General features: G+C 51.5%; 3 protein-coding genes, 1 long non-coding RNA gene and 2 pseudogenes across 5 annotated transcripts; 3 read left to right on the top strand and 3 right to left on the bottom strand.

The window, feature by feature from the left end:
* Window positions 1-36,000: 36,000 nt before the first annotated feature.
* Window positions 36,001-36,442, bottom strand: LOC117071587 (60S ribosomal protein L36a-like). The gene has a single exon (XM_033191692.1). The coding sequence runs from the start codon at window positions 36,369-36,371 to the stop codon at window positions 36,054-36,056; it is 318 nt and encodes a 105-aa protein (XP_033047583.1). The 5' UTR covers window positions 36,372-36,442; the 3' UTR covers window positions 36,001-36,053.
* Window positions 36,443-51,706: 15,264 nt separating this feature from the next.
* Window positions 51,707-61,935, top strand: CUNH15orf39 (chromosome unknown C15orf39 homolog). The gene is made up of 3 exons (XM_033190965.1): window positions 51,707-51,886; window positions 55,811-58,627; window positions 60,525-61,935. Exons 2-3 carry the CDS (start codon window positions 55,861-55,863, stop codon window positions 60,890-60,892), a joined length of 3,135 nt encoding a protein of 1,044 aa, XP_033046856.1. The 5' UTR covers window positions 51,707-51,886; window positions 55,811-55,860; the 3' UTR covers window positions 60,893-61,935.
* An 11,733-nt stretch (window positions 61,936-73,668) lies between these two features.
* LOC117071244 lies at window positions 73,669-113,709 on the top strand. The gene is made up of 2 exons (XR_004432201.1): window positions 73,669-74,142; window positions 113,611-113,709. It is a non-coding gene; the product is annotated as an uncharacterized LOC117071244 (long non-coding RNA).
* Window positions 75,787-78,599, bottom strand: LOC117071235 (taste receptor cell protein 1). The gene is given in 7 exon segments (XM_033190993.1): window positions 75,787-75,843; window positions 75,845-75,906; window positions 75,909-75,989; window positions 77,405-77,544; window positions 77,842-77,906; window positions 78,251-78,381; window positions 78,554-78,599. Coding segments are annotated over 7 exon segments (582 nt in total).
* Window positions 102,155-103,333, bottom strand: LOC117071233 (annotated as a pseudogene).
* A 1,608-nt stretch (window positions 113,710-115,317) lies between the features above and the next one.
* Window positions 115,318-127,204, top strand: LOC117071242 (annotated as a pseudogene). Its single transcript, XR_004432200.1, has 18 exons — window positions 115,318-115,532; window positions 117,187-117,302; window positions 119,213-119,297; window positions 120,155-120,193; window positions 120,459-120,509; window positions 120,610-120,691; window positions 120,788-120,894; window positions 121,940-122,026; window positions 122,134-122,241; window positions 122,434-122,521; window positions 122,845-123,394; window positions 123,654-123,722; window positions 125,042-125,117; window positions 125,549-125,640; window positions 126,203-126,305; window positions 126,389-126,489; window positions 126,581-126,734; window positions 126,821-127,204. The product of XR_004432200.1 is annotated as a golgin subfamily A member 6C-like (transcript).
* Window positions 127,205-140,943: the final 13,739 nt, after the last annotated feature.

Here is a 140,943-nt window from a genome sequence, read left to right as displayed (position 1 = left end):
CATGAGGGGGGACCTGGTGCAGTGGCTCACACCTGTAATCCCAGCACTTTGGGAGGCTGAGGCGGGCGGATCACGAGGTCAGGAGTTCCAGACCAGCCCGGCCAACATAGTGAAACTCTATCTCTACTAAAAATACAAAAATTAGCCAGGAGTGGTGGCAGGCGCCTGTAATCCCAGCCACTCGGATGGCTGAGGCAGGAGAATCGCTTGAACCTGGGAGGCAGAGATTGCAGTGAGCCAAGATCATGCTGCTGCACTCCAGCTTGGGCAACAGAGCAAGACTCCATCTCAAAATAATAATAATAATAATAAAATAATAATAATATGAGGGAGGTCCAAGTCAAAAGTGCCTGTCTGGCTCCCTGTGCTGGACAGACATCACATAAGGATCTTCTGGGCTTTTGCTGTGTTTAATGGCAGCCCCTTCCTTGGCTCTGGGACTCAGGCGCAAGTCCAGAACTGGTTCAAGGCCAGTGGTTGATCTGAGAATGCGAGAGGCAATGCTGTGCTGTGATCTGAGCTGCCATCTCCCCAACAGGGCCCAGGGGCTCCTCAATTCTCTCCTTTCTCAGCTGAGTTCTCACCCAGCAGGCTCTAGACCCCATCTAACCAATTGCTAGTTGAGGCCAGACCCACAGCCATCAGGAGGAGTGTGAGGCCCAATGGGCCATCAACCCCAACAAATACTTCCAGGACACCCTCTGAGTGCCCAGCTCTGGGTCAATTACCCTGAGGAGGGTGTGCCAAGCACCAGAAAGGAAGGGTACAGGTCTGCTTTCTAGAGCTGGGGTGTCCATGAAAGAGTTGCTGAAGGATGGAATGACCAGGTCTGGGCAAACTCTGACTTCTGGACAATTCCGGAGTGTGGGTACCTTGGCTGGTCAGAAAACGGAAAGTCAGGAATGTGGGGGAGGTGAAAATAAAATGTTTCTGTTCTCTAAATTCACAAAAGGGCGGGGAAGGGAGTGGCCAGGCTCAGTGGCTCAAGTCTGTAATCCCAGCTTTTTGGGAGGCCAAAGTGGGAAGATCGCTTGAGGACAGGAGTTCAAGACCAGTCTGGGCAACATAGCAAGACCCTGTCTCTACCAAAAATGCATAAATTAGCAGGGTATGGTGGCACAGCACTGCAGTCCCAGCTACTATACTCAGGAGGCCGAGGTGGGAGGACTACTTGAGCCCAGGAGTTTGAGGCTGCGGTGAGCCATGATCGTGCCACTGCACTCCAGCCTGGGTGACAGAGCCAGACTCTGTCTTTTAAAAACAAGTAAAATGGCTGGGGGGGTGGGGGACTGTTTTGGGAACTAGTCTGAAACCAGGAACAAGTCACACAAACTTATTTTCAACTTGGTCCAATCAGTCATTGATCATGTTGTTTCAGTCCCCTGAGAGTCAACCAATCAGCAACAGCTTCATTCCAAGGACCACGCTTCTGAGAGCCAGCCAATCAGCAAGGGTCTTACTACAGCAATTTGCTTCTGAAAGTCAGCCAATCCCTAACTGCCAAGGCTGAAAGTCAGCCAATCCCTAACTGCCAAGGCTGAAAGTCAGCCAATCTGCACACAGTCCAGCTTTTGAAAATCAGCCAGTTGCTGCATGCCGTGCTTTCCGTACACTATATAATATCAGCTCTAGGGTTGCTCCGGACCTGGGGTTTTTGTGAGTCGAGTTTGCTTTCTTTTTTTTTTTTTTTGTACTACAAGTACTGAATTCAGCCTCATTGTCTCTGAAATATATCCTGGAGAAGGAGGACTCCAACTCTTACATGTCCCAGTGGCCCATACGGGTGTCTGTAGCACTGCCCCCCTGCCCCACACATCCCCCTCCCCCTACAAGCCCCCTCCCAAGGCTAGGCAGGTCCTTGGGCCCCCTGGCCACAGCCACTTCACTAGCAGTTTCAGGGCCCCCTGGCCACTTCTCTTAAACCCCGTCCTGTTCTTTCTCCTGTGGTTTCCTGAGAAGTAGGGAGGGAGGCTGTGGCTAAAGAGACTGGGTGGAGGGGGTTTCTCTACAAAGTCTTCCCTGGGGCCCACAGGCAAGGGGGAGGGGGATCAGTCTAAGGGGGGGTACACTGAGAGGAAGACACAGCCTGCTCTCCAAGTGCCAGTCTGAGAGGGACGCTGAGAGGGGGCACATTCGAGGGCGTCACGTCTGACTGGGTAATGTAGTCTGATGGGAGAGGCAGGATGCCTAAGTGTGCCCAGAAAAACAACTCTGGCGTTCCGAGGCCGCAGAGGGTCAGGTCTATCTTCTGGGGCATGTACTAAGTACTGAGGTGAGTTGGGGACGAGGATGCAGAGAGTAAGTCAGGGAAGGCTTCCTGGTGGAAGTGAAGCTTAGGGCCAGAGTGCCTCCCCCAGCCATGCTGCTGAGTCAGGGCATGGAAGAGAACAACAGCGCTCGCCCCTCTCTCTTCTCCCAATCCCCTCCCGCAATGTCCCACAGGCCAAGCCTCTGATGACGTGAGCCCAAGGCTGGAGATCCTTTCAGAAGAGAGCTCTTGTGGGCTTCTTGGAAGAGGGAACTTGGGTTGGCCTGGAAGAAGGGTGGGATGGGCCACTTAGAGTGGCTGGAGCAATAAGCAGAATGAGCTTGTTCTGAAGGTTCCTGATCCTTTGCCAGCTCTGCCCCACCCCACCCCTTCCCAAACACCTTCTCCATACTTCCCCTCCCCAGCAGAGCCCAGTCTTCCCTGTGCAGCGGGTGTAGTACCCACCCATGCCCCCTCCCTGAAGTCTGGCTGGGGTGCTCTGTCCTTGGCCTCTCTACCCCCACCGTCACCCCCAAGCAAACCTCAAAGAGGCTGATTTGCGTAGCATTTGCCTGCGTTTACCTGTGGCTCTTCTGTTCAGAGCCAGCCAGGAACTCCTGAGTTTGGTTCCAAGGAGCTCTACCCCTCCTGCCTGCAGGAGGACTACGTTCCTCAGTCCTTCTCCTGAGGTCAGGCTGGGACTAGAGTGAGGCAAGCAAGGTGCCTAGGCCAAAAAACTTTTAAGGAGGCTCGCCCTCTCAGGTGCACTTGAATGGGCCCGAGGGCCAGTGCCCCCTTAAATTGTGGGCCCTTAGGTGTCTCCTTGCCTTACCCACCATGCCCCCAGCCAGCCCTGACCCTGCTGGGTGTTCTAGCCTTGAGAGTCTGACATCTTACAAAATATGCCCTAAAAGCTGGTAGTCCTGAGTCCTTGGGCTGGCCTGGGCAGCCGGGTGCCTGTCCTCCTCATCTCCTTCCCTGAGCCCTTTTGGGAGAGGAAGCCAGAAGTGCTGAAGCCTGGGGCGGGTGGGACTGTGAGATCGGTATAAGGATGGGGAACCCTCACCCTCAAGGAACTGAAAACCATGTGGAAGGAACAGAATGGTTTGCCCGCAGGGGAAACCAAGCAAACCAGGCCTTTGATTGGGACCAAAGGCAGATGCGAAATCCAGAACTCTGAGCTGACCTTGACTCCACCGAGGCCTGCCCTGGGGATCACTGGGCCCTTCCAAGAGAGATCTGAATGGTTCTGGGAGATGCCAGGTTGAAACCGGGGCCTTAGGTCCCAGGTCTCTGATGGAAATTAGCTGTGGAAGGGGACAGTTGTGAGCACCAGGAGAGATAAGGCAGTAAGGGACCCTGTCTGTGTGTGTCAGGAGCAGGGATCTGAGAGGGGTCTCCCACATCTCCATGCCCAGGCCTCAGTACTTGGGGGGTCCGTGGGGCAACACTCCCCCTATCTCGGCCACTGGGACTGGGGCCTGTGCCCTGGGTCCTCTCTGCAGGTAGCATGGTCGTGCCTGAGCCCTTGGGCATCCCTCCTTTCAAAACTTGCCTTCAGCCAGGAGCCTCCCTGTTGAGATCTTTGTCTTAACTGGGTCTTGGGATCTCCCTTGGAGAGATGCCATAAGCTGAGATAGCCACTCTCTAAGGGGCGGGGGGAGTTAGGGTTGGGCGTGTGTCAAGTGAGACACATGGAATAATAGGAGCCTTTCATTACTCACAGATCCATGAGCGAAGTGAGCGCCCATGAGGGCTGACAGGAATCTCGGAGACAGCAGGGTGTTCAAGTAGCAGGTAGAGAGTGAGAGAGAGAGGGGACCTGTGGGACCAAGGCCTTTATGGGGTCCAGGGCATTACCCGGGCAGGTTTCCTGAGGGGAGTAATAATTGGTGGGTTTAGGCTGGGCGCCGGTGGCTCATGCCTGTACTTTGGGAGGCCCAGGCGGGCGGATCACGAGGTCAAGAGATAAGAGACCATCCTGGAAAATATTGTGAAACCTCGTCTCTATGCTGGGCGTGGTGGCGGGCGCCTGTAGTCCCAGCTACTAGGGAGGCTGAGGCAGGAGAATGGCGTGAACTTGGGAGGCGGAGCTTGCAGTGAGCCAAGATCACGCCACTGCACTCCAGCCTGGGCAACAGAGCGAGACACCGTCTCAAAATAAATAAATAAATAAAATAAAAAAATAGGCCGGGCGCGGTGGCTCAAGCCTGTAATCCCAGCACTTTGGGAGGCCGAGACGGGTGGATCACGAGGTCAGGAGATCGAGACCATCCTGGCTAACACGGTGAAACCCTGTCTCTACTAAAAATACAAAAAAACTAGCCGGGCGAGGTGGCGGGCGCCTGTAGTCCCAGCTACTCGGGAGGCTGAGGCAGGAGAATGGCGTAAACCCGGGAGGCGGAGCTTGCAGTGAGCTGAGATCCGGCCACTGCATTCCAGCCTGGGTGACAGAGCAAGACTCCGTCTCAAAAAAAAATAAATAAATAAAATAAAATAAAATAAAATAAAATAATAATAATAATTGGTGGGTTTAGAGGAAGCAGGGTCACGCTGTGGCTGAGAGAGGGTCACTGGCCTGTCTGCACAGTCCATGCGGGCTGTGGGGTCAGCAGGACCAGTCAAATGGGCTGTATGTAGCTGTCCCACAGGGAGGCAGTCACCAGGAGATGACTGTCTAAGGTAGATATCTGGATTGAGCACATAGAGGAACTGGGAGGAGGCAGGGAGCTGGAAACGGTGTCAAGGTTGACTGAGCCCTGCTTCTGGTGTAAGAAAGCCCAGATTATGTTCAAAACGGATGCCAGGACAACATCAAAGCATAGGAATTCACTACACTCCCTCTGTGCCTGGGTCACTATTTGTGGTCCTCAGGAGGGGGGCCCTGCTCAATGGTCTCTTCTGGTACCCAGGTGGGGTTGGGGTGGTCTGTAGCCCCGTGAGGGCAGGATGGGGGCAAACCAAGTGTAGGGTGAGCATCCCCCTATGTCTGGGGAGGTGCGGAGCTAGAGCTACAACGTATGGATGGGGGGTGCTCCCCAGTTACTCCAGGCTGTGCCTTCTGCATTCCATTATCTGTATGTCTAGAAGGCCTGAGCTCATGGGACAGACTCCACCCTGGCAACTGGTGGGCGGGGCATTGCTTTCAAGAGGTGTTTCCTCACCTTTGTTTGGGAAAGGAAAAAACAAAGATGACATAGCTGGCTGGCGATTCTGAGTCTCACCTCCCAGGGTGTGGAGTGAGCCCAAACTCCTTGCCCTCCTTATCTCCCCTGCCACCTCTCCCAGGGCTGGGGAACCCCCAGGAAGATCGAGACTCAGCTTCCGCTCAAGCCCTAGAAGACCTCTAATGGTCAGGCCTCCAGCCTTGGCTTGCATCCCTCCAGTGATGGGTAGCTCACTGTCCCCTAGAAAGTATTCGGTGATTAAACAAAAACAAAAACAGATTTTGGAGGTGGAGCTGAGAGGCAGTGGCCTGGGGAAGCTGGAGACACTTGATCATGAGCCAGAACTGGTAGGGCAGATGCCACACCACTGACCCCACACCTGGAACAGTGTCTGGGGCTATGTCAGCTAATGGGGTAAGGTTCCAGGGAGGCAGATTCCAGCTCAAAAAGAAGGGCCAGGCTGGGCATGGTGGCTCACGCCTGTAATCCCAGCACTTTGGGAGGCCGAGGCGGGCGGATCATGAGGTCAGGAGATCAAGACCATCCTGGCTAACATGGTGAAACCCTGTCTCTACCGAAAAAAAAAAAATACAAAAAAATTAGCAGGGCATGGTGGCGGGCGCCTGTAGTCCCAGCTACTCAGGAGGCTGAGGCAGGAGAATGGCGTGAACCCAGGAGGCAGAGCTTGCAGTGAGCCGAGATGGCACTACAGGACTCCAGACTGGGCGACAGAGCAAGACTCCGTCTCAAAAAAAAAAAAAAAAAAAAAGAAGGGCCAGCCATGGTGGCTCCCCCCTGTAATCCCAGCACTTTGGGAGGCCGAGGTGAGTGGATCACTTGAGCCCAGGAATTTGAGACCAGCCTGGACAACATGGCAAAACCCCATCTCTACAAAAAAATACAAAACTTAGCTAGGCATGGTGGCGCACACCTGTAGTCCCAGCTGCTTGGGAGGCTGAGGCACGAGATTGCTTGAACCAGGGAGGCGGAGGTTGCAGTAAGCTGAGGTCATGCCACTGCACCCCAGCCTAGGTGACAGAGCAAGATACTGTCTCAAAAAATAAAGCATGGGCCAGGTGCGGTGGCTCATGCCTTTAATACCAGCACTTTGGGAGGCCGAGACGGGAGGATCATGAGGTCAGGAGATCGAGACCATCCAGGCTAACACAGTGAAACCCCATCTCTACTAAAAATACAAAAAAAAATTAGCCAGGATTGGTGGCAGGCACCGCTAGTCCCAGCTACTTGAGGGGCTGAGGCAGGAGAATGGTGTGAACCCGGGAGGCGGAGCTTGCAGTGAGCCAAGGTTGCGCCACTGCACTCCAGCCTGGGCGACAGAGCTAGACTCCATCTCAAAAAAGAAATAAAAATAAAAAATGAAAAGAAGAAGGACTAAAGATTTCCTCTTAGCAGAGCCAGGGACCAGTGATAAGGCGTTTGGGGGGTGCTAATAAGTTCTCTGTCACTGGAGGAGTGCAAGTAGAGAGTAGCCCATCATCAGGACTGCTAGGGCTTCTGGAAGGTCCCCAGCTAAAGGGATAGGACCCTACCTACTCTGGAAGGATGACCGGGAAATGTGCCCTGTCCCTAAATCCCAGCTGGTCTGTCTGAGAGGGCTGGGGGATGGGGGATGGAGAAGTGGAGCCTGGGGGTCACCTGCACGTCTCACTCTCAGGAATACCGGCCTCTGGGCATCAGTAGCTTGCCCTTAGCTTCTTCCTTCAGCCACATTTCTATCTCGGCTGGTCCCCTGATTCAACCCCTTCTAACAGCCAGGTGAAGGCAGGACTGGGGTCAGATGCCAACTGTGCCTAGCATTGGATTAGGACACCCCTGTCTCCCTCAGACTCTTCAGGGCCGGACCTTGCCTCACTCTAGTGCCGTTTGGACCCAGGTGGGTGAGGCGGCCCTTCTCAGGGCCCTGGCTTGCTGCTGGGGTAAAGTGGCTGATGTCTGACAATAGATCTTCCCCTCTCGCCTGACCCTCCCGAGGACAGTGGCTTCACAGCGAGGCTCAGGCAGGGCCAGGCTGCTTCACAGGCAGTGGGGGTGTGCTCACAGGGAAATGGGGTTTGGCAACACTGCACAGGGGAGGTGTTTGGGGCCAGAAGTGGATCTCTGAGCCCTAGGACCCTACAGGTCTGCCCACTCTGGGTGTGAGGCAGCAAGATGAAAGTCACCCCTGCAGTGCCCTAGCCAGCCCCGGGCCTCCTTTCTCCCTCTTCCTCCTGCCTGATGGCCCAGGGAAGCCAGGTCTGGACAGTCCCCGAGGAGACACCTGCCTTCAGCTCACCCCCAGGAGATGTGCCTTCGTTCTCTCAGCCTCAGTTTCCCCACTCGAACCATCTTTATGAGCCTGACTCATGTGAACTGAGGTCTGGGAGGTTATCCTGCCAGGCCTGGAAGTAGGGTTGGAGGTGGGGAGGTCTTGGAGGCCACAGAAAGAAGGAGGCTGTCTCAGCCCTGGGACCTGACATCACCCATGTGGCTGTCAGCCACTGGCCCAAGGGTGACAGATTCTATCTTAATAGAATAGAATAAAGTCCATCTATCTGCCTTTTATTCTCACCATGTGCTGATAATTCTGAACAATGTCAGTGATACAATACTTCTTTCTGAAAAAGTATTTTATTGGTCAAAGTTCTTTTTTTTTTTTTTTTTTTTTTTGAGGTGGAGTCTCGCTCTGTCGCCCGGACTGGAGTGCAGTGGCCAGATCTCAGCTCACTGCAAGCTCCGCCTCCCGGGTTTACGCCATTCTCCTGCCTCAGCCTCCCGAGTAGCTGGGACTACAGGCGCCCGCCACCTCGCCCAGCTAGTTTTTTTGTATTTTTAGTAGAGACGGGGTTTCACTGTGTTAGCCAGGATGGTCTCGATCTCCTGACCTCGTGATCCGCCCGTCTCGGCCTCCCAAAGTGCTGGGATTACAGGCTTGAGCCACCGCGCCCGGCCTATTGGTCAAAGTTCTAAATGATTGCTTGATTATTGTTGAATTTTAATAATTTATAAAATAAGCTTCAAAGTAACACCTTTATTCTTTATTAGCAGCAGCTTATTTTTAAATAAACATTGGTCAAATCAGAATGAATTCACTGTTGTAGATTGCAGACTTAGCTGCAGTCATGTATTTCATTTGTAATTCCTAACCAGTTCCTCCTTCCTCCCTTCTTTGCTGTAGTTGCTACTCTCCAAGCCTGTGGTATATGTCCCCATGTTTAATCAGTTGATTATAAATAAACAGTGGTAGCACACTGATTGTAAAGACAAAGATGCAGAACATGACTTCCTTCAATTCTGCCACTCTATATGACAGCTTGGAGGTTTTATCTGTGTTTGGAATTGAAAACAAATAGTGGAAACCAGGAGATGTCATGTTTTTGCTTTTGTTTTTGAGACAGAGTCTTGCTCTGTTGCCCAGGCTGGAGTGCAGTAGTTGATCTTGGCTCACTGCAACCTCCACCTCCTGGGTTCAGGTGATTCTCCTGTGTCAGCCACCCGAGTAGCTGGGATTACAGGGTGTGCACCACCACACCTAGCTAATTTTTGTATTTTTAGTAGAGATGGTGTTTCACCATGTTGGCCAGGCTGGTCTCAAACTCCTGACCTCTAGCGATCCACTCGCCTCAGCCTCCCAAAGTACTGGTATTACAAGTGTGAGCGACCACGCCTGGCCATGTTTTTGTTTAATAAATGCAAATTTTAGTTCATTATTGTCTTAGTCTGTTCCTGCTGCTATAAGAAAATCACCTGGCTGGGTGTGGTACCTCACGCCTGTAATCTCAGTACTTTGGGAGGCCAAGGTGTAGAATCCTTTGAACCCAGGAAGTTGAGGCTGCAGTGAGCCCTGATCACACCACTGCACCCCAGCCTGGGCAACAGAGGGAGGTCCTGTCTAAAAAGAGGGGAAAAAAATTACCTTAGGGTAGATTATTTATTTATTTATTTTTGAGACAGAGTTTTGCTCTTATTGCCCAGGCTGGAGTGCCATGGCATAATCTTAGCTCACTACAACCTCCGCCTCCTGGGTTCAAATGATTCTCCTGCCTCAGTGTCCTGAATAGTTTGGATTACAGGCGCCCTTCACCATGCCTTGCTAATTTTTTGTATTTTTAGTAGAGAAGGGTTTCACCATGTTGGCCAGGCTGGTCTCAAACTCCTGACCTCAGATGACCTGCCTCAGCCTCCCAAAGTGCTGGGATTATAGGCATGAGCCACTGCTCCCAGCCTAGAGTAGATAATTTATAAACAACAAAAATGTACTGCTCACAACTCTTGAGGCTGGGAAGTCCAAGATCAAGGCATCAGAAGATTCAGTGTCTGCTGAAGCCTGCTCTCTGCTTCCAAAATGGTGCCTTCTCATTGCATCCTCACCCAGCAGAAGACACAAATGCTGTGTCCTCTCATGGTGGAAAGCCAAAAGGGACAAACAGGCTCCCTCAAGCCCTTTTGTAAGGGTACTAATCCCATTCATGAGGGCAGACCCTCACAGTCTCATCACTTCCCAAAGTCCCCACCTCCTAACGCCATTACCTTGGGGGTTAGGCTTCAACATTTGAATTTTGGGAGGACACCAACGTTCAGATCATAGCAATTATGAAATATATTTGTTTCATTTCATGATGTTTACTGTATAATCATGTGGAGGGAAGGGTTAAAGAATGTTCCACTGTGAGAGTCAAATGTGCTATGTGTATGCTGCTGGCTTGTACAGGACCCAGCCAGTTCCATGCCTGGGGAGACCTTGACTCCATGAGGAGGGCTGAGGAAGTGGTCAGCCTCTCTGGTCAGAGGAATGGCCTGGGCTGGACCTCCAATCCTGGGCTTTCCAGCCCAACCATAGCACCTCTCCACCTCAGCTCAATTCATCTATGAATGAGGTTCTCCAGGGATAGCCTACAGCCACCTCATTGCACTGGGTGGAGGAGCAGAGGGACATAATAACTTTAGGTTAGCCCTGAGCAAACACTGATAAGGAACTGAAGTCCCAAGGGCGCCAACTTCAGCCAGGCAGGGCAGACTGGAGAGTGGCTAGAAAACTGGCAGGTGCCCTCCAGCCTGACCCTGCCATCCTCTATCCTACCCTGCCCTCTCCCCTGTCATGACAGAAGGGATACAAAATATACCTCTGTGGCAAGGATTATTTTCAGTGGGTGACATTTGAGAATCAACAGATGCAGGAAGAAACTTTTTTTTCCTTTTCCTCAACTCCTTTTATCTGCCTGAAAGCTGAGCCTCCCAAAAGAATTCAAATGTCATAAATCCCCTCCCCAGAGTTTGGGAGTTTACCAATCAGGGAAGATGGGCTCCTTTTGTGAGACTAGAAGAGAAATCACACCAAGATAAGAGATCAACTAAACCAACATTGTCACAAAACTATCATATCTCCCATCTTTTCTCCTAAGGGTCCATTTACCTTTTCCTAAAAGGCGCTTGTTTTCCCAAAAGTGTCTTTTCTCTTTTTTCCTTCCCCTGTTAAGATGTTACATCAGCCTCAAATTCTAAATCACTTTTTGAGTCACATTTTCAGTGAGTTCCATCCTTTCTATGTGAATAAATTTTGTCTTTCAGATTAGAAATTATTAGAATGAAAAATTAGAATAAAAATTATTCTAACAATTATTCTAATTTGTATTCTAATAATTTTGTCTTTCTGCCTATTACTAGTTTATCAGTTTAATTTTCTGGCTCTGAAGCACTGAACCTATGTGGGTAGAGGAAAAGTTTTTCCTCCAAACATGACTATTTACTCATCTATTTTTTTTTTTTTTTTTTTTGGAGACAGAGTCTCACTCTGTCACCCAGGCTGGAGTGCAGTGGCGCAAGCTCAGGCTCACTGCAACCCGCCTCTTGAGTTCAAGCAATTCTCCTGCCTCAGCCTCCTGAGTAGCTGGGATTACAGGCGCCTGCCACTATGCCCAGCTAATTTTTGTATATTTATTATAGACAGGGTTTCACCATGTTGGCCAGGCTGGTCTCGAACTTCTGACTTCAGGTGATCCACCCACCTCAGCCTTTCAAAGTGCTGGGATTACAGGTGTGAGCCACCGTGCCCAGCCTCCCAACATGATTAGAATGAAAATAATCCTGGCTGGGCACGGTGGCTCACACCTGTAATCCCAGCACACTGGGAGGCTGAGGCGGGCAGATCACGAGGTCAGGAGATTGAGACCATCCTGGCTAACAGAGTGAAACCCCGTCTCTACTAAAAATACAAAAAAAAAAAAAAAAAATAGCCAGGCGAGGTGGCAGGCACCTGTAGTCCCAGCTACTCGGGAGGCTGAGGCAGGAGAATGGCGTAAACCTGGGAGGCGGAGCTTGCAGTGAGCTGAGATCCAGCCACTGCACTCCAGCCTGGGCGACAGAGTGAGACTCCATCTCAAAAAAAAAAAAAAAAAAAAAAAATACACAAAATTAGCCAGTTGTGGTGGCAGGCACCTGTAGTCCCAGCTACTCGGAAGGCTGAGGCGGGAGAATAGCGTGAACCCGGGAGGCGGAGCTTGCAGTGAGCCGAGATCGTGCCACTGCACTCCAGCCTGGGCGACAGAGTGAGACTCTGTCTCAACAACCACAACAAAAAAATCCTAGGTAACCTTCGTTGCACATGTGCTATATGCCAGGCCCTGCTCTAAACCTTTATATATGTTATCTAATGTATTCTTCCCAACAACCCTTTGAGGTTGAGTGCTAATATTACATCCACTTTATAAATGCAAAATTGAGGTGCAAAGAGGTTAAGTCACTGGACTAAGGCACAGAGAATAGGTGAAGGAACTGGAATTTGAACCTAGTGATTTTCAGAGCTTACGCTCTAAATTTGGGCAAAGCTACTGGTGCTGTGAGTCCTGCTTCTGGCTCTGCTATCACTGGCTAGGTAACTTGGGCCTCAGTTTCCCTGTCTTCAAAGTGAGGTGGTAAGGACCCTCTTGGCTCTGACAGTTGTCAATGACAAGACACTGGGGCTGGCAAGAAGGACACTAACTTGAGTGTCATCTGTCTACATGGTCAGCAGAGGGAATATCATGCTACCAGAAGCCGCTGGCTGCAGACTGGGGGCTTGGGACTGAAGGCCTGAGGCTCGAGCATTCTACGCAGCTCTGCCACTGCCTTGCTTTGGGTCTTTGGGCCAATTGTTTGCCCCTCCCTGAGTCTCAGTGCCTTTGTCGCTTATCTGCTTCGTCCTCAGTCTATGGGAGCGGAGGAGAGGTATAAACGAGTGAACTCACAGCACAGAGTCTATTACTGCATGATAGTCTGTTACTGCATGAACTGTGACTCTCAGGTTCCAGTGCTGCGGTGACCACCGCATCTTATCAGTTTCAATAGATGAGGGTTGCTTAATTTGCGTATTTATTTATTTATTTTTTTGAGATGGAGTCTCGCTGTCTCCCAGGCTGGAGTGCAATGGCATGATCTCGGCTCACTGCAACCTCCACCTCTAGGGTTCAAGCAATTCTCATGCCTCAGCCTCCCAAGTAGCTGGGATTACAGACATGCACCACTATGCCCAGCTAATTTTTGTATTAGTAGAGATGGGGTTTCACCATGTTGGCCGGGCTGGTCTCAAACTCCTGGCCTCATGTGATCCACCTGCCTCGGCCTCCCAAAGTGCTGGGATTACAAGTGTGAGCCACTGCCCCCAGCCAACAAACCTGTCTCTGTTAGCAGAATACATAATTGTCTATGCAGAAAATCACAAATAATCCACAAAAAAGCAACCGTAACTAATAAGTGAAGTTAGCAAGGTTACAGGATACAAGATTAACGGAGAAAAATCATTATGTTTCTATATATTAGGAATGATCGATTAAAATGGGAATTTAAAAAACAGTGCCATTTTAAGTATCATAAAAAACATGGAATACTTGGCATAAATCTAACAAAACAAATCTAACAAGAATCTAACAAGGTGCCAAGTCAATTCAATGAAGAAATAATAGTCTTTTCAAAAATTGTGCTGGAAGAATTAAACATTCAATTTTTAATTTTAATTTATTTTTATTATATTTTCAGATGAGGTCTTACTATGTTGCCAAGGCTGGTCTTGAACTCCTGGGCTCAAGTGATCCGCCTACCTCAGCCTCCCAAAGTGCTGGGATTACAGGCTTGCACCACCACACCCAGCTAATTTTTGTATTTTTAGTAGAGACGGGGTTTCCCCATGTTGGCCAGGCTGATCTTGAACTCCTGGCCTCAAGTGATCTGCCCACCTCGGTCTCCCAAAGTGCTGGGATTACAGGTGAGCCACTGTGCCTGGCCTAATTTGCACATTTATCAGAACTACAGCCAGATTTGAGAGATTTGTGGAGCCAACGTATGCATTAATCCTATCAAGATCAACACCAGAAGTTTAGCTAATTTGTGTATAGCCAATCAATGTGAAGAAATGAATGGCAACAGCCCTAGGGAACCTGTGGCATAATCTGAGATACTATATGGATATAATATTTCTTTTTTTGAATATAATATTTCTGTATAGTATTTTATATTTCATATATAATATGTAACATATTATGTATATACATCAATAGTATATATGTATGTCTTTGTCTCAGGCTCCTGGCACAGAGCTCCTGAAACCCATGGCGTTTTCTCAGTAATAGAAGTGTGTTTTGTTATTCATAACAAGCCCCTTTGTTATACCTGAATTTATGCTAATGAGGTGACTTAGGGTGGGACTCCTAGATAGCTCCAGGGTGCTGCTCACTAGAAAGAGGAAACATGTGATTAGAGGGTGGAAACATGGAGGGGACCCGAAGATTGAGTTATATAAACAATAAGGTTTGGAAGTTTCCAGGTCAGTGAATGCTTCTAAGTGCTGCAGGTGGGGGAGTGGGTGTCCTCGATGGACTTGCCACAACCCACACCCTACATACCTTGACCTAGGTATCTCTCCCATTTGGCTGTTCCTTCATATGATTTTTAATAAACCTGTAAATGTAAGTAGTGTTTTCCTAAGTTCTGTGAGTCATTCTAGCAAGTTAGAGAACTGAGAGGGTGGTCATGGGAACCCCCAATTTTTAGCCAGCGTAGTGAAAGTGTGGGTAGCCTGGGCAGCCCACTCAGGCTGGCCTCTGAATTAGGGGGCACTGTTGTGGGACTGAGCCCTTTAACTTGTAGGATCTTGTGCTAACTACAGATGGACAGTGTCCAAATTTAATTGTTGGACACCTAGCTGGTGTCGGAGAATTTATCCTTAATGTAGAAAAAACTCATAGGAAGCAATTACAAAAAGAGAGGTCTTGTTTAATTCGTTAGGGCTACTATTAGGTTGGTGCAAAAGTAATTGTGATTTTGAACCACGAATTTTAAATTATTATTATTATTATTTTGAGACAGAGTCTCGCTCTGTCGCCCAGGCTGAAGTGCGGTGGCACAATCTCCCCTCACTGCAAGCTCTGCCTCCCAGGTTCACGCCATTCTCCTGCCTCAGCCTCCCAAGTAGCTGGGACTACAGGCACCTGCCACCACGCCTGGCTAATTTTTTATATTTTTAGTAGAGGTGGGGTTTTGCCCATGTTAGCCAGGAAGGTCTCGATCTTCTGACCTCGTGATCCACCTGCCTCTGCCTCCCAAAGTGCTGGGATTACAGGTGTGAGCCACTGGGCCTGGCCAATTTTAAATTATTATAACCAGGCTCAAACACATCTTTATTAATCAAAATAGGAACCATTACAATGAATACATTTTTGTGCTTTGGGATTTGACGAACTCTTGGAAAGGATTTTCTACATCCTACTGGCTGTGGAAGTATTTTTCATGTAAAAAGTTGTCAAAATGCTTGAAGAAGTAGCAGTCAGTTGGCGAGAGGTCAGGTGAATATGGCAGATGAGGCAAACCTTCATACGTAGCTCAATTCATTCAACTTTTGAAGCGTTGGTTGTGTGACATGTGGTTGGCATTGTTGTGGAGAATTGGGTCCTTTCTGTTGACCAATGCTGGCTGCAGGCATTGCAGTTTTTGGTGCATCTCATGGATTTGCTGAGCATACTTCTCAGATGTAACGGTTTTGCCAATCCAGAAAGCTGTAGTGGATCAGATTGGCAGCAGAACACCAAACAGTGACCATTGTAAGAGTTAAAGAAAGAGGAAAGAAACACGAAACACAGCTGGCAGTTAAAGACAGGTTTTCTTTAGATAAAACCTGAGAGGTGCTCCTGGCCAATTTTGGTCAAGAGCACTTTCTCTTACAGCCTAAGAGGATATATTGGTTTTAGGGTGAGGGGGATTATCAGAAGCTTGGAATGTTTATGTGTAGGGAGAAGCTTATGGCAGGGTTAGAATCTCTCTGGGAGGAGGGGAGGTTACTTTGGGGCAGACATTGTTCCAGCTCGGAGTGGGGTTATCTTGGGGCTAGCATGTCCCTGGTCAGGGAGGAGTTTGGAATGTTTCTGCCTGGAGGTGTTATTTGTGGTTTATGGTCATGCTGACCTTAGCCATTAGGCTGATGCCCTTTGGATTTGGGCGGTTTTTTTAAATTAAGGTGAACTTTAGAATGAGGGGCTTATCCAAGATGGCAATGCTTCTGCTCTGTCAAACATGACCTGTTTTTGGTGCAAGTTTGGCTTTGGGAAGTGCTTTGGAGCTTCTTCTTGGCCCAATCACTGAGTTTGTCATCGCCGGTTGTATAAAATACACTTTTGTTACATGTTACAATCAGATTGAGAAATGGTTCATTGTTGTTGTGCAAAATAAGAGATGACACTTCAAAACGATAATTTTTAAAGTTTTCATCAGCTCATGAGCCACCCACTTATCGAGCTTTTTCACCTTTCCAATTTGCTGCAAATGTGAATGACCATAGAATGGCTGATGTTGAGTCCTTCAGCAGCTTTTCATGTAGTTGTAAGAGGATCAGCTTCAAAGACTGTTCTCAGTTGGTAATTGTCAACTTCCGATGGCCAGCCACTATGTTCCTCATCTTGAAAGCTCTCATCTCCTTTGCAAAACCTCTTGAACCACCACTGCATTGTACTTTCATCAGCAGCTCCTGAGCCAAATGTGTTGATGTGAGTTGTATCTGCTACTTTATGATCCATTTTGAACTCCTGTAAGAAAACTGCTAGAATTCACTTTTTGTCTAATATCATTTCCATAGTCTAAAATAAACAGCAAGTAATAAGTCATAAGCAAAAAAAAAAAAAATAAAGTGAGAAATGCCCATTAAAATGATGTATAACATAACCACATTTATTTAAGAATGTATTCTAATATCAAACAACAAATTCTAAAAATGCAAAAACCATAATTACTTTTGCACTCACCTAATATAATACAATATCTGGGTAATTTATAAACGACAGAAATGTATTTCTCACAGTTCTGGAGGCTGAGAAGTCCAGTATCAAGATGCTAGCATATTCAGTGTCTGGAGAGGGTCTGTTCCTCATAGATAGTGACTTCTGTGTCCTTGTAACGACCCAACAGGTTCACCTTGCCTGCTGCCTAGACAGCTGATTTATCAAGACAGGGGAATTGCAATAGAGAAAAAGTAATTCATGCAGAGTCAGCTGTGTGGGAGAATGGAATTTTATTATTACTCAAATCAGTCTCCTCAAGCATTCAGGGATCAGAGTTTTAAAGATAAGTTGGTGGATAGGGGCCAGTGAGTTACGAGTGCTGATTGGTTGGGTCGGAGATGATATCATAGGGAGTTGAAGCTGTTCTCTTGCACTGAGTCAGTTCCTGAGTGGGGCCACAAGATCAGATGAGCCAGTTTATCAATCTGGGTGGTGCCAGCTGATCCATTACGTGTCTGCAAAATATCTTTTTTTTTTTTGTTTTTTTGAGACAGAGTCTCACTCTGTCACCCAGGCTGGAGTGCAGTGGCTGGATCTCAGCTCACTACAAGCTCCGCCTCCCGGGTTCACGCTATTCTCCTACCTCAGCCTCCCGAGTAGCTGGGACTACAGGTGCCCGCCACCTCGCCCGGCTAGTTTTTTGTATTTTTTAGTAGAGACGGGGTTTCACAGTGTTAGCCAGGATGGTCTCGATCTCCTGACCTCGTGATCCACCCGTCTCGGCCTCCCAAAGTGCTGGGATTACAGGCTTGAGCCACTGCGCCCAGCCCCCAAAATATCTTAAGCACTGATCTTAAGTTTTACAATAGTGACGTTATCCCCAGGAGTGATTTGGGGAGGATCAGAATCTTGTAGACTCTGGCTACATGCTAAACCGGAATTTCTGATCTTTTGGCTAACTTGTTAGTCTTGCAAAGGCAGTCTAGTCCCCAGACAAGAAGGGGATTTCTTTTGGGAAAGGGTTGTTAACTCTTTGTTTCAAACTATAAACTAAGTTAGTTCAGCCTACGCCTGGGAATGAACAAGGACAGCTTGAAGGTTAGAAGCAAGATGGAGTTGGTTAGTTCAGATCTCTTTCACTGTCTCAGTTACAATTTTGCAATGGCAGTTCATCCTCACCTAGCAGAAGGGGCAAAGCAGCTTCCTTGGGCTTCTTTTCTAAAGACACCAATCCCATTCAAGAGGCCTTTACCCTCATGATTTAATCATCTCCTAATTATAATTTTTGAGACACATTCGCACCATAATAGGTCCCTTTAGAAGACTGTAATAACTCCGAACTTTCTTACTGAAACCACTTTTCCAAAATTATGATTAAGACGGTAAAAGAGATCTAACTTAACTGACTCCATCTTGCTTCTAACCTCCAAGCTGTTGTTTTTCATTCCTGCCTGTAGGCTAAGCTAACTTTGGGAGAAACTTAGTTTATAGTTCATGGTTTAAAACAGATGGTAACAGCCTTTTCCCAGAACAGACAACCTTCTTGCCAGAGGACTAGACTGCCTTTATAGGACTAACATTAGCCACAAGATCAGAAATTATCGTTTTGGAGTCATGCAGCTGGAGGCAACAAGATTCTGACCCTCCCTAAACTGGTTTTAAGATCAGTGTCCAAGATATTTTACAGACCCTGTACTTGATGGATCAGCTGGTACCATCCAGATTGATGAACTGGCTCATCTGACCTTGTGGCCCCCCACCCAGGAGCTGACTCAGTGCAAGAAGAGAGCTTTGACTCCCTGTGATTTCATCTCTGACCAATCAGCACTCCTGGCTCACTGGCTTCCCCCAACCCACCAAGTTGTCTTTAAAAACTCTGCTCCCTTAAGGCTGGAAGAGACTGATTTGAGTAATAATAAAATTCCGGTCTCCTGCACGGCTGGCTCTGTGTGAATTACACGTTCTCGATTGCAATTCCCTTGTCTTGATAAATTGGCTCTGTCTAGGCAGCAGTTAAGGTGAACTCCTTGGGTAGTTACAAATTTGGGGGCTTGTCTGGGATTGCCCTCGTGGCTACCTGCCTGGTTTTGGTGGCCCCCCTCTAGCAATGGACCCAGAGGCCAGCTCAAGTAGCTGCCTAGTTCTTTTGGACTGTGGGCCAACTCTGGTACTCTACTGGTAGGGTGCTGCCGACCCAATGTGCATGGATTTAATTGCAGTAGAGAAACAGTCCTGGGGAGATGTCCCTCATCTGTAGCCCTATCACAGGGTGTCTGCCTGTAGTCCCATTTTTGGGTGTCTGGGTTGGTGAGTATCCTCGGCTCTGCCAATGCCTCCTTCCTTCTCTTGACTGGTTCTGTAGTCCCCTGGTGGGGTGTCTGTAGCCCCATTGCGGGATGGGGTGTCTGTCTCGGTTTTGCTCCTGGTGGGGGGTGATTGGCTCTCCCTAACTAGTAGGAGGAGTCTTGGTTCAGGAGACCTCATCAATCAGGAAGATTTCGAGGTGATTTCTCAGACAAAGAATAGGAGGATAGTTTGGAAGGGATACTCTTAAGAGTTCTTGGTAGGGTTCTGATTCGGAAGGCCTTCTGTCCTTGTCTTTGCGTGTGTTTGTATATGTGGAGGGGATCTCAGAAGGAATTGCTTATGGAAGTCCAGCAGGCCTAACTCAAAGGATCCTCCTTATTTGTCTGGTTACGTTCAGTGAACCTTGAAGAAAGCTCAACAGGCCTGTCTTGGGTGACTATCTGCTCTTTGCCTTGCCCAGAGACCCCATTGTGAATTATTTGGAGGTCATCCTTCTCCACCTGGAGTAGATCAAAGATGACAGGGACCAACAGGAAGAACTTTAAGCATTGCCAAGATGATATTGGGTGCTGAAAAAGGTGACTAATGTCTGTTTTGTTATGTGTATTTTCCTGGGATGGAAAATGTTAATTTGGTTTGCTCCTCAGGCAGTGCCTCCCATGTCTCTTCTGCAGGACAGAAACTGTTATCTAAATAGATGGAGTACCTTTATGTTGAATAATCCTATAATATGAATGATTTTGGAATGCCACCCATCTTAGCCTGGGTCCTCTGAAAAACAGAGCTTGGGTCAAGGATTAAGGTTGCTGTGGAGGCTAAAGCAACTCCATCTTGGATGCCAACCTGCCATGTTGACTGCTGATTAACCCCTGTTCAAAGAATGCCTCTAAGACTTCTACTTTATCTACTGTTACCATAAACCCAGCTTCTAGGTCAAAACAATCTTGCTTTGTTTTGGGGAGCATAAATCCTCCCCTTAGGCAGATTCACATAGCACTTTTGCCTTTCCCTGCAGGGCCAACTTCAGGTGTCCTACACATTCCTTCCCTGTGGTATATAAGCCCTTGGTCTGGGGGATAATGGCAGGGATCCACTATCTCCTCTTGCAGCTACTGAGAATGGCTTCTGAGTCTAAGTTCTTATTAAATGTTTCTTTCAGAGAAACTGCATTTGTCAGCCTCTGTCTTCGGCCTCTCAGCTTCCTCAGCCTTTAGGGATAGGTTTGCATAGGCCTGCTCCCCGGGAACAGTGTCAATACTTTATCTGGGAGATGCCAGCCCAGGATGGTAAGAGTGAAGAATGAGGGAAGGAAGGCCAGGGCAGATGGAATGCAACGTGGCTGATGTGCTACTGTGCTGGTCACAGCTTCACAGCAAGCCTGGGTGAGACACAGCAGGTTGCTCAGCAGGCATGTCGCTCTGCATGGGGACTTGTCCAGAGGGATGCAGGGAACTGCACCTTGGAGCAGTCCAAGGAGAGAAAAAGGTGGGAGAACTTACCTTCCCAGCTCCTTCCCATCTCCTATTTCTCATCGGTCAGCTTTAACCTGGCAGGTAGGGGGAGCTAACTCATCCATACTGCTGTGTTTCATCACTGAACTCCTCAGTAGCCAGTTTCATACCTTTTGAGGTGGAATGTTATCCAGTTCTAAAAATGGAGGAGTGACCTGGCACTGGTCTTATGCCAATCAAGAGAAATGATGCAGATTGCTGGGGGAATCTGAATAGACATCCAGGGTTTGCATCTCCAGTTTTTGGGACTCCAAAATTTTGGGATTCCAAAAATTACTCTGAGGCCAGTAGAGGTTGGTGTAATGAGTTCACCATGGGTTGACACACAGTTTCTCCATCTGTGAAATGAGGGGGCTGGCTAAGGATGAGCTTCCCCCACATTGTCACCCACCTCTGCCCCCCACAGTTCTGTTTCCTGGGGAAGAAGGCCAGCAAAGGCCCAGCACAGTCACCTACTTTCCCCTACCACATTGCCACAAACCACTCTCTCAACACAGCCCGGCCAAGGCCCAACAGTTCCATCCACATTTCCCAGTACCACATCCTGTGTACCAGAAAAAGCACACAGAAGTGAGTCAGACCTTCTCTCTACATTTGATTGCTAATGATAATAATAATAGCCACCCTGTCACCATCTTGTGGTATTGAGCGCCAGCTCTGTGTCCAACATCTACACATGAACATAAACACAGGCATCTTGTTTAATACTCATCTCAATCCTGAAGATATGCTTCATGTTCCCATTACACATGGAGAAAGTGAGGCTCAGATACGCCCTGGGATTTGCCCAAGATCACTAAGGAGTACACAGGGCCTGGTTTAGACTCAAACAGTCTATGGTTTGAGTTTCTCTCTTATTTTTTTCTTTCTTTCTTTCTTTCTTTCTTTTTTTTTTTTTTTGAGACAGGATCTTGTTCTGTCGCCCAGGCTGGAGTACAGTGGCATGACCATAGCTCACTGCAACTTTGACCTCCCAGGTTCAAGTGATCCCCCAGCCTTAGCCTCCCCAGTAGCTAGGACTACAGGCACGTGCCACCATGGTCAGCTAATTAAAAAAAAAAAAAAAAAATGTTTGTAGAGAGGGAGGTCTCACTACGTTGCTCAGGCTGGTCTTCAACTCCTGGACTCAAACAATCTTTCCAGCTTTAGCCTCCCAAAGTGCTGGGATTACAGGTGTGCGCCATGGCACCCAGCCTATGGTTTGAATTTCTGTGAGGAAACCCACAGAAGAACATGCTGGAGAAGGCCCACTATTCCTTCACCGGGTGGCTTTTATCAACATGCCATGGAGGTGGTTTGTGTCCACTGCACCTGCACACACTTCGGGACAAGGTTCCCCGGCTGCTTCCTGCCTGTATGTCTGTGTGTTTCTGTGAGTGCTGACCTGCCCCAGTGAGGCTCCTGCCCCTCTTTCACAATGCAACACAGTCCTGAGAGCCATGGGCTGGGCCTGGGTTCCCAGCAGTGGGATTATCATCTGGACAGAGCTGGGGGTATGCAGAGTGGGGCTGCTTGCATCAACAGGCTGTGGGGACCTCTTGTGCTCTGCCCACACTTGCAGCCCTCTTCCCTGATGAGACACCCCTTCCAGCAGCTGGCCCAGAGCATCTGGCCACTTCTAAGAAATGGAAACTATACCTTTTTGGACTGGGGCCAGCATGGTTTGAGAAGCGCCCCTTTCGAATTCCCTTTGTCAGGAAGTTGATGCCTGGGCCATCACAGTCATTCACCTCAAGGGAATGATTACTCTTGATACATGGAAATATTTCTTAAGCCAAAAAGCTGTTGTTCTAGATTTGCTAAAACTAGGTCAATAATTTGGCTTCAATCCCCAGGACAAATATCAGTATGGAGAAAACTTTTACAGTTGTGGATATTCTCTAGACCAATGAATGCAACCAATTATACGTTGCACAGATGGGCAGTGAATTGAGTGTTTGAAAATGTTATCTTTCACCTGTTTAGAAACAAAAGATCAATTTTTGGAAAGTATTTCTCAAAAAGAGAAAAGCGGTACCATGCAGATATAAAAATGGAAGCGATGGTGCAGATGGTGGATGATAAATGTTCTGTAACAAAGGCTGTATTTTTTTGTTTGACAAGTTTTTGCCAAGTTGCGTGTGTGCTTCCCCAAAGTAGGGGAGATTTCTGAGGAGGGAGGTGAGTTTCCTGGCCTTTACTCCCCTCGAGGCACCCAGGTTTCTCTGATGTGGGGACTAAAGGACTAAAGTTCCTAAGGAATGATCCTGCTGGGCCATTCTTTTTTTTTTTTTTTTGAGATGGAGTCTCGCTCTGTCACCCAGGCTGGAATGCAATGGTGCGATCTCGGCTCACTGCAACCTCTGCCCCCCGGGTTCAAGCAATTCTACTGCCTTAGCCTCCTGAGTAACTGGAATTACAGGTGCGTGCCACCACGCCCAGCTAATTTTTGTATTTTTAGTAGAGACAGGGTTTCACCATGTTGGTTAGGCTGGTCTCGAACTCCTGACCTCAGATGATTCACTCGCCTTGGCCTCCCAAAGTGCTGGGATTACAGGCGTGTGTCACCATGCCTAGCCAACCTGCCGGGCCATTCTTATCTCACTTGGATAATTCATATAGTAAGGCCCCCTTCAGTGCAGCCCATAGACAGGGCCCCGCACTTGGAAGGGCCCAACCAAGTTTGGTTTAATGCACTAGGACCAAGCAGCACTTTGAAATTCTTCATAATTTAACTTTGAATTTTTTTGTGCTTGTGTGTGTGTGTGTTTGTGTGTGTGTGTTTTTTGATACAGAGTCTCGTTCTGTCACCCAGGCTGGAGTGCAGTGGCGCAATCTTGGCTCGCTGCAACCTCTGCCTCCTGGGTCAAACGATTCTCCTGCCTTGGCCTCCGAGTAGCTGGAGCTGGGATTACAGGCACACGCCCCCATGCCCGGCTAATTTTTGTATTTTCAGTAGAGACCGGGTTTCACCATGTTGGCCAGGTTGGTCTTGAACTCCTGACCTCAGGTGATCCACCTGTCTCGGCCTCCCAGAGTGCTAGGATTACAGGTGTGAGCCATCGCGCCCTGCCAAATTTGTCTTTTGTAAGTGAAGTCCAATGGGGTCATGGAGCACATGCTGAGGGCTTAAAACCTTGGCCTGAAGCATGGTCCTGCCTCCTGCCACCTCCCTGCTTCCCTGGAATGTGTTCTTGGCTGTCCACTCCCTCAACCTCTGGTGCCCCAGTGCCACCCAGCCCCCTTGCCACCTCTGCCCTGCAACACTGCCACTCTCTGCTCCCTTGAGGGCCTGGGTGGGGGTGGGTACACCAGGGCCAAGTACATGCACCCCGCACTGTCAGAGTAGACAGGTGGTGGCCGTACTGTCCCAGGCTGGCAGCAATATGCCGTGTTCAATGGGTGGCTTAGGGAAGGTGAGCCTCTCTCCACTCCCATCCCAGTCCCTAGTGCCTCCTGGCTATAACAGTCGGGACTATGGGCCTGTAGGAAGGGAAGATGCCTGCCTCTGCTTCCCGAGGAGTCTGTCTGGTGGCTGCTGGAAGGGGGAGCCTGGTAGTTACAAGGTTCCACATATACCACCCCGCCGACCTGTGAAGGTCCACTCTGGCTCTGTGCATGTCCCGAGCTGGAGGCAGTAAGAATATTAAGTGTAAATTACCAAAAAACACAACACCATGACAGGTTGTGAGAGGCATCATGGAAAAAAGAGAAGACATTCCCCCTTGCATTTTGAACAGGGAACCTGCAGTTTCATTTTGTATTGGGCCCTGCAAATGATGTAGCCAATCCCACAGGCAGTGCTGTGTTGTGGCCTGCCAGCTCTCACTGGGTCTGGCAAAAATTAGTAATTTTTGTATTTTAAATTAGTAAATTGGTAAAATTTACTGTGTAAATTTTAATACTAAATATTTACTAAATACTAAAATTTACTGTGTGGTGGTGGACACTTGTAATCCCAGCTACTCGGGAGGCTGAGGCAGGAGAATAGCTTGAACCCCGGAGGTGGAGGTTGGAGTAAGCCAAGATCGTGCCATTGCACTCCAGCCTGGGTGACAAGAGCGAAACCTGTCTCAAAAAAAAAAAAAAAGAAAAAGAAAAAGAAAAAGAAAGAAATGGCCATGGTATTAACAGCACAGAAATCGGGCAAACACTGCAAAACATAACATTTATTTTATTTTAACTTTTTTGAGACAGAGTCTCACTCTGTTGCCCAGGCTGGAGTGTGGTGGCATGATCTCAGCTCACTGCAACCTTTGCCTGTCAGATTCAAGAGATTCTCCTCTCTCAGCCTCCTGAGTAGCTGGGACTACAGGCGCACGCCACCTGGAACACCCAGCTAATTTTTGCATTTTTTAGTAGAGATGGGGTTTCACCATATTGGTCAGGCTGGTCTCGAACTCCTGACCTCAAGTGATCCAACTGCCTCGGCCTCCCAAAATGCTGGGATTACAGGTATGAGCCACTGCGCCTGGCCTGGAACTTTTAAAAAATGTATTTAGGCGAGGCACGGTGGCTCATGCCTGTAATCCCAGCACTTTGAGAGGCTGAGATGGGCGGATCATGAGGTCATGAGATCGAGACCATCCTGGCTAACATGGTGAAACCCCATCTGTACTAAAAATACAAAAAATCAGCCGGGCATGGTGGCGGCGCCTGTAGTCCCAGCTACTCGAGAGGCTGAGGCAGGAGAATGGTGTGAACCCGGGAGGCGAAGCTTGCAGTGAGCTGAGATCAGCCACCGCACTCCAGCCTGGGTGACAGAGCGAGGCTCTGTCTCAGAAAAAAAAAAAAAGATTAAAAAAAATGTATTTAGAGCTGGTTGTTAAACAGTTACCAGCACACCACTGTATAGAGTACCCAATAAAAGTCAGAAACTTCTTATCCTTGTTAATTTAATTGGTTAAATAGGGCAGGCCCAAACTTCTAGGAAGACAGTGCAGAGGCATGGAAGGAAGGCTAAGGAAGAAAACAGCTTAGTAAGTGCCAGGCACTGGTCCAAACCATTTCACCACCTTTTCAGGAATGAGGAAATAAGCTCAGAGAGGTAATGGGACTCACTCAAAACCACACATCAGGCCAGCTACTGAGCTAACATTTGGACCCAATGTCTTAGCTCTTCTCACAGCAAAAGGAGAGGTTTTCTTTTTAAAACTAGAGATAGGGTCTCACTATGTTGCCCAGGTTGTTCTCAAACTGCTGGGCTTAAGTGATCCTCCCATCTTGGCATCCTAAAGTGCTGGGATTACAGGCATGAGCCACCGTGCCCAGCCAGAGAGGTTCTTTACAGTCACATGTCCCTTTCTTTCCTTCCCTTCCTTCCTTCCTTTTTCTTTTTCTTTCCTTTCTCTTTCTCTCTCCCCTTCCTCCCTTCCTCCCTCCCTCCCTTTCTCTCTCTCTCTCTCTCTCTCTCTTTCTCTTTCAATGCAGTCTCACTCTGTCACCCAGAATGGAGTGCAATGGCACGATCTCAGCTCACTGGCAGCCTCCACCTCCCAGATTCAAGCAATTCTCCCGCCTCGCCCTCCCAAGTAGCTGACACTACAGGCACATGCCATCACGCCTGGCTAATTTTTGTATTTTTAGTACAGATGGGGTTTCACCATGTTGGCCAGGCTGGTCTCGAACTCCTGACCTCAAGTGATCCACCTGCAAATCAGCCTTCCAAAGTGCTGGGATTACAGGCATGAGCCACTGTGCCTGGCCAGAGAGGTTCTTTAGAGCCACGTGTCCCTTTCTTGCACAGGGCCTAACACAGGGTTCTGAACTTCAGGAATAAATGGGGGCTCAGGAGGAGTAGGCAGGAGGGGGGCTGGCAAAGGACCTAGAAGTTCCCATCCTGGGCTCTTGATCTCTTGCAGTAACTTCACAGCCTGAGGCAGAAGCCTAGATGAATGAGAAGCAGGACAGAATGTTCCAGCAGCCACCAACTAGAGCAGAGACACAAATATTTACTAAGCCTAGGGGCCTCCCCAACATGCTGGCAGAGTTGGAGGGAACAAGTGTTTAGGGCCTCTCTGTAAGGGCAGGGAATACATTGCAGGGAGAAGCCCCATGGAGAGGTCTCCCCTGACTCCAGCCTCTCCGTCACATTGGTATATGAGTCCCTGATACCCTCAAGGATGTAAAGCCAGTCACAAAGCACCTTCTCAGCCATGGGCAGTGTGGGGAGCTGATCTCCATCTTATAAATGAGGAAACTGAGGCCCACAGAGGGAAGATAACATACCCAAAGCCAGAGGGCTGGGAAATGCGAGAGTCTGCAGTGGAAGGCTGGACTGGAAATGCTGCCCCGAATACCAGTAGTCTCCAATCCTGCATCTGCCCACCACACCCCCTCCCCAGGAACTTCTCTTGACCCTGGCTGGCCTCCTCCCTGACTGACCCCCAGACCCTCTTCTTTGGCGAGACTTTTGCACACTTACTTCCTGTAGCTCCTGGGCTGTTCTCTTCCCAGGTTAACCTCCCCTTTCTTCTTTTTTTTGAGACAAGATCGCACTCTGTCGCCCAGGCAGCAGTGCAGTGGCATGATCACGGCTCATTACAGCCTCAACCTCCAGGGCCCAAGCAATCCTACCATGTCAGCCTCTCAGGTAGCTGGGACCACAGACACGTGCCACATTTTTTATTTTTGGTGGAGATAGTGGTCTCACTATATTGCCCAAACTGGTCTGAAACAATCCTCTTCCCCAGCCTCCCAAAGCGCTGGGATTACAGGTGAGTGCCATCCCACCCAGCCCCTCCCCTTTCTTCCTATTTCCCAGCTCAGAGAAGCTTTCTCACCTCACACCTCTCTCTCTAAATCGTGCCCCTCCTCCCTCATCTAGCTGAGGCCTGGCCTCTCATCCAGGAAGCCCTCCTGGACTGCTCCCACTCACAGGGCTCTTGGGCTCTCAAGATTGCATTAAGTATGTTCATATTGTACTGTCCATTTAAAAAAAAAAAGCGCAAGAGGGACTAGCACACAGGGGTTTGGGTCCTAGTTGCAGCTGTCACCAACTTACTAGGGTGACCTCAGGCTCCCCTACTCTCTCTGAGCCTCAGGTCCCTCATACCTCACCAGGGAATGGAGAGTCTAGATGAGAAAACCCTGGCGGTGAGCACAGGTCACAGCTGTTGGGGTTTTTGCTGGCATCAGCATTGCACCCTCTAGATCCGTTCCCATCCATTACCATCTGGCCCACACTGCCTTGTTCTTGCTCTCCCCTAGGGGTGGGGGGCCTGTGTCTGGGTGGAGAGCCCAGCTCCAGAGGGTGCTGTGTGTGCAGGGAGCCCTGCTGTTTCCCACTGGCCCCAGTGAGCCAGGCCTTGGCTTGGGGCGGAAAGAGCCCAGGACTGGGAAGCGCTGCCCTAAGCGAGGAACCCCAACCCCTAAGCAGTTCTGCTCTTCAGCCCTCTAGGGTGTTAACTTTGCCTAGCCAAGAGCAAACTCTCTCTCTCTCTCTGTGCCAGCAGTATTAGAAAGAGCGCCTGGGAAACGCTGTTTTTGTCCCCTGAGGCAGACTTTTGGGGAGTCCAAAGAAGGGCTCCTCATGGTACCGACTATCACAGAACAGGAGACAGGAGCAGGAGACGGGCTGGGAAGATGCGGCGACTTGGGGACCGGATAGGAGGGCCCTTGTCCTGAGCCTGCGTAGGCGTAGCAAGCTCCGGGATTTTACTTCGTTGGAATGTTCTTTTGAGCTACTTGGGGCTGTGACTGAGAGAGCTCGTGGGGGGCTCAGGCTCTTTCACAGTCACCCGTGTGGCTCGGCCACTGCGCCAGATCTTGGAACATCTAAGGCAGAAACAGGACCAACCCTTGCAAGCCTCCAATGGCCCCTGGGGCTCAATCCAGCTCTTAGGGTGGAGGGGTTGGGGGAGGTGCGGGGGCGGGCACGGTGGGGGGCGGGGCGGGCACGGTGGGGGGCGGGGCGGGGCCCCGCGGCAGCAGCTCCACCCTGCGCCCCTAGTGGAGTAAACAAGCCACGGGCGGCGACTGGGGGCCGCTCCTGCAAGCCGGGGCGACAGGTTACATCACGGTTCCCCCGAGACTCCCGCCCCAGCGGCCGGGTCCCTGAGGCCCGCGCCCGCCCGCTGCCTGTGTCCGACCAGCAGAGAGCTGGCAAGGGCCTGCCAGGGCGGGAAGGCTCCCAGGATTTTCACGGAGGCCCCTGGGACTTTGTTGCAATTGGGTTCAGCCAGAGCATGGGCTGAACGTGGACGCGCGGGAACCGCAGCTCGGTTTCCCCATTTGTGAAACCTGGAGGCTGTGTTAGGAATCTGTGCCTCCTATTAGGATTCAGCTGGGGGAAGGAGAGCGGCAGCCAGGGCCAGGGCCAGCCCCAGGTGGGCTGTGACCGGGCTTTCTAAGTTAGGGTTTTGGTGGGTGCCCGCACAGCCACGGTCCCGGAATGCATGGAGACAACTCTCTGGGCCAAGGCACGGCCAGGACGACCTTGTATCCTAGCATCCTCCTGTCCCCACTTGCTGCCGGACACGGACCCTCTAGGTAAAATTCAACAATAGTTCTTGCCAGCCACCCTCACGGAGGGTTTGTGCCAGTGCTTTGGAAAAAATGTTGGATTGCCCAGTTATGCGGGAGGGAGATTTCTGCTCAACATCAATAACTCGATCCACCTCAGAGCCTGAGCCACTGGCCTGGAGGAGGCTGCCGGGGAGGCAGGGATCGTGAGCACCCAGCTTGGGAGACACTCAAGCAGAGTACGGGCCAGGCACGGGGAAGAAGGTGGCAGAGGGCATGCTTGACAGCATCTCCAGGAGCTGTCCTGCCCTGGGGTTCCATGATTTAATGATTCTGCACCTGCACCGTCTGATAAGGTAGCTGCATATGACTGTTAAGTACTTGAAATGTGTGGGAACCACTAGGAGCCCCAGAGTTGGCATAAACATTATTTTAAGCTGAAGACATTTGAGATTCAACAGGTGCAGAGAAAAGCCTCCTAGGAGCTTCCTTTATCTGACAAAAAGCAGTAACTTCTGGGAAGTAAGGCTACCATAAACTCTCTCATAGGGGGAGTTTCATGGCCCCAAGAAGACAGAGAGACCACTCATACCTGTATAGACAAATATTTTCACAAACTTTATCACCTGTCAGTTCTCTTAAAACCCATTTGTCTTTCCTAAAGAAACTTATTTGTTTTTCCCATAGAAGCTCTTTCTTTCCCCTCCCTTTTCCCTACTAAATTAGGTATATAAATAAGCCTTCGACTCTATTTAACCAGCCAGCTACATCCTTTGTTGGTATGGTATGCAGACATAATAAACTTCTTCTCCTGTTAATCTGTCTTTTGTCAGTTTAATTCAAAAACTCCAATCACAGAATAAAAGATTGTAGAGGAAAACTTTTTTCCTCTCCTGCAGGGACTAGTATGTATTGATATGGGTGGTAAGTGTAATGTATACACAGGATTTAGGAGGCTTAGCATGAAACAAAAGAATGTGAAATATCTTAATAATTTTGTATATGATTACATATTGAGATGGTAACATAGGGTTCCATTAGATACATTGGGTTTTCTTAAATATATTGCTAAAATTGATTTCATCTGTTTCTCCTTACTGTCTGCTAGAAAATTTCGGATAACATATGTGGCTCATGTTTTATTTCCATTGAATAGCACTGCTAAATGTCAGGTGACCTCGTATCTTTGGGTTGGCTTTTCCCAAGCAACACCACCACATCTCTATTAACTGAATGCTCTTGTGTCAAGTCCTGAGCAGCGTGGGCAGTGGGGAGTGGAAGAGGAGGGGGCACAGTGCCAGCCCTCGGGAAGCTGCCAAGCACCTCTTGGCTTCCAACTTGGTTTGGCCACATCCTCCTGCAGTCCTGCTTCCCCTCCTCCACAGGACAGTCAGGCCAGCAGAAAGCTGGGCAGAGGGTTCTGGGGCTGGCCAGGGCTCTGAGAACTCAAGGAGGGAGCTCCATGTGGGCCAAGGATTCAGAAGACAGTGTGGCCAGCAGCCAGGAACTATGACTGCACCGAGTGCTGTTCCCATGCCCAGGACCACAGATGTGTTCTGGGCCTCACTGCCCAGCACCTCCTGGCTTAGTGGCCACAGAGTCCTCTTCCTGCTCTGCCAAGCACCATCTGGCTGTGGTGGAACAGGCTCCTCTGCCTCCCATCCTCTCTGCCATCTCCCATTCCCCAGGCCTTGCTGGATTAAAACATTTTCCTGATAATCATTCAGGGATACAGGCTGAGGTCTGAGAAACAAAGCTACCCCGAGGCCCCTGAAAAAAATAAAACAAAATAACAAACTTTAGCTGGTATTTCTGATAAACAGCCCATACTTAGCAATTTAGAGGGATGGTCTGGGTTGGTGTGACCCAGGTTTAACCCCTGCAGCTGATATGAATGTGACAGCTTTACAGTCCTGTAAAGCTAACCAGACCTGTACATAGTTAAACAACCTTATCTAGCATTCCTCTTCTTCTCCTATATAAACTTGCTCATAACAGCCAGCACTCTTATCATGACTATTGTGTGCTAGGCCCTGCTTTGGGATCTTACAGGTTTGTTTTGTTTTATTTTGTTTTGAGATGGAGTCTCGCTCTGTCCCCCAGGCTGGAGTGCAGTGGCGCAATCTCAGCTCACTGCAAGCTCCACTTCCCAGGTTCACGCCATTCTCCTGCCTCAGCCTCCCGAGTAGCTGGGACTACAGGCGCCTGCCACCACGCCCGGCTAATTTTTTTTATTTTTAGTAGAGACAGGGTTTCACCATGTTAGCCAGGATGGTCTCAATCTCCTGAGCTCGTGATCCGCCCTCCTTGGCCTCCCAAAGTGCTGGGATTACAGGCATGAGCCACCGCACCTGGCTGGATCTTACATGTATTAATTCATTTAAGGCTGGGTGCAGTGGCTCACGTCTGTAATCCCAGCTACTCGGGAGGCTGAGATGGAAGAATTGCTTGAGCCCAGGAGTTTGAGACCAGCCTGGGCAACATAGTGAGACCCTGTCTCTACAAAACATAAAACATTTAGCTGGGTGTAGTTGCATGCACCTGTAATCCCAGCTACTTGGGAGGCTGAGGTGGGAGGATCATTTGAGGTTGGGAGTTTAAGGTCAGCCTGGGCAACACAGCAAGACACTCCCCCTACAAAAATTAAAATTAAAATTAATTCATGTAATTTGGATTAAATTGAATTTCATGTACAACAAACCCGTGAAGTGACTGCTATTATTATCTGCTGTTCACAAGTGAGAAGCTGAGGCACAGAGAGGTTAAGTAAACTTGCTCAAGGTCACACAGCTACAAAGAGGAAAAACCAGGATTGCAACCCGGGCCATCTGGCTTAGTATTTGTGCTCCAAATCACTGCATGACACGGCTTCTCCCGCAATGCTGGAGGACTCGATTGTGTTTTGTTTTCCTAAACTTGTTCCCTTTTGTTTTCCTAAACTTGTTCCCAACTTATGATAAACCTGTGACAGGTGTTCATGATCCAAAATGTGTCTGAGTTTGGCTTTAACAAATTACACATGAGATGGGAAAGTGACCAAATGCATGAGGAAGAAGAAAAAAATTCCAGAAGAATAAATCATTCTACCATCCTTTGTCCATGTGTCTGTGTGGGTGGACAAGGGAATACTATGTAAGAATGGGTGCAGCTTGTTTTCAAAGATAAACTATAGCTGAAAGTTGCAGCCTGCATTGATAGTTGCCCCTAGTTTAGCAAGCTGCCTGAGTGGGCTCCAAAATGGAGACATATCTGATTTGCAGAGGCAGGGGAGGAGGGCTACATTGTCACAAATAAGAATAGAAGAACAGGCGTTTCAAACAGGGATGGGGGTGGGTAGAAACCCAAGAAGGCGTCAGCAAGCTGTGACCTGAGTGGGGTGTAGCAGCACAGGAAACAGCTCTGATGGGTTTTCAAACAAGGACGGCTACTGTTTAATCGTCCCCATTGCTTGTGCTGAGCTGGGATGTCATTCTTCTCAATCTCCTGACCTTTGATCAAAGCCTAACATCAACCCTGCTTTATGACCGTCAGTGCTGAGCTAAGGGACGAGGGGGCATGAAGCCTGGAGAGGAGTGGGCCTGGAGGCCATGGGCACTGGGCAAGTTGCTGAGTGGGGAGTTGACCTGGAGAAACATAGGCCCCTTTGCCATCCTCAGAGTCACTAGGGGTGCCGGGTTCCTACCAGTCACAGGATGTCCAGCCAGAGTGGCATCTAGCTCCTGAAATCCAGTACATGCTCTCCTCCCAAGTCAGGTGTCCTGGACCAGGGCTCTGTCTGCAGAGTGGTGCCTTTGGGTTGGCAGTGGCCCTGCGTGGATCCTCTGCTGAAAGCTAAGGACCTTGGGTCCCAGGCACAGGGCAGGCCCTGGGCTACTGCTCTAGACTTCCTGAGTCAGAGAAAGCCCTGCTGGGCCTCCCAAGGCCTCATCCTGACACCTGAGTCAGCCTCTTTCCTCTTTCTGAGCCACCCTCGTCTGACCTTCCCCAGCCAGCCTACCTCTGTAAGTGGGGCCTTATAGGGACATTGTAACGGGGGAGCAGACTCTAGGTCTAGTTCATTTATTTATCCATCCTTTCCTGTTGTTTATATTGACCTATATGCCAGATACATAGGTTTTCTTTTTCTTTTTTTTTTTTCATTGCACTCAGGCTGGAGTGCAACAGCATGATCTCGGCTCACTGCAACCTCCGCCTCCTGGGTTCAAGAGATTCCCCTGCTTCAGCCTCCCAAGTAGCTAGGATTACAGGTGCCCGCTACCACGCCCAGCTAATTTTTGTATTTTTAGTAGAGAGGGGGTGTCACCCTGTTAGTCAGGCTGGTCTCGATCTCCTGACCTCAGGTGATCCACCCACCTTGGCCTCCCAAAGTGCTGAGATTATAGGTATGAACCACTGCACCTGGCTGATACATAGGTTTTCTAATTTAGTCTTACAATATACCAAAACATAGGTTTTGTTTTTGTTTTTTTGAGACAGGGTCTTGCCCTGTTGCCCAGACTGGAGTGCAGTAGCATGATCACAGCTCTCTGTAGCCTTGACTTCCCAGGCTCAAGTGATCCTCCCACCTCAGCCTCCTGAATAGCTGGGACCACAGGTGTGTGCCAACACACCAGGTAATTTTTAAAATTTGTGTACAGATAGGGCCTCACTATATTGCCCGGGTTGGTCTTGAACTCCTGGGTTCAAGGAGTCCTCCTGCCTCCCAAAGTGCTGGAATTATAGGCATGAACCACCACACCCGAATGGTATTTTTGTTCTTATTTATTTATTATTTATTATTTATTTTGAGACAGAATCTTGCTCTGTCACCCAGGCTGGAGTACAGTGGCGCGATCTCAGCTCACTGCAACCTCTGCCTCCTGGGTTCACGCCATTCTCCTGCCTCAGCCTCCTGAGTAGCTGGGACAACAGGCACTCACCATCACGTCCGGCTAATTTTTTTTTTTTTTTTTTTTTAGTAAAGACGGGGTTTCAACGTGTTAGCTAGGATGGTCTCTATCTCCTGACCTCGTGATCCGCCCACCTTGGCCTCCTAAAGTGCTGGGATTATAGGCGTGAGCCACCGCTCACGGTATTTTTATTCTTAAATTACAGATGAGGAAACTGAGGGGCCCAGGGCAGCTGGGACACAAGTCCTGTCTGAATTGTGCTGGTCTTCCAGCTTGGTGGGGATGGGCCGGAGGCAGCCTGGGCTGGGGACCTGAAAGCAGAAAAGGGGATGAAGGGAACTGGGTAGGCTTGTGGATCACAGGCCCACATGGGAGCCACATCCTGGCAGGCGAGGGGATTGTGAAAGAGAAGGCAGGTGGGGTACAGGAGAAAGATGGGAAAACGGGGGCAGGGAGCAAGAGACCCTCCAGGCCTTGCACATGCAGGAGTTGGGCAGGTAGAGGATAGATGGAGTGGGAGGGAGGTGGGTGCCCAACAGGGATCACTCTGCAGGGGAGGTCTCAGGCAGTAAGTGATGAAGCTAATTTGAGTGGGGGTGGCCCATCCAATACCTCCTCTTCTGCGCTAAAGAGGAGGGAGGGGAACTAGCTGAGCAATCTGTGCATTTAGCCACCCCTAGGTGTTGTCCAGGGGCACTTGTCCCCAGAGAGGAAGGCCAGCTCTGTCCTTGGAGGTTGAGAGCGAGTAAGCAGACAAGCACTGTGCTAGTTGCGTTTCATTCAAGATCTTCCCTCCACACCCAGTAAGAAAGGCATGACAGTAGGAGTTCAAAATCAGCCTGGGCAACAGAGCGAGACCTTGTTTCTACAAAAAATTTTAAAAAATTAGCCAGGTGTGCTGGCACATGCCTATAGTTTCAGCTACTTGGGAGGCTGAAGTGGGAGGATCACTTGAGCCCAGGAGTTCAAGGCTGCAGTGAGCCATGATGGCACCACCACACTCCAACATGGGTGACAGAATGAGACCCTGTCTCTAAAGAAAAAAAAAAAAAGGCATGACAGCCCCATTTTAGAGGTGAGAAAACTGGGGCCAGCCATGTCCAATGACTTGCCTGAGGTCACAGAGTTAGGCTGGGGTGCAACCAGGATGCAAACTTGCCTTTGCTAGTCTGGTGAAAGAACTGGGTATAAACAGAAACCCCAAAGCAGTGGGTGCCACGGACAGGACTGGAGGCTAAGAGGGGAGCAGGGGTGATTAAATACCCCCACCCCAATACTACCCCCAAGGCATCTGCTTATTCTGGACCCAGAAGGAGAGGTTGGGGGCATTTCTAGGTATCCTGTGGATACCACAGAGGTTATGCACACTCTGGCATAGTAAGCCAGGCAGAGTGGTCTGAAGGAAGGAAGTGGGGATGGGGGAAGGGGTAGAAGAGAAGGTGGGGAAGGAAGTAGGAGGGACTGAGGGGGAGATGGAGAAAGGAGGAGGAAGGAGGGAAGGAAGGAAGGTGGGGGAGGGAGGGAGGGGAAGGGGAGGGAAGGAAGGAAGGAAGGAAGGAAAGGGGAGGGAGAGAGGAAGGGAAGGAGGGAAGTGGTGAGGGAGGGAGGGAAGGAAGGAAGGTTGGTTGCCGGCCATGGTTGCATGTGTGTGCCTGGGTGGTTCTGTGTCCCTCTGTGTGTGCACGCATGTGCATGTGTGCATGAGTGCAACAGTTTTTTCTCCTTGGTCCTCTAAGTTCCTGTGAGTCCTGCTGGGCCAGGAAGTTTCCATTTGGGGCATGGCATTGGGATCCCAGTCAACAGCCCTAGGCTTGTCCACAGGCATGGGGGGTGGGTAGGAGGGTTGGAAAGGCAATGGGGAGGGGTGGGAGGGGTGAAACCTTCAGGCTTGGGGTGGCTGGGAGGGACAGTGAATGCCCCAGGCAGGCCTATACTCTGGGGGGCTCTCTTGGTTATTCCAGGCCAGACAGTCCCCAACACGCATGTGTACTCCAGGCTGCACGGCCCAGCTGGGATCCTTCCCCACTCCTTAGGCTTACTTTCTCTAGAAGCACTGGGCATTGCTGTGCCCATTCTGCACTGCGTTCTTCACACTCACAGTCAGTTGATCTGCCTGATTATCCCATGATGTGGTTAATGGTTACCCTCTTTTTTTTTTTTTTTTTAAAGAATATCACTGTATTTATTTTCCTACAGGTAATTTTTCTATGGCTTCAACATTTTCTTTTCAAATTAAAAGAAAAATTTCCCAAAGTTTAGAACTGGATCACTTGGCCCTTTCTCTTATCTCCTTTCAGTTTAAAATGCTTGCATCTCTTAATGGCCAGGGTCCTCTTGGATCTGCAGGTAGGCTCAGCACATTCCAGCCTTAGCACAATCTTCTTTGTGGTCTTAGCCTTATTCCGGAAAATTGGCTTTGTCTGTCCACCATAGCCACTCTCCTTCCGATCATAGCGCCTCTTTCCCTGGGCATACAAGGAATCCTTGCCCTTCCTATACTGTGTCACTTTGTGAGGCTGATGCTTACCACACTTCTTACAGAAGGCACTTCGGGTTTTAGGTACGTTGACCATCTTTGCAGCAAGGCTGTTTTGTCTATATGATGAAAACAAGAAACAGCGTCCAAAACCTTCACCTCGCACAGCTCTCCCCTAACAGGAAAGGGCCCCCTCTTTTGTTTTTTTTTTGAGACAGAGTCTCCCTCTGTTATCCAGGCTGGAGTGCAGTGGCATAATCTCAGCTCACTGCAACTCCACCTCCTGGCTTCAAGTGATTCTCCCGCCATAGCCTCCAGAGTAGCTGGGACTACAGGCGTGCGCCACCATGCCCGGCTAATTTTTTGTATGTTTAGTAGAGATGGGTACCCACCATGTTGGCCAAGCTGGTCTTGAACTCCTACCTCAGGTAATCCACCCACCTTGGCCTCCCAAAGTGTTGGGATTACAGATGTGAGCCACCACGCCTGGCCATCCTCATTTTTTTTTTTTTTTTTGAGACAGGATCTTACTCTGTTGCTCTGGCTGGTGTACAGTGGTGTGATCATGGCTCACTGCAGCCTTGACTTCCTGGGCTCAATGATCCTCCCATCTCAGTCTCCTGAGCTGGGACCACAGGCACATGCCACTACCATACCCAGTTAATTATTATTATTATTATTATTATTATTTTGCCGGGGGGAGATGGGGTCTTGCTATGTTGCCTAGGCTGGCCTTGAACTCCTGGGCTCAAGCAATCCTCCCACCTCGGCCTCCCAAAGTGCTGGGATTACAGGCGGAAGCTACCTTGCCTGGCCTTATCCTCTTTTTTTTTTTTGAGATGGAGTCTCGCTCTGTCACCCAGGCTGGAGTGCAGTGGCACAATCTAGGCTCTCTGCAAGTTCTGCTTCCCGGGTTCACGCCATTCTCCTGCCTCAGCCTCCTGAGTAGCTGGGACTACAGGCACCCGCCACCACGCCCGGCTAGTTTTTTGTATTTTTAGTAGAGATGGGTTTTCACTGTGTTAGCCAGGATGGTCTCGATCTCCTGACCTCATGATCTGCCTGCCTTGGCCTCCCAAGGTGCTAGGATTACAGGCGTGAGCCACCGTGCCCGCCTTCATTTTTTATATCTGTGTAAACTGAGCCCCAGAGAGATGAAGTGACTTGCCTAAGGCAGCACAGCTAAGAAGTAGCAGAAGCAGGATTTGAACCCAGGAAGACAGGGCACCAATCTCAGCTCCCAGCCCCTTCAGTACAGAGTGAGGGTCCCATGCCTTCTACTCCACCTCACCCTTCCAGCCTCAGGAGCACATTCACAAGTATAGGGAGGGCCCCTCTTCTGTTCTGTGAGGCCTGCATCAACTTGTCATGGGGTGGGGAGCCCAGCTCCCTGGTGGAATCACATCAGGTCATAGTGACAGAGACCTGACTCCCCAGGGACTGACTCCCAGCCACAGCTCTGGGGGCTGGGATAGCACTCTATACCACTGAACTTGCAGCACAGGGCCAACCAGTCATGGAGCCCCTTAAATCCATTGGTGCACTGGGGGCCAGAGGGCTTGCAGAAGTGGATGAGAGGTGGCTCAGCCTCGGGTAGGCCCTGGCTGAGAAATAAAGAGGCTGTTCATGAGTGCAGATGTGGTTCTGGTTGGCTGGGCCCCAGGGAGCCTGAGCAGGCCTTTCTTGTCTGAACCCAGATCTACTTCTTGGGTTTGTCAGCATTCCCTACCGCTGCCCTCAGCCCCACAGCCTGGCCAAGCAGTGGGAGCAGTCTCTCAAGTTGCCCTGAATGCCTCCGTGGGCCTCTTGCCTTCAGGAGTTGCCAGCTGCACCTTCTGGAAACAAACAGGGACCATGATACCAGGCGGGGCTAGGCTGCCACTCCTGCCCTCCCCCTGGCTGCAGTCAGATGTCAGCATGCAGCACTGGGGGTGTGGGTCACAGGAAGGCCCTGTGGGCCTCTGGAGGGTTCTGCTCAGAAGAAACATCATGGGCAAGGAGGACTGTGCAGGGGCCACAGGTGCCCCTCCGATTGCCTGTTAGAGATGGGGAGCTGTGGAGGTTTCTGTATCCCTTCCTTTAAACTGAACAACCCCGGCTGGACACAGTGGCTCACGCCTGTAATCCCAGTACTTTGGGAGGCCGAGGCAGGTGGATCACCTGAGATCAGGAGTTCGAGGACAGCCTGACCAATATGGTGAAACCCTGTCTCTACTAAAAATACAAAAAAATTATCTGGGCATGGTGGTGGGCGCCTGTAGTCACAGCTACTTGGGAGGCTGAGACAGGAGAATATCTTGAACCTGGGAGACGGAGGTTGCAGTGAGCCGAGATCTCACCACCGTACTCCAACCTGAGAGACAAAGTGAGACTCTCTCTTAAAAAAAAAAAAAAAAAAAGAACAACCCCTTTCCAGGCCTTTTGTCCCCATTAGGAGTGTCCTGTTGTGTTCTCTGGCTACTGCCCCAGAATTAGGTTAGGAATGGGGACAGAACTGGGCCTGGGAGCTGGGATTAGAATGGGCTGGGATTGGGATGGAGATGGGCTAGTCTGGGCTGGTCACAGCTGGGGATGGGGGTGGCAGGCTTGAAAGCAGAGGGTTTTATTGGAATGACTGTCTATCCCCTGCCCCCTCTGCATTGAGCCTGTCAACCTGAATGATGAGATTCAGGCAATATGATTAAATACTGAGTTTATTGGAGTGCAAAGTTTGAGGAGGGCACAGGCTCCAAAAAAATGGGGTCCAAGGTGCTCTGAAGTGGAGAGATTTGAGGGTCATTTATATAGGCAAGAATGTAAACAGGATTACATCATTTCTCACACATAGTTACAGCAATTGATTGGTTATAGGCAGTGTTTCTTTTTTGGGAAAAGTATATTTGATATTCCACATTAAGGAGGTAATGGTCAAGGGGTCTTTCATCTCAGTCAAGGGGTCTTCTATCTCAGGGACATCTGGTCTAAGCCAGGAACAAGGAAGGAAATTAATTTATAACAAAAGGTCAGTAATTAAGAGGTCAAGCTCTGTGACTTAGTCTCCAAAGGTAATCTTCCTCAGAGCCTAGTAACTGTTATTTTCATTCTTGTTGTTTTATTTGTTTTGCTTTGTTTTTGTTTTTGAGACAGGATCTTGCTCTGTCTCCCAGGCTGGGGTGCAGTGGCGCAATCACAGCTCACTGAAACCCTGACCTCTCAGCCTCCTGAGTAGCTGGAACTACAGGTGTGCATCACCACGCCTGGCTTCTCTCTCTTTCTCCCTTCCTTCCTTCCTTTCTTTCTTTCTTTCTTCCTTCCTTCCTTCCTTCCTTCCTTCCTTCCTTCCTTCCTTTCTTTTTTCTTTCCTTCTTTCTTTCTTTCTTTCCTTCTTTCTTTTCTTTCTCTCTCTTTCTCTTTCCTTCTTTCTTTCTTTTTCTTCTTTCCTTCCTTCCTTCCTTCCTTCTTTCCTCCTCTCTCCTTCCTTCCTTCCTTCCTTCCTCCTTTCCTTTCCTTTCCTTTCTTTTCTTTTCTTTTCTTTTCTTTCTTTTGAGACAAGGTCTCACTATGTTACCCAGGCTGGTCTCAAACTCCTGGGCTTGAGCAATCCTCCAGCTTTGTTCTCCGAAAGTGCTAGGATTACAGGTGTGAGCCACTGCACCTGGCCCCTAGTAACTTTTAGAAGCCCCAAACAGATGATCCAGTTCCTTCAGAAGCCTTTGGAAAAATGGCAGACTGAGGAGGTGGTTTTGACTTTCTGGACTTCACAGAACTTCTTCCCAGAGAAGGGAAAGCAGACTTCAACCCCACATTGTTGGGAATAGGCCCCCAAATCTGGACATAAACAGGCCCCAAAACTGGCCACAAACAAAAAATCTCTGCAGCACTGTGAGATACTCGTGATGGCCATAATGCCCATGCTGAAGGTTATTGGTTTACTGGAATGAGGGCAAGGAATACCTGGCCCTCCCAGAGCGGAAAATCGCTTAAGGTGTTCCTGAACCACAAACAATAGCATGAGCAATCTGTGCCTTAAGGACATATTCCTGCTGCAGATAACTAGCCACCGCCCATCCCTTTGTTTTGGCCCATCCCTTTGTTTCCCATTTTAGTTAATCTATAATCTAGAGAAACAATGCTTATCACTGGCTTGCTGTCAATAAATATGTGGGTAAATCTTTGTTCATGGCTCTCAGCTCTGAAGGCTGTGAGTACCCTGATTTCCCACTCTGCACTCTATATTTCTGTGTGTGAGTCTTTAATTCCTCTAGCGCTGCTGGGTTAAAGTCTCCATGACTGAGCTGGTCTTGGCACCATATCTTCTCAGAGTCCTGCCTGTTTCTTAGGAATTGGCCTGAGGAAGGAGGAATACGGGTTGAGGCTTACTGCCTGCCAGGCCTGATCCAGTGGCATTAGAACACTGGGCACCTGACCCCACCACAAACCTGGGGACACAATTCATCATCCCACAGTCAAAGACCCTGGAGCTCAGAGAGGTTAAGAAGCTTGCTCTAAGTCCCACAGCCAAGAGTGGCAAGTTGGGATCTGGGCCTGGATTAGGTGGCTGGTGCTGATTTTGTCACCAGAGTATCCCTAAGAAGGCAATACTAATCCAAGCAAGGAGACACTAACAGAGGGTATCAGCACCAGGAAAGTGACGCAGTGGTTTCCCAGCAGTGAGACTTTTCTGGAAGGAGTTAGAGGCCCATGCTGGGGTCAAGCGCTGCTCCAGCCAAGCCTCCTCCCCAGCTGCAGGGCATTTGCCTGGCTCCTGCTGCTGGAGTTCTAATCTCATGACTGGCCTTGGCTCAGGGTCAGCCCCAAGATGCCTTTCAGTCTGGGGGCTGTGGTCAAGGCTGACTTCTGGCCTGCACCTCTCACCTGTGCTGTTCACACTGATTCCCTGGGCCCGACCTATATTCCCTCCACCAAGCCCGAGCTCACCTTCTGCCCTGTGCCACCACTGCTGGCTTCCCACCAGTTGCTCTGTTGCTCACCACACCACCCACCTCTTGCCATCATCTCCGGAAGCTGGGGGCTGTGACCATTCTTGTTCCAATGTTAAAGATGGGGAATCTGAGCTCAGCAAGAGGAAGCCTCAACCTCCCTTTACCCCAGAGCCAATCCACTGTGACACGGTGCCCATACGTCCCCTGGCAGCACCTCACCTCTCCTTTCCTTTCTTGGCAGGAGGCTCTCTCTGACCCCACCAAACAGGCTGTCCCCTACCCCCTGCTCTCAGCTCTGGCAGCTTCTCCAGCCAGAGCCCATAATCCAGACACTTGCAGCCTACCATGGGCTGGGTTGGGGGGCATTCTACTCTCTTCAAGGGCTGAGGGACTGTCAAGTGAAAGATGGATGCCAGGGACTGAGGGGTCATCAGGGGTGATGCCGGAGAGAGCCAGGAGGCCCCAGATGGAGGCCTGAAGGGGTAAGTCGAGCTTTCTGAATCCCTGGCTGTGCCAAAGCCACCCATAGGGACTTTCCGTTACTGACCTAACCTCAACTGGATTTGGGCATCCTCCTGGCTTCCCCAGCCAGCCAGGGCGCACCAACTAGGCAAAGATGGCTGAGGAAGGTGTGTGTGGAGCTGGCACAGGGGCCCCGGGACTGCTGGAGAAGCCTTGTCCTGGGTGGGAACCCTCTTCTTCCTGCTCCTTACCCAATTCCCTGGGGGATTCTTTGGTTCCCCTGCCCTATGCTGGGGTGCAGACAGGCCACCTGAGGTCTTGCCAGCCTGGACTTGCTCCAGCTGTGGGTCCTGAGGTCATGGAGACCTCCTGAAATCCTCCCCAGGGGAGCTCTTCATAGGCAGACAGGCCTGATGAGGTGCTAATTTGAACTAATTGGAGCCTGAGCTACAGATGGCCTGGTTGACAGGAGGTGGGGACTGCTGGAGCAGAGGGGGCTGCGGAATAGGGTCTGGAGGGAGGATGAGGGAGCCCAGAGCTGGTGCAGGGTGGGCTGTGTGTGTTCAGGAATTGTTGATTTATTAGCAATGATCAGCTCTTTGAAATGCGTTCTGGTCTCCTCCATATCTCTCCTGGCCCTGGGTTTCTCTCTGGAAAAAGATCGGTGTTCTGAAGGCACTGCTTGCTGGGAGGGGTTCATCAAGAACTTGGGGGCAGAATGTTCTGCTCTGGTGAGTGACCTGAGCCAGAGGGAGGCCCACGGCCTGTCCTGAGGATTCCAGGCCTGCTGCAGCCAGCAGACATGGCACCGGGTGGTCTTGGAGATGGCCTGTGATAACACAGTGACACCACTGAGCTGGGTCACCTTGGAGGGTTCTGGGGCTCACCTCACACCTGGCTCTTTTGGACTTTGGCCTGCTCCTGCTCCTCTGTGAATAGCTGGTAAGGGGCCAATGACTCGAGAGGACTCACAAATTGGAGATGAGACTGCTCCCTGGAATGAGGGTAGGGGAGCTAGGGAGTCTACCTTGCTGCATCCAGAAAGGAAAAGCCTAGCACCCTTTCCCCTCCCCCAGACTTCCTTCTTCACAGCCCACCCTTCTGGCACAAGTCATTCTTAGCACCCTGGACCCAGGGAAGACTTTGGTCACATTGGGCCAGGCCCCAACTCTCAGCAGGGTAGTATGTGGCTGTCACTCACCCATCTCTAGCCCTACTGGCTCCCCAGGGCTCCTGGGACACTGCATTTTCTCTGGTCTTCAGACCTTTGTCTGGCTGCCTCCAGCTCTGCCCCCTGGGCTGCTTTCTGCCTAGTCAAGTCCTCTCCACTCCACAGGCAGGCTCCGGGTCCATCTGCATCGCAGGCTGTGCAGTGACCTTCTGCGGCATCCCCTGCCCCCGCTCCTCCACACTCCACACGTGGCCCAGGACCCATTCTGTAGGTTATGAAAGCTGGGAGGCTAACCCCCTACCCACTCTGAAGGCTTGTCCACCTCTTTCCCAGAATGCTCTGAGAACTGAATGAAGTGACGGATAGGAGAGGACCGTGGCAGTAACTGTGACAACTGCTCCAATTGTATGAGTGCCTATTTCTGAGCCAGGCATGGTGCTATGTACTTTCTGCATAGGTCTCCTCTTAGTAACCCTACAGGGCTGGAAGTTTTCCTATACCCACTTCTCAATGAGGAAACTGAGGCTCAGAGAGGCCAAGCAACTGATTCAAAGTCACACAGTTCCTAAGTGACAGTCTGGGGACTCCAAAGTCAGCATCTCTCACAATGGGAAGGGGGTTGTTGTTATTTTTTTGCCAGCCTGTTTCCTTTCTCCTTTTCCCTCCCTCCCTGCCTGCCATCATCTGCCTGGTGAATTTGCATCACTCCTAGAGCCCAGGGGTCCAATTAGGGGACTGCCCCAGGGAAGCTGACTGAGGCAATCCCTGCCCCAAGGGGGCCTCCCTGAGCTGAAGTTTTAATTAGTCATCACTGCTCTTCCTGAAACTCTGACCTGCCCATGGCTCTACCATCCCAGGCTGGCCTTGTGGCAGGAGGCAGGAGGCAGGAGGCAGGACTGGCGTTCAACCCAGCTGCACAGCAGAAGCTGCCCTGGCAGAGCAGAGAGATGTGGCCGGGCTTCCCTCCCACATGGCTCTCTGCATCCACCTCAGCATCACCTCATTTAATTCAGTAAATGGATTACAAAATAAATGCACTAAGTGACTTCATCCATTGAATATATTAAATACATTAAATGAGCTAATATTTGTGAAGCATTTTAAACAGTGCCCAGTACCTAGTAAAGACTAGGAGTGTTTGTTAAATTAAAAAAACAAGTCAGCAGGGATGAGGGGAACAAGGTACTGCATAGGACCCAGAGCTATTTTTGGATATAAAGATGGCACATTCCTGGGTCGCTTGGCAATGGTGGGTGGCCCATGTGTGGGCGGTCAGCATCTATAATCCGGCCCCTGCAATGTGGGAAGCTTGGGGTGTGCAGGGAGGGAATGGATGGGTATGTGCCAGGCACTGCACTGAGCATTCATGCCCTGCAAGCCGTCTTAAGAGATGGGGTTACAATCCCATTTTTCAGAGGAGATGGTCAAGGTTCACAGAAGCAATCAACACGTCCACAGCCGGCACGGTGGCTCACGCCTGTAATCCTAGCACTTTGAGAAGCCAAGTCAGGAGGTTTGCTTGAGGCCAGGAATTTGAGACCAGCCTGGTCAACATGGCAAAACCCCATCTCTACAAAAAAATTAGAAAAATTAAGTGGGCATGGTGTGGTGATGCACACCTGTAGTTCCAGCTACTTGGGAGGCTGAGGTGGGAGGATCACTTGAGCCCAGGAAGTGGAGGTTGCAGTGAGCTGAGATCGCACCATTACATTCCAGCCTGAGCGATAGAGCCAGATTCCATCTCAAAAAACAAAAAACAAAAACAAAAAGCAAAACATGTCCAAGAAAGCACAACCCCGAGAGTTAGGGCAGGATTTATTGTTTATTGTCGTTATTATTTTTAGTTTTCTTTCTGTTTACTTGTTTTTGTTTAGGGCAGGATTTAGATCCAAAGCCTAAGCCCTGCACACTGGAAAATCCGACTCCTTATGCCCCTCCCACCCCTACTCAGGACACAGGGTGGCGGACAAGAAGGCCACAGGGCCACACCACCAGAAGCAAAAGGGAGAAGGGTGCCCTTCTCTGTTCCCACTCAGCTTCCCTTCAACATCCGGGAAACCTGAGGGCTCTGAGTATGGTTGTTTGTGTTGAGGACCCAAAACCCCCTTTTCTGGGGCCAGGCTGTGAGTCTAAGGCGAGATAATAACAGGGAGTTTCTGAAGCACTGTCCCCCTACTCTGGTGAGCAGGAGGCCTCCTGATCGTGACCCCAGTCTCCCACCCTGCTTGGCTGCTCGCCTCTCGCCTCAGCAGCAGTGCTGCTGTGCCAGCCCTGAGCCAAGCCCTCCTTGGACGCGGTTGCCTGGTAACCAGCCCTAAGTGATGGAAACCCCAGAGGGCCGCTAATGAGGGTGCAGCAGCCAACCACCTGGCCAGACCCAGCCGCCCCAGCCAGCCTTAGAAAGGCTTCCACGATAGATAGTCCACCTGGCCCGCCCACGGTAGGAGGGGAGGGTGCCCTAGCACTGGGGGAGGGGGCATGGTGGGGCAAGGAGGAGCTGGGTTGGCAGCCCCCCAAAAACTTTGAACTGGGGATCTGGGGGAAGGTGATTCCCGATGAAGGCCAAGGCTTGACCAAAGCAAGGGGCGGGCACTGGGCTGGAGTCAGGGTTGTGGGTAGGGCCTGCCCAGGCCCAGGCCCCAACCACCACTCTGGAAACAGCTGTGATGGCTCTGCCCAGGGCGCTGAGGCCGGGGGAGGGGATCCCCAGGGAGAGGCCCTGGATGGGGAGAGGAGGCGATGAGGGCGGCTGGCAGGAGTCCAGGCTGTGGTAGGGGAGTAGCTCCTGTAGCACAGAGGGAAATGCATCAGCCCCTTCCCTCTTTGCAGGGGTCCCCCCCTCTTCTTCTCCTCACAACCCTACCCCAGGCTGATGGTCTCCAAGGAGGGGGCTGCAGGCAGCATGAGGCAGGCAGGTGGAGCTCGGCCAGGCGTTTTTCCATCCTAGGTCTGAGAGGGGAGGAGGGGACAGAGAGGAAGTGGCAGTGGCAGAATCAAGAGGAGGCCTGGTGTATGGACTGGACAGGCCTTGAGGAGATTTGGGTTCTGGAGCTGCCTGCCTGAGACCCCAGGCAGATAGCTGGCCCTCTCTGTGTCTCATTTGCCCCATGTTGAAATAGAGGCTGGACACAGGCTACTGCTGGTGTCATGGGTCCTAAGAGGCTGACAGGGGTAGTCCAGGGCTTTAGGGGAGCTTTGGGCAGTAGAGGCTCCTTCAGGCTCTCATTTCTGGGCCTGGGTAGGTTTTTCTGCTTTTCTTCCCTTTCAGATGTGCATAGGCGTCCTTCACCATTAAACCTTCACTCCATAACTACAGCCTGACTCAGTCCTGTGGTGGGCACTAGAGTCACAGCCCAAGGGCAGACCCCGGCTCCACCCTGGAGGAGGTCCCTCCCCAGGATAAGAGGCAAGCCAGGCTTATAGTCAGGACATTTCAGCACAGGGAGCTGAGGCTAAAATGGAGATGAGTTCAGAATGCTCTGGGACCTCAGAAGAGATGACCAAACCCAGCCTGCAGCTCAGGGAAGGCTTCCTGGAGGAGGGGTCCTAAGCTGAGTTTTTTTGACGGGGGCTGTGTAGGGTCTTGGTTTGTTGCCCAGCCTGTTTACAGTGGCCTGATCACAGCTTAGTGTAGCCTCAACCTCTCAGGCTCAAGTCAACCTCCCATTTCAGCCTCCCGAGTAGCTGGGACCACAGGCGAACGCCGCCACTATGCCTGGATAATTTTTTTTTTATTTGTCCCACTCTGTTGCCCAGGCCAGCCTTGAATTCCTGGGCTCAAGTGATCCTCCAGCCTCTGCCTTCCAAAGTGTGGGAGGATTACAGGCATGAGCTACCATGCCCAGCCTCTGAGTTGAGTCTGAAAGGCCAACAGGAATTAGCAAGGAAACCAGACAAGCAGCCAAGGCAGAGGGAGAGCATATTCCAAAGCATGGAGGTGTGACCTGAAAGGAACCTTGGCTGGCTGGGGAGACAATCGGTATAATCAGGAGACATGCCAAAGCCAGAGTGGGGAACTGGAACCTGAGGGCACCGAGGAACCACAGGAGACTCCAAACTCAGCCAAGGCAGAGGGAGAGCATATTCCAAAGCATGGAGGTGTGACCTGAAAGGAACCTTGGCTGGCTGGGGAGACAATCGGTACAATCAGGAGACATGCCAAAGCCAGAGTGGGGAACTGGAACCTGAGGGCACCGAGGAACCACAGGAGACTCCAAGCTAGGAGTGACCGGCTAGACACAGGCATTACAAAACTCTCTCTGGAGGTAGGGAGGGAGTATCTCCTGCTGCCTCCAGCACCAAGCCTTCAATGGCTGGGCTTTGGCACAGCCAGAGTTGGACATCACAGTCCCACCCTCCCCGAGTCCAAGGCCCAGCAGTCCTGTTCCTGAGGCCTCTCTCCCACTGTGGCAGACCCACCTCCACACAAGCACCCATCTCACTGCAGAGCAGTGGTCTGTTTGAAATCTGGGAGACAGCACTGGGACCCATCTATTGCTGTACCCTCAGTGACAGCATAAAACCTGGAGATCCTCAATATGTGACAGAAGGAAGGATGGGAAGGAGAGAAGGAAAATCAGCCCACCATAGCTGTGAATTAAAGAGTGTTCCCCTCCTTTGAATTAAAGAGTGTTCCCTAAATCTTTTTTTTTTTTTTTTTTTGAGACGGAGTCTCGCTCTGTCACCCAGGCTGGAGTGCTATGGCTGGATCTCAGCTCACTGCAAGCTCCGCCTCCTGGGTTCATGCCATTCTCCTGTCTCAGCCTCCAGGGTAGCTGGGACTACAGGCGCCCGGCTAGTTTTTTGTAGTTTTTAGTAGAGACGGGGTTTCACCGTGTTAGCCAGGATGGTCTCGATCTCCTGACCTCGTGATCCGCCCGTCTCGGCCTCCCAAAGTGCTGGGATTACAGGCTTGAACCACCGTGCCCGGCCTAATCTTTTTTTTTTTTTTGAGACACAGTCTCACTCTGTTGCCCAGACTAGAGTGCAGAGGCACGATCTCAGCTCACTGCAATCTCCGCCTCCCGGGTTCAAGTGCCTCAGCCTCCTGAGTAGCTGGGATTACGGGCTTGTGCACCACGCCGGTTAATTTTTGTATTTTTAGTAGAGATAGGGTTTCTCCATGTTGGCCAGGCTGATCTCAAACTCCTGACCTTAAGTGATCTGTCTGCCTCAGCCTCCCAAAGTGCTGGGATTAAAGGCATGAGCCACTGCACGTGGCCAGGGTCCCTAAATTATTGTGCATGGTTTGTTGTTGTTGTTGTTGTTTTTCTAGCCAACAGGCCAGCAGATGCAGTCCTCCAGAGGGATCCAGTGAAAGCCTGCCCCACTTCTCAGTCTTAGGGCCTCCTCTCTGAGCGACTCTGATTTTCTCTGGAGGTAGTGGGGGGGGCTCCTTCGGAGTTTGAGAGGCTCCCACTCCCTGCTCACTGTGGCAAAGCAGCAGGCTGCCCCCACCCCCAGCCTCCCCTGCAGAAGGATGCCCTGGTTTTCCAGTACACCTTTGGAAACTGGCTCACCTCACCCCAATCAGACCCCATGGCCCTGTCCTCCTCCTGTCCTATCCAACCCAGATCCCTACGATGCTCTGAGTCCACGCTGATGGCCATCGACACAGCCCAGCTTCAGGCTCTGCTTGCTTTAGTGGCAGCGCATTCTTGAACAACAATTGTGTCTGAGCTTCCCTCAGAAGGCACTGGAGTCACACAGTCCTCCAGGGACAATCCTAGCTCTCCATTTCTTGGCTATGTGAACAAGTGGCCTCCCCCTCCTCCTCTAGAGCTACCGTTACTGGTTGGGGGTAGTTGCCCAGGTTATTGGTATTTCGAACAAAGAATTGGACAAAAGGCACAAGCAAGGCAGCAAAAGCTCCAGCAAGAGGCTCACCAGCACTGGTTACAGAATTTTCTAGGGTTTATATACCCTCTAGAGGTTTCTCATTGGTTCACCCTAGTGACCTGCAACCAGTCTGATTGGTTGAAGAGTAGGCCTACAACCAGTCTGATGGGTTGCGGGAGGGGACCAATCAGAGGTACTTTCATTTTCCAGCTACCACTCCAGTAACTGCCATACAGCAAAAGGCGGGATTGCAACTACCATGCAGCAACTGCCACCTAGTAAAAGGACGGGTTGAAGAGGGAGTAGTCTCTGATATCCAGCATGAGTCGGCCTTAGGTTCCCTGCCTCCAGGCCCTATTCTCCTGCATCATTACCACTGGTTGAAAGCTTACTGAAAATCAAGCTGTGAAGTCACTGGAGCCCTGTAGCAAGTCATGTCCCTGCAATGATGAGCGAGCTGAGAGCTAAGGGGCTTACCTAAGCCACACAACTCAGTAGATCAAACCTCAGCATGCTTGTTTTTCAAACTCCTCCTTCATGTGGTTGTAAAAATTAAATGAGATATCAATTATCTCATAGATAGATATAGGAGCTCCATGTCCAACCACTGACACTGAGATATTCCTCTTCTGGGAGGGGAGAGGGAGCAATGAGGAAGTAGAGGGCAGACAGGGCAGCAAAAACAGTCTGAGGGGCCTCTCTGGAGGAGGCAGTGTCTCTAGCTGGGTCTGCAAGGATGGAAGGGGGCATTGCTGTGTGTCTCAGGGAAAGGTGCCACACTTGTTTCTCTGCCTGTAGAGTAGCTGCCAGCTCCACCTCACACTCCTGTGGGGTGCAGGAGCTCCTCTAAGGAAGGAGATTTGTAAATAGCAGGTGTGGCCTCATTAGAGGGAATGCCATTGTTATTAATAACCATAACATAATGAGCCAAGGCTTAGGAGCTGACCTTTTACCTTGCATTCCCAGGGAGCCAGGAGAAGTAACCGGTGTCTGGGATGGGGTGGAAGAGGAGTGTGTGTGTGTCCCATGTGGAACCTGGGCAGACCTGGTGGTGATGGGGGTGGGGTGGGGTGAGAAGAAACCTCCTTTTCTACACTACTTTCTTTTTCTGTGTTAACTCCACCCAGGACGCCCATATAAGGACAGACGGTTCCCTTCTCTGCTTTTATTCACACTATTCCTTCTCATTAGAATATCACATCTCTGCAAGACCACAGTGCTGATAAAAACATGTGGAGCTCCCAAGGCAGTTACCTTGTATTGATTGCCTTCATTCTCTGTAGGCTCCACACTCCACCATTGGTATAGAGAGGAAAAAGGGCAAGGTCAGAGTCTTCAGGTGCTCATAGTCTGGGGACACTCTATGAGCTTCCTAGAGTTTACAATTTCCCACACTGATGTTGGCCGACACCACAGTTGCTAAGGCAGGTCTCTCTCTGCTCCCTTTTTGCAATGAGGAACTTTGAGGCTCAGAGAGTTACAAAGTAGCTCCCAAGTCCCCCAGTGTTGTGTCCTTTCTTTGGCAGTCCAGGGTGTTTAAGTGATGCGGAAAAGGAATAGACAAGATACTGTTGAGTGGGGCTGCTGTCTGTGTGAGGTGTCCCTGAATTAACACAAGGCTCAGCAGTGCTGCAAATCTTAACTAGCCCCTAGTGTCTCAGACAGTTGTTCATCCTGGCCTGGTTGGTCCCACTCCAACTCAGGGAAATTGGAGAGACCACTGGGCACATCTGAGCACACAACCTGACACTCCCAGACCCCAGGGGCTAAGAACACAGCCCTCCTCCCACTCCACTAGCAGAGCAGGGACAGGGTCGCAGGCGCAGTGCTGGAGGAGGAGGGCCAAGCAAAGTTGGTAAGGGGCAAGAGCAGGGAATAGCCTGTGACTGACCCCCCAACCCTCTCTGAGTGTTTCCTCCCTATATGGTTCCAGACTCTATATCTAAGGTTCTTCCAGCTCTACATGAAGTGACACTCTTCCCCCACCCCTGCCCCCACTCCCCAGGTGACCTCACTTCCTCTTCCACTTCCTCTTCCTACCTGCAGCGCCCAGCCCCTCCTCCTTAGCTCCAGCTGCGTGGTGATTCTTGGAACCTGCAGCCTCAGGCCTGTTCTGCTCTGACTCAGGCAGAACTTACCTTTGGGATCTGAGGGGATAGTTTTGCTTCCTGAACTGACTCTGACCTTTGGCAGGTCCACCTGCCCTCCCCTCCCCCACTGCACACACCTGTTCCCAGTCCTCAGGCAGCCCAGGAACTTCGTGGGACCAGATTCTTTCAGATCAAGTAGCACTGAGGGGCTCTCATCCACAGTCAGATGGCCCAGGAAGAAGCAGCCCTTCCCCACCCTCCAGCCTTTCTTTGCAACACACCATTCCTGGCTGGGCGTGCTTCACTCCGGAGAGCCGCCTCATAGGCTGCGCGCAGGTCTGCCTCACGGAGGGAGCCTCGCCCAGGCTACTTTGCAAATCCCCCAGCACCCTCATTCCCGGTCCTTCCAGGGATGGGGAGATTGCCGCTTCCTCAGACAGTTGCCCTGCCCTAGCAGGAGTCTGGAAATTGCCCTCATTGACTACACCAATATGAGGGGACAGATCAAGAAGCCCTTCTCCAGCCCCCTAATACACTAGTGCTGGACAGGGGAATGCCGGCACCTACTGTATGCCAGATATTTGCAAACACCCTTTTCCAAGTTTACACCGCCACCGCTATGAGGAAGACAGAATTCCACTTTTGCAAATAAGGAAACTGAAGCTCAGCGAGGTCAAGTGGCAGGCGCAAGGTCACATCGCTAGAAAGTGGCAGTGAATGAACGATCTAACGGAGCGACTGAGGGCGCGTGACCGGCCCGCCGGGCACTGGTTCGTGGAGCGTGGCGGGTACCAGCGGTGCACAGCGCCCGCGGCCCGCTCCCAGCAAGCTGGCCCCACGCTGGCCCTCTGCACCCGCGGCCCACAGGAGCGCAGGCTCCCAGAGGCGGGGCCGGGCTCTTCCCCCACCCTGCGAGCCGCCCCGCCCCCAGCCCGCCCCGCCCGGGACCGCAGACGGCGCCCGGCGGCGGCGCGAACGGCAGCGAGTAGGGTTGCTCCGAGCTTGCTGTTCACCGCGACTTCTCGCGCAGGGCCCGGCCGTACTAGGACCCGCGGCCTGGGCGACGCTGGAGGATGCGGACGCAGAGGCGGCCTGGCGTAGCGGCGGCGGGAGACCTGGTGCTCTGCAGGTAGGAGCTCGCCCGCTCGGCGGGAGCGGAAACTTGGGCCGAGTTTGCGGGCGGCGCGTAGGGAAGGGGCGGATGGCGCTGCTCCAGGGCGCCCCTACCGGCCGGCCCGGGGGCGGAGCGCGCCGCGTCTGGGCCAAGGGGCTGCAGCTTCTGGCAGCCGCCGGCCCCCCGCGACCGGGCTGCGGGGCAGGGGTGGCGCCGCTGCTCCGACTTTCCCTGGACTTCGAGGCTCCTGGGGCCTGCTAGCGCCCTGGATCTCCGGCGGAGGCTAGGCGCCTAATCTGGCCAGAAGGAACTCAGGCCGAGCCCTGGGGCCTCCCGCAGGGCCCTGCTCACGTGGATTGCCGGGGGAGGGCGTTGGGGGGGAGGTATGGGGACAAGGGGGCACTGGAGGGCTGGGCCTGGGGGCGGCGGGCGCTGAGGCGCCGCGGGGCCCTGGACGCGCCCTGCTGGGATGGGACGGCCCTGCGGTTTTCTCGCCACCTCTTGACTCACCCGTCTGGCCTCAGCCCAGGCTGGCGGGATCGCCCTGAGGCGGAGGCTGCCCGGACCCTGCGGCTGGGCCGCCCCTGCTTCGGGACCTCCCGCCAGTCTGCGGACGTCGGTTTGGGGCTGGGTGCGCGGGCCTGCCTGCATGCACACGTGTGCCCGGGGCCCGAGCGAGGGGAGAGCGCAGTTCTGGAATGGCGTGTGTGCAGATGTGGGCCATGCACGTACGTGCAGGCACGGGTTTGCATGCGTGGCGGCGGCCTGTGTGTCAGCCTGCTGGATGCACGTGCGTCTCGGCGCCGCCGGGAGGGGCTTGGGGACACCCGGAAGCCCGCCAGGTCGGGCGCGGCGGCAGCCTCAAAGCTAAGCCGGCTGTGGGCCCTAGGCACCAGAGTTATGCTCAGGGCGGCTAGGGCAAAGGGGATAGAGACGGATCCCTTTCGCTTTCCCCTCCACTGGAGAATTTGGGCTGCCCCAGGTTGGATTTTAGCGTCTGGAGAGTCCAGAGCCTCAGATAGGGAAGGTGGGAGATGGGATAACATTTGGCGAGGCCCGATTCAGCCCTCCAGGAGAATCCAGATGCTGGCCACAGTTGGGCAGGAATCGCGCTCTTCTTCCTGATGTTTACCATCGGCCATCCCTAGGCACCTAGAAGCTGAAAGTGGGAACAGAGAGCTGTTTCCTTTCCCACTGTGTAAGGCAGTGGTAGTGCTGCGGTGGTGGGCTCTTCTCTGGAACCCTGGCCTGGGTGCTGGCTGAGTGACATTGGAGCTTGGCAGAGGATCAACAGAGCTACCTCTCAAAGATGACCTGAGCCTGCTTCCTGGGCACTTGCCCTGTCCGAGAGCTTGCTTGCTTTAGTATGGGTCAGGGAAGGAGGCACCTACATTTTGGCAACTGTCTTGAGTGGAGGAGTGGTCTCCCTTGAGGGAGTGTATCCTGGGCTTTCCACCTCGTACTGGCAGGAGATAAGGTCATTACCACGTCCCTAAGAGTTCTGTGTTGGCTCCCTGAAGCCGCCACCCCTCCCACGAAGACTCTTGAGGGTCCCAGGTGGTCTCCTGTCTATTGGCTGGGTCCCAGTTAAGGGCCTCAAGAAGTCTCCAGGGCAGAGGGTATTCCTTGGGCTGAGGCCCAGGAGAGAGGGACTCTTGGGGTTGGGGGTGGGGACCCAGCAGACCCCAAGGAGCATGTGGGGGAGGTGAGACCGAAGTCAACACTTAACCCAGAGTGTCCCAAGGGTAGGGTGGGCAGGGTCCATACCCCAAAACCCTACAATTCCTTCTCACAGCATTGCTGTGGAGTGAGATGGGGGCTTTCACCCCTCGATAGCAGGTTTCTGTCATAGGACACTGTTATTGGGACTGTCACCTGTGTCCTAATGGCCCCTCCATGTCTTCTCTAGGCTGGCCTGAGATGTGGAGTTCTGTCCAGGAGATGAACCAGCTTGCTTTCTGAGTCTGCCTTGGTGTGGGAGTGGGCATTGGCCCCACACTAGCCTTGCCTTTCCTAGCCCCAAAATGTGCTGGTCTAACTCAGCCTGTGGCTGTCATTGGCTCCAACTTGAAGAAGCAAGGAGAGGGCTGGTCCTTGCTTGCCGGTGTCACTGAAACCTGTGACACTTTGCCTTAATCATAGCAAGATTGTGCTGGGTGGTCCTTTCTAAGCCACTGAGAGCTTCCAGGAGCAGGGTGCTGGCTGGGGGAGGTAGAGGCAAGTCAGTGTGGCCCCAGCAGAAGGGCTTCAGATGAGCCCCTTATGGGTTACTGGGTGCCTCCTGCCCTGAGGGACCTCAGTTCCCATCCTTCCTTGGTCTTGTCTTAGAGCATTGTCTTTCTGAAGCATGTAGTTTTTCCATCAATACAATGGGAGTAGTAGTGGCTAAGTAGCACTCTGTGGCCCCTGGGGCCTCCCTCCCTGGACTCTTTCTTTTCTTTTCTTCCCCTCCCCTCCCCTCCCCTCCTTTTTTTTGAGATGGAGTCTCTCTCTCTGTCGCCCAGGCTGGAAGTACAGTAGCCTGTACAATCTTGCTCACTGCAACCTCTGCCTCCTGAGTTCACGCAATTCTCCTGCCTCAGCCTTCTGTGTAGCTGGGACTACAGGCATGCACAACCATGCCCGGCTAATATTCTTCTATTTTTAGTAGAGACAGCGTTTCACCATGTTGGTCAGGTTGCTCTTGAACTCCTGACCTCAAATGATCCGCCCACCTCAGCCTCCCAAAGTGCTTGGATTACAGGTGTGAGCCACCGCACCCAGCCACCTCCCTGGACTTTCACACATGCCCTTGAGGCTATCTTGCCCCCCATGTGCCATCTGCAGCTTGGGGGTAGGGGTGGATCCAGGCTCCTCATGCTCTGGGACGTTCCTGCTGGTGCTGTAGCACCATCTGCTGGGCTGCCCTGACTCTCCTGCGGAGGGGGAGGAGTGGGGCGAGAGGAGTGTGGCTTGTACAGACTGATGTTCCCAGTTACCTCTCCTAGGGGACTGCTCTCCAGAGCCAAGTCCAGTATCTCAACATTGGCTTTGGGCCTAGGGACCTGGGCTGGAGACCCGACTCTGCCATTTTGACAAGATCAGCAGGTCAGAGGAGTATCACAGGAAATCTGTGAATTTGTAGACAATACTCAGATTCCATGTTTTGGCTGCAGTGGGCGTCACTATGGCATCTTGGAATAGGACACTGTGGTGGGAGGCAGGAGGCCTGCTTCTCGTTGTGTCTATTTCATTGGTGACTTTGGGATAAATGGGTCTTCTCATCTGTATATGAGGGGGTGGGGGCAGGGTACGCCAAGTGACCCTCAGACCCAGTGCCCCTGCAAATTCTGAAATCCCAAGAAGGAGGGGGTGTTCGGAGTTGTATGGAGGAAAATTGAACAGAAGGGTCTCCTGGAGTAGGGGTGGGTGGAGGTTCTGTGTAGAATAATTCATTAAACAAAGGGTTCTGCAGCTTAAAGTACACAGGTTGGGGTCAGGTGCAGCGGGTGGTTCATGTCTGTGATCTCAGCACTTTGGGAGGCCAAGGTGTGAGGATCACTTGAGTACAGGAGTTCAAGACCAGCCTGTGGGCAACATAGTAAAATCGTGTTTCTACAAAAAATACTAAAATTAACCAGGCGTGGTAGCAGGTGCCTGTGGTCCCAGCTCCGTGGAAGTTGGGAGAATCACTTGAGCCCAGGAGGTTGAGACTGTGGTGAGCCAAGTTCATGTCACTGCACTCCAGCCTGGGCAACAGAGTGAGACCCTGCCTCAAAAGAATACACACACGAATTGGAAAGCTCTGTGCTGTGGCTCATGCACTCACAATCTTAACTGAGCATCAATTAAGTGCCAGGTTCTTAGGTGTAGCAGTGAGCCGATGAGAGCCGCAGCCCTCTGCTGCTTTGCCTGTAGCCTGTTTTCCTGACAGCCCCTGCCTTTCTCTCTCTGTCCCAGGTCAGAAGTTGAGTAGCAGAGGCCCAGGAGGGCTCAAAACCTTCACAGCGATGGCAGAGAAGCGACCCCTGAGAACCCTGGGGCCTGTGATGTATGGCAAGCTGCCCCGCTTAGAGACAGACTCGGGGCCCGAGCACAGCCTGCACCACTCTGTTGGTAACCAGGACCCCTGCACCTACAAGGGGTCCTACTTCTCCTGCCCCATGGCGGGTACTCCCAAGGCCGAGTCTGAGCAGTTGGCGTCCTGGACCCCATACCCACCGTTGTATTCTACCAGTATGGCAGGACCCCCACTTCGGACGGACAACCTGCTGACCAACTGCCTGTTCTACCGCTCGCCAGCAGAAGGCTCTGAGAAGATGCAGGACTCCAGCCCTGTTGAGCTCCTGCCTTTCAGTCCCCAGGGTCACTCCTACCCAGGTCCGCCGCTGGCAGCGCCCAAACCTGTCTACCGCAACCCTCTGTGCTATGGGCTCTCAACTTGCCTGGGGGAAGGATCAGTGAAGAGGCCACTGGATGTTGACTGGACTCTGGTGACTGGGCCCCTGTTGCCCTCAGCTGACCCACCCTGCTCTCTGGCCTCAGCTCCTAGCAAGGGCCAGACCCTGGATGGCACCTTCTTGCGGGGGGTGCCAGCTGGGGGGTCCAGTAAAGACTCCTCAGGGAGCTTCTCCCCATGCCAGCCCTTCCTAGAGAAGTATCAGACCATCCACAGCACGGGCTTCCTGGCCTCCAGGTACACAGGTCCCTATCCTAGGAACTCCAAGCAAGTAATGTCCGAGGGGCCAAGTCCTTGGACCCAGCTGGCCCAGCCCCTGGGGCCACCCTGTCAGGACACCGGGCCCACCCACTACCCGCCACCCCACCACCCACCACCCCACCCTCCACAGGCCCTGCCTTGCCCTCCAGCCTGTCGCCACCCAGAGAAGCAGGGTAGGTACAGCCCAGCACTCCCCCTGCAGCCTCTGGGGGGCCACAAGGGGACCGGGTACCAGTCTGGTGGGCTGGGCAGCCCCTACCTGAGGCAGCAGGCAGCCCAGGCACCTTACATTCCCCCGCTGGGGCTGGACACTTACCCCTACCCCTCTGCCCCTCTCCCAGCACCCTCTCCAGGCCTCAAGCTGGAGCCGCCTCTCGCTCCACGGTGCCCTTTGGACTTTGCACCCCAGACACTGAGTTTTCCTTATGCCCGGGATGACCTCTCTCTCTATGGAGCATCCCCGGGGCTTGGAGGGACGCCACCTTCCCAGAACAATGTGCGGGCTGTGCCACAGGCTGGTGCCTTCCAGAGGGCATGCCAGCCTTTGCCAGCGAGCCAGCCCTGCTCAGAGCCTCTAAGGCCTGCGCAGGAAGCCGAAGAGAAGACCTGGCTTCCCAGCTGCGGGAAAGAGCAGCTCCAGCCCCAGCTCAGTGAGCACTCTGGGCCGCCCATCGTCATCCGAGACAGTCCAGTTCCCCGTACCCCCCCAGCACTGCCCCCCTGTGCCCAGGAGTGCCAGTCTTTTCCACAGAAGGAGGGCGCAAGGCCACCCAGCTCTCCACCAATGCCTGTCATTGACAATGTCTTCAGCCTGGCTCCCTACCGTGACTATCTGGATGTGCCGGCACCCGAGGCCACAACTGAGCCTGACTCTGCCACAGCTGAGCCTGACTCAACTCCAGCCACCAATGAAGGTCAGGACAAAGGCTCCAGGAGGACCCCACCTGCCCAGGAGGGCCCCTCAGGGAGTAAGCCCCCAAGGGGCTCACTTAAAGAGGAGGTAGCCCTGGATTTGAGTGTGAGGAAGCCCACAGCAGAGGCCTCCCACATCAAGGCTCCCAGTCCTGTGGAGCATGCCAAGCCCACTGCAGCCATGGATGTGCCGGATGTGGGCAACATGGTGTCAGATCTGCCAGGCCTGAAAAAGATAGACACAGAAGCACCAGGCTTGCCTGGGGTGCCAGTGACCACAGATGCTATGCCAAGTACCAACTTCCACAGCTCTGTGGCCTTCATGTTCCGAAAGTTCAAGATCCTCCGTCCAGCACCTTTGCCTGCAGCTGTGGTCCCGTCCACACCCACCTCAGCTCCTGCTGCCACACAGCCTGCACCCACCCCCACATCTGGGCCCATTGGACTGCGGATTCTCGCTCAACAGCCCTTGTCCGTGACCTGCTTCAGCCTGGCACTGCCCAGCTCTCCAGCTGTAGCAGTGGCCTCCCCTGCCCCTGCTCCAGCTCCATCCCCTGCTGCGGCTCCAGCTCAGGCTCCAGCTTCAGTCCGGGATCCAGCTCCAGCTCCAGTTGCAGGCCCTGCTCCGGCATCTACTTCAGCCCCAGGGGACTCCCCGGAGCAGCACTTTACAGGACTACACGCGTCCCTGTGTGATGCTATTTCTGGCTCCGTGGCCCACTCTCCTCCAGAGAAGCTTCGTGAGTGGCTAGAGACGGCTGGGCCCTGGGGCCAGGCTGCGTGGCAGGACTGCCAGGGTGTGCAGGGGCTGCTGACCAAGCTACTGTCCCAGCTGCAGCGCTTCGATCGCACCCACCGGTGCCCCTTCCCCCATGTGGTGCGAGCTGGTGCCATCTTCGTGCCCATCCACCTGGTGAAGGAGCGGCTCTTCCCTCGGCTGCCACCCGCTTCTGTGGACCATGTGCTGCAGGAGCATCGTGTGGAGCTGCGGCCCACCACGCTGTCAGAGGAGCGGGCACTGCGGGAGCTCGCCCTGCCGGGCTGCACCTCGCGCATGCTGAAGTTACTGGCGCTGCGCCAGCTGCCCGACATTTACCCTGATCTTCTCGGCCTGCAGTGGCGTGACTGTGTACGCCGCCAGCTGGGTGAGCATGGGGCAGCCCCAGTGGCCACCGGAGCTGTGTGAGCAAGTGACAGGTGTGTGTGCTGTGTGAGTGCGTCACAGCTGGGGCTGCGTGATTCCAAGGACTCCTGCCTGGGTAGGGATCTCTAGGGTGTGCTCTGGGTACCCCCAACCCTTGACCCTCCAGACATCAGTGAGCGCCTTCATTGCCTCCTTTGTAGTCTTCTGAACATGCCGGCTGCTCTGTCCCCATGGAAACTCCTCGGTCTACCCTGGTGCTGCAGCTTCTTGGATTCCCTCCTCTGCCTGTGCCTTCTCCATCTTCGGTGCAGTGTTTCCGGTGCTCTGGTTAGGCCCTGTTTTCTAGCTGAGATCATTTCCCCAATCTCCAGCCTCCCCTTTCTGAACTCTAGCCCTAAATAACCCACTGCATGCTGGGCCTCTGGGTCTCCCACACTGAACTCATCCCAAATCACACTCCCGAGCCTTCCCCTCAGCTTACTTCCCACCCCCAGTTCTCTTCCATGTCAGTGAAGGGCACCCCCTTTCACAAAGCTACTCATGCCTGGTGAGGGCCACAGTTGCCTTTATGAATGCGTAGTTTTGCTGTCCTCGCTGGCCCTTACATACACAGAAGTGTGCCCACAAATCGCATTGTTTTATGGTTTGCTTTTCCTCTACTAAACGATGTCTCGTGCCTACTGTTCTCCAGCTTGTTTTCTTTTTATGTTCTGGAGGACCACACAACTGCCGAAGTGTTGTGTGGTGTGTATGATCACGCTTCTTCAGCTAGAGATCTGCTGATGGGACCAAGTGGATTCTGTCCTTGTCCCTCCTGCATCAGTACACCTGGCATTGCAGCCTGAGGCCCCCTCTAGTTTTTCTCTCCCTGCTGCCCCCACCCTCTCCCATTTCCACCACCCAGCCTCTTCCCTGTAAAAACTGTTCCTAGTTCCATCCCCATAGTGGCAGCCTTGCCCCGGGCCCTTGCCTGGTTAGGATGGGGAAGGGACTGAGGCAGTGAGGTGCAGATGAGATGAGCCTAGGAACTGGCTGACCAAAATCCCTGATCCCTGAATACCTACAAAATTGGAGCAGATGCCTTCACGGGATGCAAAGGAAATCCAGACTCAGGCAGTCTGTTACTGAGTGAGGCTCCCGCATCTCTCAGGGCTGGGCTGCCTAGCTCAGTCCTCTCCTCATATAGTTGGGCTGTCTGGGGCCCAGAGAGGGTCAGGTCCGTTTCTCCTGGGCTGCCTGGTTGGCAGTAGAGTCTGGGCACTCCGCACAGTCCGCAGCTGCTCTGATTGGAGCTTGCAAGAATCGGGGGCCTGGGAAGGAAGTGACTGAGACCAGGCTTCCGGTCTCTGACTGAATTTTGTTGCCCCTGTCCTCACTCCCTCCCCGCTTGAGGGCCGCCTTTCTGTGTGTGCCCCCAGACAGTTATCCCTGCTTTCCTTTCTTGTGGGTTCCTATGCTCCCCCAGCATGGCTGTTAGGGCAGTCCCTACCTGGGCTCGGCCTTGGGCTTGGGCTTGGGTTCTGGGGCTGGTATGGCAGAAACATGATGGCTGTCTTACATGGCAGGGTCCTCTGTTCCCATGACTCAGTCTTCCATCTGGACAATGGGTATTGGACCAGGCCAATGGTTCCTGACCTGCTTAGCCCCTTTGCTGTCATCCTTGTACCCAAACAGCCTCTCCTGAGCAGTACCCTCATGAGATGGAGTTTCTGGTGTCACCAGGGGAGAAGCACGTCTTTTTGGCTTGGATGGTCTGGCCAGTAGGCATGTGTGGGGAAGAGCTGTGATGCCAGCCTGACTTGGGGTAGAGGAAAACCACTGTTTGGATGGCTTTGGAGGCCAGGAGGTGGGACCTGAGGGTATGGGGTCTGCAGGCTGACTATGTGTTTGTTTTCCAGGTGACTTTGACACTGAGGCTGGAGCTGTGTCCTCCTCAGAGCCCACTTTGGCCAGAGATGAGCCAGAGCGCCTAGCCCTGGCCCGGAAGTCACCGGCCCCCAAGGTCAGGAAGCCAGGGAGGAAGCCACCAACCCCTGGCCCAGAGAAAGCAGAGGCAGCCACTGGGGAAGAGTCCTGTGCTGCCTCCCCTACCCCTGCTGCCTGTGCCAGCCCACCTGGCCCCACACTGAAGGCCCGCTTCCGCAGTCTGCTGGAGACCGCCTGGCTCAATGGCCTGGCTCTGCCCACATGGGGCCACAAGTCATCAAGACCAGACCGGCCCTCACCCTGCCCACAGCTGCTGGACAGCCAGAGCCATCACCTGTAGCACTGGTTGCCAGTGCTGTGTGTATAGTGATCACTCTCCACCCTTCCCTTGTGCCTGACCAGCTGCCCCAGGGCCAGGAGTGGATGCTGGGGCTGGGGCTGCTCCCTTGGAGGGGTTCCAGCTCTGGCCCTGGGGCCCACCCAGGGTGGGCTGAGAGCCCCTAAGCTTTTAACACGAGAGTCTTTATTGGATGGGACTACTTCCTATTTCTTGCCTAGAGAACACACATGGGCTTTGGAGCCCGACGGACCTGGGGTTGAATCCAGGCTCGTGTTCTTGCTGCAGGACCTGGGCGAGAAACTTCACCTGTGCTGAGCCCTCATTCCCCATGTGTAAAATGGGACAACACAACCTACCTCACAGGGTTGTCGTGGGGATGCTGCCTGACGCATACCCTGTCCATACCCTGTCATGATTTGCTCTCTGCTTCCTCCCTGGGACAGGGCCTAGAATTGGAGGCAGAGAACCTTCCTATAGAAAGTCTTCATGTGTCCTAGGACTTGGCTGTCGTAGAGTGGTACCTTAGGCAGTGGGTGTGACTCACTTTCAGGAGTCACCCTCCAGCATTTGGGGTTGGGTTGGCCCCACTCCAGCCTGGAGCTCCCTGAGGGAGCCTGCACTCCCTGCTCCCAGTCCCCGCTATTGGTGCAGGGATGCAGCCTGGAGATGGTGTCTTGTTCTGGGCCTGCTGCTGCCACCCCAGGAGGCCCCAGGCCTGTCCTGAATTGACATCAGTGCTTCAGACTGCCTCCCCTACTCCTGGCATTATCCCAGGAAACATGTTTTCTAGAAGCTAAGCAGCTGCTGGGACTCAGGGACTGATGCAGTGGGCTGAGTGGCAACTCAGTCCTAGAAGGTCTCTGAAGATCTGGACTGAGGATCCTGCTGCTCCCCAAGCCAGAGCCCATCAGCTAGGCCTGCTGTGAGCCACCTGCCTGCGGAGTGCTGAGCTGAACCAAAGGCTGGCAAGCTCTGGGCCTTATTTAAGGGATTGTGATGGGCCCTGGAGGCAGCCCATTAAAGTATCTGGCTTGTTTTTGGAAGTGGGGCCTGGCCGTGTGTTTGGGGATGGTGGGTTTCATGTTCCGTCACTGTGTGCCTAGCCCTTTGCTTGCAGGCTGCTCTCCTTGGTCCCAGTCCAGAAGGTGCTGGGTGGCTCTGTGGACCCCTCACATACATACTTGCTTGCTCTGGGAAAGCCCTCTCTCCTGAGACCCCGTGGGTCCTGGTGGTGGTTGGTCTGTTTGCTACTGCCTGGTGAGAAATGCTGGTCATTAGACCCCAGCACGTGCCCCTCTCCCAGGGCCAAGCATGGCTTTCATGGTCTGGGTAGAACTGTCAAAACCTCCCCATTGCTGGTGACCATGCAACCCACTGACCTTAGCTTGGGGGATGGGGGGTGATGTGCTGGGCCCACCCTCTAGAGACCCCGCCCCTGCCGGGCTCTTCCCCCAGAGGCTTGTTCTCAGGGCAGCTAGGGTGGCTTCCTGGGCCTGTCTTCCCACTCCCCCTGGGCCAGGGGCCAGTCCACTGGGGCTTGCTGGACCTGTGCGGCATCCTGGTGGTGGTCACTGGGCCCAGCTGCGCTGTCCCTCCTCTGCCAGCCTGGCCTTAACACTAGGCTGGGATTTGGAGTGGCAACTGCCATTACACTTTGTATAGGCCCACGAAGAGCTACTGGGCTGGGAAGGGGTAGGTAACCACAACACGTTGTGGCCACTGCAATGACAACCTGGGTGGAGGGTCCGTGGGTCCCAGAAGAGGTGGTACTTGAATTGGGCTTTGAAGACAAATAAAAAATCACATGCAAAGTGGGGTTTGGGTAGAGAACCACACGTGCAGTCTTGGTGAGTCTGGAACGGGAAAATCCCCAGGTGAGGCTGGAGCTCCCAGAACTAGAAGGAACCGGGACAGGGCTTGGAAGCCTGGCTAGAAGTCCAGCAACCCAGGGACTCAGTCCCACAACCTGAGGAATGGGGGTGTGAGCCACGTGGAATCATTTGAGGCTACTCCTACAGGGAGGAAAGAACTGCAGTGGAGGTGGAGTTTCTGAACCCTGGATCCCCCAGGCCCTGGGCAGCCATGGGCACCTCGTCAGCCCCATCAGTCACATCCATCTTGTCGTCAGCACCTTAACAGAGTGATGAGCTCTTTATTCTTTTTCCTTTGGTCCTCCCTTCCCTCCGTCCTCTCCTCTCCCTTCACACCTATGCCCCTGCTGCATGCCTGACACACATCTTGCCAATGGTGACCAGGCAGAGTGAGGGCTCAGAACAGGCAGGGCTCAGCACCTGGGTTCTCCTGTGGCCCCAGAGGACTCAGAATGGTGGAGAGGCCAGGCTGGGGTGGTGTGGAGCCAGGCCTGGCTGGAGCAAGGTGCTGCTCTCCGACTGCTCTATCCAGGGAGGCCCTCTTCCCCTTCCGGCTCCAGTCTGAGGGGAGAGACTTAACCTGGTCTTGAGAGTTCTAGTCTGGGGGAGGAGATATGACAGTGTCCCAGGGACCCCCAGCCTGAGGTGGTGGGGGCAGGAACCAGACTCTGCCCAAGACTCCTAGTCTGAGGGAGGCGGCGCCCTACCTGGCTGCCACCCCAGGGCAAGGAAGGAGTGAGGGCAGCGCAATGTGGTGGCCCCACCCCACCCCTCAAGGAGACCTGAGCAGGTCCACCTAAGGATGGGGCTCAGGTGAGTGAGGCCCAGCCTTCCGCATCCCCCCACCTGGCATCCTAGCCCAGTAGAAAAGGCAAAGGGCCTGGGTGGCCGGCTTTGCTGACAGAAGCTAGCAAGGTAGTGGGAAGGACGACAGTCCTGTCTTGGGAGACTCAGAGAGTAGGAGCTGGGAGGGGGAGAGAAGCTCCCCGGAAGAGTTGTCTCATAGGGAACAGCACCTCCAGCCAGGCTCAGCACTGCACCACCCCAACCCAGCCTCGGCAGGGACCCTGGTGCTCAGCCCTGCTTTTCCTGAGGCCTCGTTCTGCCCTGTCGCTGCTGGCAATGCCCATGTCTGGGGGTGTTATCAAGACCCCAAAGCCCCTTGGTGACGCCAGACGCCTCCTTCCCTCTGTCACTCCTGGCCTCATTGATGTCCCTCTTCCTGTGAGTTTGTTCTCACTCAGGGGTTGAGTTGAGCCAGCTGGGTCTCCCTTAAACCTCCTTTGGGGATCCCGGGAGCAGGACCCGACTCTGACCTGACTGGCTGTGACTCTTCTCACCCTGCAGTTCCAATGCCAGAGATGGGAGGGCTGAACTCCCAGCCCAGCCTGCTCCCCCAGCTGGTGCGGGAGGAAGGCCGTGGGGGTGCTTTAGCCCATGGACACAGCTTTGCTGCTGGCTGTGTGCTGCGCTCTCTCCATGGGCAGCTCCCCAAGACCCCTCCTGCAGACACCCCCTCAGCGGGGAGCACCCAGTACAGCTCTTCTGGAGCGCTGTCTGCCTCTGGAGATGGGATTGGGGGAGTGCTGCCAAGCCCCTCCTGTCTCTCATGCTGCACATGGACCCCTTTTCCAGGCTGGTGGGAAGCTGAGGGCCTCGTTGAGGCCACTGCTGCCTCCGTGAGGACTCCAGCTCTGGGTGTTGTAGCTATGGCCCACTCAGAGGTGTCTGTGTCGATGAGCCCTCGACCCCTTCTGCCACAGCCCCTAGCCTCAGCTTGCCTGGCCACTGTTCCTCCCACATCCTGCCTCTGTCCAAAAGGGGTCCAGCTTCCAGGTCCCTGTGATTTCTTGGGACAGTTTGAACCCAGGGTCCTAGGAAGGGGTGCTGAACCCCTTAGAAGGACCTCAAGGGTCCTCTTCTATGATGACTGGGTTTGGCAGGGGATCCCTTGCCTCCTTGTCCAAGAGCCTCCGATAAGGATCTGCAGACCCTTTTCCTCCTCAGACCTGGATGATGGGACCAGGGCAGGCTCCTCCTGTATCCCCTAGCTCCTCTCCTACGTATAATTCAGAACTTGGGGTCCCAAACTTGGTGGCTGCACCTCCTCAAACCCTGTAAACCTCTTAGACCCAACCCCACCACACCCTCAGAGGGGCTGGGGCTTCAGCTTGGGGCCCCACTGCGCAGGAAGCTAGGGCTTCTCTGCCTCCTGCTGAGGCCTTGCCGGCTCCTCAGTGAGGCCTGCCTCCCACTCACTTCCTGGTCCCATGGACATACCAGGACCTCAGCTTCTAGAGGCCAGGTGTTTGCCAGCCCCACCTCGCCATCTGCTGCCACCCTGGCATCTCTAAGCCCAGTAGGCCACAAGAGTACCTAGCTGCTAAAGGACTGGTCCCCACCAGATCTGCCTGGTGCTTCCCCAGAGGCTAGTGGGCATCCCCAGCCCCCAGCCCTTGGTAGCCCAGCCCCATCTGGGTGTTGGCAGCTTGGAGCTTTCTTCTAGACCTGTGAAAGCTATCCCATCTGGAGTTAGCTTAGACGTCTCCCCTGGCCTCCAGGGTACTTCTGACCCCAATCACCTGGCAGCCTGTTCTCCAGCATTCCTGGGACTGGTGGGGAGGCCTCTGCCAGCTCAGCGGGTGCCCTTCTGCACACCAGATTTGCTTTCCTTGCAACCCCAGCAGGAAGTCTCATTCTTTGTGGCGCCCGGCCCACCCCTCTGATGTGGGCCCTAAACCTCCAACTGTCCCAGCCCTGCAGAGTAGGTTCTCAAAGGCATCTGCAGCGATTCCTGTCATACTGGTCTCCCCCCAGGGTCCCCTCTGGAGCCTGGTACCACAGATCTCGGCGAGGTGGGAGGTACAGCTCAGTCTCCCTTCCCCCTCATCCCGCTCATTGGGGGACCTGTCCGCCAAGGCTCCTGACTGCTGGGGGACCCACACCCGCAGCCCTCTTCTTTCTGTCTGCTGGCCCTTCCCCAGCCTGGATACTTGAGCCCTGGCCAGAGGGATGACGATCCCAGGACTGTCTTCGCAAGTGGAGAGGCTCCTTGGCACCAGGCCCTGACTTCTTGGGCTGAGCTCAGCAGCAGACGTGTCACCAAGGCCCCCTGGGCAGAAGGGGCTCAGCCCTGAGGGCTCATCACCTTCCCAGCTTTCCCCCTGCCCCCAGCCGCTGGCAGCCCCATCATGACTCATTCAGGGTCCTGGAGGCCACGCCAGGAAGCAGCCGGCAGCTGGAAGAAGCACCTGGTGTTTCTGCGTCGCCCACGCTGGGGTGCAGTGGCGCCATCTCGACTCACTGCAAGCTCCGCCTCCCGGGTTCACCCCATTCTCCCGCCTCAGCCTCCTGAATAGCTGGGACTACAGGTGCCCACCACCATGCCCGGCTAATTTTGTTTTTGTATTTTTAGTAGAGACGGGGCTTCACCGTGTTAGCCAGGATGGTCTCGATCTCCTGGCCTCGTGATCTGCCCGCCTCAGCCTCCCAAAGTGCTGGGATTACAGGGCTGAACCACCATGCCCGGCCTCTGCATCTTTTGTTATGGAGCTCCCTTGGGTAGGAGGGGCTACAGACTCAAGGGAGACTGCAGGCCACCCCTTGCCCACTCCCTGGCTGGGTGGGCTTCCAGCTCAGGAGTCTGACTGGAAGGATGGGACCGTCCTGTCACAGAAGGAGGTCTGAGTAGTCCAGGCCCAGTTTTACCCTCCAGCAGGGCCCCTCCCATTCATTTGTCCAGCTGGCTTTGCCCAAAGCACAAGTGATGTCTGTGTGGACTGTGTCCCCTGTCCCCAAAGGGAGTCTGGCTCCAGTCCTGGCCTGGAACTCGGACACCTTAGTATCAGAGGCCACATCTGGCAGGGTGGACCAGCATAGTCTGCCCACAGCCAGGGCAGGTACCATGTTGGCAGCCCCAGACCTGACACCACTGCTTCTGTGTCCCCTCCCACTTCCGTCCTGCACATCACCTATACTACGTGCTGTCCCTGATGAATCCAAGCTGTCAGCTTCCGTCAACTTGGCTGGGAAGTCATGCTGACCGGAAGGAGAATGGTGCAGCCTGAGTTGGGGGCTAAGTGGGAATGGGCCTGGTGTGGGCTGGAGGAGGTGGGGGTGAGGCAGGTGTCTGGCGCCTCTGCTTATCTTTCCTTCTCCCTTGCCCACAAAGGAGACATCTTCTCCATGTGCCTCTGCCACCCCGGGGACATAAAATACTGCCCCAGGTCTGTCTTCCCTTGGAGATAGCCCACCTACCTTCCTGTGGGACTCAGGGCTTTGTTTTGTCCTGTGGCCCACATGAGAAACAGTTATCCCTGCTCTGCTCTGCTGAGAGAGGACAAACTGAGGCAGAGCAGGGGAACAACTCTGTCATAGTCCGACTGTTAATGGCAGAGTCAAGACCATTGGGTGTCAGGTCCAGTGGACACTAAGTGTGGAGGCTGTATTAGCCTGTTTTGTGTTGCTCTAGAGGAATACCTGAGACTGGGTTATTTATTTGTTTGTTTGCTTGTTTATTTATTTTTGAGAGGAAGTCTAGCTCTGTTGCTCAGGCTGGAGTGCAGTGGTATGATCTCAAGTCACTGCAACCTCTGCCTCCTGGGTTCAGGCTATTCCCCTGCCTCAGCCTGCTGAGTAGCTGGAATTACAGGCATGTACCACCATGCCTGGCAAATTTTTTATATTTTTAGTAGAGAAAGGGTTTTGAAATAGAGTTTTGCTCTTGTGGCCCAGGCTAGAGTGCCATGGTATGATCTCAGCTCACTGCAACCTCTGCCTCCCAAGTTCAAGCAATTTTCATGCCTCAACCTCCCAAGTAGCTGGGATTACAGGCATGCACCACCATGCCTGGCTAATTTTATATTTTTAGTAGAGACAGGGTTTTACCAGGTTAACCAGCCGGGTCTTGAACTCCTAACCTCAAGTGATTCACCCACCTTGGCCTCCCAAAGTGCTGGGATTGTAGGTGTGAGCCACTGTGACTGGCCCTGAGACTGGGTAATTTATAAAAGAAGTTTATTTGCCTCACAGTTCTGCATGCTGTACAAGCATCTGCTAGGCTTCTGGTGAAGCCTCAGGAAGCTTTTATTCCTGGTGGGAGGCAAAGAGGGAGCAGGCGTGTCACATGGTGAGAGAGGAAGCAAGAGAGGGGAGGCATCAGCCTCTTTTAAGCAATCAGCTCTCCAGTGAACTAATAGAAAACTCACGTATTGAATCCGGGAGACGGAGGTTGCAGTGAGCTGAGATTGCTCCACTGCACTCCAGCCTGGGCAACAGAGTGAGACTCTGTCTCAAGAAAAAAAAGAAAGAAAAGAAAGAAAAAGAAAAAAAAAATTAGAAAACTCACTCATTACCATGGGGAGGGCACTACGCCATTCACGAGGATCTCCCACCATGACCCAAACACCTCACACTGTAGACCCCACCTCCAGCATTGGGGATCACATTTCTTTTTTTTTTTTTTTTTTTTTTTTTTTTGAGACAGAGTCTTACTCTGTCGCCCAGGCTGGAGTGCAGTGGCCAGATCTCAGCTCACTGCAAGCTCCGCCTCCCGGGTTTACGCCATTCTCCTGCCTCAGCCTCCGGGTAGCTGGGACTACAGGCGCCCGCCACTGCGCCCGGCTAGGTTTTTTTTGTATTTTTTTAGTAGAGACGGGGTTTCACCATGTTAGCCAGGATGGTCTCGATCTCCTGACCTCGTGATCCGCCCGTCTCGGCCTCCCAAAGTGCTGAGATTACAGGCTTGAGCCACCGCGCCCGGCCATGGGATCACATTTCAACACGAGACGTGGATGGGACAAGTATCCAAACTATGTCAGAGGCTTCCCCCTCCCTCTTGTCAGAGTCTTCTGTCCTCAGTTCAGGTGCATGCTGGCCTCCATGCCTGGCTTCCTAGGAAATCATCTTGCCCTTTGAGACCAGCCTGGGCAACACAGCGAGACCCTGTCTCTACAAAAAATAAAATTAGACATGGTGGCATGCACCTGTAGTCCCAGCCACTCAGGGGCTGAGGTGGGAAGATCACATGAACCCAGGAGGTCAAGGCTGCAGTGAGCTATGATTGCACCACCGCACTCCAGCCTGGGCAACGGAGCAAGACCCTGTCTCTAAAATGAGAAACAAAGTGCACCAGTGTGTGGATACCAGCTTCTCCTGGTGTGTGGACCTGACCGCACTCAGCCCCATCGGTGAGTGGGAGGCTGCCTGCTGTCTTCCAGAACATTCCCGACACTACACCTGTGACCCTCCTGCATTCTCTGGCAGGTTTTGTGAGGGGACCTATCACCTACCTCTCTGGCTGCCCTAAGGCCCAACTCAAACCTTCCCTGCCCCGAGAACTTTTTCCTGAAGAGTCTTTCCCCCAGTCGCAGACCCCCTCATTTCAGAGCTTTTCGTGGGGTGAGTACAAGGATTGACTCTCTGCTACCAGCCTGGGAGGAACTGTCCCCAGGGTTGGGTCTCTGGATGACATATGAGGGTCTAGACCAGGACCCAGATGCCTGTAACCTGAAGGGCAGGCCGTCGGTTGCCCCAGCTTCACAGAGCCCCTCATCCAACCTGAACTTCCGGGACAGGCCCGACCCCTGCGTCCTTTGGTCTTGGTCCCTACTGGGAACTCTGGTTACTCTGGCTTACGTACTTTGACTCCAGAGGTAATGCTGACGTCCCCCATGAGAAAGAGTGACAGACTGAGACTAATGTAGGGTTACCTGGCTCAGAGTCACCATGGCCAGGCAGAGCTCAGGTCCTGGCCTGGTTCAAGGTCTTCCCCAATGCCCTTCTAGCTCTGGTGCCCTGCAGGGTCTACCTTGGAGCACCTGGAGCCCGAGAAGCTGCCCCTCACCTTTGTGATCCCAGGGACCCACTCCCTGATCATGATGAAGGTGGACCCAAACCCGCTGAGGTGCCTGAAGGAGCAGGGTCAGCCTCTGCCTCCCACGGCCTCTCTGATGGGGAGGATGTTATCCCAGCAGCGTGAGCTGGGAGCAGAATCGGGAGGATGGGAGTTTTCTCTGTGGGTAGCTCTGGGCTCCAGGGTGGAGCTCTTTTAACCTGGCCCCTCCCCTGTGACACTCCTTGGCCCAAGGCAAAGAAAGCAGCTTGCCCGAGGTCACATGACAGGAATGAACAGAGTGGAACCTGGGTTCTTTTTCACCCAGCTGCAGCTCCCCCTCTCCCCTGCCCCTTCCCCAGGTGATAGAGAACCTGGCATGCTGTGCCCCATAGAAGAGTTCCCTTTCCTTCTGGTGAGGGATGGGAACCAGCTTGGGGTGGGAGGGATGAGGGGTCTGGGGGCTCTCCCAGCCCTGCCTCACATTTGAAGGATGGCATCTGGGCGGCAGCATGGTTTAGGCTAGACAAGGCGGCCCCTAGGTTTATAGCCTGGCCTCGGGCAGGATGCTGCCATGCCACCTTCTCTTCTGCACATCCTGACCTGGCACCCTACCTAGTTAAATGTCCTCAGGCCTCCTGCCCCTGGACATTGCCCCCACTCCCTGCGCAGGCACAGCTCTCCTTTTCCTGGACTAATCTTCAGAGATTCTTGTTCAGCCCACAGCTTTGCTGGACATCGCAGGCTGGGCCAGACCCCCTGCCCAGCACTAACATCTCTTTGTGAGTCTCAACCAGACTGAGCTGCAGCTTCAGGGTCAGGGTAGGCGCTGACTTAATTGATGTGACCCAGGACAAGGGGGTTTATTGATGGTGTCACATCTGCTTAAGTTCTTGGCCTCTATGGTCTCTTTGGGGCAAGATACCCCTCTGTCCCATGCTTAGGTGCCCACATGTGGCCACAGTGCCTTTCCTACCACCATCCCTACTTGAGGCTGGTGTCCAGGCACCTGTGGCTCCAGGCAGAAGGCTGAGTGCAGAGCCAGGCCTGGGCAGACGTTCTGCAGGGGCTGCAGGAGCTGACAGCCCTGACCACCCAGCCCGTGGCCTTCCATTCCCCTCCACCGTGGCTGACCCCTCGTCCACCATCCTTCCAGGGGCCAGGCCTGGGCCCAAACTGACTTTTGCCTGCCCCTGGTGCCCGTCGTGTTGTTGGCTGAGCATGATGGTCTTGCCCATTTCCTTGATTATCCTCAATCAGAGGTTTATAGAGCCACGTGGGGACATCACATCTCCTGTCTACCAGGTCCTCACCAGAGACAGGACTGCCTTGGCCCGGGCCTGGGATAGTCAGGGGTCACACTGTCCTGTTAGGACCTAGCTTCAGCGGCTTCAATCTGGGCAATGGCCTGATGGGCGGCTGTCCCTTCTCTGCTTTGGGGAGGCAGGAGAGGAAGGTCAGGCAGGAGATCTGCTTCCTGCCCACCTGAGGCTGGTTGGAAGCAGGGCGCCCACCTGTGCCTGTCTCACCTTGCTGTAGGTGCATCGGAGGCTGAACCCCTCTCCTGATCTCCTGCAGGTGCAGATTCCAGGTTTCCAGTGGGTGTTGGGGTGGGCTCCAGTGCTCTCCTGGCCCTAGGGAACCCTGGGCTCCATGAGGCCTTGGCCTAGCCAGATTATTTCCCACACTGTCACCTCCCCACACTGTCATCTCCCCACACTGTCACCTCCCCAAACGTGGAGCTGCATGCTCTGTGCCCTGGGTGGGACATTGGAAGGAGTTCCACCTTCCAGGTTTGGATCACAGTAAAGCCTCTGCCATGGGGATGTGCTGGCTGAGACAGATGGGGTTGAACCAGCCCTGTCACTTTGGCCTTAGGCAAGTCCCTTTCTCCAGCAGCCAGACGGGGATAATAGCACCTATTTCACCCGTACTCAAGTGTTCACTTGTTAGCGGGAACTGAGTCCTGTAGGGGGTGCAGGCAGAGCCATGGAGGCAGCACTGCAGCTGGACCTGGGCCTGAGTTGCAGCTCCTGGCTGTGAGATGTGTCTCTCTGTTTATTCATCTGAAGGATAGGGCTGTGCTCTTCTGGGGTCACTGTTACAATTCAACTGGCCAGGTGTGTCTTGAATGCCCCCTCACACCCATGGGGAAGACCCACTTAGGGAAGACTCATGTGTCTGTATGGAGGAACCCAGGTTCCCTGCCCCTCAGCTGTCTTCTCTCCCTTCCCAGCCCCCTCTATTGTCCTGCAGACTCTGGCGGTGGCCATCCAGCCTGGTGGCCATCTGGCTGGTCCACTCTTCCAGGTGGACCCTCTCTCCTCACGTGGTGCAGGTCCCATTGCGCCACCTCCAGACAGGCCATACTAGCCCCAGGGCCTCCCTTCCCTGCTACCCAGCCCCCACCCCCAGGTATGTGCCACCTCCCTAAAGCCTGCTGTGTTCACCAGCTGTGTTTGGACTCTGTCTCTGTGCAAGGCCTCATGCAAGCCTGAAACAGCCTGGCTTGTAGAGGGCCAGGAGACCAAAGCTTGAAGACAGAGTGACGGTCTCCCAGAGTCCACTTAGCCTCAGCCCCAGGGCTGTGTCCATGCTGTTCCTGGCTCCAGTGAGCCAGTTCTCTCCCGTGACGCCTGTAAGTGCTCCTGTGGTGATGGAGGTGGCTGGAGAGAACAGGCTGCCATAACCCTCCCTCCCTGAGAAGGCCCAATGGGGAACGTTTTAGGCATCAGGGCATCCCCGGAGCATCTTCCAGGGACCCATCCTACACCCTGCCCCGCCCTGGCTCTCTAGTCAGAAATTGTAGTTGCTTGGACAGCGGGGCTGACCCAGGACAAGTGCGTCTATTAGGCTGGTCTTCGGGCTGCTGGGGTGGGGGCAGGGGTGCTTCAGGGATAGGAAGGAGAGGCCTGTGTGTTCCAGAAGTACAGAGGAACCTGGTGCCGCCCGCAGTCAACCCCGATGTGATGACCTTTCTACCCACCCTCTTTGATGTCTTGGTGCTGGCTGCTGTCTTTGGCCAGGTAAGCTCATGGTCTGGGCTCCTGGGGTCCCCTCACTGGGCCTGCCCACTCCTTGCAGGTAGGGGAGCCTTCGGGCCAGGACTATCCTTGGCTCCCCCTTCCAGGTCGTGGGTTCAAAGACCATTCCTGGGTTCCACCACCACCAAGCCTCAATGGTGTCCTGATGGGCACAGGAGCTGCTGGGGCTTTCTAGGTTAGACCCTTGCCTATCCCGGTGTTCCCCCCTGCAGTGGGGCTGCAGGGGTCGGCCTCAGTCTCTGCCCTGGGAGCCTGCCTTACCTTGCCCTGGCAGCCCCACACCTGCCCTGGAAGACCCCCCACACCCAGTGGCTCTGATCCACTGTAGAGCAGCCAAGGGCCCCGTTGCTCACACCCTCTGGCCTGAGGCTGACTGGCATTGTGGCTGGGTTTGGGGGGTCAGGGAGGGGGGTGGGCCTTGCCCTCAGCAGCCCCCATTCCCACTCTGACCCCTTTTCAGTCTTCCTCCTCTTGTGGGCTCTACCCTGGGGCCCTCCCAGCTCCTCACACCAGATGACTGTCTAAATATCTAGAAATCAATTTTTTAAATACTAACTTTGGATTGCTTCCTGGCTTTTCCGTACCCCCAAAGGGCCTGCGTTTCTCTTAGGACTGACAGTCTCTCTAGCCCTATTGGGCCAGACCAGGCGGGCGTAAGGGTGCCCCTGCCCCAGCCCTCTTTGGGGTGGGCTTCTGTCCTCTTCCTGCTGCCTCTGCAGCTGAGTTCCTGCCCCAGGAAGAGAAACTTAACCAAGCTCCGTGGGGATGAAGGTGCCCTGCAAAGCGCCACGGGAGGGTTGCCGGGCTGCCGCGTTCTGCTGTCTGAGGCCCACCATGCTGGCCCAGAGCTGGCCTGAGTACCCCCAACTCCACGGGCTCTGTGATGTGTATGTACAGGATCACACCTTGCCCTTTCCTCCTGGCTGACTTTTCCCTATCTCCCCGCCCCGACCCTGTGCCCTGTGTGTGAGTACCCAGCTCACTCTTGTTTCTTCCTCTCCAAAGCATGGTCCCTGGCAGCACGAGTGGCAGGAGGGTCAGCAGAGACTGCGGACCCCTCAGCAGTGCCTAAGACTTCAGCTGTGCCTAAGACTAGGTGTGTGTGCTGGGGGAGGCTCTTGGCCACCATTTCCCCCTCTGTAAACGAGACCAATACCTGTGGCATGGAGGGCGGGAGGCTGGTGTGAGTGCCAAGCACTTGGAGCAGGGCCCTGAGTGAGCATGGACGTGGGAGCAGGGGTGTTCCTAGACTTTATGCACCTTGGGGATGGGAGTGGGGCTCCCTGCGTGGGTTGACAAGGCATTGCTTTCCCCTACCCCACCTCTGTCCCAGCCCTGCAAGTCCAGTCCTTGGGGTCTAGGAGGGAAGAAGCCCCTGGCTGTGTGGCCTCGGGCTGGACCCTGGCCCTCTCTGGCTCTGAGTTCCTGGGAAAGTCGGTGGTGTTGGAACTCCGGATTCATTCCTCAGCATTGAGGCACTGTCTGTGGAAGCCGTGGAGCAAGGTGAGGGTGGGGAGAGGAGAGGCTTGGAGTTTGGGTTTCAGCAGAGGGATCAGCAGCGTGAGGGGTCACCTTTGTGTAGAGGAAAGGGAGTGAAGGCCAGGAGTGAGGAATGAGTCTGAGTGCACCCAGGATGGTGCTGCGTCTCCTCCCACATCCACCTGGCCCTAGTCGAGGGAGAAGAAAGGCCACAAGACAAAGGGGAAACTGAGTTGGGTCCACACATGTCCTTCCAGGACCTGGAGGTGCCACTGTCTGGCCATCATGCAGTGGGAAGTTGGGGAAGGAAGATTCCCTCCCCACACCTCCTGTTCTCTGTCCCAGGTCTCCTGGCCCCCTGTGCACCTAAGTTGAGTCTCTGTCAGCCCCCAGCAGCATTTCTAGGGTTGGTGGGAGGCAGCTGGGAACAGGCTAGGGGTAGGTGGAGCCTGCTTGGGGGAGTCTGCTTGACTGCTTGGGCCACTGCCCACAGTAGTGGGGAGCTTTTCTGGCACACTGACTGCACCACCCAGGGCTGCCAACGACAGCCCCCTGGGGAGTGTTTGCAGAAGGCCTTGACAGTGGGGGCGGTGGACTCCACCAAGAACAAACACCTGGGGTGGGGTCAGGGAGAACCGCCCTCCACTTACCTGTCTGGAGTGTCCTCTGTACCGCACTGTGCGCGTCTACGCTCCCAGGCTGAACACCCCGAGGGAGGCCCTCCACTTTAGCACCTTGACAAGAAGAGTAGGGACACTGGGATCAGGCCCAGTCCCCGGCCCCAAACCCCGCAGCCCCAGCTGGAGGCTGAGGAGATGCTGGGCTTGGGTGGGGGAATCAGGGGTGTAAAGGGACCTGCTCACCCCTCAGCTTGGCTCAAAGGCTCAAGGCGTCAAAGGCTCAGCCTGCCCCTCAAGAAGGAGCCTGGGCCCAGCCAGACACTCACCAGGACAAGGGCAACTGTGACGAGCAGGAGGCCCAGGATGAGGAGAGCCATGGCATAGCTGGGGATGGAGGTGTCCAGCGGGCTGGAGGCTTTGGGGCTAGGAGTGCCTAGAGCAGAGCAAGAAGGCTATGGCCAGGCGGGGCCCTGCTCCCAGACTTCTGAGAAGGCAGAATCTGGGCCCAGAAGGTGCTGCGGGACCAGAGAGCTGGGGCTAGGAGCATCTTGGAGGGCTCCGTGAGGAGGGGAGGCAGGCTTCAGATCAGGGCATGTGGAGGCAGCAAGCCCAAGGGAGGAGGCAGATGGACAGAGGGAGGGGGCCTGCAGAGGGAAGGAGGTACTGACCGAGGTCTGGGATGACCATCTCTACCAAGAGGCCCTCTGCCTCCCCCAGGGTGTGCAGACCCTGGCACACACAGTCCCACACGAGAGCCTGGGCTGGCGCTGCCCTGAAGAAGGTGGCACCCACTCTGGCGGTCAGTGGATCCAGCCTGGTGGGAGAATCATCACAGACTTCAGGGGGCTGGGCAGCCTTGCAGGACTAGGGGAGGTCATCTCTTCCAGCCTCCTGCCCTCAACCCCAGAACCCAGGTCTGAGCCCTGGGTCACCCAGGGCCACCCCGGACCCACCAGAATTCCTCCACCACCACTTGGTCAAAGTTCTGCAGAGGTCTGAGGATGAGGGTCAGCTGGGGGGTCAGGAGAGGATGAAGAGGGTCACAGCTCTACCAAAGCCTTGTCCAGTCATCCCCCATCTTCCCGAGGCCTCTTCCCCGACCCCCCTACTTCATTCCGCCGCTTCACCCATCTCGTCAGCTGCCCCTGAAGTGCCCAGAACTCAGGCTGGTTTTGTCCTCCAAGGCCTTGGTGTAGGGCTGGCCCAGGATCTGCAGCCAAACTTCATACAGCACCAGCTCCGCCTTCTCCCCTAGAGCGATGGGGCTGGAGGTGGCATCAGCCTGCACTCCCTCTCCTGGAAGCCCTGGGGTGGGAAGCACACCCAAGCTCTAATGCTCCATCCAGGGGTCAGCTGCTGCTGGTCTAAAACCCAAATTTCTTGCTGCCTGTTTTTGTGTGGCCCACGAGCTAAGAATGGCTTTTACATGTTTAAATGGTTGAAAACATGGAAAGTAGAATCGTATCTTGTGACACATGAGAAGTACGTGACATGCAAACTTCCACGTCCATAAAGAAAGGTTTCCAGGAACATGGCCACGCTCATTTGTTGACATGTTGTCTAGGGTTGCTTTCTTGCTACAGGGGAGGGTTTGAGTAGGTGGTGACAGAGACCCAGTGGTCTGCAGAGCCTAAAGAGTTTCCTTCTGGCCCTTTACAGAAAACGCTTGCTAACCCCTGCACTGATCCATCTAATGGAATACGCTGCTCACTCCGAGAGTTGATCCCAGTAGGAAATGTTGCTGACAATTTAACAGATGCTGCTTTTATGTTTTATTTTGTTGCTGCTCTGGTGGGAGACATGTAAGAAAATTCACTCCCTGGGAGGAGGTCATGGTGGGGTTTGTGGCCATCAACGGTGAAGCCTCTGTAAGAGGATGTGTGGGGAGCTCTACTGTCTGCTGAGGGGGTTGTGATGGGTCCTCCGTGTTGAGGAATGAAGAGGGAACATGGCCTGTCTGCCGGGAGCTGGCTTTCTGGGGAGCAGAAGAGATGGTGGTTCGGGCCTGTGGAGGCAGAGACCCAAACCAATCTGGTCTCTGGGGTGGCCGGCAGGGAGAGTAGCTGTGTAGGAGTGGGTGCGAGGGCAGAGCCCGAAGGAGGGCACTTCGACCACACTCCCAGGAGGCTGCAGTGGTGGGGGTGGGGCAGCACTGTAGGAGGACCAGCACCTTCTGTGGCTGAGGGGTCCTTGGAGAGCAGCTCCAGGCTGTGCGTACCTGGAGGGGACTGATTTCACCCAGCGCTCTCCCAACTTGGGCGTGGACCAGCTCTCCCTGTTAGGATGACATGAGCTTGCAGAAGTCATCCTATCAGGAGGCCCCAAGAGGAGATATGGGTTTCTTGCAGCCCCGGCACTGGGGCAGAGCTGAGGGCTTTTGCCCCGACTTGGTGGGATAGATCTTGTCACGCATGTGAGGACTCAGTGAGGTCCTGGGCAATCAGGGAGGTGATAGGACCCTCTCATCCCTCTGGTCCCAGCTGCTTCTCGCGTCTGTCCAGTTCCTTGCTAAATCTCTATGCCCCATTCCTCTCTGTGGCCCCAACACATGAGCAAGTATTGTCTGAAAGAAGTTCTGCCCATTCTCTAGAAGAGAAACACCGAGGTTTAGAGAGGGGAAGAGCCTGCTGGCCCAGAGACACACAGGGATCGCAGCCCCGACTCACCATTGGCCACGATGCTGGATTTCTGGAGGATGGGATCTGTTATGTTTTGGGCCATGTGATTAGCCAGGCCTTGGAGGTGGGTAGGGGTGGGGGTCTGGAACTTGTATTCGATATAAACGCCCACCCACTGTTCAGCATTGCTAGAGAAGCACAAGGGGAGAGTGCAGGGGTCACAAACTTTTTGCCAGTACATTTCTAGAAGTAGGTTGAGTCCCCCGAAATGCATACCCTCTGGTGTGGGGCTCCCTACCTCCTAGGCAGAGCCAGCTTACATGGCCAAGCTACAGCAACCTGGGGCAAAGTCCTTTCCCAGGTAGCCCCAAACCTACACCCCCATATTTTGGTTCTGGGTCACAGAGTTGCCTCCTTATGCCCCAGGGCAGCCCCCAAGAGAGCAGCAGGACAAGCTGGACGGACGGGACGGGGACTCGACCCACCTGAAGAGGAGCAGGGGCCTCTCTTGGGGACTCGCCTTATAGAATCCTGACACCACCGGTGTGACCTGTGGGAAACCCTGGAGGTCAGGGCGAGCCTGGGAGCTGTTTCTCCTGAGACCCAGTGTGGGATGGGGACCAGGTGAGGCAGGAGGTAGGACCTGGGAGGGAGCCACCCTTAAACACAGCGTCCTGGGTAGGGGTGTCTGCTTACAGAGCCTGGCCGTGTTCCCATTCGGACAGAGTCACCTCCTCCTTCAGAGAACCCTCTCCCCCAGGGCATGGTGCCCTCTATGCCCGCCTTCCCCCACAGTGCCATGGCTGGGTGCTGCCTCCATGCTGGAAGGCCTGCTTTCAAGGGAGGCATAGTGAGTGTCCCAGACCCCAGAAGGGGTGGAAAAGGCCACCTCGCCTGTTGAAGGATCTGCCTTTCCAGCAGGACAAAGGAGACAGAACCCGGTACGAGGAGCTGCGGCAGGAAGGGCCTTATGGCTGTGAAGCGGATGCTGATGGTCTCCTGGGCCAGGGTGATCAGGTCGGCCCCTGTAGAGCCATGGATGGGAGTTCCGGAGGCGCCAGGCCCCTCCTCACCCACCGCACCACCAGGTGCTTCAGGGTCAGGGCAGGAGTTGGATCCCTCTAGGGAGTCCACCCAGTGCTCCCCCTGGGCAGGTGAAAAGGCACTGCGGTAGGGGCGGCTGGGGATGGGACTCACCATCAGAGGTGAGGCTGTTCTCAGCCAATGACAGGTTCCCCAGCATCTGCCCCGAGGTCTTCACTTTGCGATCCAAAGCCCAGAGGAGTTCACAGGGAGAGGGGCCTGGGGCACGGCCCCCAAATACAAGAGAGGCGCTCACCACTACAGAGCCAGGCCTCTGGGGGCAGAGCCACATCCTCAGCCAGGGCCAGTGGGAGCATGAGGGGTCCTGTGCGCCCGGTGGGGGCCTGGCTGGTGCAAGAGTTGGCATCCCAAGGGAGGGAAGTCCACAGGGGAAGCCATGGGCCACGCAGAGAAGAGCCTCCCTGTGTGACTCAAGGCAAGTCACCTTACTCCTGTGGGCCTCGGCTGCCTCCTCAGTAAAAGGGGGATAATGATCCCTTTCCCAGAGGATGGCTGTGAGGCCTGAATGACTCAGCCACCAGCACCCAAAGCAAGCACTCAGTGAAAGTGAGTTCCCTTGGACACCCCAACAAGCCGGCTGTCATGGGAATACCATGAATCCCGCCCAGGGAGTGACCAGGGCAGCGTTACTCAACCAGGCTGCAGCTGGCTGTGAGGTCTCAGAATGATAATCTGGATCACACTGAGAAAAACATCTTTGGCTGTATCACAAGGAGCAGGGGGCTCTGGAGAGAGGGAGGTGACAGGCCTGAAGAATCTCTGAAAGCCAGTGAGAGATGGACCAATTGCCCTGGCCTTAGTCGGGTGCTGAAGGAGCTTTTGGGGAGAGACCAGGAGACAAATAAGAATCCAGAATAAGTTTTGTCCTTCCCCTGAGCACTTGCTTGCTGTGCATGTTGCGGGTGGGGAGAGAAAACTTCTCTTCAGGCCCAGGGCAGGGAAGTCATAGAAAGTTCCCATTTGTTAAAAGGGAAAACTGTCTGAGCAGCTCAGGAGCATGGCCTGGAGAGAGAGTGAGCTTCCTGTCACTGGGAGCATTCGAGCCTTTAAATTACTTACAAGATTCAAAGCCCACACTGAGCTCACAACTCAAGTGGGGCTACAGCGATTTGGACCTTCTCAGCCTTTGACATGACATGGCAGGGCTGCTCTCTGCTGGCAAATGTGGTCTTGGGTCTCCCCCAGCATCCTCTTCCCCTAGAGGCTTAGAGTGGAGGGCCCTGCCCAAGGGATTTGCATCCCTTTGCATGTCATTTACATGCCTGCTGCCCTTGCTGCCCCTGCCTTCCCCACTGCACTCAGACAACACCTGGCATTCCTGCCCAAATTCTGCAGCTGGAATCAGGGATCAAGGCAGGTCAAAGGGCATCTGAGGTCACACAGCATAGCCAGTGGCAGAATCAGACGTGGGCCTCCTCCCTGCCTGTCCAGGGCTCTTCCTGCCCCTGCCCCCAGGTGCTCCTGAATTGGGGGTGGGACGGGCAGAGCTAGGCATCTGAGACAGCCCTTGTGGCTGAGAAGGGTCAGAGCAGCTGGTGGGTGATGGGTGGGCCCTGAGAGCCGTGTGCACTCACCTGAAGACCAGGACACCAATGCCCTGGAAGCTGGGGAAGGCCTCGTGGTAGAGGGGCTGGAGCTGAGGACAGGCAGAGGCATGGAAGGCTGGCATGTGCCACCCCAAACCTTCCCTCCTGCCCTAACCCACCCCCTATCTGACTCTACCACCTGCCCTCGTCAACCCTCCATCATCTTGGCGTGGTCCCTGCACTGGTCCCTCACAGACCACCTGGGATTCCCAGGCCCTGCCCAAGCTGTTCCTCACACAGTGGCCAGTGATAACCTGCCAGTCATCCTCTGCTGAAAGCCTCAAGGTCTGTCTGGGCGCCAGGGCTCACGCCTGTAATCTCAACATTTTGAGAGGCTGAGGTGGGAGGATCGCTTGAGCCGAGGAGTTCAAGACCAGCCTGGGCAACATGGCGAAATCCCTTCTCTACCAAAAATACCAAAACTAGCCAGGCATGGTAGTGTGTGCCTGTAGTCCCAGCTACTCAGGAAGCCAAGGTGGGAGGATGGTTTGAGCCCAGGAGGCAGATGCTGCAGCAAACACCCAGCCTTCCTAGGTTTTTCCCTCTCTACTGTTTTCTTGAAAATCGCTTTCCAATGCAGTCATTCTCATCTCTGCATTGGACAGCTGCCATGTTGGCCTGCCATCCAGACCTCTCTGGCTTGGACGACTACGCTGCTCCTAACAGGCCTCCCCTTCTCCCTCTCTCACCCCTGTTTCAAATTATTCTCCTCACAGACCCTCTCGCTGGCGTCCCTCTGCCTCTGCTGCCTCCGACCACCTCTTCACCCCAAGGTCATCACAGGTGCCGTTCTCTGCCTAGAAAGCCCCTCTATGTTTCATCTGGCCAACTTCTGTGTTCCAGTTAAAATTCCCAGTTCTCAGAATAGCGTTGTCTGGGCAGCCACCTCTCCCCAGCAGACCCCTCTTGCTGCCTATCCTGTCTGCACTTCTCCTTTCCATAGCTTATCACAACTACGACGACATCTGGATTTGTTTGATCACTCCTTGTAGGGCTGTCCTCTCCTCCAGACTGCAGGCTCCCTGAGGGCAGGGGGCATGCTTGCTTTTGCTTCCTGTGGTGTTCCCAGCACTTAGCACCATACCTGGTACAGTAGGTGCTCAGTTAGTGGTAGGAAGAAATGAGTTAGTTGAATAAATGAAGGAATGAACCAATAAACTAATGGACAGAGACTCAGAGTTCCCCCTGGATGCCAGGGAAGAAATGGCACTTGCCGGCTAGGGCACCCATGGTTCCAGAACCAAGGCAGAGGCAGATTTGGTTTTGGCTGCAGGAACTCTGCCTCACTTTGCCTCACTGGCCACCTGCGCACCGGAGGAGGGGCGCTCACCTGGTGGCGGATGATCTTATGCAGCAGCTGGTGCTTCCAGGAGTCAGGGTTCAAGAGTGCAGCCGAGAAGGCTTCATTGGTGATTGTGAAAGTCACGGAGCGGGTCATGTGACTGGGTCCTGGGGTAGAGGAGACTGAGTCCTGAAATGAGAAGGTCTGGCTGTGATGAGGCAGGGCGGAAGACTGGATGGGATCAGTATCCCCAGGGACCCTTGAGGAACTGGGGCTGGGTGGAACAGAGGGAAGGCTGGAGGAACATCTGAGAGGGAGGGTGGCTGTGGGGGCTGGGCTGGCAGGGACCTCTGGCCCAAGCTGGACTGTCCCCTGTAGAGTGGCTGGTTCTGCAACCATCAGGGGTGGTGGGGTGGGTGGGAAGCTGGAGGTATCAGTGGGAGAATCTGTGCTTGTGTGTGGGAACACAGACACAGAAGGGTCTGCAGAGTTTCTGGCTCTGGTACTTACGGGGAAACCGGGGCCAGGATTGGGGATAGTAATGCAGTTGGTGACTGAAATGGCCATTGTGGTGGGGAAAGTGGCAGTGACAGCAATAAAGATGGAACGGTGGGTAGTGGGGACAAGGACGGGGCCAACACAGGTAAGAGGCCTGGGGAGAAGGACAGTGAGGGCTGTGAAGGTGGTGCTGTTGAGGGTGATGGCAGCGTCAAAGGAACACTGGGCCCTGGGCCCCGGCTGGAAGCCACAGCCTCTGCGGGTGACCCTGATTCCCCTATGAGGACTGGGAGATCATGGCCAACCCTGACCGCCCTGGACCTACAAGGGTAAGAGGCTGTGTGACTGCCAACATGTTAACAATCGACGCACGCACAAGTGGGCTGGGGGGTTCTGAGGATACAGCCTTCCCCGTGGTCCCTGGAGCCAATATCAGCGATGGGGAGGCTTCTGGGCCAAAGCTGCTAGCCCCTGACGCAGACGGCATCCAGGCATGGGGACTGAAGGTGTGTCTGCTCGGGAGCCAGGACATCCGCGATGGGGATCCTGATATGGGTGCAGGGATGGTGGGGGCAGAGGATGTTCCAGTTGGCTGCTGGGTGGGTTGAGGGGTGCCAGATGTCCTCAGGGTTGCAGGGGCAGGAGTATGAATTGTCACAGACAATCCAGGGGCCCCACTGGACTTTTGCCCAGACCCGTGGTGCCTTGGGCCAGGAGAAGCTGCTGGTGGTAATGTGGCAGCAATCTCTGGAGATGCAGGAACCAACGTCTCTTCTTCAGGTTCAGTCACAGGTCCAGCCACAGGTCCAGCCACGGGTCCAGCCACAGAGGACGCTGGCTGGGACTCAGGGGTTCTGTGGGCTGTAGGCCAGGCCAGTGCTGATGGGGCTGGTCCAGGTGGGGCCCTGCCCAGGACCCCAGCAGTTCCTGAAGGGACAGGTTGGTCCAAGGGGGAATCCAAAGACAAGGCGAGAGGAGCTTCCTGGTTCCCAGATACCTCGGGAGAGAGGGCTTCTGCCCTTGTGCTGGGAGTCTCCCCTTTCCTCTCTGCTGAGAGACAGACTCCATCAATGATGGCTTGCAGGATGTTCAGTGACAGGAGTGTCTTCTGGCTGTTGCCTTGCAAAGCGGACATGCCAGGGGCTGAGGGAGGCCAGCCGGTGTCTTTGCGAGTAGAAGGAAGGCTCAGGGAGGAAGCTGAGATCATCCAGAGAGCTGCAAACAGGAGAGGGCTGTTCTGCCTGCCACCCAGGGGGCTGGGACGTGGGACTGCCCACAGCCTGTCAGACACCGCACCCTCCCTGCTACCTCCCTCGTTTGGGAAGAGATCCAAACCCTGGCCTAGCTCCAGCCCCAAACCACTGAGCTACCCGAGGCAAACACGCTGATCCTAACTCACCAGAGCTGAGGGAAGCAGGAGGGGACCCTGACACTCCTCAAGGACCCCTCCCTGTGCCTCCCACCCCAACACCACCCATCGCAGTGTCCTTCCCCAAGGGCCTCAAGAGCTCCCCAGGGCGATGTTGTCTCCAGGTTGGGGGCCCTGGACTGTTCTGTTTGAATGACCTGTGAGGTCCAGGTCAGCCTGAGGGTGCCGGGAAGTGCTGCCCAATCCTCATCATAAGACAAGGCTTTTGCCTTATGGCATCCTTAGAACACGGGACGCTGACAGCTGGACCTAAAAGTATTTTGCGGGGAGGGCGGGGGGCATCTCTGAAAGCCTTGGGAGCTAATTCCACACTTACCTACAAGACTACACTGAGATCCATGAGGGGTCTGCCCTGTGCCAGGCTCCCCAAAACTGCTCACCCCGAGTGCCCTCTGGGAGCCCCAAGCCTGGGGGACTGAGGAGTGGACCTTGGCCATGTCCTGGTATCCCCCAGGCTGTTCATGGCCAGACCCACATGAGGACAATGAAGGCCAACCCAGTGTGGAAACTGATTGAGAAGAAGGACCCCTGGCCCAGGCCCAGCCCGCCCCACCCTACTCCCTTACCAGCCAGGAGAATCCCAGCAGCTAGAAGCCACTGCACGCCCATGCTGAAGGCTCTCTAGGCTTCTAAGTCTTCAGAAGCAGATGGCAAACATGAAGACACCCTCGCGAATTTCCCTTCAAAAAAGGACTCATGTTGCCCAGCCTTTCCCACGTTTCCACCCCTGTGGCTGGGGGTGGAAGCCGGGCTGCCCTAACTCGCCAGGTGGCCTCCAGTAAAGCCCTTGACCTCTGGGGCTGCAGAGTCTTGAATGGGGGCGGCCTGTGCCTGCCCCACAGCCTGGGAGGTTATGGGCCTGAAAACACATTGAGGAGGAGTTCAGAGTCCTGTCCAGCCTTCAAATGGAGGTGGTGACCATGCCGGTGATGGGGGTATGAGTGTGGGTTTGGGTGTGATGTGGAGTGACTGTTGTGAGGACGGTGGCTGCAGGGATGCCAGAGGTGCTGATGGTGGCTATGGTGGGAGCTCTGTGCCCAGGTGGCATGGAGCTCACTGGGGAGGGGTTGGTCCATGTCCCATTCCCTGGCCATCTCCCATCCCAGTTTGGTCCTGCTCCCATTGCATCAGGCTGCGTGGGGGTTTGGCCGGGGGGCGGGGGAAGATCAGAAGAGAACAGTCCCCCTCCCGCAGCGCTTTTCCCGTGTGGAATCCTGATCAGAGCCCTGGACTGGGCAGGGTGAGTATGGAGGTGGGCGTGCCTGGGTAGAACTGTCCTTCCCAGGTCCCCTGCACATTCCTCTCATGCTCCTGCCCTTCCGCAGCCTCCGACACAGGAGAGGGCCATGGCAGCCCTAAGAGGCTTAGAGAGCTGCCAAGGGACAGGCAGGGTGGGAGGCTGGCGCCCCGTGGGATGGCTCAGGTCTCAGACTTAGCCTCCCACCCCACCTGCTGGGGTCCTGGGGAGTTTCCAGAGCCTCTCCCACCAGGCTCCTGGCGCCTGTGTGACCCTGCCATGATTTGTCCCAGGTCACCAGAGCCTCATCTGGTGGGAGGATAATGGCTGGAACCCTTCAGTAGGAAATCAGACCTGAAGAGGGCCTTGGCCAGACTCCCGTCCTCCCCACCCAGGTCCTTCTACCTGGATACCCCTTCCCCCATCTCCTGGGTCCTCATCTCTTGTCCCCTCCAGATCAGGCTGGCTGGAGTCAAAGCTAGGGGACAGGGCTGTCTCCCCTCCCCGTTGGAGCTATTTTCCAAGGATAGGGGAAAGCAATCCTCCACAACCCACCCCTCCACCACCAGGCCTGTAACCTAGGCAGTGCACACCTCCCAACGCAGCCCTTCTTCCTCCCTCACCACAACTCATCTGTTTGGAAACTGCATCTTCCGCTGTTTCCTGGCTCCTCTGGGAGAAGTTGTTAAGGGGCCAGCCTGGCCAGGTCAGGGTGGGGACGGATGCCTTCCCAAGGACAGGGAGGGAGGCAACTTCTACCTTGAGTCCTGGTTTCATGGGCCCCTATTCTCCTCCAAGCCCTTCCATGGGCCACCCATCTAGTGGCCCGTGACCCCATCTCCAGGCCAGCCAACCCACTCTAGCACCCCCATTCTGTGTCCCTTCCCTGTGCCCCCAGGATGCCCAGGTTTCACCTGGTGGACCTGGTGCTGTTGAGAAGCCTCTGTCTGTGGAGGCGCCGGTGTCCCACAGAGGAGGGGTGAAAGCAGCATCAGCAACCTCTGCCCAACCCCTGCTGGACCTGGAAGGGCCACCCCCTTCCGTGGCACACTCAGGGCCTGGAAGATCTGGTCTCTAATGGCTCTGCCCATACCCTAGGACACTGGGTCCTCATCTCCTGTCCCCTCCAGATCAGGCTGGCTGGAGCCAAGGCTCGGGGGGCAGGGCTCTGGCATTGCTGGGCCTCTGCCGGAGATTCTGTTAGTGCTGAGGCCTGCCTGGCAACAATGGGGAAAACAGCAGCTCCCTGGTAGATGATGAGTGATAAGGGACAGAAACACACCTGAAGGCCATTCCTTGCCATCGGGCTCCAGGAGTGGGGAGGTGATACAGGAAGCCAGGCACGTGCCCCCTCCCCACCAACACCCTCTCCTGACCAAGGATAATTTTGGAGAAAACTCAACCAAGAACTGGAGATCCGGGCTCTCTGTGGGCCAGGGTCAGGATTCAGTCTATGTCTAAGATCAGGGCTCAGAGAATGGCCAAGATCAGGGCTGAGTCTGTGACAAGTGTCAGGGCTCAGTGTGGGGTCAGGGGTAGGCAAGTCTGGAATTTGAATGCGTGCCAGGCTAGACCTGGGCTCTCTCTCACACTGTTCTTCCCCTGCCCTAGCCTCTTGTCAGAGGGCATCCGAAGACCTGAAATAACCCATCCTGATACCTGAAATAAATTAAATGGGAACTCTGGCCTCACATCGATAAATGTTGCAACCATAATACTTTGGAAACAGCTGCAGTGTCCAGGACAGGATAGGGGTTGGGCCCCGAAGGTTGGGTGATATTCCTCCTGTCATGAGCCAACTTCAGCCCCCTGGGCCAGGACTTCTCTGGCCCTCCAGCCCACGGCAGCATTCCCCTCCTCCTCTGAACTCCAGAGCCTTGCCAGGCCTGCAGTCCAGGTGCAGTTACACCCTGCTGTTCCGTGGTAGAGTCCTGCCCCTCTCCACACCCCTCAATGCACCTCCGTGCACAGCTGAGCACAGAGGGGACCCTTCTCCCACTGACCGTTCAGGGCCGTGGCTTCCCAGCTGCTCCATTCCACTTGGCTCCCTGAGGCAGGAGGAGGGGGCTGCACTGGGGGCTATCCTGTGTCCCTCCTTCAGGGCTGGAGGAGGGGCTATGTGGAACCCCAAAGGGTCCTGGAGAGCGGGGTGGCAGCAGGCAAGGTAGGGCCCCAAGGGGAGGAGCAAGATAGAGGCAGGTCACTCGGGAGCTAAGCCAGGAAGACATTTGCCTAGACAAATGGGCAGTGGGGCCAGCGGATGATGCACTTTGCTTGTGTACCTTCCAGGGCAGGCTTCCCCAGCTGCAGGGATAGGGGGCCAAGCTGGCCTGTTCTTTCCTGCATCCCAGCCCAAACTCTGGTGGAGGTGGGGTGGCATGCCATCTTAGTCTCTTGTGTGGCCCTTGGCAAGTGCCTGCCAGATCCAAATCTTAATCTTCTGTCTGTTACCTTACTCATCAGAGAGAAGTGCTTTGAAGGCCTGGGGACCCAGGCCCGTTGATCAGGACAGAACTTGGGGCTCACAGGAAGAACAAAGAGGAAAGGGTTGGGGAACCTGGGACCCTGCACATCATCTGCAAATTCTGAATTCTCCAGGTGGCATTCAAGGCCTCAGTGCTTTAGCTGCAGCCTGCCTTGCTGACCTCAGTCCTGGGGCTGGGTGGACCAGGAAGTACTCACAGTCCCATCTCTCCCCCATCCCGCCAGTCATATGCCAGAGCCCTCCAGTTCCCTCCCTACCCCAGGGATCCAGCCAAGGCTCCCTGAGGGCCTGGAAGGGGCTTGGGTTTACAGCCCTTCTCACTGCCTCATTACTCAGACATCCAGAATGGATGTCACACACATCTTCCAAGCAGGTTGATGGGGTCGGAATTGTTCTGTGAGCCGCTGTCGGGGGCAAGGATGAGTGGATGTCCCTGCTGAACTAGGCAGACTGCCTGCCTCCCTGCCCAGCCTTAGTCCCACTGGCTGCTTGTCCCTTCTCCCTGGGAATAATGGTGTCCCAGCCAGGAAACCTGGCCCCAAAACCAAGACTTGCCCTTTGTCTCCAAAGGCACTTCCTCCTGGTCAGTGTCTTGACACCAAATGTCACTCACTCCTCCTGGACTCTCAGGCCAGGCTGGTATCTGTCCTGCTAGAGCTTCTGCCTGGATCCTGTACTCACAGTGTTGAAAGATCATTTTTTTAGAAAGGAAAATCTTGACTCTCACATAGATAAAAATTGAACATATGTAAAAGATAGTATTTAACTCATTATTAATGAGGGAACCTGGAGATGTTACAATCGGTTCAAATGAGAAGTCAAAGAAGCATACATTTATATGGAGTCAAGGAATGTTGAAATAAATTTACAAATAGATGTAAAGCTGACTTTTTTACTTGGGGGAGGAAGTCAATTTAACCTCCACTGGACCATTTATTTGCATGATTATAGAGTTGAATTATTTTGCATTGCGATCTGTCATCTGCAAGGTACAGAGTTTTTGTAAAACAGCTAGAAGGCAATGAAAGGCTAGAATAATCAGCCAGAAGGGTGTGCTCTAATCAAAACAATGAAGTTTTCCACTGGAGACATCCAATAATGTTTTTTTCTTATTCCAAATTTTCTTACAGTGGTCTGTCTCTCTGAGCTGTGGGGCAGAGGAAGAGGGACTTAGGAAGTATTGGAGATGTCAGGGAAGGCTTTCTGGAAGAAGAGAAGACAGGGGAGGAGAGGAGAGGGACTAGAAGAGATCACTAGTTGTCCCCAAGTAATCCTCTTGTTTATTAAAATAATTAATTGGTAGTCATGACTGAGGTGGCTATAGTACTCAGAGTTCTTTTTTTATTGTTAAAAAAAAATTGAGACAGGGTCTCGCTCTGTCACCCAGTCTAGTCTTGAACTCAAGTGATCCTTCTGTCTCAGTCTTCCAAAGTGCTAGGATTACAGGTAGGAGCCACCATGCCTGGCCATACCCTAGGTTCTTATGTAAGCAAACTGAAACCCCACTTATCATGAACAGCCATATCCTTACAAAATCAGAAACTGCCAACTAACCTCTATCTAGGGACTTCACCAATCAGAAACCACCAACTAACCTCTAACTAGGGACTTCACTAATCAGAAAACACCAATTATCCTCTAGGGATTTTACCAATCAGAAACCACCAGCTAATCTCTAACTAGGGACTTCACCAATCAGAAATCACCCACTAACCACTTACTAGGGACTTCACCAATCAGAAACCACCACTGAATTCTAAGGACATTAAGGCCACTGCTCCACTTTAACCAATCAAATACTTTCTTTGCCTTGCTTTGGTGTGCACCTTATACAAGCTTTCCCCTTGGGCTCCAAACCATCCACCATCTGGCACTGCCTGATTCTTGAATCACTGCCTACTCAAACTCCTAAAATTTTAAGTGCTTAGGTTTATCTTTTTTCTTTTTTTGAGACAGAATTTCGCTCTTGTCCCCCAGGCTGGAGTGCAATGGCGCGACCTTGGCTCACTGAAACCTCCGCCTCCTGGGTTCAAGCGATTCTCCTGTCTCAGCCTCCCAAGTAACTGAGATTACGTGCATGTGCCACCACGCCCAGCTAATTTTTATATTTTCAGTAGAGGCTGGATTTCGCCATGTTGGCCAGGCTGGTCTCGAACTCCTGACCTCAAAGTGATCTGCCTGCCTCGGCCTCCCACAGTGCTGGGACTACAGGCATGAGCCACTACACCTGGCCAGGTTTATCTTTTAACACATCCTTAATTAGTAACAGTGCTCCTGCTTTTTAACTGGGCATATGGTGCTCCAGAATAAAGACTATATTCCCCAGCCTCCCTTGTAGGTGGGTGTGCCTGTGTGACGCAATTCTGGCCAATAGGATAAAGTGTCATGAGGCTGTAAGTGCACTAGACATCCTTGTTAAGCCACCTTACCAGTTGTGAACTGCCACCTTCAGAGTTGTTTTGGTGTAAGAGTGAAATAAACTCTCTCATTCAAGCCACTATTATTTGGGGCTTTCTGTTCTTCCTGTCCTCGCCTGATTTATATGTCCATACAGGGCAGAAGTCATGCCTGGCGCACACCCGTGCCCCACCTTGGCAGCACCTAACTCAGCCAACGCAAGTAGGACTCACTCAGTGGAGAAGGAGGGCAGTCAGTGGGCAGGCATTCCCTTCCAGTCAGCCTACCCTTCCAAGCCTTCTTGGCCTTTCATGATTTTCCTTTCTTTACCCTTCTCCATGTCTGGAGTGAACACCCTTCACTCCAGATGAGGGGACCTGTTCTTCTTCCCGGGCTCATTCCTGCCTCCATGCTTTTACTTCTGACTCAAGGAGCAGGCAGTATGAAGACTTAACCAAGGAAAAAAATGGGAAAAGCTGAGCAATTTTTACCTTTAATAAAAGCTGGCTACAAAAAATCCCCAAAATCTGTTTGAAGACATCAAAGAGTTAACACAATAGTGAAGAATTTCGAGACTAAGACACAGGAAGAGACAGCCATCGGAGACATAACTCAGAACTTGGAGCGACTTTTCACATGCGGATGTTCCCCACTTCTAAAAAGGCAGCTGAGAAGTTGGGCAGTACACTTTGAACAGCCTCTAGGTGCAACGGGGACAAAAGTTGGAGGCCAGAGACTGCCAATGCCTGGGACAGGGTATTGTGTATAGCTGTCATAAGCCCACAGATCATTAGGTGGGGACAATGAAAGGCTATACCTAGAGAGTTAAGGTAGTCTGAAAGCAAACTGAACCTCACAGAGACTGCAGTCCAGCTTTGAGTCTCAATTCCCCCAATTTTTTTTTTTTTTTTTTTTGAGACGGAGTCTCACTCTGTCGCCGGGGCTGGAGTACAGTGGCCGGATCTCAGCTCACTGCAAGCTCCGCCTCCGGGGTTCCCGCCATTCTCCTGCCTCAGCCTCCCGAGTAGCTGGGACTACAGGCGCCCGCCACCTCGCCCGGCTAGTTTTTTGTATTTTTTAGTGGAGACGGGGTTTCACAGTGTTAGCCAGGATGGTCTCGATCTCCTGACCTTGTGATCTGCCCGTCTCGGCCTCCCAAAGTGCTGGGATTACAGGCTTGAGCCACCGTGCCCGGCCCCAATTTTTTATGTTTATATTATTATTATTATTTTTGATACAGAGTCTCACTCTGTTGCCCAGGCTGGAGTGTAGTGGCACAATCTCAGCTCACTGCAACCTCCACCTCCCAAGTTCAAGGGATTCTCCTGCCTCAGTCTCCTGAGTAGCTGGGACTACAGGCACCTGCCACCATGCCCAGCTAATTTTTTTGTATTTTTAATAGAGACAGGATTTCACCATATTGGCCAGGCTGGTCGAACTCTTGACCTCAGGTGAGCCACCCACCTCGGCTTCCCAAAATCCTGAGATTACAGGTGTGAACCGCTGCACCCGGCTTCAATCCCCAAAATTGAATTTAAAATTTTTGGATTGCTAGTGCATTCAGGTATGTGGAATGGGAAAACAGAATTGTCTCTGGAGGAAGACAACAATATCATAAGCCTCAAAACATTACAAACTGATTTTATAAAAATATTTGGCACACAACTAAGGTAGGTAGACTCAATAGGACACAATACAACATGAACCAAGAACTATCAGAAAGAAGTAATGATAGAAACATACTCAGAGATTCCAGATATCAGAATCAGACACAGGCTACAAAATAACTATACTTAATATGTTCAAGGAAGTAAAATATAAGATGCAAGAGTTTAGAAAACTACAAAAAAAAAAAAAATAGCACCACAGGTACTTAAAAAGTAAATTCTAAACTGAAAAGTACAATAGCATTAACTTGGGGCACAGTGGCTCATGCCTATAATCCCAATACTTTGGGAGGCCGAGACAGGAGTACTGCTTGAGGCCCAGGAATTTGAGACCAGCCTGGGCAACACAGCGAGACCCCATCTCTACAAAAGTCAAAAACTTAGGTGTGGTGGTGTGTGCCTATAAATCTATCTACTCTGGAGGGTGAGGCTGGAGGATGACCTAAGCCCAGAAGTTTGAGGTTACATCGAGCTATGATCGCACCACTGCACTCCATCCTGGGTGGTAGAAGAAGACTGTCTCTTAGAAAAAGAAAGACAAAATACAATAACTAAAATTAATAATTCCATGCGTGGTTTCCAGAGCCAATTAGACACGGTTGAGAGAGAATTAGTGAACTGGAAGATATTAAAAGTAATGGCTGGCCAGGCGCGGTGGCTCACGCCTGTAATCTCAGCACTTTGGGAGACAGAGGTGGGCAGATCACCTGAGATCAGGAGTTCAAGACCAGCCTGGCCACCATGGTGAAACCCCATCTCTACTAAAAATACAAAAATTAGCCGGGAGTGGTGGCACAAGCCTGTACTCACAGCTACTCAGGAGGCTGAGGCAGGAGAATCGCTGCAACCCGGAAAGTGGAGGTTGCAGTGAGCTGAGAGTGTGCCATCTCATGCCAGCCTGGGTGACAGAGTGAAACTCCGTCTCAAAAAAATAAAGTAAAAGTAATGGCAAAAACCACAATTACTTTTGCACCAACCTAGTAATTCAGAAGAAAATATTCAGAATGAAACATGAAGGGACAAAAAAGAAATAAAACACACAGAAGAGAAAGTAAGTGATACAGAGGACACACGAGGGATCCTCTATAGGTATATTTTCATAGTTTAAAAAATATTCTGTCATTATTTTTAAAAGTTAATGCTAAGATTACAGGGATGAGCCACCATACCTGGCCCAAATATCTTTATTTCGTCTTTTTATCTGACAGATATTTTCACTAAGAATGGAACTTGAGGCTGGCAGTTATTTTCTTTTGGTACATTGAAGATGTCATTCCATGGTCTTCTGGTTCCTGAGGTTTCTGTTGAGAACCTGTCAGCCCAATTGTTGTTCCTTTGAAGGCAACTTGAATTTTTTCTCAGATACTTCTGGGGAGGGAGGTGGGACAAAAAAGGGGTCATACACTCCCAGAGTGTTGGATTACAGGGTCTCACTTTGTCACCCAGGCTGGAGTGTAGTGGTGTGATCTTTTTTTTTTTTTTTTTTTGAGGCGGAGTCTCACTCTGTCGCCCAGGCTGGAGTGCAGTGGCCGGATCTCGGCTCACTGCAAACTCCGCCTCCCGGGTTCACGCCATTCTCCTGCCTCAGCCTCCCGAGTAGCTGGGACTACAGGTGCCCACCACCTCGTCCGGCTAGTTTTTTTTTGTATTTTTTAGTAGAGACGGGGTTTCACTGTGTTAGCCAGGATGGTTTCGATCTCCTGACCTCGTGATCCACCCGTCTCGGCCTCCCAAAGTGCTGGGATTACAGGCTTGAGCCACCGCGCCCGGCCGGTGTGGTGTGATCTTGAGTCACTGCAGCCTGGATCTCCTGGGCTCAAGCAGTGCTTCCACCTTAGCCCTTCAAATAGCTGGGACTACAGGTGCACATATTTGACTAGGCAAAATACACTGTTAATCAGCATCCCCGAAGAAAAGGAAAGAGGGGCCAGGCACAGTGGCTCACACAATCCCAGCACTTTGGGAGGCCAAAGAGGGCAGATCGCCTGAGCCCAGGAGTTCAATACTAGCCTGGGCAACATGGTGTAACCCCGACTCTACAAAAAATATGAAAATTAGCCAGGTGTGGTGGTGCACGCCTGTGGTCCCAGCTACTAGAGAGGCTGCTTTGGGAGTATCACTTGGGCCTGGGAGCTCTAGGCTGCAGTGAGCACTCCAGCCTGGGCAACAGAGCAAGATCCTGTCTCAAAATAAACAAATAAATAAAATAAAGGAATGGAAAGAGATAATGAGGCAGAAACAATATTTTTAAAAAATAATGACAGAATACTTTTTAAATTATGAATAACAATAGTTCACAGATTTAAGAAGCCTCATGAACCCCAAGCAGGACAAATAAAAATAATAGTATACCTAGACACATTACGGTAAAATTGCAGGAAACCAAAGGCAAAAACTTTTTTTAATCTTAAAAGTATCTGAACCAGGCATGGTGGCTCATGCCTGTAATGCCAGCACTTTGAGGTGGGTGGTTTGCTTGAGCTCAGGAGTTAGAGGCTGGCCTAGGCAACATGGTGAAACCCTGTCTCTACAAAAAATACCAAAAATTAATCAGGTGTGGTGGTGTACGCCTGGAGTGCCAGCTACTTGAAGTGCTGAGGTGGAAGGATTGCTTGAGCCCAGGAGGTCTGGGCTGCAGTGAGCTGAGATTGCACCACTGCACTTTAGCCTGGGTGACAAAGTGAGACTCTGTAACCTAGCACTTTGGGAGTGCATGACCCCTTTTTTATGTCCTCTACCAAAAAAAAGGATCTGAGAAAAAATTCAGATTGTCTTCAAAGGAGCAACAATTAGGCTGACAGTCAACAGAAACCTCAGGAACCAGAAGCCCATGGAATGACACCTTCAATGTACCAAAAGAACATAACTGCCAGCCTCAAGTTCCATTTTTAGCAAAAATATCTGTCAGATAAGAAGACAAAATAAAGATATTTGTGCCAGGTGTGGTGGCTCATGCCTGTAATCCCAGCACTTTGGGAGGCTGAGGTGGGTGAATCACCCGAGGTCAGGAGTTAGAGACCAGACTGACCAGTATGGTGAAACCCCATCTCTACTAAAAATACAAAAATTAGCCAGCCATGGTGGCATGTGGCTGTAGTCACAGCTACTCAGGAGGCTGAGGCAGGAGAATCGCTTGAACCTGGGAGGTGGAGGTTGCAGTGAGCTGAGATCATGCCACTTTACTCCAGCCTGGGTGACAGAGCGAGACTCCATCTCAAAAATAATAATAAAAATGAAATAAAAAATTTAAAAAAAATTAAAAAGTAGCCCTAGAGAGTAGACTTTTAGGACAGGATTCTGGAACTCAGTAATCAGATGGCAACAGGATCCATTGCTGGTGGTAAGTGGGGTAGCGATGTGCTGGTGTGCTGTAGCAATACTGTCACTAGGAAACTCACCTACTGTGGATTGGGATATGGTACAGGTGGAAGGGCAGGCATTGCCGATGCAGTAGCACCAGAACAAAGTTCTCCAAATCTGGTTCCTGGATCATCACCAGCAGCACTGCTGGCATTTCATATCAACTTAGAAATGCAAATTCTCAAACACCACCTTAGACTTATTGAATCAGAGATTCTAGGAGTGAGGCCATCAATTTGTGTCTTAACAAGCCCTCAACATGATTCTTATACATGCTAAAATTTGAAAAACACTGTGCTCGCACTTGGACAGTATGGGGGCAACTGTAATTATAAGGATTGTGGAATTGTTGACTTATGTTGATTTCTTCAGACACCTTGAAGAAAGGAATGACAGGCTTAAACCCGTCAGCTCAGAGCATGTTATGGAAGCCAGAAACGCTTTTCTCCTGCCCAGAGCAGAACAGGCTGAAAATCAGACATGGAATTGAACTACAAGGATGGTGAAACTGCAAAGGGTCAAGTGTAATGGGCCACTTAGGCTAAATTCAGGGCCTCTGATAGAAAAGTACTGGGGCCAGGCATGGTAGCTTATGCCTATAATCTCAACATTTTGAGGATGCCAAGGTGGAAGAATCGCTTGAGACCTGGAGTTGGAGACCAGCCTGGGCAATATAGGTCGATTCTGTCCACAAAATATTTAAAAATTAGCTGGGTGTGGTGGCACATGCCTGTGGTTCCAGCTACTCAGGAGGCTGAGGTGGGAGGATTGCTTGAGCCCAGGAGGTTGAGGCTGCAGCAAGCCATGATCACGCCACTGCACTCCAGCCTGGGTAACAGAGTGAGACCTCATGTCAAAAAAAAAAAAAAAAAAAAAAGAAAGCGCTGGGCACACTGGCTCACACCTGTAACCAAATACTTTGGGAGGCCGCGGTGGGTGGATCTCTTGAGTTCAGGAGTTTGAGACCAGACTGGGCAACATGACAAGACCCCATCTCTACCAAAAATACAAAAAATTAGCCAGGCATGGTATTGTGTACCTGTGGTCCCAGCTATTCAAGAGGCTGATGTGGGAGGATCACTTGAGCCCGAGAGGTGGAGGTTGCCGTCAGTTGAGAACATGCCACTGCACTCCAGCCTGGGTTGACAGAGTGAGATCCCATCTCAAAAGAAAAAAAGAAAAGAAAAGAAAAGAAAAGAAAAGGGATCCTGATATCTGATATGGAGAAACTTAAGTGGATATATCTGAGAACTTTGAACCTTCAGTTTTCACTGAATGCCCTGGGGTAGAAGAAAGAGGAGAGGAGGCGGGAGGGGAGGGGAAGGGGAAGGGAGGAAGGGTAATGGGTTCCTGATATCTGGTATGGAGAAACTTAAGTGGATACTTCTGAGAACTTTGAACCTCCAGTTTCCACTAAATGCTCTGGGCTAAAAGAAGTAGCCCCATTTCCTTGCTAAGAGAAGGGCAGCTGCCTCTTGCCTGGAGACTAGGCAAAGAGCCTCCAGCAAGGCCTTACAGCAGGATGAGGTATGTCGTCATTGCTGCCCCACATTGACACCAGGCTATGGTCATTCCTCATCATGGCCCAAAGTCACAAGCACAATCTGCTCTGGGAGAATGATTTTTTTTTGGCCAAAAATGTTGCAGGAGCTGCCAAGTACACACTTCTGCCAAGTACTGGCAGAATCTGGGAGAGGAGGTGGAGGAGTGGGCATAAGGGTGTTGAACCAGGGGTAGACTAAAGGCTGTATACATGATAATACACTGACCTGGAGGCACTCTCAGGATTTAATGGCTTGGCAAGGACACCTCGGGCTCCAACACATTGCTGGAGTGGCTCCTTGAAATGTGGATGGAACAGTTGCTGCAGTGAATTAGGTGAAGATTATAGAACTATATTTGCAAAGCATCGGAGAGGCCAGAAAGTACAGGGAGGTAGGAATGTTGGAATGGTTCGTTACATGCCAGCAGATTCAGAATCCAGCACTTGCCTATGTGTCCTTGGAGGCCTCACAGGAACTCCCCTCTCTAGGCTACCAAGGAACTCCCCTCTCTAGGCTACCAAGGAAGGCACTAGTGAGAAGGGCACCTGAATCTTTCCGAGACTCAGGGCACTATCCTTTGTAGTCCAGGATCGACAAGAGGAGGTGCTGCCGTGAGACCAGGCTTCGTGGTGTCAGTGGGAATGGTGGAGGGTGAGGACAGCAGATGCCAGGTGGTGGCAATTCAGCATCATCAACAAGGTGGATGTAATTAACTTAATTGGTAGGAAGGCTAGAGTGATAACCAGGATGCCTTGACCTCCAGGGATCTGTTGTGTTAGCTAAAAACTGATGGCATTCCTGCATACTGCTGCACTCCAGCCTGGGCAACAGAGTGAGACCCTGTCTCAAAAACAAAACAAAACAAAAAATGTGTTGCTATAATGGCACCAATTGTATATGAAGTTCCTGAAATTCTGAGTTCCACTAGTATTATTTGTGTGATTAAAAAAATTCCATACTTAAAAGCAACACACCAGTAGAGGCAAGCAAACCATGTTTTGCACAAAACAGCTGTCAGTGGTGATGGTGTGTGGATCTCCCCTTTCAGAACCCTGAGATTCTCAGTATCCGAAGGGCTTTCTGCAGACAAGGTAACTGTCAGAATCACATGGAGAAGATCAGAGCCTGGAAGGAAACCTGAGAACTTTTTATTTCAACCTTCTTCATTTTATACAGAGACAAAACTGAAATTCAGAGAGTTCTGGTTTCTCAACGCACACCACTAGTCAATAAACACAGAGCCAGAAGCTAGATCTAGCTCAGTGTTCTTTTAAAGCTACTACTTTTACTAGCTTACTCTGCTAGTAAAGCTTACAACCTGACAATAACATAATATATACACACAAATAGAGTTACTTCCAAAATAGATTTCGGGGGATAGGGGGCAGACCCTGCATTTTTACAATTTATAATTTAAGAATTGCAAAATCTGTCTCCAGTATTCATAACAGGATGTCATTAACCAATCCCCATAGTGGGTTGGACGTCTAGGTTGTTTCCAACTGTTTGCTTTTATAATTATCCATTATAATGGTGAAAAATTGGAAACAACCTAAATGTCCAATAATACAGGCATTAATTCTCTAAAAAGTGAGTATCAAATAGCTAAAAAAAAGACATTAAAGATCCAGAAGTGTTGCTAATTGAGCAAAAATACGTTAAGGACCATTTCAGATCAGATGCAGTGGCTCACACCTGTAATCCCAGCACTTTGGGAGGCTGAAGCAGGCAGATCAGTTATGGCCAGGAGTTTGAGACCAGCCTGGCCAACATGGTGAAACCACATTGTAAGTTACATGGATGTGCTTTGGTCAAGGAATAAGCTGAGGCAGATATCCAGGCCTGCATGACTCATGGGTTTGGTGTGCAAACGCACACCTCCACTTGTAATATAACCTGTTTGTGTAAGTTCATACTTGGCTTTATGCCACTATTGTCTGTAAAAGGTATAACTGCCCTGTTGATGTTGTGCATAAGAGACATAGCTCTTGGGGGTTTGGCTGGTCTCGGCTCAACATAGCTTGACATGGCGGGCGCACTGGCGCCCAGAGAAAGAGAGAGCGAACAAAAGCTGTCCATCTTGCAGATGGATGGGAGGGAGCCAGGACACAACTGGGCTTGCTCATGCCGGGAGAAAGAGTTAAGCTGCTAAACCTGAAGGTGAGGGAAAGCCAGCTGCACAGCTGTGAGTGGGGGCAGCTGGCTCAAACCGCCAAGACGGGGTGAACGGTAAGCTACTAATAAGAGGGCTAGTGTAAGGAAGCTGTTAAAGAGAGCTGCTGCTGAATAAAGCTCTTTCACCTGCCTACAGCCCCTTGAGTGTTCTTTCCGCTCACCCACCCACTTTCCTCAGACTTCAGCATGGACTAGACCTGAACCCCGGGATCTGACACACGTATTTACCCAAAATACAAAAATTAGCCAGTGTGGTGGCACATGCCTGTAATTCCAGCTACTAGGGTGGCTGGGGCACGATGATTGCTTGAACTCAGGAGGCAGAGGTTGCAGTGAGTCAAGATCTCACTACTGCACTCCGGCCTGGGCACCAAAGCGTGACCCTGTCTCAAAAAATAAAAAAGTTAAAGACTGTTTGTACAGTATAAACTGTTTGAAAATATTTACTCAAGCATAGAAAAGTCTAGAAATGTCATCAATGGTGATTTCAGGAAAGAATTCTAAGGTGACTTTTTTGGTTATCTGCAATTTTTTTCTTTTCTTTTCTTTTCTTTTTTTTTTTTGACATAGGGTCACCTCTGTCACCCAGGCTGGAGTGCAGTGATGTGATCAGAGCTAATTGCAATGTTGACTTCCAAGGCTTAAGCGATCCTCCCACCTCAGGCTCCTGAGTAGCTGGGACTACAGGTGCACACCACCACACCTGGATAATTTTTGTATTACTGTATTTTTTGCAAAGATGGGGTTTTGCCATGTTGCCTAAGCTGGTCTCATGTGATCCACCCACTTCAGCCTCCCATTGTGCTGGGATTACAAGTGTGAGCCATGTGTGCTGGGCCTGTCTTCTTTTCTATAATGACCATGACCATGGATTTCATGTACCAACATTTTTCTAACAATAATATTTACAAAGCATACTATGAAAAATGTTCAGAGAAAAAGAATACAAAATTGTAAAAATCATATATAACTAGTTTTTTTTTTTGTTGTTGTTAAAGGCAAGAAAGAAAGTAGATTGTCCAGGAAGATAGTTACTCCCACTTTATATTTCTTTGGTGAACTCATCAAAAGGTCCAAGAGTAGAATCACGGGTCAAAGTACCCTGGCTTTAACTTCTGGTTCAGAGAATCCTAACAACTGACATTGTCACCAGCAAGGTTGGTCTTTGATCACAGGATTAACTCTCAAAGCAATTCTCATCTGACATTAGCTGCTTAGCTTTCCACTGATACGTTGACTCCAGGAGGCTCCTTGAGTTCTGCGTGTTCAGCTGGCCTCCGGTGGCCCCATTATTATTTTCTGCCAGGTAAAGGTCAGTCACCTGCACACAGATCTCATCATTCATATGCTGCAGCTAGAATCAAACAAAGGCAAGCTGTTAGTGAACACAGAAAAGATTTCTCCATTATACAGTCAACGTGCCTTTGACTGATCCAGTCACTCAGCTCAAAAGAGGTTTTGGTTTTTTTTGGCCGGCAATTTTGGAAAATTAACCACACAAACCACTATGTCAATTTCTTGGAGAAAAATCAAGCCAAGATTTTCAACCACATCGGTGATCCATTGTAAAACTTTCATACCTATTTAAAATAAAAACCATAGAGAACTCAGGTTAATGTACTGTTTATTTAAAATTCTAAGGATCTTTAAATAATTTTTCCTGGGTCATACTTTTATTGCATTTTAAAATCATTTATAATTTGCTTTCACACATATTCTCCCTCATTTGATCCTCACAACTGCCCTGGGAAGCAGGTTGGAGAGAGAGTTGGGGCCGGTTAGGAGACAGATTTACACAATGCATAAGAAAGCTCACTGTGAGCCGGGTGAGGAAGGGAGCCTTGGAGAATCATGAATGCAGTATCTATGTCTATATTCCCAGCCCAACTACAAAGCCTGAAATTCATTAGGTATTTAAGAAATAGCTGCTGAGTTATTACCTACGGGCGCTCAGCTGAAGAAGCAGGATTGGGACTAACAGTCAAGCTTCCTGACTCCTAGGCCAATACTTTTCCAAACACACCACCTATTTTTCTATATCTGATAGAAAGTAGAGTGCTTAAGATGTACATAATGTGGGCCGGGCGCGGTGGCTCAAGCCTGTAATCCCAGCACTTTGGGAGGCCGAGACGGGCGGATCATGAGGTTAGGAGATCGAGACCATCCTGGTTAACACGGTGAAACCCCGTCTCTACTAAAAAATACAAAAAATTAGCCGAGCGAGGTGGCGGTCGCCTGTAGTCCCAGCTACTCGGGAGGCTGAGGCAGGAGAATGGCGTGAACCCGGGAGGCGGAGCTTGCAGTGAGCTGAGATCCGGCCACAGCACTCCAGCCTGGGCAGCAGAGTGAGACTCTGTCTCAAAAAAAAAAAAAAAAAAGATGTACATAATGTGAACTCACTTTCAATACAGGCCAGTCATGATTGACTATCAGTAGCTTTTGTGACAATCTTAGTAAACTAGAAATAGAAAACTGAACCTTTCAGAGTTCTCATTCTCACGGCATATGCTGTTTCTGTTTTGAAATAAAAATCCTTCCAAATGAAACTGTATCCATCAAAATGACAGAGAAGTGAAAAATAGATATAAAAATAAAACATTAATTTCAATATTGATTTGTCTATTTTGCTTTAAAATTATCATAACCACCAAGCCATTCTGTTTTTAGGAAGATACATTCTTTTTGAAGTGTTAGAAACCATGATAACTATTCTTAACTTTAAGTCCTAAATGACCAGTATGTGTGTTAGTAGATAACTGGACACAGTGCAAGGTCAGAAGGGTGACTGAGTGTGGCAGAAAGGGCAGTATCTCCAGCAACTGCAGATGGATAAATGATAATGAGTCCAGATAATGGATTCTGATACAACCATTCAAATAATGCTTATGAGTACTTGATAACATAGGGAAAAGCTTAAGATACAGTGTTTGAGAGAAAAAAGGAAAGGTGGAAAAAAATAGATGGAAAGCATGACTTCAATCATGCATACAGATGCTTCCACTTTATACTTTTTTTTTCTTTTTTTTGACAGAGTCTCACTCTGTCGCCCAGGCTGGAGTACAGTGGCATCATGATCTCGGCTCACTGCAGCCTCTACTTCCTGGGCTCAAGCAATGCTCCCACCCCGGCCTCCTAAGTACCTGGGACCACAGGCATGTGCCACCATGCCCAGCTAATTTTTTGTATTATTAGTAGAGATGGGGTTTTTCCATGTTGCCCAGTCTGGTCTCAAACTCCTGAGCTCAAGTGATCCACCTGCCTCAGCCTCCTAAAGTGCTGGGATTATAGGTGTGAGCCACCGCCTCTACTTTATACTTTCTTGTTGAAGTAGACTGTATTACTGATGCCCCACCCACACCCTCTTTTTGGATATCTGGCCCCTCCTTGAGTCTCTGGAAAGGGCAGCACTACAAATCCAGGGACAACTAGGGAACTCCCACCCTCACTGCTAGGCAGATCAGATTCTCTCTCCTGCTCATTGGAAATGACACAGAGAGTTTTCAATAGATTTTTTGCAGAGGAGCATCTGTATGGAAAGGTCCAGTAACACTGGGACCAGGGGTACTGGGAGGGCAAACCAAAGCCTCAGAGGCTGGAGGAGCCTGAAGCACGTGCTGAATGTCCATCTGCAGAGCAAAGCACAAGCATGGAGCAGAAGTCCAGAGTGAAGGCATGCAGGAGGAAAAATAACCTCCCAGCCCAATCCTTCCATGGTGTGGTCCTATTTTGAGTTCTGTACTTAGATGTCTGTGAGGTTGCCTGTTGTATTCTTAACACAAATCCCTCTTAAGCCAGCATAGAATAGGTTAAGATAAATGTAATGACTTGACTTGGCTGGAGTGCAGTGGCATGATCATGGCTACTGTAGCCTCAACTTCCTGGGCTCAGGTGATCCTTCCCCTTCAGCCTCCTGAGTAGCTGGGAGGGCCACCACACTGGGAGTACAGGCATGGGCCACAACGCCCAACGAATTTTCTGTATTTTTCTCACAAAAATATTTTTCAGAAGAAATCTTAGGTATAATATATTGAAAATCACTGATTGCTTTTTCTTCATCTTTTTTCCTGTGAATGTGTAGGTGTTTGAGTCTCTTGTATTTCTTCTTTTACACAGGATATGGGCTGTTTGAAAACTATTTCATTATCTTCATCATCATCATTCATTTCAGCCACTTCAGATTTTCGTCTCTCCAGAAATGTTAATGTACAAACCGGTGTGGGGCCCTGGGTATCCACAGTCTTCTCAGGAGTACCTAAAACCTTTTTCTTCTTCTTATGTAAAACATGGCCTTTTTACACCTCTGACAATTTGTTTTTGAAAAACTTTCCATTTTCTATAAAATCAAAGAGGAAAATCATACTCAATTCCTTTTTAAGCTAATTTCTTCCTGAGTAATCCTTGTTTCTTTTTAAATCGCTCCTCCATCCGTTGCTTTTGTGTAAGTGCCGATTCTGATTATACCGTTTCACTGATGGATATGATGGCTGCTTAAATGGAATATTCCAGTCTTGAAAGAGTTCTTTCTGTACTTTTTCAGGTGGCATAAAATGACTCTCCAAGAGTCTTTCACCAAACAGGTAGTTGTTCATTGTTTCAACTTGGCAGCATCCTCAGACTCAAACTCCACAAATGCATAGCCTTTGCTATTTCCAGTCCTTTTCTTTCTGGATAGTCTGAACCTTGTAACAGTGCCACACTGGGAGGACAGGAAAGGATCTGGGTTTTATTCAGTAGGTTAGGTAGGTGGCGCACATAGACTACTCCAGGAGAAAGTTGTTCTTGTTTTTTTTTGTTTTTTTTTTTTTGAGATGGAGTTTCACTCTTGTTGCCCAGGCTGGAGTGCAGTGGCAAGATCTCAACTCACTGCATCCTCTGCCTCCTGGGTTCAAGCGATTCTCCTGCCTCAGCCTCCCGAATAGCTGAGATTACAGGCATGTGCCACCACACCAGGCTAATTTTTGTATTTTTAGTAAAGACGGGTTTCTCCATGTTGGTCAGGCTTGTCTTGAACTCTCAACCTCAGGTGATCTGCCTGCCTCAGCCTCCCAAAGTGCTGGGATTACAGACATGAGCCACCGTGACCGACCAGTTGTTCTTGTTTTTCTTTGTGTGGGTATGCGCTTGCAAACCTGCGTCACCTTCTTCTGAAACTCAGCATCTACCTGCAGGTTCAGTAACAGGATAGGCACAGCCAGGCTGGAAAAGGCTGCCATGCCAAAAGTGGCCAACACCAACACCATAAGGCACTCCCGGAAACACCCAGTTTTTTATATTTCTAATATAAGCAGGGTTTCGCCATGTTGCCCATGCTGGTCTAGAACTCCTGGACTCAAGCGATCTGCCTGCCCTGGTCTCCTAAAGTACTGGGATTATAGGTGTGAGCCACTGCACCCAGGCTTGACTTTGAAATATATGTTGTACATCCAGTCAGCAGTGAAATCTGGGGGAACACCAAAGGTGAGGAGAATGAGAGAAGAGGTACCTCCAATTAAAGGAGTTAAGAAGAGATGCTTGAACTTATGTTCTAAAAAGCCACTGCAGGTTGGGCACAGTGGCTCGTGCCTGTAGTCACAGCACTTTGGGAGGCCGAAGTGGGTGAACTGCTTGAGCCTAGAAGTTTAAGACCACCCTGGACAAGATGGCAAGACTCCATCTGTACAAAAAATACAATACATTAGCCGGTCGCTGTGGTGCCTGTGGTACCAGCTACTCTGGAGGCTGAGGTGGGAGGTTGAGGCTACAGTGAGCTGAGATTCACCACTCCACTGCAGCCTGGGCTGCAGTGGAGTGACACCCTGTCTTAAAAAAAAAAAAAAGTCACTGTTTTGGGGTTTTCTGCATGAAATCTCTGTTGCCATCGGAAAAAAAAGGGTTGAGACAGTATGTATTACTGATTCAAAATCATAATCAGCTGCTTAGAGTAAAAAATTGTATCTATTGTTTCAAAAACCAACCTTAGGTTATTAAAAGTAGTTTTATTGGATTTTTCTTTTTATTTATTTATTTATTTTTTTATTATACTTTAAGTTCTAGGGTACATGTGCATAACGTGCAGGTTTGTTACATATGTATACTTGTGCCATGTTGGTGTGCTGCACCCATCAACTCGTCAGCACCCATCAATTCATCATTTATATCAAGTATAACTCCCCAATGCAATCCCTCCCTCCTCCCCCCTCCCCATGATAGGCCCCAGTGTGTGATGTTCCCCTTTCCGAGTCCAAGTGTTCTCATTGTTCAGTTCCCACCTATGAGTGAGAACATGCGGTGTTTGGTTTTCTGTTCTTGTGATAGTTTGCTAAGAATGATGGTTTCCAGCTGCATCCATGTCCCTACAAAGGATGCAAATTCATCCTTTTTTATGGCTGCATAGTATTCCATGGTGTATATGTGCCACATTTTCTTAATCCAGTCTGTCACAGATGGACATTTGGGTTGATTCCAAGTCTTTGCTATTGTGAATAGTGCCGCAATAAACATACGTGTGCATGTGTCTTTGTAGTAGAATAATTTATAATCCTTTGGGTATATACCCAGTACTGGGATGGCTGGGTCATATGGTACATCTAGTTCTAGATCCTTGAGGAATTGCCATACTGTTTTCCATAATGGTTGAACTAGTTTACAATCCCACCAACAGTGTAAAAGTGTTCCTATTTCTCCACATCCTCTCCAACACCTGTTGTTTCCTGACTTTTTAATGATTGCCATTCTAACTGGTGTGAGATGGTATCTCATTGTGGTTTTGATTTGCATTTCTCTGACGGCGAGTGATGATGAGCATTTTTTCATGTGTCTGTTGGCTGTATGGATGTCTTCTTTTGAGAAATGTCTGTTCATATACTTTGCCCACTTTTTGATGGGGTTGTTTGTTTTTTTCTTGTATATTTGTTTGAGTTCTTTGTAGATTCTGGATATTAGCCCTTTGTCAGATGAGTAGATTGCAAAAATTTTCTCCCATTCTGTAGGTTGCCTGTTCACTCTGATGGTAGTTTCTTTTGCTGTGCAGAAGTTCTTTAGCTTCCCATTTGTCAATTTTGGCTTTTGCTGCTGTTGCTTTTGGTGTTTTAGACATGAAGTCCTTGCCCATACCTATGTCCTGAATGGTACTACCTAGGTTTTCTTCTAGGGTTTTTATGGTATTAGGTCTAACAGTTAAGTCTCTAATCCATCTTGAATTAATCTTTGTATAAGGAGTAAGGAAAGGATCCAGTTTCAGCTTTCTACTTATGGCTAGCCAATTTTCCCAGCACCATTTATTAAATAGGGAATCCTTTCCCCATTTCTTGTTTCTCTCAGGTTTGTCAAAGATCAGATGGCTGTAGATGTGTGGTATTATTTCTGAGGACTCTGTTCTGTTCCATTGGTCTATATTCTGTTTTGGTACCAGTACCATGCTGTTTTGGTTACTGTAGCCTTGTAGTATAGTTTGAAGTCAGGTAGCGTGACGCCTCCAGCTTTGTCCTTTTGACTTAGGATTGTCTTGGCAATGCGGGCTCTTTTTTGGTTCCATATGAACTTTAAAGCAGTTTTTTCCAATTCTGTGAAGAAACTCATTGGTAGCTTGATGGGGATGGCATTGAATCTATAAATAACCTTGGGCAGTATGGCCATTTTCATGATATTGATTCTTCCTATCCATGAGCATGGTATGTTCTTCCATTTGTTTGTGTCCTCTTTGATTTCACTGAGCAGTGGTTTGTAGTTCTCCTTGAAGAGGTCCTTTACATCCCTTGTAAGTTGGATTCCTAGGTATTTTATTCTCTCTGAAGCAATTGTGAATGGAAGTTCATTCATGATTTGGCTCTCTGTCTGTTACTGGTGTATAAGAATGCTTGTGATTTTTGCACATTAATTTTGTATCCTGAGACTTTGCTGAAGTTGCTTATCAGCTTAAGGAGATTTTGGGCTGAGACAATGGGGTTTTCTAAATATACAATCATGTCATCTGCAAACAGGGACAATTTGACTTCTTCTTTTCCTAACTGAATACCCTTTATTTCTTTCTCTTGCCTGATTGCCCTAGCCAGAACTTCCAACACTATGTTGAATAGGAGTGGTGAGAGAGGGCATCCCTGTCTTGTGCCAGTTTTCAAAGGGAATTTTTCCAGTTTTTGCCCATTCAGTATGATATTAGCTGTGGGTTTGTCATAAATAGCTCTTATTATTTTGAGGTACGTTCCATCAATACCGAATTTATTGAGCGTTTTTAGCATGAAGGGCTGTTGAATTTTGTCAAAAGCCTTTTCTGCATCTATTGAGATAATCATGTGGTTCTTGTCTTTGGTTCTGTTTATATGCTGGATTACGTTTATTGATTTGTGAATGTTGAACCAGCCTTGCATCCCAGGGATGAAGCCCACTTGATCATGGTGGATAAGCTTTTTGATGTGCTGCTGAATCCGATTTGCCAGTATTTTATTGAGGATTTTTGCATCGATGTTCATCAGGGATATTGGTCTAAAATTCTCTTTTTTTGTTGTGTCTCTGCCAGGCTTTGGTATCAGGATGATGTTGGCCTCATAAAATGAGTTAGGGAGGATTCCCTCTTTTTCTATTGATTGGAATAGTTTCAGAAGGAATGGTACCAGCTCCTCCTTGTACCTCTGGTAGAATTCAGCTGTGAATCCATCTGGTCCCGGACTTTTTTTGGTGGGTAGGCTATTAATTATTGCCTCAATTTCAGAGCCTGCTATTGGTCTATGCAGGGATCAACTTCTTCCTGGTTTAGTCTTGGAAGAGTGTAAGTGTCCAGGAAATTATCCATTTCTTCTAGATTTTCTAGTTGATTTGCATAGAGGCATTTATAGTATTCTCTGATGGTAGTTTGTATTTCTGTGGGGTCGGTGGTGATATCCCCTTTATCATTTTTTATTGCGTCTATTTGATTCCTCTCTCTTTTCTTCTTTATTAGTCTTGCTAGCGGTCTGTCAATTTTGTTGATCTTTTCAAAAAACCAACTCCTGGATTCATTGATTTTTTGGAGGGTTTTTTGTGTCTCTATCTCCTTCAGTTCTGCTCTGATCTTAGTTATTTCTTGCCTTCTGCTAGCTTTTGAATGTGTTTGCTCTTGCCTCTCTAGTTCTTTTAATTGTGATGTTAGAGTGTCAATTTTAGATCTTTCCTGCTTTCTCTTGTGGGCATTTAGTGCTATAAATTTCCCTCTACACACTGCTTTAAATGTGTCCCAGAGATTCTGGTATGTTGTATCTTTGTTCTCATTGGTTTCAAAGAACATCTTTATTTCTGCTTTCATTTCATTATGTACCCAGTAGTCATTCAGGAGCAGGTTGTTCAGTTTCCATGTAGTTGAGCGGTTTTGATTGAGTTTCTTAGTCCTGAGTTCTAGTTTGATTGCACTGTGGTCTGAGAGACAGTTTGTTATAATTTCTGTTCTTTTACATTTGCTGAGGAGTGCTTTACTTCCAATTATGTGGTCAATTTTGGAATAAGTGCGATGTGGTGCTGAGAAGAATGTATATTCTGTTGATTTGGGGTGGAGAGTTCTATAGATGTCTATTAGGTCCGCTTGGTGCAGAGATGAGTTCAATTCCTGGATATCCTTGTTAACCTTCTGTCTCGTTGATCTGTCTAATGTTGACAGTGGAGTGTTGAAGTCTCCCATTATTATTGTATGGGAGTCTAAGTCTCTTTGTAAGTCTCTAAGGACTTGCTTTATGAATCTGGGTGCTCCTGTATTGGGTGCATATATATTTAGGAGAGTTAGCTCTTCCTGTTGAATTGATCCCTTTACCATTATGTAATGGCCTTCTTTGTCTCTTTTGATCTTTGATGGTTTAAAGTCTGTTTTATCAGAGACTAGGATTGCAACCCCTGCTTTTTTTATTCTCCATTTGCTTGGTAGATCTTCCTCCATCCTTTTATTTTGAGCCTATGTATGTCTCTGCATGTGAGATGGGTCTCCTGAATACAGCAGACTGATGGGTCTTGACTCTTTATCCAGTTTGCCAGTCTGTGTCTTTTAATTGGAGCATTTAGTCCATTTACATTTAAGGTTAATATTGTTATGTGTGAACTTGATCCTGCCATTATGATATTAACTGGTTATTTTGCTCGTTAGTTGATGCAGTTTCTTCCTAGCCTCGATGGTCTTTACATTTTGGCATGTTTTTGCAATGGCTGGTACCAGTTGTTCCTTTCCATGTTTAGGGCTTCCTTCAGGGTCTCTTGTAAGGCAGGCCTGGTGGTGACAAAATCTCTAAGCATTTGCTTATCTGTAAAGGATTTTATTTCTCCTTCACTTATGAAACTTAGTTTGGCTGGATATGAAATTCTGGGTTTAAAATTCTTTTCTTTAAGAACGTTGAATATTGGCCCCCACTCTCTTCTGGCTTGTAGAGTTTCTGCCGAGAGATCTGCTGTTAGTCTGATGGGCTTCCCTTTGTGGGTAACCCGACCTTTCTCTCTGGCTGCCCTTAAGATTTTTTCCTTCATTTCAACTTTGGTGAATCTGGCAATTATGTGTCTTGGAGTTGCTCTTCTGGAGGAGTATCTTTGTGGCATTCTCTGTATTTCCTGAATTTGAATGTTGGCCTGCCCTACTAGGTTGGGGAAGTTCTCCTGGATGATATCCTGAAGAGTGTTTTCCAACTTGGTTCCATTTTCCCCCTCACTTTCAGGCACCCCAATCAGACGTAGATTTGGTCTTTTTACATAATCCCATACTTCTTGCAGGCTTTGTTCATTTCTTTTTCTTCTTTTTTCTTTTGGTTTCTCTTCTCGCTTCATTTCATTCATTTGATCCTCAATCGCTGATACTCTTTCTTCCAGTTGATCGAGTCGGTTACTGAAGCTTGTGCATTTGTCACGTATTTCTCGTGTCATGGTTTTCATCTCTGTTATTTCGTTTATGACCTTCTCTGCATTAATTAGTCTAGCTGTCAATTCTTCCACTCTTTTTTCAAGATTTTTAGTTTCTTTGCGCTGGGTACGTAATCCCTTCTTTAGCTCTGAGAAGTTTGATGGACTGAAGCCTTCTTCTCATCTTGTCAAAGTCGTTCTCTGACCAGCTTTGATCCATTGCTGGCGATGGGCTGCGCTCCTTTGCAGGGGGAGATGCACTCTTATTTTTTGAATTTCCAGCTTTTCTGCCCTGCTTTTTCCCCATCTTTGTGGTTTTATCTGTCTCTGGTCTTTGATGATGGTGACGTACTGATGGGGTTTTGGTATAGGTGTCCTTCCTGTTTGATAGTTTTCCTTCTGACAGTCAGGACCCTCAGCTGTAGGTCTGTTGGAGATTGCTTGAGGTCCACTCCAGACCCTGTTTGCCTGGGTATCAGCAGCAGAGGTTGCAGAAGATAGAATATTGCTGAACAGCGAGTGTACCTGTCTGATTCTTACTTTGGAAGCTTCCTCTCAGGGGTGTACTCCACCCTGTGAGGTGTGGGGTGTCAGACTGCCCCTAGTGGGGGATGTCTCCCAGTTAGGCTACTCAGGGGTCAGGGACCCACTTGAGCAGGCAGTCTGTCCTTCTCAGATCTCAGCCTCCGTGTTGGGAGATCCACTGCTCTCTTCAAAGCTGTCAGACAGAGTTGTTTGCATCTGCAGAGGTTCTGCTGCTTTTTTGTTGTTGTTTTTTAGCTGTGCCCTGTCCCCAGAGGTGGAGTCTACAGAGACAGGCAGGTTTCCTTGAGCTGCTGTGAGCTCCACCCAGTTCGAGCTTCCCAGCGGCTTTGTTTACCTACTTAAGCCTCAGCAATGGCGGGCGCCCCTCCCCCAGCCTCGCTGCTGCCTTGTGGTTAGATCACAGACTGCTGTGTTAGCAATGAGGGAGGCTCCGTGGGCGTGGGACCCTCCCGGCCAGGTGTGGGATATATTCTCCTGGTGTGCCCGTTTGCTTAAAGTGCAGTATTGGGGTGGGAGTTACCCGACCTTCCAGGTGTTGTGTGTCTCAGTTCCCCTGGCTAGGAAAAGGGATTCCCTTCCCCCTTGCGCTTCCCAGGTGAGGCGATGCCTCGCCCTGCTTCAGCTCTCGCTGGTCGGGCTGCAGCAGCTGACCAGCGCCGATTGTCCGGCACTCCCTAGTGAGATGACCCCAGTACCTCAGTTGAAAATGCAGAAATCACTGGTCTTCTGTGTTGCTCACGCTGGGAGTTGGAGACTGGAGCTCTTTTTTTTTTTTTGAGACGGAGTCTTGCTTTGTCGCCCAGGCTGGAGTGCAGTGGCCGGATCTCAGCTCACTGCAAGCTCCGCCTCCCGGATTTATGCCATTCTCCTGTCTCAGCCTCCAGAGTAGCTGGGACTACAGGTGCCCGCCATCTCGCCCGGCTAGATTTTGTGTTTTTTAGTAGAGATGGGGTTTCACTGTGTAGGCCAGGATGGTCTCGATCTCCTGACCTCGTGATCCACCCATCTCGGCCTCCCAAAGTGCTGGGATTACAGGCTTGAGCCACCGTGCCTGGCCTATTGGATTTTTCTTTAAGGTGTACTGATTCACTCAGGTCTGTCACTTCCAAGCCCATGTTTTACTACTTTGTAACCCTATTTGGAAGGAAAACTGCAGCTAAGATTAAGATCCATCCTGAGATGAAAAGTTTCACACATATACACCACACATACCCCCCACCACAGTATGATGACACAGCGACCCAACCTTAGGCTAATGGTACCACTGCCAGCAAAGGCAGTTTTTTCTTTATTCTAGATTTTTAAAATTTCTTTTAATGGCAGCAAATGCATTTAACATTTTATTGAGATTCTCAACAGCTACCATTTGGTTTGTAGAGCAAATTGTTTACAAAGTAACTTGTTTCCATTTTTGATATTTTAATGAAAATTATGTTCTTCAGTTTTAAAGCCCCGTCCCTCTCCCAAAGAAAGACTAATAACTAACTACCAAGTAAGGATTATTTAGGAAAAGAACAAAAGCAAAAACAGCTTTTAAACACTTCTGGAACATGGGGAAGGGTCCAAAGTCAAGACCTTCTGGGCCCAGTGGAGGTGCTAGGCTGCCTCAGGACACCATCAGCACTTCCCCATCCACAACATCCTCAGCAGCAGGGAGCCATGCGCGGACCCGGGGGGCTTCCTGTTCCACAAGCTCCCCTCTCTTTTTCCTCTCCACCCTTGCTGCTGGGCCTCCCCTCCAAATCTGCCTAACGAAGGCAGCAGGGTCTTTAATACTGTTCAGCTTTGTCAGTGGAGACAGGGTACTCTAGAAAGCTGAGAGATTCCCTGGTCCAGTCTCGGGGAGGAAAAAATATGCAGCGTAGCATAGATGGTTTCACTTGTCCACTCAGACACATGCTCATACTTATTCGATGGATGTATCAGATGCTTCAAAAGTCCTGATGTGTAGTAGAACAAAAGTTGCTTGTAAAAAAGAAGTTGCGAAATAATAAAAATGTCTGCAGCAGTTCAGGCTCCTGATGACAAAGCTGGTTCTGCTAAGTAGTTATTTTGACATGCAAAGCAGCTTTCCCTAGAAGTCCTGTGTTCTGAGGGGTTCATTTAGACCACAGGAAATTGAAATCAAAGTTTAAAAGGCTCTCTGCTGATAAAATGTGCTATATCCATCAATGAACTTCTACTCAGTAATGAAAGGAACAAATTACCAAAACCTGTTACACATCATGGACCAACCTCAAAAACATTAGCTAAGTAAAAAAGCCAGACAGGAAACCACATATTGCATAATTCCATTGTTTTGAAATGTCCAAAAAAGGCAAGTTGATAGAGACAGAAATGGTCTGATTTACCTCAAGAGGTAGGGATTCAAGCTCTCTAGAGTACATGTGATACAAACATGAGAAAAAAAAAGGAAAAGAAAAGAAATTTAAACATAAGTAAATGAAATGATACTTCTCCCTTATTATAAAGAAAATCACATTCTTTTTGTAATAATTCCGAAGACAAAATATGAAGAAAAGTCTTCAATTTTGCCACTCAAAACACTCTGGTTTGTTGCTTTTTATATTTCTTTATGTGTATAAATATTTTAACAAGTAGAATCATAATATATAGTCTTTTGTCACTATGTTTTGGGCATATTTGTATGGCAGTAAATATATCCTCGGCATCATCTGTTTTAAAAGCTCGAAGCATATTAAGCTAATCATTTCCACCCCTGAAGTAAATTTTCTTTTATATATATATATTTTAATGGACTTGAGCAACCATTTCTGGACTGAATTCATAGAAGGAGAATCTCTGGAGGAAAATAACATAAAACAGTTTGAGGATTTTTGATAGAAATTTTCAAATTATCCTGCAGAAAAAATGGTTCAGTTTATACTACCACCAACAGGAGCAGAGCTCCAGTTTCCCCCTACCATTTGCCCTCTTTGCTGGTATTTAAGCAGAAAATCTCATTGTTTTCATTACATTTCTTTGGTTTCTACTGCTTTTGATTTTTCTTTTCTTTTCTTTTTTTTAGATGGAGTCTTGCTCTATAGCCCAGGCTGGAATGCAACTGTGCAATCTCGGCTCACTGCAACCTCTGTCTCCTGGGTTCAAGCCATTCTCCTGCCTCAGCTTCCAAAGCAGCTGGGATTACAGGTGTCTGCCACCATACCTGGCTAATTTTTGTATTTTTTAGTAGAGATGGGGTTTCACCATGTTGGTCAGGCCGGTCTCGAACTCCTGATCTCAGGTGTTCCACCCACCTTGGCCTCCTAAAGTGCTGGGATTACAGGCGTGAGCCGTGGCACCGAGCCTTGAATCTTTTTTATATGCTTATTGGTCATTTTTTTTCTTGTGGGAAGTGCCTGTTTCTCCATTGCCTATTTTCTGGCCAGCCTCCAAAGTCACATTTCACTTAAATTTTATCCTGCTGATTGAAAGCATTTCAACATAAACAGGAGCAGGACAGACTGTAATTATGTAGATCTTGCTCTGTCACCCAGACTGGAGTGCAGCGGCATGATCATAGCTACCACAGCCTTGTACTGCTGAGCTGAAGCAATTTTCCTACGTCATCCTCCCAAGTAGCTAGGACTACAGGCATGTGCCACGATGCCCAGCTAATTCTTAAAAATTTTTGTAGAGATGTGAATTTGCTGTGCTGCCCAGGCTGGTCTTGAACTCCTGACATAAAGTGATCCTCCCACCTTGGTTTGCCAATGTGCTGGGATTACAGGTGTGAACTACTGCTCCCGGCCGAGAGCTCATTTTGTTTGCTAGTGGAGTTCTTGGTATCTTTTTATGTTTGAGGCTTTGGTGCCAGTGCTGAAGTATTACACTCACCATCTGAGGTTTACAGGACTTTTGTTTTAATATTGAACAGATGGAGCTGTTTAGTTCTGTATCTTTGCAGGCGTACAAACTGTGCCTACCAGGACTCTGCTTTACATCCATTGAAAGCAAGAAGTAATACAGTAAAACTTTGCCTGGCTTACAGACTTTGAAAGAATGGAGTATTTTGATTTAATTCTATTAACTTGGAAGTGTGAAGGTGAAAAGAATTCAAAACTTACATTTCTGGTTGAATGCAATTTGAAAATACGCCAATCATTCCCCTTTTCTTCTGTAGTAAGCTTGGACATTCCAATCTATTTGGTGTTTTATTGTAGAACTGCTAGTGTGCCTGAGACCTACATTGTGAAGATAAGTTTTTAAAACTTGAGAGGTAGGAGGGTATAAATGGTATTGTATGAGATCAGGCTGGATGAGCACTGACACTTGTAAATACACTTTTTAGAGTGAATCTCTGATTGCCACTTTTTTTCTTATTAACTCATAAAAATAAAACACATTGGATGGAGGGTGGGAGTAGGAAGGAGACTTACGTGTTTTAATTGCAAGTCATGGTTTCATATCAAGACAGAACATATGGTATCCCTGGCTTTGGACCTACAGAAGGAAACACATTTTTCTACCTGTTGTATGCCAGAGGTTCTTGAACACCTGGAGGGATTACTGCAGCACAGATGGCTGAGCCTTACTGCAGAGTTACTGATTCACCAGGTCCAGGGTGGGGCCTGAGAATTTGCACTTATAAAAAGTTCTCAGGTTCTGCTGGTGCTGCTAGTCCAGAGACTACATTTTTGAGAACCACTCTTGTCTACTAACTGTAAATTGTAGAACTCTAGAAAAAAGCTTAGTTTGGTGTGGGAAAAGAAGCTCACAGGTTATGGAGCAAATCGTGAAAGATTCAACCCTTGATCTCAGCCTAGTGTGGAATTCAGGTAACAAGCAATACACAGTGACATAACACAGTTCTTGGTTTTCATGATTGCAAGTCACAGCCAAGTATCAAGTGAGAAATTCAGTTTCATTTGCAAGGCTTAGAGAGGTCAGGTGATTCTAGAAAAATAGACCTTGTGTATACTTTAAACCAGAAAGAGCTTTGAGTGCTTATTAAGTTGAAAGCTTTGTGTTTTTATTTACTTTTGACTATTTTATTTTATTTTATTTTTGAGATGGAGTCTCACTCTGTCGCCCAGGCTGGAGTGCAGTGGCGTGAGCTTGGCTCACTGCAACTTCCACCTCACAGGTTCAAGTTATTCTCCTGCCTCAGCCTCCTGAGTAGCTGGGATTACAGGTACCCACCACCACACCTGGCTAGCTTTTGTATTTTTAGTAGAGACGGGGCTTCACCATGATGGCCAGGCTGGACTTGAACTCCTGACCTAAGGTGATCCACCCGCCTAGGCCTCCCAAAATGTTGGGATTACAGGTGTGAGCCACCACACCCAGCCCAAAAGCTTTATGTTTTTAAAGATATTAGACATGTTTCTTGTTTTTTAAAAAAATCTTAATAATGTAGGAGAATAAAAGAAATGTTTTTCCAAAAAATCATTGTGATTATTTTACCTTATTGTAATGTTGGATAATATAGTCCACTTCATTAATCATCAAACATGCTATGGATTTTCCATTTTTATAGGATTTGTCTCAATTGAGGTAATACTGGTAATTCTTGTACTCCATCTGGAGATGAAAAATGTAGGCCAAAATCATAGACCATGCATAGAAACTGGATAATGAAGAGAGCTCTGGAGGAACATGTAGACACACACACACACACTGACACACATATATTTAGAGTATAAACACATACATTTTTTAAAGTTTATTTTTAACTTTTTAAGCAAAAGCCAGCCCCTCCTCCCGGAGTAGGTAGGCCCCGCCCCTCTCCCCAAGTGGGCGGGGACAGCAGTTGCATGGGCAGCTTTCCTTGTGATGCCACAGGTTTCTCTGGACACACTGCTCCCTGGCCACGCCTCCTTTCCCTTTCATCTTTCTCATTGACCAATGGGCTTGGAGAATTAAGGCCACACCCCCATTCTGCATTCTAGTGGGGCCCTGGTTACGCCTCCTCTGGCTCAGTCACACAGCCGCCTGGTAGGTGACTGGAGGTGTTCGCTGATGTGGCCCCAACCCTGCCTCCCTCCCCACCCCATGATGTTAGAAGAGACTCGACAGAGTCAATTGGCAGCAGCCAAGAAAAAGGTAGGACACAACAGGTCATGGCCCCCCAACCTAGCCTGAGATCCCCTCCAATGACAAGACCACTGCCAGAGTACATACCACTCCTGAGGCACCCCCTAACCCTGGCACCTCTGGGCTCCCCCCACCCAAGTCTCATCAGTCAGCCCTGCCCCCTCAGCAAGCAGCCCAGCCTCTGCCCTCGCCAGTTGCCCCATGGTGACTTCTGGCAGGTGACCCCAGGGGCTCCCTTCTCCATACTCACCCCTCATGTCCTGCTGCCCCAAGCCCAACCTCCCTGGGTTCTTTGGGCTCAGCTGTCCGAGGACCTGGGTCCCCCAGCCCCAGCCGCCCACCATCGCCAGTCATCCCTAGGTGACTTTGGGCTGGTGACTCCTGGATTTCCTGCTGCAGACTGTACTCTCCCCTCCGGCTGACCCAAGCCTGACCTCCCTGGGCTCTTTGGACTGGCATTTAAAAGGACCTGGGCACCAGCCCTACATCCCACTCCCCCATCATGGATCAGCAACTCAACCATTGCACTGATGTGGTTCCTCCCACCCCCAGGAGGAGTGGAATGTAGTGATGTCACAGTCCCCCTAGGGATGTCATTACTGCTGCAAGACTGGCCTATGATCTTACAACCCAGTCCCCTAAGCATTCTCGCCCCATTTCTGGTTCCTCTGGCCACAGCACAAATTTCCAGCTGGAAGGGGAATGGGGACTATGGGACTTAGGAGCAACAGGTTTCAGGTTGCCTTACTCCCTTTGCATAGACATTGACTTTGTGAAAAGCCTACACTTCCCCTGTGAGATCAAATGTTGACAGTATCTCTGGGTGGCAATGGGAGAATGGGTTTGGTTTGGTTTTCTCCCAGCCTTCTACTCTCCAGAGGAACTTTAACATGTTTTTCTGAGTTCTCCACCTCATATTCTAATTCTCCACAGTTCTGGGACCAGACTGCCCTTCAGTCAGTGGTCTCTGAAGTGAGATTTGCTTATCTTCTGTGGAATGGATCTTGGGAAACTGAACTTGGCAGCTTGAATCTTCCTCATATCATCTCAACTTGGGGTACTTTGAGTGCCACAGGATAAATGTGGGAGATCTGAAGCATCGTTCCCTTGATTCTCTTGAGAGAGAATTGTGAAGGTACTTAGGGATGACAGTCATGTACGTTTCTAAGAGTATACCGGTTCTCTCTGAAATGAGATTTGGGTTGTCCTCTTTCTGATAAATTCCAAGATTTAACAAAAAAGCTGCCTTCTGCCATGAGGACACATGGCGATAAAAGTTTGAGAGGTCCTGGTGCACTTCTTCACACTTACAGACGTGTGAGGATGTATGACTCCAAACCACACAGTGTGCAGTTCCTGCCTACTTAATGTTTAGTTTTCTATCTCTGGCTCTGATTTTGGTCTCTGGAAGCTGCTGATTCATGGCAAAACCCCAGAGCTTGGAGTCACAAGACTGAGTTTAAGTCTCATTATTACCCACCCTCCCTTTTTTTAGCCATAATATCCATCCCTCTCAATCAGTAAGTGATTGTGAAAACACTTTGTACAGTTGTTGGTGGCATTAAATCAGATGGGTATAAGAGTATTTTGAAAAACTGTAAAGGGGGATGTGGCTGTAGGGGCTGGTAGTTCTCATGATATATACTGCTCTTCTTTCCCACAGCTGAAAGAATATCAGCAGAGGAACAGCCCTGGTGTTCCGGCAAGAGCAAAGACAAAAAAGAAGAAAACTGGCAGTAGCCCTGAGACAACCACTTCTGGTGGTTGCCACTCACCAGGGAGGAGTCTTGGTGGCCAGGCTCCTGGGAACAGGGGGCCAAGGGGGCAGTAGAGGGTAATTGTTAAGATTGCTGGGTACTGGTTAAGAATTCTGGGTTTGAATCCTGCCTCTCCATTGGCTAGGGATCTGATTTATGGCAAGTTGCTTGAGCTCTTTGGGCCTCTCTTTTCACATCTGTAAAATAGGGGTAGTGTTGTTTGATTTTCATTTCTGAAGTTTAAATGATATTCCATATTGTTGTTGTTTTTATGTTAATCCCTAGTACATGTCCTGCTGTGAACACCCAGGATACCCAGGAAATGGTCATTGCTGTTTGATTTTCCTGATCACCAGTCTCAAGGGGTAGCTGGGCCAATGAGTACAGCCACTTGCTATCAAGCTGTCCCTTTAGGAGTCACAGAAGGGGGCTCAGGGTGTGATGAGGAGAGCTCCAGGCACTAGGAGTAAGAGAAGATCTAACTTGCCACCAGCTTGCTGGGTGACCACAGAAAAATCACTTCTTACCCTGGGCCTCAGTTTCCTCCTCTGTAAGATGACACTGGATAAGATCAGTGTCTTTCAAACTTGTTTTTTAGCTGGAGCCCCCTTAGTTCAAGTGAACCCTTAGTCAGGAGTCTGGTTTTTTAATAGAGGTGGAGGTCTGGAGCTCTACCAGATTCATCGTCCACATCCTGGGCCTGAGGAGAGAGGTCCAGTGAGCATATTAAGAGCTGCGTTGGTCATGTGACTCCACCCTGTGACTGCATCACTCAGGGAACATTTCTATCTATTTGTTCCTGCCCCCAGGAAGGCAGCAGGTGGCCATTTGGAAGAATGGCACAGGCCATGGTTTCAATCTCCTCTGCTCTTCCTCAGCGTTTCATTTACCTGAACCCACATCTTCCTCCTCCCCTACTTTTTTGCTTCTCTCTAAGCCACTTCTGTCTTTCTCCCCCTGCCCTTGTTTTTCCCTTGTCCCCTCCTATAGATTCAGGACATTCTGAAGGTGCTGGTGTCCAACCTTAACCATTCCAGTGGGGTAGCGCTCCCCCATTGCACAAGTGGAAGGTGAGGCAGTGCCAAGACCCCTCTCTGCCTTGCTCTCTCCAGCTGTGCATGCCCCTGAGGCTTCTCTGGTTTGGGGGATACTTAGCCTCTGCCTTGTTTTATGTTGCCGCCATTAACCTTCATCCTGTTTATGTCTGCTTCTTCACCTGCTTGATTGATTGGGTTTTTTCCTTGCCCGCATCTTTTATCATCTTGGAAATGGTGAGACCTTAAAGTTTAAAAGTAACTTGGGAATAACTTACAGAGAAGGCATGTGCAATTTGGTTTTTTTTTTTTTTTTTTTTTTTTTTGAGACAGAGTCTCACTGTGTCACCCAGACTGGAGTGCAGTGGTGCGATCTTGGCTCACTAACATCTGCCTCCCAGGTTCAAGTGATTCTCTTGTCTTAGCCTCCTTAGTAACCAGGATTACAGGCACCTGTCACCATGCCCGGCTAGTCTTTGTATTTTTATTAGAGACGCGGTTTAACCATGTTGGCCATGCTGGTCTTGAACTCCTGACCTCCAGTGATCCACCTGCCTCAGCCTCCCAAAGTGCTGGGACTACATTCGTGAGCCAGTGTGCCCGGCCCCTTTGCTGTTTTTATACTTTCTCTATATTCATAACTGTTTCCCTGTAAGTTTTTTTTTGTATTTCTCTTTTTTATTACTCCTGTGTCATCTGCTACCCTGAAGGATCTGGAGGTAAGAGGCCCTGAGCCAAGGTGCAGTGACCTTGCAGGCCAGCCCTCCAACCTCCTCTCACTGTGGGGGCTGGGTGTCCCTCTGCCAGCTGAGACAGCCCACACACACCCCAGCCCTAATGATTGTTCTCTCTACCTCTCCACACAATCCTCCTCCAACTCCTCCTCTCTGCATGCGCCTCAGAGCCGGAACCAAGAACTGGAAGTAGCCCTGGACTCAAGCTCCACAACAATCAATCAACTCTATGAAAACATAGAATCACTGGTAAGAGTCCAGTGGGGTCCTGTGATTCCACACTGCCAATCCGGGGCTTTAGATTCCCCTTGGGGCTCTGAAGAAAGGGGCTGGGTCCCCTGGTGCCAAGGGCAAATGGGGAGCTGGAGCACCCAGGCCTCACCTGGAGGGACCCCAGAGCAAGGAGCATGCAGCATGGCTCTTCTGTCACTGCCCTCTTTGCCGACTCTCTCTTCTCCAGACACCCCTGCTCCAGTCCTTGCCACACACGCCCTGGGGTTGTCACCTCTCAGGGAAGCACTAGCCTGACGGTTTCTCAGGGACCCTGTATTTCTGTCACAACTCAGTCCCTAATTTGCTCTTTGAGTCTGCACAAGCCACCTCTCCTCCTTGCACTGGTGTTTCCGAAGGAGGTAGAGCATCTAAGGTCTCGGTTAGCTCTGAGAGTCTGAGATTTAAAGGCTCCTAGAATGTAAACTTGAGGGCCAAGGGCTCCTGTCTGTTCTTTTCCATTCTATATCTGCTGTGAAGAACTGTACCTGGCTTGTATGTGCTCACTAAAGTTTGTTGAATGAACGCACCTTTCTCAATCACAAGCTGGCAGAAGGGTGGGCCTTTCTCAGACTCCGTCTCTAGAGGTTTATGTTACTGTCCTTTCGAGAGAATCCAGATGCAGACTTTGAGTTCTGTGGCTGTGGGCAAAAACCAACAAAGACCCAAATCCTCTGTCCTTGCGAACTTGAGGAGAGTTGATCAGTTCATGTTGCCACTGGGTCTGAGAATGTTGTCTTTAAAATCCCTTCCTGGCCCCTGCCTACCACTTCCTGGCCTGGGGAATAGAGTTGACGGGGCCACCCTCAGTCACCTGAATTTGACTCTCCCCACAGAAACAACAGAAGGAACAAGTGGAGCATCAGCTGGAAGAAGTAATGGGATTTCTTTGTTTGCTCACAACATGACTGCTGGGTTTGGGGGGCACTCAGATGTAGAGGCACCAGTCTCATCTCACCCACTCCCAGCCTGGGGAAGAAGGCACATCCCTCAGATTTCACCACATCCCCACAGGGTCCCTGATAACCTGGTCCCATGGGTGGGCCTGTCCTGGGGCATCAGTGGCATTCTGGGGGCATGTCTCTTACTGTGCCATCTCTGCCTCCCTGTGGTACGAGTTCTGTCTTCCTCTTCCTATAGGAAAAGACAGCAAACAATGAAATACACAAAGCACAAACGGAGCAGTTAGAGGTGAGTGGAGGGTGGGGAGTTTTCTCCTGTCCTCTGGAGAATGTTTCTTTCCTTCTCTTTCAGCACTTGCTTGGCTTTTCTCCCAAACATTCAATTTCAGGCAATCAACATCCTCATGCTGGAAAAGGGAGACTTGAAGACCACCCTTTACCATACTAAACGTGCCGCCAGACACTTCAAAGGTGGGAATCAGGTCACTCCATCATCCTTCAACCTGGCACTTTGACAGGTCTTTAGGGAGAGTCCTTTGGGTCCCATCTCAACCTCTGTCATTACAGAAGAGTCCAAGGATCTTGCTGGCCGCCTGCAATACTCCTTACAGCGTATTCAAGAATTGGAGCGGGCTCTCTCTGCTGTGTCTACACAGCAGCAGGAAGAGGACAGGGTGAGTCCAACCAACTGCCCCATCCCCTGGCAGCCCAGCTTCCCAGATGGAGGAGAGAGTGTAAAGGTCCCTTCTGCAGGATGCAGTGTCCTGCCCAGAAGGCAGCATGCTCATTTCTAGCTGCTATTGTGTGTGGTTGTTAGAGACAGCCTGGGGCTGAGTCAGCTGCTGTGGGTGAGTTGAGGGGCACTGTGGGGAGTGAGCACTGCACACACAGCTTGAAGGCCAAGTGCCTGCCCTGCCCTTACCTGGCTGTGGCCTTGGCCAAATCCTAGGTGGGGTATTGGGTACTTGTACTGTGAAGGTACAGAAGAGAACCTTTAGTACGTTACCATTTCTGTAGAGAGAGGAAAGGGGTGTGTGTGTGTGTGTGTGTGTGTGTGTGTCTGTGTGTGTGTACATACTATGATAATATACATGAAACATGTCTGCAAGAGTTCACAAAAGACCCGGGAGAGAGTAACAGGGTGGCTGGGAGACACTTCCGTTCTGTACCTTCTGAGTTTTGGACTATGCGAATGTATCATCCTTTCAAAAAGTGAACAAATGATTAATTTCCCCTTCCTTTCTGTGCCCCCACCCCAAGCAAGGAAAATGGGCTTAGAGAATCAGATAGACCTGGGTGTTCAAATCCCAGCTCTGTCTCAGTGATCTTAGGCAAGCACTTAACCTCGAACACTCCATGATTTTCATCTACACAATAGAGGTTATCCTAGTAACTGTCTCATATGGTGGTTGTGAGGATTACATGGGATTGCTAGTATGGAACCTGGTGAAGCACTCCATAAAGGTTCAAACAGTGGTATTAATCACAGTAATAACAATAGCAATGTTATCTGATGTCTCTGAGCCTCTGTTAGCCAGCTCTAAGTTCGATCTCTTTCCCTGTCCCTTCCAACTTTACTGAGTTCTTTTAAAAACCAGGCCACGGGCTTGGAAATGCCTTGATCTTTACTGACCGAGTTGTATATTGAGCCGAGCCCTAGCCCTTTAAGGGGCACTGCCAGGGCTCCCCAGATCAAAACTTCTCACTCTTCACATCCAGTCCTCGAGCCGCAGTGAAGCAGTCCTCCAGCGGCAGTTACAGCAGACCAGAAAGGAGCGGGCGCTGCTGAACGCACACGTGACACAGGTGAGGCTTTGCAGAGGGAGGGATGTGGAGGGAAGATGATCCCAGCTGACCAGGAGCAGGTGAGGACCAGTGACAGCCCTTCTTAACTTCTGTGCCCATTCTTGCAGGTGACAGAGTCACTTAAACAAGTCCAGCTACAGAGAGATGAATATGCTCAACATATAAAAGGAGAGAGGGCCCGGTGGCAGGAGAGGATGCGGAAAATGTCGATGGAGGTGAGACCTGACCCTTCAGCCCCACGTTAGATGGGTCACTGGATCTTTCTGGGCATCTGTAAAATGGGAAGAGTATAGCTCGAGGTGGTCATGGGTCTGGGCTTTGTGGAGGTGGGGGCAGCGAGGGAGATGGTAGCTTGTCCAGCCACCAGCCCCTCTCTCCAGGGCCCTTTCCCCCTGTGCTTTGGGCAGGCTCACGCATTGAAGGAGGAGAAGAAGCGTGACATACATCGGATACAGGAGCTGGAGAGGAGCTTGTCCGAACTCAAACACCAGATGGGTAAGATGGGGCTGGTGTGACCTGGGAGCAGGACTGGCATCAGAGGGCTGTGGGGTGGCTTAGAATGCCCCAGGGAGGTGGGTGGATGGAAGTATTTTGAGGCAGAGTCAGCCAAGAGGGAGGAGTGCCCATTGTCAGCCACCCACAGTGCTCTCTATCTGACATGGCTTGGAAATTGGCTACCATTGGGTGCAAGGAATCATTAGCAGTGAGGCCAAGCTTGGGAAGCCTGAGAGGAGCTGCATCAAAAAGAGGGCTTTTTCTTTAAGGGGGGGTGGTGGGTGGGGAATCCAGAGACCCTTATTGTCTGCTTCATTTCTCAGCTGAGCCCCCATCCCCGGTGGACCCAGCAGGGACATCTGAGGTGGAACAGCTACAAGATGAGGCCAAACACCTGAGGAAGGAGGTGGAAAGTCTGGAGGGAAAGCTCCAATTCCAGATGGAAAACAATCAGACCTTGAGTCTCCTGAGCAAGGAACAAAAGGAAAGGCTCCGGGAGCAGGAGGAGAGGCTCCGAGAGCAGCAAGAGAGGCTCCAAGAGCAGGAGGAGAGGCTCCAAGAGCAGGAGGAGAGGAGGTTGCGGGAGGAGGAGAGACTATGGGAGCAAAAGGAGAGGCTTGGGAGAAGCAGAAGAGGCTGGGGCAGCAGGGTGAGTGGCTGGGAAAGCAGGAGGACAGGCTACGAAAGCAGGAGGAGAGGCTGCGAAAGCAGGAGGAGAGGCTGCGAAAGGAGGAGGAGAGGCTGCGAAAGGAGGAGGAGAGACTGTGGGAGAAGGAGGAGAGCCTGCAAAAGCAGGAGGAGAGGCTCATGCTCTCCCAGAACCACAAGTTCCACAAGCAGCTGGCCGAGCCACAGTGCAGCTTTGAAGATCTGGTGGGTTGCCCCACCTGGGCAGCCTTCCCTCATCCCTAGCCCTCCAGGCCTTTGTTTCCCCACCTGTAAATTGAGGCAGTGTAGCCCTGATGTGACATGGTACCTCTAAAGGCACCTGTGAGCCAGAGCTCATCAGGCCCTGCTCTGATGGCTGTAGGGGAGAAGGGATGATTTTTCTAACCTACCTCCACCCTTCCCGGTAACATGGGAGGCAGACACCAAGTTCTGGGGTCTCCACTGATTGCTTCTCTCTGTCCAGAACAAAAAGAACAAGAGCGCACTGCAGTTGGAGCAGCAAGTAAAGGAGCTGCAGGAGAAGCTGAGTGAGGTGAAGAAGATGGTAACCTCTGCCCCATCCAAGAAGGGCTGGGAGGCGGGCACCAGCCTCTGGGGAGGGGAGGTGCCAGGCCAAAGGCAGCTCCAGCTGGGGGGCAGGTGACCCCAGCACCCTCCAGGGCAGCTCCATGACTGTTTCTTGCTTCCTGCCCTCTGACTTTTAGAGGTGGGTAGCCCTGGGCTCCTCCCAGGTCTGGACATCATCTTCCCAGCTAGAGGCATGGATTCCCCCAATCATAGGGGTGGAGACAGTGGTATAAGAGGGTCCTTATGACGGGCACAGTGGCTCCTGCCTGTAATCCCAGCACTTTGGGATGCTGAGGCAGGAGAATCTCTTGAGGTCAGGAGTTTGAGACCAGCCTGGCCAACATGGCGAAACCTCATCTCTACTAAAATTATAACAACAACAAAAAATTAGCCCAGCATGGTGGCACATGCCTGTAATCCCAGCTACTCAGGAGACTGAGGCATGAGAATCTCTTGAGCCTGGGAGGTGGAGGTTGCAGTGAGCTGAGATTGCACCACTGCACTCCAGTATGGGCCACATGGTGACACTCTGTCTCAAAACAAAAGAAAAAAGCCTGCTTAGATTCAAACTGGATTCTGGCCTCAGTTCCACTACTTTTCATCTCTAAGTCTCTGTTTCTTTAACTTCAAAAGGAAGTTAGCATTTTTCTCATGGAGGTGCTGAGGATTGAATGAGAGAACACATGGAAAGCATTAGGCATGTAGCACACTTAGCAAATGGTGGTTGGCTCCTTCTGCTTTTCCACCAGTCTGTGGCCTACAGTTTAAACGGTGGGAAGAAGGACATGAGATTTGAGGCTGGGGAAGGAGGTGTGGGGTTCTAGGCAAGGGGGGAAGTCTCTTAGGCCTGGAGCAAGGGGCCAGGCTCCTGGGCAGGAGACAGAGCCCCACAGTGCCCTCACTACCCTATTAATGGGCCCAGAATCTGGAAGCCAACTACCACATGCCCTCATGCTCAGGGTCTTCCTGCAGATGGAGCTGAAGAGCCAAGAGTCTCAGAGTCTGCAGCAGCAGCAGTGAGACTAGTACCTGGGTCACCTGCAGCAGTACATGGTCACCTATCAGCAGCTGACCTCTGAGAAGGAGGCGCCGCACAGGCAGTTACTGCTGCAGACCCAGCTCGTGGACCAGCTGCAGCAGCAGGAAGCTCAGGGCAAAGCGGTGGCTGAGATGGCCTGCCAAAAGTTGCAGGAGACCCAGGAGAGGGAGTCGCTGAGGACAGAGCCCTGAGGGGGACGGCCTGGCAACCTCTGTGCCTTCTCAGTCTGTTTTCCATTCCCTTAGGAGTGCCTAGAAGCTGCCAGCCAGCAGAACCAACAGCTAGAGACCCAGTTCAGTCTCATGGCTCTCCCTGGACAAGGTACAGGAGACCACTCAGAGGAAGAGGAGAGAGCCCCAGGAGGAAGGGGGGACTGTTAGCAGCATAGGATTGAGGGGTTGGAAGAGACCTTTAGAACAGCAGGTTGTTATGCCAACCGGGTGTCTGCACTAAGTTCGGTATCAATATGGTGACCTCCCGGGAGCAGGGGGCCACCAGGTTGCCTAAGGATGAGTGAACTGGCCCAGATCAGAAAGGGAGCAGGTCAGAACTCCCGCACCAACCGGTAGTGTGACTGTGCCTGGGCAATATACAAGATCTTGGATCTTAATATAAAAAATAAAGAACAGCAGCTCATTCCCTTCTCGGGAGGGGCCGTCTCAGGGTTATACAGTGAAGGTGGGGACAGAGGTGGGCCCACAGTACTTCCCTTATTGGGTTTTCTGAGGACCCCTCTGGCCACCTCCCCACAGGAGATGGAGGAGGACATCTAGACACTGAGGACGAGGGGGTGCCTCGGCCTATGCCGAGCATCCCAGAGGACCTGGAGAGCCGGGAAGCCATGGTGAGTCTGACTTTCCCTACCCCCGCTTTGCCGCCTTCCTCTGTGGTTCCTCCCAGACCCCCTTATGCTCTTGGTTTCCCCACCTTCTGATTTCTCTGGACCTTCACCCCTTCCGGGAGCCAGTGGTCAGACATCACTTCACCTGTGACCAACAGGTGCACTCTCTGAGGCCCCAAGGGAAGGGGCTGTGCTCCACCTCCCTGCCCCATTTGTTCTGTGTATGCCCCTACAAGAATACTCAGCTCTTGCCTTCAAGTGGCATTTTTCAACTCCACTGGAGCCAGTTTCCAGGAGGAGCAGGCACGACTATGTGGGCAATGGAAGGTGTGAAGGCTGTGCTGCCTGCACCTGGCTCACCTGGTGGCCTTGGCCTGGAAGAAGCCAGAGGCAGAGGCCCCAGCCCCAGGGACAGGGGGTGAGTTTGTGTGTGGGGAGAGCTACCGGGCCCTGAAGGAGGTCATAGAGAAGGTGAAGGTGAGTGAGTCCTGGCATGGGCCAAGAAAAGTGGGGGCGGGGCAGGACAGGTCACTCCCGTGATGTGACCAAATTATTTTGGCTCCAGAGCAGCTTTATGGACCTCCCGAGGGAGAAGGTGGACGGGAAGCAGCAGGTGGAGAATCTAGAGCTTGGATTCATCCAGCTCTCTGGAGCGACAGATGGCATGAGTAAGCAGGAGGCCAGGGCATGGGCACGGGGAGCTGCAGGGCCTTCAGAGGGGCCCCAGTGTCTGAGCCGTGTCCTCTCACAGGAGAGCACATCACGGTACATGAGAGCCAGGGGGCAGGGCCAAACACGCAGCACCAGGAGGAGGAAGCCAGCAGGCTGGCCCAGAACGAGGAGGAGATGAAGGTAGAGGGTGTGCAACATCTCTGCGGGGGTGGGGGTGAGGGTGGCTGCTGGCGCCGGCTCAGGCGTGGCAACTGAGCACCCCTCCCTTCAGGTGAAGCTGCTGGAGCTGCAAGATATGGTGTTGCCAGTTGTGGGCGACCACGAGGGGCATGACAAATTCCTCCCTGCTGCCCAGAACCCTGTTGATCAGCCCGCTCCAGGGGCCCCAGCCCCCTAGGAACTTGCGGCTGCCGAGGAGCCCGGTGGTGAGTAGAGCCCTCAGGCGGGGTGGGCAGGCCGGAGCAGGGGAGGCTCGAAGTGTACTCAGACCACTGCCTCCCTCTCTCCAAAGATTTTCACGACAGCGTGGAGCCTGCACCGGGAGAGGCCAGGGAGGGTTCTCCCCGTGACAAGCCCACTGCACAGAAGATCCTGCAGCTGCTTCCTGTAATGCAGGACACCCAGGAGCACCCAGGCTTGGCCACCAAACCCTGCGTGCCATTCTTTTACCGGGCAGCCGAGAACAGAGAGATAAACATCATCATCATCTGAGAGTTGATCAAGAAATTTAAAAACAACAACAACAAAAAGTTATGGGGTTAATCCCCTACACAACTCATCTACTTCATTGGAATGTTAGAGCCCCTCGTGTTTATTTATGTTTCTAATTTACAGTTTAAATTTCTTTGTGAAAAGTTAAGGGAGAGTGGGTCTTTTCCTGATGTTCACTCTGGCATCCTTTAGCATTTTGGTTTTAATTTGATAATTGTAGGTCATTAGCTCGCATATCGAGTTTGCCCTTACATGGGGGAGTTCAAACACACAAAGACCCACACTATTTGCACAAAACTATTCTTACTGGTTTGGAACAGGCTGCCGTGCTTTTTAAACATTATTGCAGCATGTATATTCATTACAGAATTCAGATAAAATCTGCTTATGTTCTGCTATGATGTTTGATAGAATCTGAATCACAGTGAGCTCTTCATTAGCTCAATATGTGGTTTCCAGCCTGCCCAGCTCTCCTACATAGAGCCCAGAGCCAGCAGGGTAGGCTTCCTGGAGACACAGGCACTCCTGTGGGCTGGGGAGCATGAGCAGGGGTCCCTTTGGGGAGGTGGAAGAGGCTGCGGTCAGTGGAGGCCATAATGAGCTTGGGCAGAAAAGGCATGATGATCGGGGGATCTGAGACCCGACAGAGCCTGGACTGAGGACATTGTGGCCACCTCCTCCAGGTGCCGCTCAGGCGGTGGAAGCTGAGCTAGTGCTGGGCCCCCTGGTCCTGAGTGAGGCCTCACCAGTCTTGGAAGCTGTACCCAAGGTAGCTTCATGTAAGGGCACATCTAAGCACTTTTTTTTTGAGATGGGGTCTTGCTCTGTCTCTAGGCTGCAATTGGGTGGCAGGATCACAGCTCACTGCAGCCTTAAGTGCCTGGGCTCAAGTGATCCTCCACCTCAGCCTCACAAAGTATAGTAATTATAGGCCTGAGCTATGGAGCCCGTTTTAAATCTTAATAAATATCTGCTCCTGGTCTGCTTCCCTGGCTGACACACTTGCTGACATCTTGCGCCTAGACAGACATGTTTCCGGACTTGGTTCCATTTGTTCTGATGGGCTCCTCTCTCTCGATGACCACATGTTACAGTATGTGGCTATTCTTACACATTTCTGTACAGACCTGAGGATTAGTATATTAATGTTAAAGTTCTACCGGTTTTCGAGGCTGGGTGGAGTGTTTGGATAATTTAGTTGTGGGCATCTTGACAATACAGGCTTTCCCTCCGGGAATGGTGATTCTGGGATGCAGGTTTTGCACATTCTGGTTTATTGCTTGGCTCGCTGCCACAGAGGGATGGCACTGCTCCACACGCCATGCCCAAGAGATGTCCCACCTTATCTTTCTAAATCAAGCTGAACATTCTCAGCTGACAGCATATCATCAGTGCTGCGGGGACTCACTCCCCTCAACCTGAGATGAAGTGAGGCAGAGACTATGGAGCAGATTTGTGCTGAGTGCATTCGTCCTTCCTGACCTGCACTGCTGCTGGCCGGGGCTGTGTCTGAGCCATCAGAGGGCATTGATTTGGGGAAGGGGTGGGGGACAGTGTTGGAGAGATGCCCCTAACCTTCCTCAGATCCTCCTGTCCACCCAACACTTGGCCACCAAGGCCCCTGACTTCCAGGCCGCAGTTACCACTAACGAGGTGCTGCATGGGAACAAAGTGTAGGCCTAGAACCTGGAGGTCACTCCTCCTTCCAGTTGAAGCCTCTGCCCCTCCCAGGTGATTCCAGCCTCATTCCTCCATGGGCCAAATATCCTAAACAAAGGCCTGGACAGGGGGTCTTTACCCAAGTGCCCAGAAAACACACACGAAAAGGCTCTGCATGCCCCCGTGGCCTGCCAGAGGTAAGAGCCTCCCCGTCAAAATGCACAGTCCAGGTTCTTGCAGGGAGGTGAGGAGCAGAGGAAGAAAAGGTCCACCTCATTCTTTCAGCAGGAATCTAAACTTGGGAAAGCCAGACCCAGTACATTTCTTAATCCTGATACTTTTATAACTGGTTACAGCGGGGTCACATGCACAACTGTTTTCCAACATCTTTCACGGGCCGCATAACATCCTGTACCTTCTTTGTTTTTTATTTTTATTTTGTAAGGCCAGGGGCAGTGGCTCACGCCTGTAATCTCAACAGTTTTGGGGGCAAAGGCAGGAAGCCTGCTTGAGGCCAAGAGTTCGAGACCAGCCTGGGCAACACAGCAAGACCCCGTACACAATGGAGAACAACTCTATCTCAAAAAAAATGTTCTTGAGTACAGTGACATGATCACAGCTCACTGTAGCCTCCAACTCTCGGGGTCAAGCGATACTCCCACCTCAGCAGCTGGGAGTCTCAGAGCACACCACCACATCTGGCTGATGCCTTAATTTTTGGTAGAGATGCAGTCTCACTATGTTGCCCAGGCTGGTCTTGAACCCTTGGCCTCAAGAGATCCTCCCAATACTACCTCACAATGCACTGGGGTTAGAGTCATAAGCCACCATGCAGCCCCTGCAAAATCTAACCATTCTTCAGGTGCTTCTTTTGGACCTCCTAGCTAGACTGTCATTGGCAAATACTAGTTTATTATTTTCCCACATTTATGTTAATAGATTTCCCATGTTTTATTTTTCTAGACTAGGGTTTCTCAACAGCTGGACTATTGATGTTTTGGGCTGGATAATTCTTTGTTATGGAGCTGTTTGTGCCTCGCAGGATGTTTATCAGCATCCCCAGCCTCCGCCTGCTACATGCCAGTAGCACTCCTCGGTGTGACAGCCAAAATAATTTCAGATATTGTCAAATATCCCCAGGAAGGCAAAATCACCTCCAGTTGAGAACTGCTGACCTAAAAACCTCTGGAACAATGTTAGATCATGGTAATGATAGCACATACTGCTCCTGACCTTAATGGGAATACCTCTGGCATCAAAGTATAGTAGCACCTGTATACTACTGTCTGGGCTGTTATTAGTACACTGTAGTAGTCCATTCTCACACTGCTATGAAGAAATACCCAAGACTAGGTAATTTATAAAGAAAAGAGGTTTAAATTGACTCACAGTTCTGCATGGCTGGGGGGGCCTCAGGAAACTTACAATTATGGCAGAAGACACCTCTTCACAGGGCAGCAGGAGAGAGGAGAGCCAAGCAAAGGGGAAAACCTGTTATAAAACCATCAGATCTCGTGAGAACTCACTCACTATCACGAGAACAGCATGGGAGAAACTGCCCCCGTGATTCAATTATCTCCACCTGGTCCCACCCTTGACACATGGGGATTATTGCAATTCAAGGCGCGATCTGGATGGGGACACAGAGCCAAACCATATCATATCCTTTATATTAGCATACTGTATCAAAGTAGATTTTCTTTCTTTCTTTTTTATTTTTCTTTGAGACAGAGTCTCACTCTAGCTCTGGCTGGAGTGCAGTGGCACCATCTCAGCTCATGGCAACCTCCGCCTCCTGGGTTCAAGCAATTCTTGTGCCTCAGCCTCCCAAGTAGCTGGAACTACAGGTGTGTGCCACCGTGCCAAGTTAAGTTTGATTTTGTTTTAGTACACATGGGGTTCGACATGTTGGCCAGGCTGATGTCAAACTCCTGGCCTCAAGTGATCCTGCCACTTTGGCCCCCCGAAGTGCTGGGATTACAGGCGTGAGCAACTGCACCCAGCCTGAAGTGTAATTTTCACAATGTGAAAAGCTTGACTTTCATACAGATAATGAAGGAATATGTATAAGATATTTTCTTTAGTTTCTAAGGGAGTCAGCAACACGATAAAGCTAGTAAATGAGCATTTTGAGAGACAGTGTCTGTAGTGCTCCAGGAAGGGCATTCTGAAATGCATTCTGAGATAGAGACAAAACTTGTTAATATCCTATAGGGAGGCCGGGTGTGGTGGCTCAGGCCTGTAATCCCAGCACTTTGGGAGGGCGAGGTGGGCCGATCACCTGAGGTTAGGAGTTCAAGACCAGACTAGCCAACATGGTGAAACCCTGTCTCTACAAAAAATACAAAAATTAGCCAGGCACAGTGCTGGGCACTGTAGTCTCAGCTACTTGGGAGGCTGAGGCCGGAGAATCACTTCAACCTGGGGGATGGAGGTTGCAGTGAGCTAAGATCATGCCACTGCACTCCAGCCTACGCGACAGAGCAAGATTCCAACTTAAAAAGAAAATCATATTGGGACATACAAATGTCATCTTTGGGAGTTGTCTTTTCTACTGGACAGAAATTTGTAAGTTAACATATATACATATTCTCCAGTATATTCATAACATATTCTCTTGTATATTGCCCTACACTAGTGATTTTCAAACCATGGTCTCGAATTGGAAACATCAGCATCACCTGAGAAAATAGACACGCAATGCTCAGGCCCCACCTCAGTCCTATTGAGTTAGAAACTCTGGTGTGGGGCCCAGCAGCTGGTTTCATAAGCCCTGCAGGGGATGATGATGCACTCTAATGTGTGAGAGCCAAGGCTCTAAATAGTTAATCTTTAATGGTAAAACAAGCATCTATGAAACAATGCTCCAGTATGATAATAAAAGGGCACGCCACCCACCTTTTAACTTTATTTCTCAATTTAATATTTTGTCTGTCTGATGTTAAATTTGCTTTTTTTTTGTTTTTAAATACTCTTAACACAGTTTTCATCTGTTCCTAATTTTCTCTTTTCAAATAAAAAATGGTTTTCCAAATCTGTCAATTTTTCTCTTTTTTAATGTATTGATAGGATGAAATAAAAGTTGAACCATTCTTATCCTTTTTTTTTATTTTTATTTTTTGAGATGGAGTCTCACCCTGTTGCATGGGCTGACTGTAATGTAGTGGTGAGATCTTGGCTCACTGCATCCTCCACCTCCTGGGTTCAAGCGATTCTTGTGCCTCAGCCTCCCAAGTAGCTGGGATTACAGGTACCCGGCAACATGCCCAGCTAACTTTTTTTTTTTTTTTTAGTAGAGACGGGTTTTGCCATGTTGGCCAGGCTGGTCTCCAACTCCTGACCTCAGGTGATCTGCCTGCCTCAGCCTCCCAAAGTGCTAGGATTACAGGCGTGAGCCACTGCGGTCAGCCTTTTTGTTTGTTTGTTTGTTTGTTTGTTTTTGAGATGGTCTCATTCTGTTCCTCAGGCTGGATAGAGTACAGTGGCGCCATCATGGCTCACTGCAGCCTCCACCTCCCAGGCTCAAGAGATCCTCCCACCTCATCCTCTTAGGTAGCTGGGACGACATGTGTGCACCAGCACAAGCAGCTAATTTTTTTGTAGAGACCACGGTCTCCCTATGTTGCCCAAGCTGGTCTAGAACTCTGGGCCTCAAGCAATCCACCGGCTTGGCCTCCCAAAGTGCTCTGATTACAGGTCTTATGTTCTTAAAATTTTCTTCAACATGGTATAAGATAGTCTAGTAATTTAACATACTGTTATTTTCAACAGGCTAGTGCTTGTGATTTGTAAAAGAACTCTTCAGAAATGAGTTCAATTTTACCATGAATTGGGACACTTTCCATGTCTTTCTATTCCATAGAGCAGTTTATTTGTCATGAGCTCTGTCTTTTGAAAACTTGAAAGCCTGCAACAATAAAACCAGCTGCACCTGGTGCATGGGATGGGCATGGAATTGAGGAGAGAGCTCAAACTACAGTCAGTCCTCTGTATCTTCAGTTCTGGATCCTTGGATTTAAACAACTGTGCATCAGAAATACTTGGAAAAAGTAAAATAATAAAAACAAACATTTATAAATACTTCATAAGAGGTATTTACAAAGCATTTATGTTGCATTAGGTATTATAGTAATCTAGAGATGATTTAAAATCTACAGACGGATGTGTATAGGTTATTTGCAAATACTATGCCCCCCTCCCTTGCAGAGGTTCCGGTTCTGTGGTGATCTGGACTGTCCCAAGTGGGTCCTGGCAGAGATTGGCACACTGACCAAGATGGTTAAGTGCACAGGGTCTAGTATGGGTGGAGGAGGGGCACTGGGCTGGGGATTGTGGGTATAGAGGATGGTGAGGTTTCTCTGGGGTTAGGGCCTCAGTGCTACCATGCCTTGTGACCTTGATCAGTGGCTGGACTGCTCGGAGCCAGTCCCCAGGAAGGAGGGGTGAGGTTTGCCAGCCTGGCTGATGTAAGGACTTCCCTTCCAGTCCTCTGTGAAGTTGCAGCTGCTCTGCAGCCAGGTACTAAAGAGCTGCTGGGACAGGAGGATGATGTGAGTACAAGACCCAGCACCCCAGTGTCCCATGACCTTATGACCCCCAGTGCCCTGAAACTCTGCACTAGGCCTGGGGAGATGGGTGACCCCGCCTGTCAACCTCTCTGGGCACCTCTCATACTTCTTTCCAGCCTGTCTGTTCCTTATTGCAGAATCCAGGCTGGGGTTGGGGGGCTGGTGAACAGGGGCCTGGCACCCTCTGAAGGTCTCCTTTCTCCATAGTATGAGAAGATCCTGAAGCTAACGGCTGATGCCAAGTTTGGTGAGTACCCTGCTGATTCCACAGGCCCCAGACAACCCTGGGACCTTGGCCTGCTGCCTGGTACAGAGGCCCCCCGGCTCCCACCCCTCCCAGCAGCATCCTTAACTTGCCTTCCCTAGTGGAGGAGCATCAGGGAAAGAAAGACATTGACAGTCCCACCTTCCTGTCCTCTGCCAGCTCCTGGTGGAGCAGGAGCAGTGCCTGTGGCTCCAGGAGGCCTCAGGGCTTTGAACTGAAGTTAATAGGGCAACTGGGAGGTGACTTGAGAGTTCTAGTCTGGGGGAGGAGATATGACAGTGTCCCAGGGACCCCCAGCCTGAGGTGGTGGGGGCAGGAACCAGACTCTGCCCAAGACTCCTAGTCTGAGGGAGGCGGCGCCCTACCTGGCTGCCACCCCAGGGCAAGGAAGGAGTGAGGGCAGCGCAATGTGGTGGCCCCACCCCACCCCTCAAGGAGACCTGAGCAGGTCCACCTAAGGATGGGGCTCAGGTGAGTGAGGCCCAGCCTTCCGCATCCCCCCACCTGGCATCCTAGCCCAGTAGAAAAGGCAAAGGGCCTGGGTGGCCAGCTTTGCTGACAGAAGCTGACAGAAGTGGAGCTAGCAAGGTAGTGGGAAGGACGACAGTCCTGTCTTGGGAGACTCAGAGAGTAGGAGCTGGGAGGGGGAGAGAAGCTCCCCGGAAGAGTTGTCTCATAGGGACAGCACCTCCAGCAGGCTCAGCACAGCACCACCCCACCCAGCCTCGGCAAGGACCCTGGTGCTGAGCCCTGCTTTTCCTGAGCCTCATTCTGCCCTGTCGCTGCTGGCAATGCCCATGTCTGGGGGTGTTATCAAGACCCCAAAGCCCCTTGGTGACACCAGACGCTCCTCCCTCTGTCACTCCTGGCCTCATTGATGTCCCTCTTCCTGTGAGTTTGTTCTCACTCAGGGGTTGAGTTGAGCAGCTGGGTCTCCCTTAAACCTCCTTTGGGGATCCCGGGAGCAGGACCCGACTCTGACCTGACTGGCTGTGACTCTTCTCACCCTGCAGTTCCAATGCCAGAGATGGGAGGGCTGAACTCCCAGCCCAGCCTGCTCCCCCAGCTGGTGCGGGAGGAAGGCCGTGGGGGTGCTTTAGGCCGTGGACACAGCTTTGCTGCTGGCTGTGTGCTGCGCTCTCTCCATGGGCAGCTCCCCAAGACCCCTCCTCCAGACACCCCCTCAGCGGGGAGCACCCAGTACAGCTCTTCTGGAGCGCTGTCTGCCTCTGGAGATGGGATTGGGGGAGTGCTGCCAAGCCCCTCCTGTCTCTCATGCTGCACGTGGACCCCTTTTCCAGGCTGGTGAGAAGCTGAGGGCCTCGTTGAGGCCACTGCTGCCTCCGTGAGGACTCCAGCTCTGGGTGTTGTAGCTATGGCCCACTCAGAGGTGTCTGTGTCGATGAGCCCTCGACCCCTTCTGCCACAGCCTCTAGCCTCAGCCTGCCTGGCCACTGTTCCTCCCACATCCTGCCTCTGTCCAAAAGGGGTCCAGCTTCCAGGTCCCTGTGATTTCTTGGGACAGTTTGAACCCAGGGTCCTAGGAAGGGGTGCTGAACCCCTTAGAAGGACCTCAAGGGTCCTCTCTATGATGACTGGGTTTGGCAGGGGATCCCTTGCCTCCTTGTCAAGAGCCTCCGATAAGGACCTGCAGACCCTTTTCCTCCTCAGACTGGATGATGGGACCAGGGCAGGCTCCTCCTGTATCCCCTAGCTCCTCTCCTACGTATAATTCAGAACTTGGGGTCCCAAGCTTGGTGGCTGCACCTCCTCAAACCCTGTAAACCTCTTAGACCCAACCCCACCACACCCTCAGAGGGGCTGGGGCTTCAGCTTGGGGCCCCACTGCACAGGAAGCCAGGGCTTCTCTGCCTCCTGCTGAGGCCTTGCCGGCTCCTCAGTGAGGCCTGCCTCCCACTCACTTCCTGGTCCCATGGACATACCAGGACCTCAGCTTCTAGAGGCCAGGTCTTTGCCAGCCCCACCTCGCCATCTGCTGCCACCCTGGCATCTCTAAGCCCAGTAGGCACAAGAGTACCTAGCTGCTAAAGGACTGGTCCCCACCAGATCGCCTGGTGCTTCCCCAGAGGCTAGTGGGCATCCCCAGCCCCCAGCCCTTGGTAGCCCAGCCCCATCTGGGTGTTGGCAGCTTGGAGCTTTCTTCTAGACCTGTGAAAGCTATCCCATCTGGAGTTAGCTTAGACGTCTCCCCTGGCCTCCAGGGTACTTCTGACCCCAATCACCTGGCAGCCTGTTCTCCAGCATTCCTGGGACTGGTGGGGAGGCCTCTGCCAGCTCAGCGGGTGCCCTTCTGCACACCAGATTTGCTTTCCTTGCAACCCAGCAGGAAGTCTCATTCTTTGTGGTGCCCGGCCCACCCCTCTGATGTGGGCCCTAAACCTCCAACTGTCCCAGCCCTGCAGAGTAGGTTCTCAAAGGCATCTGCAGCGATTCCTGTCATACTGGTCTCCCTCCAGGGTCCCTCTGGAGCCCGGTACCACAGATCTCAGGGTGGGGGGTACAGCTCAGTCTCCCTTCCCCCTCATCCCCCTCACAGGGGCTTTGTCCTCCAAGGCCCCTGGCTGCTAGGGAACCCACACCCACGGCCTCCTCTTTCTGACTGCTGGCCCTTCCACAGCCTGGATACTTGAGCCCTGGGCAGAGGGATAACGATCCCAGGACTGTCTTCGCAAGCAGAGAGGCTGCTTGGCACCAGGCCCTGACTCCTTGGGCTGAGCTCAGCAGCAGGTGTGTCACCAAGGCCCCCTGGGCAGAAGGGGGCTCAGCCCTGAGGGCTCATCACCTTCCCAGCTTTCCCCCTGCCCCCAGCCGCTGGCAGCCCCATCTTGACTCATTCAGGGTCCTGGAGGCCACGCCAGGAAGCAGCCGGCAGCTGGAAGAAGCACCTGGTGTTTCTGCGTCGCCCACGCTGGGGTGGCAGTGGCGCCATCTCGACTCACTGCAAGCTCTGCTCCCAGGTTCAACCCATTCTCCCCCCTCAGCTCCTGAATACCTGGGACTACAGGGTGCCCCAACCATGCCCAGCTAATTTTGTTTTTGTATTTTTAGTAGAGACGGGGCTTCACCGTGTTAGCCAGGATGGTCTCGATCTCCTGACCTCGTGATGCCCGCCTCAGCCTCCCAAAGTGCTGGGATTACAGGGCTGAACCACCATGCCCGGCCTCTGCATCTTTTGTTATGGAGCTCCCTGGGTAGGAGGGGCTACAGACTCAAGGGAGACTGCAGGCCACCCCTTGCACTCCCTGGCTGGGTGGGCTTCCAGCTCAGGAGTCTGACTGGAAGGATGGGACCGTCCTGTCACAGAAGGAGGTCTGAGTAGTCCAGGTCCAGTTTTACCCTCCAGCAGGGCCCCTCCCATTCATTTGTCCAGCTGGCTTTGCCCAAAGCACAAGTGATGTCTGTGTGGACTGTGTCCCCTGTCCCCAAGGGGAGTCTGGCTCCAGTCCTGGCTTGGAACTCGGAGACCTTAGAATTAGAGGCCACATCTGGCAGGGTGGACCAGCATGGTCTGCCCACAGCCAGGGCAGGTACCATGTTGGCAGCCCCAGACCTGACACCACTGCTCCCGTGTCCCCTCTCCACTTCCGTCCTGCACATCACCTACACTACGTGCTGTCTCTGATGAATCCAAGCTGTTGGCTTTGTCAGCTTGTCTGGGAAGTCACACTGACCGTAAGGGCAACGGTGCAGCCTGAGTAGGGGGCTAAGTGGGAATGGGCCTGGTGTGGGGTGGGGGAGGCAGGTGTCTGGCGCCTCTCTGCTTATCTTCCCTTCTCCCTTGCCCACAAAGGAGGCATCTTCTCCATGTCCCTCTGCCACCCCGGGGACATAAAATACTGCCCCAGGTCTGTCTTCCCTTGGACATAGCCCAGCTACCTTCCTGTGGGACTCAGGGCTTTGTTTTGTTCTGTGGCCCACATGAGAAGCAATTATCCGGCTCTGCTCTGCTGAGAGAGGACAAACTGAGGCAGAGCAGGGGAACAACTCTGTCATAGTCTGGCTGTTAATGGTAGAGTCAAGACTAGCCCTTCCCTGAGTGTCAGGTCCAATGGACACTGTATTAGTGCATTTTGCATTGCTCTAGAGGAATACCTGAGACTGGCTTATTTATTTATTTTTGAGATGAAGTCTACTTCTGTCGCCCAGGCTGGAGTACAGTGGCACGATCTCAGGACACTGCAACCTCCACCTCCTGGGTTCAGGCTATTCTCCTGCCTCAGCCTCCGGAGTAGCTGGAATTACAGCCATGCAACACCATGCCTGGCTAATTTTTTGTATCTTTAGTAGAGATAGGGTTTTGAGATGAAGTTTCGTTTTTGTGGCCCAGGCTAGAGTGCAATGGTGTGACCTCAGCTCATTGCAAACTCTGCCTCCCAGTTCAAGCAATGTTCATGCCTCAGCCTCCCAAGTAGCTTGGATTACAGGCATGCACCACCATGCCCACCTAATTTTGTATTTTTAGTAGACAGGGTTTCACCAGGTTGGCCAGGCTGGTCTTGAACTCCTGACCTCAAGTGATTCACCCGCCTTCACCTCCCAAAATGCTGGGATTACAGGAGTGAGCCACCACTCCTGGCCCTGAGACTGGGTAATTTATAAAAGAGGTTTATTTGCCTCACAGTTCTGCAGGCTGTACAAGCATCTGCTAGGCTTCTGGTGAAGCCTCAGGAAGCTTTTACTCCTGGCGGGAGGCTAAGAGGGAGCAGACGTGTCGCATGATGAGAGGGGAAGCAAGAGAGGGGAGGCATCAGGCTCTTTTAAACAACCAGCTCTCCAGTGAACTGATAGAAAACTCACTCACTGAATCACTTGAACCTGGGAGGTGGAGGTTCCTGTGAACCAAGATCGTGCCACTGCACTCCAGCCTGGGCTGTGAGCGAGACTCGCCTCAAAAAATAAAAATAAAAAATAATAAAATAACAAAACTCACTCATTACCACGGGGAGGGCACTAAGCCATTCATGAGGGATCCCCCACCATGACCCAAACACCTCACACTATAGGCCCCACCTCCAGCATTGGGGATCACGTTTCAACATGAGATGTGGATGGGACAAGTATCCAAACTATGTCAGAGGCCTCCCCCTCCCTCTCGTCAGAGTCTTCTGTCCTCAGTTCAGGTGCATGCTGGCCTCCATGCCTGGCTTCCTAGGAAGTCATCTTGGCCCCAAGGGGTTGGGCAGGGCCACTAGGCTGAGGGTTGGAGCCCTATCTCTCCTAGTCCCAGCCTGGGTCTCCATCACTGGCTAGCCCACTCTGCTTGCTGCATTCTCTCCACACCTGTTCCCTGCAGCCCAGGGGTCAGTCTGGGTGCAGGCCTGGGTAGAGGTCCAGAAGCAGATTCTGCATCCCCCGAGCTCATACCTCCTGTGCACCATGGCAGCCAAAATGCACCAGCATGGCCAGGAGCACTGGCTTGTCCCTGTAGTATCAGTGTTTTGGGAGGCTGAGGTGGAAAGCTCTTGAGACCAGCCTGGGCAACATAGCCAGACCCTGTCTCTACAAAAAATAAAATTAGGCATGGTGGCATATGCCTGTGGTCCCAGCTACTCAGGAGGCTGAGGTGGGAAGATCACATGAACCCGGGAGGTCAAGGCTGCAGTGAGCTATGATTGCACCACTGCACTCCAGCCTGGGCTGTGAGCGAGACTCGCCTCAAAAAATAAAAATAAAAAATAATAAAATAACAAAACTCACTCATTACCACGGGGAGGGCACTAAGCCATTCATGAGGGATCCCCCACCATGACCCAAACACCTCACACTATAGGCCCCACCTCCAGCATTGGGGATCACGTTTCAACATGAGATGTGGATGGGACAAGTATCCAAACTATGTCAGAGGCCTCCCCCTCCCTCTCGTCAGTCTTCTGTCCTCAGTTCAGGTGCATGCTGGCCTCCATGCCTGGCTTCCTAGGAAGTCATCTTGGCCCCAAGGGGTCAGGCAGGGCCACTAGGCTGAGGGTTGGAGCCCTATCTCTCCTAGTCCCAGCCTGGGTCTCCATCACTGGCTAGCCCACTCTGCTTGCTGCATTCTCTCCACACCTGTTCCCTGCAGCTCAGGGGTCAGTCTGGGTGTAGGCCTGGGTAGAGTCCAGAAGCAGATTCTGCATCCCCCGAGCTCATACCTCCTGTGCACCATGGCAGCCAAAATGCACCAGCATGGCCAGGAGCGCTGGCTTGTCCCTGTAGTATCAGTGTTTTGGGAGGCTGAGGTGGAAAGCTCTTGAGACCAGCCTGGGCAACATAGCCAGACCCTGTCTCTACAAAAAATAAAATTAGGCATGGTGGCATATGCCTGTGGTCCCAGCTACTCAGGAGGCTGAGGTAGGATGATCACATGAACCCAGGAGGTCAAGGCTGCAGTGAGCTATGATTGCACCACCGCACTCCAGCCTGGGCAATGGAGCAAGACCCCGTCTCTAAAACGAGAAACAAAGTGCACCAGTGTGTGGATACCAGCTTCTCCTGGTGTGTGGACCTGACTGCACTCGGCCCCACTGGTGAGTGGGAGGCTGCCTGCTGTCTTCCAGAACATTCCCAACCCTACACCTGTGTCCCTCCTGCATGCTCTGGCAGGCTTTGTGAGGGGACCTGTCACCTACCTCCCTGGCTGCCCTAAGGCCCAGCTAAAACCATACCTGCCCCTGAGAACCTTGTCCTGAAGAGTCTTTCCCCCACCCATAGGCCCCCTCATTTCAGAGCTTTTGGTGGGGTGAGTACAAGGATCGACTCTCTGCTACCAGCCTGGGAGGAATTGTCCCCAGGGTTGGGTCTCTGGATGACATATGAGGGTCTAGACCAGGACCCAGATGCCTGTAACCTGAAGGGCAGGACTTTGGCTGCCCCAGCTTCACAGAGCCCCTCGTCCAACCTGACCTTCCAGGACAGGCCCGACCCCTGCATCCTTTGGTCTTGGTCCCTACTGGGAACTCTGGTTACCCTGGCTTACCTACTTTGACTCCAAAGGTAATGCTGACATCCCCAATGAGACACAGTAACAGACTGCGACTAATGTAGGGTTACCTGGCTCGGTGTCACCATGGCCAGGCAGAGCTCAGGTCCTAACCTTGCTCAACCTCTGCCTGCTGGGTTCAAGTGATTCTCCTGCCTCAGCCTCCCGAGTAGCTGGGACTACAGGTGTATGCCACCACGCCTGGCGAATTTTTTGTAGTTTTAGTAGAGGTGGGGTTTCACTGTGTTACTCAGGATGGTCTTGATCTCCTGACCTCATGATCTGCCCACCTCAGCCTTTCAAAGTGCTGAAATTACAGGTGTGAGCCACCGCGCCCAGCCTCGCCAATGCCCTTCTATCTCTGGTGCCCTGCAGGGTCTACCTTGGAGCACCTGGAGCCCAAGAAGCTGCCCCCCACCTTTGTGATCCCAGGGACCCCTCCCTGATCATGAAGA

Source organism: Trachypithecus francoisi, unplaced genomic scaffold, assembly GCF_009764315.1.
Source record: "Trachypithecus francoisi isolate TF-2019V2 unplaced genomic scaffold, Tfra_2.0 Lachesis_group3, whole genome shotgun sequence".
NCBI lineage: Eukaryota > Metazoa > Chordata > Mammalia > Primates > Cercopithecidae > Trachypithecus > Trachypithecus francoisi.
Note: the sequence above shows the minus strand (reverse complement) of the source record. Positions and strands in the feature narration are given on the sequence as shown.

Excerpts from the sequence above, each read along its gene's own strand:
- LOC117071587 (XM_033191692.1), bottom strand. The coding sequence starts at position 36,371 with ATGGTCAACGTACCTAAAACCCGAAGTGCCTTCTGTAAGAAGTGTGGT.
- CUNH15orf39 (XM_033190965.1), top strand. The coding sequence starts at position 55,861 with ATGGCAGAGAAGCGACCCCTGAGAACCCTGGGGCCTGTGATGTATGGC. Across the intron at positions 58,628-60,524 it reads CTGTGTACGCCGCCAGCTGG|GTGACTTTGACACTGAGGCT; the intron begins GTGAGCATGGGG and ends TTTGTTTTCCAG.